Genomic DNA, 122,536 nt, shown 5'->3' on the forward strand with positions numbered 1-122,536 from the left:
GATGAGCGTGGAAACGTGAAAATATTAAAATTGTATCATCGTCACTCATACGTCTCTGTGTGAAGCTGTGCGGGATTGTGTTTTGAGCGCCAGGTACAATGGCCCTGATCATTTGACTAATAATGTATAATAATGGATAATGACCGTGCAATTAAAAAAATCACTGTTGAAGGAAGCAGGTCTTTTAGATTGTAAGTTAATGCACCTCTGGTAACATTGATCTGTTTCTTTTTTACAGAACTCGATGGATACACACTTGTGGGATGAAAATCGACTACTTATGCATCATGAGAGAACAATGGGAGCCTCAAGCACCTGAAAGTTTAATGTTGATGATGATGATGATGATGTGTGTGTGTGTAGGCTAAGCAAAAGTATTGTGTATTAATAATAAAAAAATGTATTGCACTGCATTGTATTTTAATTTAGATCATGTGAATCATAGCTGTCTTATTATTCATTATTTTTTTATCTGCATTTCTTTACTGTTATATACTCATATTTCTAAACTTTTAAAGTAAAAGTAATTTATTCATTTATATAGCCTAATGTATTTTTTTTTGTTGCCCTGAAAAATAGAAATATAATGCACATTTTATATAGGCTACACACATATTTTTATTTGTACAAAATATGTAAAATATGTTTTATATTTTTATTATATCTATAAATAAAATATGTATTCTCTGTAGTGTATTGTACTGATGATTCAATAAAAAAATAAGTGTGATTCAAACGTGAATGATATGAATAAGAATCCACATGTATCAATGTTGAGATTTGAACATCTCAAACAGCAAGTTTCAACGAGCAGCGACACTTGCAAATATCTGTGGTTTATTGACGAAGTTTTGTAAAATATTTTATTAAAACACTTAAAATATAATAAATTATTTTAGCTCGTTTTATTTCAAATCCAAATTTGTTAGCTTTTTTTTTAATGATTAGGTACACCTTTAAGAAATAGGAAAACACCTTGCAAAAATGTAGCTGATTTAATTTGTCATGAAAATGCTGTGTTTAGCATTTAGTACCACACATTTGCGGGTCTGTAAGTGGATATCTGGATTTTTTTTTTTGTGCCTATATTTATTGAAGACAAATTTTACAACAAAGCATGTATAATTTTCTATCCGTGTAGGCTATATCAATTTTCTCTTATTCCTCGTGCATCCATACAAATGACTGTGAGAAAGTATCTATCAGTGACCTCTAAACCAGCTTGCATTAAGTGTTAATTAGCCGATGAATGGAAGAGATGTGACGAGCCGAAGCTAAAACGTGCCAGGAATCCCGCACGCGAATTCACTAATCCTACTATTGCGAAGGATCGTTAATTAATATTCATAAACTAAGCCTTAACATTGAAAGGATACCGAGCTACGTCAGCACGACCTACTTAGTATTCAAGACACAAACGTTCACCATTGGACGGTTACGAATTTCGAATCACGAATCAACGTCTGCGAGAATAAAGATCAAATGAATATTCAAAGAAATATTTAACCATTGGACGATTTACCAAGAGACGTCAGATGTACTTTTTAATATTCAGAATTTAGCTTTCGCCATAGTAGGATTAGTAAATTCTCGTCAAAAAAATGAATTTCCGAGTAAAACACACTGATAAAATAATCTGGGTATTTGTGTGTATAGTTGTAGAAATGAGGGGAAACCGGTATAGCCTACATAAGGAACACTAACGCCTCTAAAAATATTTTACTAATCATTTTATTTAAAAGAAAATGATTGTCTGAGTTGTGACTCAGTATCCTACACATTCATTCACAATAGTTCAGTAAAATCTTGAAATTTTAAAATCTGTAATGGGCAGTGGTGGAGGAAGTACTGAATCTCAGTACTTGAGTAAAAGTACAAATAACCAGAGACCTATTTACTTTAGTAAAAGTAGAAGTACCACAATGACAACCCTACTTAAGTAAAAAGTAAAAAGTACCTGATTTTAAATGTACTTTAAGTATTAAAAGTAAAAGTACTTGCATAACAATTTATTCTCTTAATGTCTATATTCTAATGATTAATAAAACAGTTAATTCTAACTCATTCAACCTAATACTCATATAATGATGTTCAATATGATGGAAAAGCAGTTATATTTTAAGTTTTTGTCACCATTTCTCAACAAGCTTGCAATTAGGCAACACATCAAGCTTACTATATACCCTTACTATATACGGTATATATATATATATATATATATATATATATATATATATATATATATATATATATATATATATATATATATATATATATATATATATATACACACACATGTTAAAACGCCGTATATGACGGCGTTTGGCTGTAAACGCGATTCATTTATGGCGTAATTCTGAACCTCTTGGCTTGCCATACTAATCCTAACCAAACGTATAATACACACGCACCCCACATCACTACTAAACCTACCAATACGTTTCCTATGCATGTAAAAACTAATTTTCGCGTATAAATTGCACGATAAACACACTGCGTGCTCTAGAGACGCATTTAGTGTGACCGGGTTGATATATCTATGGCAACCAAACTTCACTGGTGAGACAAACGTGCGACGAACGGACGGTCAGGATGACGTTTTGGCAGGGGAAAACTGATCAGAAAATTTAACGAAAATGTAACAGAAATGTAGTAGAAATGTAGTGGAGTAGAAAGTATAATAATTGCTGCAAAATGTAACGAAGTAAAAGTAAAAAGTATGCACTATTGATTCTACTTAAGTAAAGTACAGATACGTAAAAAATTTACTTAAGTAAAGTAACGAAGTATTTGTACTTCGTTACATTCCACCACTGGTAATGGGTTATATAGCTACTGAGACCAGTTTGTTGAAATAAGAACAATCCCACCCTTTAACATTTAGGACAAGATTTACAACCATAGACAAATGTAATCTGGTAGAATTAGAATATAATAGGCTATATATAAAATTCCAAATCACATCCTTAAATAAATAGTCAAATAAATATCGGTTGATTATGACAATGGGAATTCAAACTAATCTACTAATGTTTCCTGTAATTTTATACACACAAAGACAAACACACACACACACACACGCTCAAACTATTACATTTTGGGGTTTTAATTAGGTAAATTTACAGGAAATATTTTCAGTAATTAATCTTCATTTATGGACTAAATTGAATTACAGTAAATGGTTTCAGAAAATGTGTATTGTGCTAAAAACAAAACCACAAAATAAATGAATAAAAACAAATATGTAAGAAGCAGTTTGGTTCTTTTCTGGTAATGACCTTGACCCCTTAGACCAGAGCACTAAATGGACACTTGATGGAGTCCGGATGAATGAATATCAGATGGACACGGACCGGCTGGACGCTCCCTAGAGGACAATAAACTGGACCAAAGCCACAGGTCAGAGTTCACAATGACAGGTCAAGAACTGCTAATTGAGTGGAGTTTTCCTCTTTCTCCCCAGTGACCAGTGACCAGTGAGGGCGGGTGACACTGAGCTTCCTAAAACATCTGCATGTCAATGAGCCCATGACCATTATAGATACAGTAGATAGATAGACAGACAGACAGACAGACAGACAGATATATAGATAGGCAGACAGACAGACAGACAGACAGACAGACAGACAGATAGATAGATAGTTAGACAGACAGACAGATAGATAGATAGTTAGATAGATAGACAGACAGACAGACAGATAGATAGTTAGACAGACAGATAGATAGATAGATAGATAGATAGACAGACAGACAGACAGACAGATAGATAGATAGACAGACAGACAGACAGATAGATAGATAGATAGATAGATAGATAGACAGATATATAGATATAGATAGATAGATAGACAGAGACAGACAGACAGATAGATAGATAGATAGATAGATAGATAGATAGATAGATAGATAGATAGACAGATATATAGATATAGATAGATAGATAGATAGAAAGACAGACAGACAGACAGACAGACAGACAGACAGATAGATAGATAGATAGACAAACAGACAGACAGACAGATAGATAGATATAAAAATAGATAGATAGTTAGACAGACAGACAGACAGATAGATAGATAGATAGATAGATAGATAGATAGATAGATAGATAGATAGATAGATAGATAGATAGATAGAAAGATAGATAGATAGATAGACAGACAGACAGACAGGCAGACAGATAGATAGATAGATAGATAGATAGATAGATAGATAGATAGATAGATAGATAGATAGATAGATAGATAAACAGATATATAGTTATAGATAGATAGATAGATAGACAAACAGATAGATAGAAAGACAGACAGACAGACAGATAGATAGATAGACAGACAGACAGACAGACGGATATATAGATAGATAGATAGACAGACAAACAGACAGATAGATAGATAGTTAGACAGAAAGACAGATAGATAGATAGATAGATAGATAGACAGACAGACAGACAGACAGATAGATATATAGATAGATAGATAGATAGATAGATAGACAGACAGATAGATAGATAGATAGTTAGACAGACAGACACACAGACAGATAGATAGATAGATAGATAGATAGATAGATAGATAGATAGATAGATAGATAGATAGATAGATAGACAAACAGATAGAAAGACAGACAGACAGACAGACAGATATATAGATAGACATTTAGATAGATAGATAGATAGATAGAAGATCATGAAAGAAAAAGAACATTTATTTTCATTCCACAACTGTTGATTTTCTTTTATTCCACAGGATTTCTGTCTCTCTCTGAGGATATATGTACACTGCACGTTAGCATACCAATAGAGCCGGAGCCTGTGAACCCCCCTGACCCCTCGACCCCTCTCCCCCAAACATGAATAGCATCACTCAAGCCCTGGACAGGCTTTTCAGCCGGCCTGAGTCGTGCCTAAGCTCCTAAACATGATGATTTAATGTATCCTCAGCCCCCCGGGTAGCTTTTGCAGGGACTAACAGAAGTTTGTTTAAGACACAAACCCCCTCTAAAGACATGCCTCCCCATCTAACGCTCTCTCTCAGATACACACAGGCAAACGTCCCGCCCCTCCTCTTCTACAGGCTCCACACTTGGCAAAATTAAGGGTCTGATCTAACAAGGGCTCTTTCATCCGCTGAGAGAGTATCTGTTCAACTGGCTTCTATAGGACTACACTGGCAAAGAAAAGAAAGAACATTTACTCATTCTGAATCTGAACTCAACCCATAATAATCTACATATTAAATCACTGGAGAAGACATGAGAGAATGACCTGAATAAAGACAAATAGAGAGAGAGAGAGAGAGAGAGAGAGAGAGAGAGAGAGAGAGAGAGAGAGAGAGAGAGAGAGAGAGAGAGAGAGAGAGAGAGAGAGAGAGAGAGAGAGAGAGAGAGAGAGAGAGAGATAAAGTCATGGTAGAATTTACTATATTGTTTGTACTCTTTGTTCCTTTATTCTAGTGAATATACCTATTTTATATAGGGCCTATTACATATATATAGGCTATATATATGTACAGTATACATCCCAGATAGCACACGTACATCACGGAGACGTCTATTTGATGTGCGTGTTTACATCTGGAAGACGTATTTTTAGAGTGTTTGCTCATCTGCAGTAAATCTATAGGACGTTTCCTGTCAGATGTCAAATAGACGTTTAGAAGATATCTTTAAGATGTTATGATTTAGAATGCATGTTACATCTTAAAGATGTCTATCAGATGTTAGTAAACAGATGCTTTCCAGGTGAAGTGATCTTTAACAGACATCTTGCAGAAGTATGTGTGCTATCTGATATATATATATATATATATATGCTAATATGTTGTTATTTTTGGGGAAAAGTTTTTTTAAATGATTAAATCAACAAAAAGAACATTGAGATTTTTTTTAAATTCCAGTTTAGGTTAAGTATTAGGCAATAGGCTCAGTATATTTTGATGTTAATTTTTTTTTCAGTTGTTATTATATTATATTATAAAAAAAATGTTAAGTTATAAAAAAAAATACAATTTAGTCTCTTTCTCTAAGATGTGCTCATTTCCTATGACGATAGCGCCCTCATGCGACAATAGTAAGAATACGTATTGGACACTGATTTCGACTGTGGTACATAGACAAATATTCCCAGAGCGACTTGATAAATGAATGCAGTTAAAATAATGTTTTGTGTCTTTTAAACGATTTCATTGAAACGAATCATTGCATCTGAAACGAATCATATGCTGTATCAAAGCCAAGAAGTGACCCATAAAACCGTAACATTACTGGTTGACACGAGACGGTTATTGTTCTATTAAATGTTATTTGTTTCTTGAGAATGTGGCTAACGTCTGTACGCATTTTTAACGATAAGAAATAGTAAACGATAAATAAAGAAAAGCTACGACCCCGGCAGGACTCGAACCTGCAATCTTCTGATCCGAAGTCAGACGCCTTATCCATTAGGCCACGAGGCCGCTTTTCTCAATGATCGAAAATATCCTCTGGTATGTTTATTAAGACATCAAATGTCAGAGACTATTATCTGGCAGAAAAAAATCAACAGAGGATGTGAAAAAAGCGAAATTATAAATCATAATATGTCTATGGGTATCTCATGAATATTAAATCAGCAATTCTGACGTTGCACGGTAAACTTCCATTCACGTTACAGCCAAGTAGGATCCGAACATAGATGATAATGAGCGGAAGTAGTCTCGGATTTGTGTGCTGTCCAAACCACTGGGTGTCGCTGTGAGGCAAGTCGAGCTTTGCAGAAACACAGCATTTCTTCGGATAGCGATGTTGTAGTATGCGTGTGTGTGTGTGCATCCGAATGTGTCTGTTTATGGTCAGTTGCTGCATTTTGGAGCAAAATGTTTACATTACTATAAAGAAAGCGGGTTGCAAGTACAGTAGCATGGACGACCAGCCAGCGTCATATTTATCCAACGGTGGTTAATCAGGTATTCTGAAGTAAGGCGGTCAATGTGAAAATTGAGTTTGTGAATTATCTGATTAAATAAAATAAGAAACATGCTTAATCAAACGATTTAAAATACTTGTCCTCGAATTTATGTCTGCATTAAATAAAACCGAACTTCTCATTGTAGCCCCAACTATATACTTGAAATTTTAGCTCAGGAAAATAATAATAAACCATTATTCATAATAAAAGCAACAATAATAATAACAACATTGTATAATACAAACAAATTAAATGTATATATAGTATGAATATTTATATTGCACTTATAAAACTTTAAAAAATGTTTTCCAAATTAAAAAAGACACATTGCTTTGAAATGATTAAGCTTTGCACAAATAACAACATCTTCAAGTCGAAGGAAACTCATAGCCAAACTTGACGGTTATTTGTGTTCTGTTAGATGCATTTCTGTGTTTGTTTTTCATTTACCAGGTTCGTCTGAGTATCTTTCCTCCAAGGCCCTAATTATGATGCTCCGTCTGATATGTCACCGGTGGCAGACCGTCGTACAACCTGCAGTTTGGTTAAGGTGGTGCTCCACCTCAGTGAAGCCCAAATCCCAGCAGGGCTCAGACCAGACCCGTCTGAACCCCCTCAACATCCAGATGCTCTCCAGGAACCTGCAGGAGCAGATATTCCAGGGCCGGACGCAGGTGTACATGGACGAGGATGTTGAACGCAGTATAAGACACTTGGAGCAACATGAACTCTGGGGGAAAGAAACAGACCTGTTACCTGACGTAGAACTCAAATTACCTCAAATATACGGCAATGACATTGACGAACATTTCCGATTACTTGCCCAAAAGCAGAGCCTTCCTTACCTTGAAGCGGCCAGCCAGCTTCAGGGAGCACGGCTTCCCGGGATGCCCAATGAATGGGCTTGGGAAGTGGGCTGGACTCGGTATGGGGCGGGTGGAGAGCAACACAGGGTGAATTTCCCAGATGAGAATGCTATTGTGTTTGATGTGGAAGTCTGCATGGCGGAGGGACACTGTCCTACGTTGGCCGTGGCGGTTTCCCCAACTGCCTGGTGAGGGTTATTTACCATAACAGGTCAGTATTTACCATTCATTTCACCACTGATTCCCGAAAACCTTTTTTATTTGGTGTTTCAGGTACTCGTGGTGCAGTAAGAGGCTCGTAGAGGACAGATACACCTGGTCTAGTGATCTGACGCTGGCTGATCTCATCCCGCTGGAGACCCCCACAAACTCCAGCCAGCCGCGGGGCGGTGAGTGGCAGGAGAGGCTCGTGGTTGGACACAATGTGAGCTTTGATCGGACACACATTAAAGAACAGTACTTACTGAAGGTGAGGTCATTTCGGACTCATTTTAGTCTGATTTTAGATGTTTCTTCCTTTTTCTGTTGATTCTAAGGGTGCAAGGATATTAAAATTCTACATTATTTGGTCTTAAATCATTCATAAATGAAAACTGAAACTGTAAAATCAAAAATGCTAAGAACATTATATTGTACAGCAGGCTTTCCCAAATTGGTCTACTGGAGTTGATAGAAAGCTAATAATTAATTGAATCAAATGAATAAATTAATCATTTCAAAATAAAATGATCATAATAAATCACTTGAAATATTTTATCTGTTTATTTGCATGGCATGTGACCAGCATCAGAGGACCTTGAACCTTGATGTGTTGTTAAATTATTGAAATATTAACTTAAAATCTCAGGTGGTTCTTCAAGAAAAAAGTTTAGGAAAGTTTCAAGAAAAAAGTTTAGGAATCCCTGCAGTGCTGTTAAATGCTAAATACAATTAAATCTATTAAAAATCAGTGCTGAAGCTAAAATAAAATACAATAAAATATGAATGACAAAAAAAATAAAAAAAATAAAATGAAACAAATTGAAATTATATCTGGAAATATAAATAAAAGCTAATTCTGAATATGAATAAATAATGTTACATGTAATTAATTAGATTTGCTAAAAGTGTTTGTTAAGATTAACTTCAAGTGAACATGCACAATTTACACGCACAATTAAATATCCAATATTAACTGGTACTGATAAATTAAACAAAACTCTCCAATATCGGCTGATAACAAATATGATTCTGATTTATCATGCATGTGCTTTTGGGTTGGTCTGTGCAGGGCTCCAAGATGCGTTTCCTGGACACAATGAGTCTCCACATGGCAATCTCAGGGCTGACGGGATTCCAGCGCTCTCTCTGGATGGCCAGCAAGTACGGCAAGAGAAAAGGCCTACAGGAAGTGAAGGAGCACATGAAGCGCCTCGGCCGTCGCCCTGAGGGCCCGATGGTTTGTGCAAACCTCGCAGCTGTTGTCAGTTTACAGTGCTGTAGACACTATTAAATTGTATGAATTTCCTCATGCAGATTGGCTCATGGGATTGGGTTGATATCAGTAGTATTAATAACCTTGCTGATGTTCACGCTCTCTACGTGGGAGGAGAACGGTTGAAGAAAGAACCGAGGGATGTGTTCGTGAAGGGCAGCATGTCTGATGTTAGGACCAATTTTCAGGTAAGCAGGATGTTTAAAGAGGCCATGTTATGCCAAGTTTTTTTTGGGTCTACTAGAATAGGTTTTCATGCTTGAATGTTTCATGCTGTCAGTAACGCTCTGTTTAGTTCCTGTCTCTATGAAGCCCCATCTTCCGAAAAGCACAATGTACTCTGATTGGTCAGCTGGACCAGTGTGTTGTGTTAACCGCTTCACTTCGAGCATGTTCAGAAATGTGAGAATGGGTTTCTCAGATGTAAACACCAAGGCTGCGTCCGAAATCTGTTTATTTGATGCTTTAGGAGCTGATGCAGTACTGTGCTCTCGATGTTTTAGCCACACACGAGGTCTTCACAGAGCAGCTGCCTCTGTTTATGGAGAGGTATGACACTTCATTTACATAAACCCGCCCCCAGCTTTTCATTGTGACATATTATTGTTTAAGTGACCTGTCACTTTTGTCAAATCTGGATTTTTCTAGGTGTCCTCACCCAGTGACACTTGCGGGTATGCTAGAAATGGGCGTGTGCTACCTTCCTGTCAATCAGAACTGGGGGCGGTACTTGGAAGATGCTCAGGCCACTTATGATGAGCTGCAGAGAGAGATGAAGAAATCATTGATGATTTTGGCTGATGATGCCTGCAAGTTATTGGAGGATGATCGGTAAACATGCATTAGTTCGCCTCTTTCTTTCGTAATATCCATTAGAGTCCCTTAAAGGTTCATGAAACCCCCTGTTTCAGCACCAGTCAGTTCTCACCACAGTTTTGAAAAATGCTACAGAAGTGGATGAGGTAAGCCGTGGAGTGGAGAGGGAAGATGGGAGACCCACAACACAGCAACAGCAGCTTCGATTCATAGTTGTATTTCGTTCTTACTGAGTTAAAAGCATCAAAGCTTCCCACAAATGCACGCTGCAATTGAGCATGACACGTAATGCAATATACACATTTAGGAAATTTGGTTTAGGGTTTCCTGACCCTTTAAGGAAAAATGTCATTCAGTTCTTTATTTGCTTACTTAGAATTGGACTAGTGTAAAATAGATTATGCTTACAGTTTTAGTAGTCAATAATCCATTATTTAGTGATTATTGGTGTGGTCTGCTGTTCAGGTACAAAGATGATCCCTGGCTGTGGGACTTGGATTGGGACGTTCAGGACTTCAAGCTGAAGAAAATACCTGTAAGCAAGAAGAAAGCCAAACAGGAGGCTGAGGCAACAGCAGCTGCCAACCAAAATGTACCCAAAGACTGGGACGAGGGTAAGGGTTTTTCATTTGCACATTTGATCTTGCATTATGAAGATATATCATTGCTTGAACATTTTGAACACATTTGGTACTGATTTTGCAGTAGCTGGCTTGAAACAATATTTTTCTTTCTGGAAATGTTTGAAATAGTTCACTGTTAGTTAAAGCAACACTATGGAACTTTTCAACCTTCATAATATATTTCCAAGACCCTTGTGATGGTACATCGACTTACAATAGGTTAAATGACACGTCTGCCATAGCCTGACGTGGTCTGTATCGCTTTTACTCGCACTATGTAACTTCGGGTTTCGGGTAGTAACCCGAGGACAAAAAGAACTACAAAACTCGACTGCTTTACGGCATACGTGACTTCCCCCACCACTTCCTCAAATTGTCTATGGCCATTGCAGACATCCCAAGATATACCTCCCTGAAATGACTTCTTGCGGGTTGGGATGTCTGCCATTGTTGATTCCAAAGCCGGTGCTGGATAAACAGCGAGCATGCGCGTGCGACAGTAGGCTGCGCTAGGCTAAATTATTTACGACAGCGGTAATGGACAATTCCGCTTCCAACCTGTAGGGCGACAGCTGAGGAAAAGTTCCTTGGTGTTGCTTTAAAGTTCATTAAATACACTAAAGTTCAAAAGTTTGGGGTCGGTAAGATTTTTAAAAATGTTTTTGAAAGATGTCTCTTCTGACCACCAAAGCTGCATTTATTTGATCAAAAAATACAGTAAAACAGTAATATTATTAAATATTATTAGAGTTTAAAATAACAGTTCTCTATTTGAATATATTTTAATATGTAATTTTTTCCTGTGATCAAAGCTGAATATTCAGCATCATTACTCCAGCCTTCAGTGTCACATGATCCTTCAGAAATCATTCTAATATGATGATTTGGTGCCTCTCATTATTATTAATCAGTTGTGCTGCTTAATATTTTTGTGGAAACCCTGATACATCTTTTTTTGCAGAATTATTTGATGAATAGGAAGTTCAAAAAATCTTTTAAAACATAAATGTCTTTACTGTCACTTTTTTAACCTTTCTTCTTTCAATTATATTCGTCTGACCGTTTCCTCTTTGGTAATAAAATATACAACAAAATATGCTTTATTTTATTCTTCTGTTGTTGGTACTCTAATATCAGGAGAGTTTTATATCATCGCAACAGGTAGAGATCCATTCATGTTAGATATACACTCACCGGCCACTTTATTAGGTACACCTGTCCAACTGCTCGTTAACACTTAATTTCTAAGCAGCCAATCACATGGCGGCAACTCAGTGCATTTAGGCATGTAGACATGGTCAAGACAATCTCCTGCAGTTCAAACCGAGCATCAGTATGGGGAAGAAAGTTGATTTGAGTGACTTTGAACGTGGCATGATTGTTGGTGCCAGAAGGGCTGGTCTGAGTATTTCAGAAACTGCTAATCTACTGGGATTTTCACGCACAACCATCTCTAGGGTTTACAGAGAATGGTCCGAAAAAGAAAAAACATCCAGTGAGCGGCAGTTCTGTGGGCGGAAATGCCTTGTTGATGCCAGAGGTCAGAGGAGAATGGCCAGACTGGTTCGAGCTGATAGAAGGGCAACAGTGACTGAAATAACCACTCGTTACAACCGAGGTATGCAGCAAAGCATTTGTGAAGCCACAACACGCACAACCTTGAGGCGGATGGGCTACAACAGCAGAAGACTCCACCGGGTACCACTCATCTCCACTACAAATAGGAAAAAGAGGCTACAATTTGCAAGAGCTCACCAAAATTGAACAGTTGAAGACTGGAAAAATGTTGCCTGGTCTGATGAGTCTCGATTTCTGTTGAGACATTCAGATGTTAGAGTCAGAATTTGGCGTAAACAGAATGAGAACATGGAACCATCATGCCTTGTTACCACTGTGCAGGCTGGTGGTGGTGGTGTAATGGTGTGGGGGATGTTTTCCTGGCACACTTTAGGCCCCTTAGTGCCAATTGGGCATCGTTTAAATGCCACGGCCTACCTGAGCATTGTTTCTGACCATGTCCATCCCTTTATGGCCACCATGTACCCATCCTCTGATGGCTACTTCCACCATGTCACAAAGCTCTAATCATTTCAAATTGGTTTCTTGAACATGACAATGAGTTCACTGTACTAAAATGGCCTCCACAGTCACCAGATCTCAACCCAATAGAGCATCTTTGGGATGTGGTGGAACGGGAGATTCGCATCATGGATGTGCAGCCGACAAATCTGCGGCAACTGTGTGATGCCATCATGTCAATATGGACCAAACTCCCTGAGGAATGCTTCCAGCACCTTGTTGAATCTATGCCACGAAGAATTGAGGCAGTTCTGAAGGCAAAAGGGGGTCCAACCCGTTACTAGCATGGGGTACCTAATAAAGTGGCCGGTGAGTGTAGATCCGGGTCACTAAAGACACAAATATGTAATAATGATTGGCAAACATTCATGCATTTAAGAGTTACATTTTCAGCAGCATTTCTCAGAAATTGCTTACTGCACCTTTAATTGATCAAATCGTGCGGAACCGAACAATACCATTATTAACCCTGTGTTCCAGACCCAGGTCCTCCTTCAGAAGAAGTTGAGGCTGATCCACACCCCAGCAGAGAGCTTTTACAGAGACTGAAGGAGACCGTCAGCTGCCTGCCAAAGAGGAGACAGCACTTACCGGCCCACCCCAGGTGAGTGCCGCCCCACGTTATCCCATTTGGGTAAAATAACACAGGGTTCCACATTACATGTGTGCACATTTTGTATATTGTTTATGGTCAGCTGGTACCGTAAGCTGTGTGTGAAGATGTCTGAGGCCGAGGACTGGTCTCCTGGAGCCAGTCTCATCAGTCTGCAGATGAGGATCACGCCAAAGCTGATGGGCCTCACGTGGGACGGCTTTCCCCTGCACTACACCGACCAGCACGGCTGGGGTTACCTGGTACCAGGCCGCAGAGATAACCTGGACATCTCAGAGGATAGTGAAGGACCTGTATGTCCATACAGGTAAAATAAAGTGAGGATAATAATTGTGTTTATTAGGGAAATATACAGTATATTTCCTAAGACTTGGTTTCCAGGGCAATTGAGAGCATCTATAAGGAGTATTGTGAGCGGAAGGGGAAGGAGCAGCCCCAGTATCTGGACAGCACACTTTCTGATGACCTCATGTTGACGGACAGTGCCGTGTGGCAGAAGGTTAGAGCTTTGGTGTGTTACTAAACAGGGTTTTTAGGGCTGGTATTTTCTGTGATACTTTCAAAAACTGCACGTTTTTGTCACATGTGTAGGTTGAAGAAGTGAGTCGACTGGAGGTGTTTGATGATGAAGTGCTGAGTACAGCAGGCCCATCCAAGAAGATCAAGGTTCGCTTCATTTAACCCTTATGATAACCAAAAAGAAAACACAAAATTGAAAAAAAAAGAAGATATTTATAAAATTAAATTTGATTCGAGTTAAATTTGAGTTACATTTTTAAATATCATTATTGGATGATATATTAAATAGTATTAAATTATAATTCATATTTTGAAATATTATCAAAAAATATAAACATTAATGTTATGATATATTATAATTTAAAACTATCTAGTATATCATTTAATATGAATGATATTTCTAACTAATATTTTTTTTATATTTGTAATATTCTTTTCATAATATAATACTATGATGAAAATATTATTAACATTATATTTTTTTATATTAAATTATATATTAGATAACTTACTATCTGATATATTTTGTAATATATTTTATATTTCTACATACTTATATAGACTAAGATTAAAATATTAAAATATGAACGTTTAAAAAAATAGTATTCACATTATATGATATATTAAATAGTATAACATTTTTATTATTTAAAATATTAATTAAACAAAAATGTTTTGCAAATGTTTTTATAGGATGAACTTTTTTTGTAATATTACCTTTATTTGCTCATTAGAAAAAACAAAATTCATTAAGCGAAAACGGGAACAGCGAGTGTCCCTATCACCACGGAAATGGACCATACAATGATGTCAACATCCCTGGCTGCTGGTTCTTCAAACTGCCTCATAAGGTACAGGATTGTGTTTCTGTCCACTTCGTGCAATGCAGTCATTGAGCCTTTAGACTCAAATTGTTTAAAATCACAGGACGGAAATGAGAACAATGTGGGCAGTCCATTCTCAAAAGACTTCCTGTCCAAAATGGAGAGCGGTACGCTTCAGGCAGGACGTGAAGGCACCAACGCCACACGGGCGCTAGAGATCAACAAGATGATGTCCTTCTGGAGAAATGCCCAAAAACGCATCAGGTTTGAGATTTTCAAGTGTGCTCTTTTAAACGCTTTGAAAGTCTAGATTGTGTTGTGATATTTCATCTGTTATTTTGTCTCTCTTTGCAGCTCCCAAATGGTAGTGTGGCTCCGCCGGGCAGAACTGCCACGCACCGTCAGACTGTAAGTTAACAGCGTCTTCTAGTGTCTTCTTCATATGAATACAAACATTGCTACGTCTGACATTCTCTTTGCTCCTTCATCAGACATCATGACTTTGATGAGGAAGGGAAATATGGTGCCATTTTACCGCAGGTCATCCCAGCTGGAACGGTCACTCGCAGGGCTGTAGAGCCCACGTGGCTGACTGCAAGCAATGCTCGGGTACCACAGCTCGCTTGCTCCGATAAAAATGACAATTCACAATTAATGAGATAATTCATTATTTCCATTAATTAACTATTTTTTAATATGTACACTACTAGTCAAAAAGATTGGTACAAATACCGTAAAAACAGTCAAATTGTGGAATATTGTTACACTTTAAAATAACAAAGCTGCATTTTCAGCATCATTACCTAAGTCTTCAGTGTCACATGATCTTTCAGAAATGATTCGAATATGCTGATTTTCTGCTCAGGGAACATTTCTTATTATCAACGCTGAAAACTATTTTTGCTGAAACCGTGAATTAACTTTTATTCAAAAAGGTTGCATTAAAATAATCAAAAGTGACAGTAAAGACATTTATAGTGTCACAAAAGATTTCTATTTCAAATAAATGTTGGATCAATAAATTCAGATTTGCCATCACAGGACTAAATTACATTTTAAAATGTATTCAATAATGTTAAAGTTTAATGTTTCTCAGTATTACTTTTTTTAACCAAATAAATGCAGCCTTAGTGAGGATAGGAGACTTTTATCAAGTCTTTTAAAAAAATATCTTAATTATTCCAAACTTTTGATCAGTAGTGTATATAATATATATTTTTTATTATTTAGTATATTTTATTATATATTCTACTTTTTTATATATATTTTGTGTTTTATACAGTTGTAAAGTTTTTTTACCATGGCTGATTTAGCTCTATCATTTATGGAAGCGCATATCTGCCACATAAGAAAAAGATCTTGCTTTGGTAAATCATAATTATAACATAAAAGTTATTGAAATGTACAAAAACTTTGCCATAATTCCAACTTAAGGGGTAATTTTGATGTTTTATCTCATTATGACTTAGCATGTCATAATTTTGACACTGTCAATTTTGACATTATGATGTAGTATCTCATAATTTGTACTTTTTCCAAAAATGATATCTTTATTTGATCTAAATTAGACTTATCGGTGTTATTTTATGTTTGTTTGGTTTTTAGTTATAAGCTATTTATCTACAGAACTTTGGTACATTTGTATGGTTTTGAAACTGAAAAAATAAAATTTGAGTTCATTTGAGAATTTTTACGTTATAATTATGATTTGCCAAAGTATTCTTTTTTTCTTATGTGTGGAAATGGGCTTCCATAATTATGAGACTGAAATGGCATTAAAGCTGAGCAGTTTGTGTTTGTCTGCAGAAAGACCGTGTCGGCAGTGAGCTGAAGGCCATGGTGCAGGTGCCTCCTGGTTATCACCTGGTGGGAGCAGATGTGGATTCTCAAGAGCTGTGGATCGCTGCCGTGGTGGGCGAAGCACACTTTGCAGGAATGCATGGTATTCCAGATGCTGTTTCCTAGCCATTAGATTGCAAGAGGCAAATTCCATAATGCTTCTATGGGACAAACTGCACCCCGTAGGTCATTCTTAATCTCTGATTTCCAGGATGCACAGCGTTTGGATGGATGACGCTCCAGGGCAAGAAAAGTGAGGGCACGGACCTGCACAGCCGTACCGCAGATGCTGTGGGCATCAGTCGTGAACACGCCAAGGTCTTCAACTACGGACGGATTTATGGGGCGGGCCAGCCGTTTGCCGAGCGACTGCTCTTGCAGTTCAATCACCAACTGAGCCAACAGGAAGCAGCCAGTAAAGCTCGGCAGATGTACGCATTTACCAAAGGACTGCGCAGGTAGGCTAATAAAACCAAATTTATGGTTTAATTGACTGTGTATGCTATGTTTTGTGTGTTTAGAAAAAAAAAAATCATATATTCTGCCTTAGGGTGACTTGTAACATTCTGTCCAGGGACTACTGATGAAAAATAGCCTTGGGCTAACTCTGTCACATTTACTGAAAAGTTTATTAATGTGCACTGTCCCTGTTAAAAATAAATTAAACAATTTTTTTTTTTTTTAAATGTACATTCTTTACTTTTACAGTAAAATATACAATTGATTTATATATTATTACTTTAAAAAAATGTTTTTAAATAATATTATTTAAAAAGTATAATCAATATTATATTTTAAATACTATTAAATTATCACTCCGTTATTTACAATATTATCAAAAAATAATATTATAAAGTATATAAAATAGTATTACATTCTGATTGTATTGTTTAAAATATTATTAAAAATATAAATATATAAAAAGTTTTCATTTGGTGCTTTGCACTAAATAACTGAATGTGTGCAGATATCACATTTTTTGATAATGGGCAGATATCACATTTTTTGATTATGTGCAGATATCACCTGTCTGAGGAAGGGGAATGGTTGGTAAAGAAGTTGGATGTAAAGGTGGAAAGAGCTGAGGATGGCACCGTCTCACTCCAGGATTTGCGTAAAATCTCAAAACTGGCATCTCAAAGGTCTGCTGACTACCCTGGCTGCCACGCAAGCCATTTCATGAAGGTCTTATATTGGACAAATCTGCATGTTATACTTTTGTTTTGATCCTTGAAGTACCACCAGGGGGAGCAAGAGGAAGTGGAATCTCACAGGGCAGCGCGTGTGGACGGGCGGGACAGAATCAGAGATGTTCAATAAGCTGGAAAGTATCGCCCACTCTGAGGAACCAGCCACTCCAGTGCTGGGCTGCAGGATATCCAGAGCTCTGGAACCTTCTGCTGTTCAGGATGAGGTGAGGGAACACTTAAGTTCCTTCAAGGGGTTTTTTGCTTGAAGAAATTGTTTGATTCATTATTTTAACAATCTTGTAGCATTCATTTATACCTCTGAATAAATGTTTCTAACTGCATGCAGTGACATAAAGATAATTCATTAACTAGGCAACACTTTAAAACAACTAACAAACTTTATAAAATGTACGAGTTCTCTTCAGAATAATGGGTAATGTAGTTTTTCACCAGGAATTATGCTGTTCAAAAAAAAGTTGAAATAATGCAGGCTGATGGCTTCAACAGAAGAATATACCATCGATTAACAACCTCACAGTAAAGGTTTATTTAAAAGATTATTCAATTTCCTTATGGAATTAAAAAAAAAAGAAGTATTTTTACTTCTGGAACCCGACTGTTGCACTCTATTATTAAGAGCCGTAACTGACTCTTTCACTGTAACGCAAGTCTTTTAACGCTAATGTGTAATTCAGAATGAACTGGGAACCATTACTGTGATGCATACCATTTTTCCCAAAAAGAGTGATATGGCACAAATGATGCAGTATGTAAATGAATGTTGTAAACCAACTGTTTTTAAAGGGGACCTTTTATCATGCTTGTTCAAAAAACATGCCTATTATTTTATATTGTTGCAGTACCTCTCTTCCCAGTCTGTCAGTAACGATCCGTTTAGTTCCTGTCTATATGAAGCCCCTCCTTACGAAAAGCACAATGTGCTCTGATTGGTCGGCTAGACCAGTGTGTTGTGATTGGTCAACCACTTCAAACATGTTTGGGAAATGTCACGCCCCTTATCATAACTGCGAGTTTCAACACACTACCAACTCAGCCAGGCCTCGCCCCCTTTTTGGCGTATGTCTTGGGTGGAAATTATTTAAATGAGACTGCAATCGAGGCGTTTCAGGGAGTTCAGAAACAGTGTTTGATATAGAGAATAACTTTGCAGTCCTTTTTCATGCTCAAGCAGCAACATCACTAAAGAAAGTTGAAAATGTAAAAAAGCAGAATAGTTTCTTTTTAAGACAATAATAAGTATTGTTTATCTTTTAATTGTTCACATAAACCATAGTTTCTCCATTTAATTCATGACAGTTCTATTGTGCTTTAGTTCATTACCAGCAGAGTCAACTGGGTGGTTCAGAGCTCAGCGGTGGACTATCTCCATCTGATGCTGGTGGCCATGCGCTGGCTGTTCGAGGAGCATGACATTGACGGGCGCTTCTGCATCAGTATTCATGACGAAGTGCGTTATCTAGTGACGAGTGAAGATCGCTACAGAGCTGCACTCGCCCTACAGATCACCAACCTGCTCACCAGGTGAAAACCAACCTTTGATTCCTGTTACTTGTGGCATTACCCTGTGAAGTGCAGGCTTGAATATTTCTGTCCATTCTCAGGAGCATGTTTGCCTATAAACTGGGAATGATGGATCTGCCGCAGTCAGTGGCTTTCTTCAGTGCAGTGGACATTGATAAGTGCTTACGGAAGGAGGTGACCATGGACTGCGTGACTCCATCCAATCCCACAGGAGTGGAGCGGAGATACGGTTTACCCCAAGGTAAGACTCAGCCTTAAAGTCCCCCTATTACGCTATTTTAAAGGTTCCTAATTTTGTTTTGAAGGTCTCCTACATTAGCTATACATGCATCCAAGTAAAAAAAAAAAACACTTACATTTTCTCATAATATACATTGCAGTATCAGCTCTTTTCTCGTTGTCTGTAACGGTTCGATAAATTATCCTCTCTAAACCCCTCCTTTCTGAGAGCCTACTCTGCTCTGATTGGTCAGATGGCCTGGTCTACTCTGCTCTGATTGGTCTACCGCTTACAGCGCATGTTGGAAACAAAATGCCCATCTATTTTTGGCTGGATGGTTCCTTAAGAAATTCACCAGATCACATGCAGACATTTGTTTATTAATATTATAGCAGCATTTTGTGAACAATAATAACTCATTGAGTCTAAAAAAAACATGTATTAACAGCACAATGTATTAACTAAGCAAGAGTAAGGCAGGTATTCTTTAAATATTGTCGATGTGCTACCATGAATAAAGTTGATCATGCTTTTATATCAACAGGTGAGGCCTTGGACATTTATCAGATTATAGAAATCACCAAAGGGTCTTTGGCCAAAGGAAAACGACAAGCTACAAGGTTAAAGTAATATCTGTGTCATGAAAGAATAAATGCAGGCCATGTGAACTGTCTCAACACAAATGGCCGTCCCTAGTACGAACTCAAAAAAGGGTGGTGTTCTCTTGTGAAAAAAAGTGCAAAAGAAGGACTAGAAGTTTTTTTTCACTGCTTCCTCCTCTTTTTCTTTGGCGCTTGGTTTTCCTCCAACGGCTGAGAGTCATTAGTCTGAGGAAAGAAAGACACCATTGAAGATGAAGAAAGCAATCCCAGAGCTCGGTCTGAGAATGACCATGTTTAAACAAAGACACACCTGTTGGCTTTGGTCCTGCTGCTGTTCCTGCAGTGCAGCTTCCAGCGTGGCAGTGTTGATTCTGAAGTCTCTGGAAGTGCTCAGCTTCATATACTGCATCAGATTGACCTGTGTAAAGACATTCACAGATGTGCTGTAATGTTTCAGAGGATTTTGTTGTGCAGGTGGGCAAAGACTTAAGACGAGACTTTACCTTGGATTTCTTGGAGAGAAGAATGAGAAACTTCTCATACTGTTCAATGTTGAAAATGAGGTTCGGGATGGCTTTAGTCTCACGAAGAACCTTAGCCTAGAAATCACATTAGATGCACAAAACGGTTTCAAGTGGACTTTGCACTCAGAGGCCTAAATGTGTTACCAAATATATTTTCATAAAAAAAAATTCATTTATTTTTCAGTCTCAGGTAATGAATTGGAATAGTTCTCACTGAAGCAGCTGCTACTGCATCATCTTCTTTTTTCTTCTTCTTTAACTTTTCCAGGCCTCCAGCCGTCAGTTCTCCACTCTGTACGAGACAACATTTAATAATTTATTAAGACACTTGTAAAGGTTAAAAAACACCAAACTGAAAGAAAATGGGCACATACCTGTACATATGTGATGAAACAGTAACACTGGGGAGTGAGATGAGAACCTGACAGCTTCACCTGGACACAAGAAATGTTTTTGAGTTGTTAAATTACATAATTTTGGATGTCATTTAGGTTGAATCTGGATCTACAAGAAACGCCTTGAATATTATTTTTTAATTTACTGTTTTAGTTTTGTGCAAAAGATTCTGAATCTACTTGGCAATAATGGCTGTTTGGACAAATTGATGGTTCCTTTGGTATGAAATGGTTAAAAGGTTTGTTTTTATCACAAATAAAAGGTATATGTTGAGAGAGATTAAATTTTACATCCTTGCATCATTTAAAGATAAATGTTGTAACTAACTGGCATTAAATGTCAATGTTTGGTAAGATTTTAAAATGTATCTGAAAAGTGTCTTAAATACCGTAAAAACAGTAATATTGTGAAATATATTATTACAATAAAAAAAAAAAAAAACATTTTTTCCTGTGATGGCAAAGCTGAATTACTCTTTCTTACTCTTACTCTATCTTCAGTGTCACATGATCCTTTAGAAATAATTTTAATATGCTGATTTGCTTTTTTTTGTTATATAATATCAGTAACTAGTATTAGTTTAATCTACTGGAAATCAGTTTCAGCATTTAAACAGACTCTATCATTATCATATGACATAAGTGAAAACGATCATTTAAATACCACACTTAAATTGTTAATTTCTTGCCACCCTCTATACTCCAAAGAATTAGAAAAACCTTACCAGTTTCTCCAAACGTGCGGGGAACTGACCAGGTTGGGTCGCACACAGCTGAATATACTGAAAAACAAACAAATCAATGATTGACAACTTTGCAGCACTTTTAAATGTTTGTGTGAAGCTCTGAGCTGTAAAGATTTCCCAAATCAAAAAGACTGAATTTGAGATTATGAATCATTACAGTTGTAAATCAGGATGAGACTCACATATTTGCTAAGTGTAGTGAGGAAGTTGTAGGTTCGACTGAGCTCTCTCATTAGGGTGTCCGTACAGGGTCCCGTGGGCAGAGCGGTCTGAACCAGCTCATGCAGAGCCGTTAACAGAGTGCCTAACTGAACCGTGACGGCCTTCTCGATCGGGTCCTGCTGGCCCAGTGGCTGCTGGGTATTTCCTAATGCACACAGGAAATTATATCTTTTATAATTTCTTTATCCTAAATCAGGGGCGTCCGATCCGGCTTCTGGAGAGAGTTGAGCTCCAGCCCCAATTAAACACACCTGAACCAGCTGGTCAAGTGCTGAATTCGAAACATGTCCTAGCATACTACTGTTACTAAAACGTTATATGGCAGAAATAATAAGGGTGGTATGCTATCCCATATTCAGCAACTGTCTTACGAGGCATACTAGAAACTTCCAAGAAGGTTTGTTGAGATAAGATGAAGCTAAACTCTGGACAGTGGCCCTACACCCCTGTCCTAAATTAGGGAAATCCAATCCTGGTCCTGGATGCCTATAATCCTAATTAAACACACCTGAGCAAGCTATTCACTGTCTTCAGGATTGCTAGCAACTTCTAGGCAGGTGTGTTGGAAGCCTTCCAGGAAAAAGATGGTGCTTTTTACCTGAAATTGTTCGGTCGGAGCTTATCTGGCCTTTCTTCTTGGCGATCAACCAGTCTACTTCATCCAACACCTTTCCAACCTGAGACAGGACTAAAAGCTGGAAAGGAAGAGAGGCAGACGCTGCGCTCTTTTAACGGGTATGAAGATTTAAACATTGGTTTCTGAAGTGTGTCTGTTCTTACCGTGGTGGATGCAGCTGTTTTCATGCTAATGATGGCAAGATGAGATTGTTTCTCCACCTCTACATCCTGATCAGAAACAGAAATGACTATTCTAGTGACGTACGATCAAAGGAAAACTTTATTTTTGGTTTATGAACACAATTTTACTGCCTTGAGGAGACCCGAGCACACTTGAGAGATTTCATTCGTTTTAAGAAGAGGCCACAGTACCTGGTCGATGTCTCCCAGCTGGCTGTGTATGTCCTGGCACATCTCCCAGAGCAGAGACACTGGGCTTTTATGCAGGACATGCAGGTTGAACAGCAGGGACAGCAAGCCCTTAGTGAGAGAGATGTCCTCTGAAAGAGAGAACAGGGTGAAAGAAGGGTTGGTTACAAAATTAAGCAGCATTGCGAATACTGTGATGATTTTAACAAGCTTTTTTTATTTGAGCATCACAATTCCTGAAGACTATATTATAATACAAGTTTAATAATCTCCCATCTCATCATCTGTTACTTAAAAGTAAAACAGTAAAAATCTAGATTATGTTAAATATTTTGAATCTACTTAGCAATAATTGGCTTTTAGGACAAAAGTATGGTTCTTTTGCTAGGAAATAGTTAAAAGTATTATTTTTATCCTAAAGGAAATGCATCATTTTTTTAGAGATATTATATCAAATTTTTCTTTCCTGCAACATTTCAAATGCCGAGATAAATGTTGGTTTGAAAACATCCCAGCTCCCCTTAATAAATGTTTCATGTTTGTACATGAATCACTCACCGAAGTTGGTTTCCTTGCAAATTTTCACAGTCCATGTGAGCATTTGTGTGAACTGCACATAAAAACAACAAGACGAATTAAGATTCCAGACAGCCAACACTGCAACAACACGAGTGTTTTGAAGAGTTACCTGCTGAGAGGAAGGATCGAGCTGTCGTGACAAAACGCTGAGGATGCTGACCAATAACTGAGCTTCTTTACTGTTGAACTCCTCCTCTCCCCCGCTGAGCTGGTTCATCAGCGCTCGCTGGACACAAAAGATCAACTTACAACACCTGCTGGTGTGTGTTTTGTCTCCAACTCTGATTGAGTAGAGCAAATGGAACATTATGGTCATTCTGGGTTTGAAAATGAAGCTGGTACCTGAAACTGGCGGATATAGAAAGCCGTTTGCGCTGTCAGATCAGACCCCTCGCCCTCTCCCTCTGCTTCCCCTGAAACATCTTTAATTCAGATTGTGTATCATTAAAACACCATTAACATACAAAACTATTAATTCAAAGTCACAGGAATGCTAAAACGCCCACCGAGAGAAGACAGGAAGTTGCTCATGCGTGTTGGGTATCGCTGTATCACTGTGGTGAAGACTCGCAGCAGACCCTCCAGACATAGTAATGATACACTCTGGCCCTTCTCCTTCTTCCCAGCATCCTCCACGGTGGATGGCACATTAGTGTAGCGCCACATTAGCACACTGCATGCAGGGAAACCGGGAATTAAGAAATCATCTCTTCTCTGATGATGTGTTTAGTGGTGTGAGGGTGGGACAACCTGTCACTCACATAAGATCCACCAATAGCAAACCACAAACACACAAACATCCAATCAATTCCAGATGGACAAAATCAAGTCCCGCCCTACATTCATTCTTGAGAAGCCGTTTCACTCGGATATACTTCACCATGGGGAAGAAAAGACTATCACAACATCCGTTTCATGCCGACTTTAACAAATGTTTCTTTTTTGGGGTTTGTTCAATTGAAGTCCAGATGTTTACATAATGAAATGTGATGGCCAATAACAAAAAGCCGAGACCTGGTGATGTCACAGAGGTGGCGGAAGGTCTTGTCAGGGCTCTGTCCCTCCGGTCCGTCTGTGTGTCCGGTGTCCTCCAGCTGCTGGATCTTCTGCAGGGCCACGCTCACACAGTACCGCAGGAAGTCTCCACTGGAACGCAACACAGACAGGCTCTCCTCGCGGCTCTGAGTGCTGTCTCTAAAAGAAATAATACTTTTATTCAGCATAGGCGCATTAAATTGATCAAAAGTGACAAAGACATTTATAACGATACAAAAGATTTCTATTTTAAAGCTATTAGCTTTTTATTCATTAAAGAATACTGAAAAAATGCATCGTTTCCACAACAATATTAAGCAGCACAACTGTTTTCAACATTAATAATAATTTTTTAAGAACCAAATCAGCATATTAGAATGATTTCTGAAGGATCATGTGCAGGGCTTGACATTAACCAAATGCGGGTGGATTTCAGCAGTGGTGTGTAACGCAGTCACACGGGTTGAATTTTATATACATTTTTCAATTGTAGTCAATTAAAAAGGCATCGGAAATAATAAACTAAGTGCAATGTAGCGTTGTCAAAAAAATAGATTTTTTCAATACATATCGATAATGAAATATCTGAAACGCTTTCATTACTCATTTTCCACAGAATAGATACACGACAACAGCTGTGCTTTCTTGCTCACTCATCTCTCCACCTCTCCTAAATCACTCGCTTAATTTGCTCCGGATGAATATTGTTGCTGTTACAGGGCTTACATTTCGCCGTGGGATAGCACATATTGCGCTTATTCACACAGATTTTGTGCTCACATCCAAAGTGTACGCACATAAAGCCACCTCTCAGTACTAAATTGAGTTCTTTTTGCTGCTTATTGTGCTATAACAGTCAAATACACTCAAAATAATGTCAAAATGCCGGTCTTGGCGAGTATTCACGTAAACAGTCAGTTATGTTTTAAGTGAACGTAAACAGTTGAGAGTATTCGGTCTTATGCACCTGCTGACAAATTATGAGATAATATTAAAAATATCTATCTATTTTTCCGCAGGGCATCAATGTCAAAATCGAGGCCAGTGAAAATGCTGAGCCCTGATCATGTGACACTGAAGACTGGAGTACTGATGCTGTAAATTCAGCTGTGCCATCACACACATAAATGATATTTTAAAATATCTTAAAACAGAAACTAGCTATTTCACAATTATATTTCACTTTTTTTTTCTCAAATAAATGCAGTCTTGGTGAGACTTCTTCATAAGAGACTATTTCAAAAACATTTAGAAATCTTATACCGCTTTTGAACAGTAATGTGCATGCTCTTTTTTTTAGAGTGCCATTGTAAGGCAAATAAATCCTCATGTAGGTGCACAGTGAAACTGTACCTGAAGAGAGCAGTGAGCAGTGTGGAGATGAAGCCTAGAGACAGCAGGCTGCGGGGGGGTTTGCTGGACGACGTGGGCCGTCCCTTCCCTGCACGCTCCCTCAGGATCTCAGACACTTTATGATAGCGCTTGAAAAGCTCCAGAATGTCCTCAAAATGGTTCTTACTGCTCCGCATGTGCACCACAGAATATGTTAAACACATCTAGCATGTAATGCCTGATTTAAAAGTATTCAAAAACAACCCTTTCACAAACACACACCTGTAATTAGCAGTGATGAAGTTGTACTCCATGAGAACCTCGTTCAGTCCCATCACCAACACAGCGTAGATGCTGTTCTTTATTCCAACACTGGAACTCGTTGAAAATTCAGCACACTTATCCTGAGAAGCAGAAAATGAAGTTTTGTCAGTTGTAATGCCGCTACCTTGACCAAATTTTCAGCATCATTACTCCAGTCTTAAGTGTCACATGAAATAATTTTAATATGCTAATTTGCTCCTCTAAAAACATTTTTATTATCATTACTTTGGTTTAATGTTGTGTAAACCGCGATAAAAACAATTTCCAGGATTTTTTAATGAAGAGTTCAAAATAACCATTATATTTTTGTAACATTATAAATGTCTTTACTGTCACTTTTGATAAATTTAATGCTTCCTTTTTTGCCGAATAAAAGTAAAAAAATTCTTTGTAACTGTATTATCCAAGTAAATAACATTTTCATTTAGATGTTACCAACCAGCAAAGGTAAGAATTATGCCGTACCAACTCAAAATCCTCCAGTTCGCTTTTAATCATGCGCTTCGTTATGCTTTCTAGTATAGCATGCAGTTCACTTTGGACTCCTCCCTCCTCCTCTTCGTCATCTTCATCATCGGTCACAGTGCCACCTGACCGTACGTTCTGGTTCCACAGCAGGCAGTGGACCGTGCAGCTCAGCAGGTGCGCCTGGAGAAACATATATGACCGTTAGTTTCATCTTGTACATGTTCAAGTGCAGTGCATCGACGTGATTAAGGCATGGCATCGGTACCAGAGGCTCCTGGAGGAAGACCTGATCTCCATGTGCACTGATACATGACTCCAGCTTCAGAGGCGGAAGCAGATCTTGCTCGGGTTCAAAGTATCGTTTCAACTGGTAAACACAAATAATAATTTGATCAGTACCATTGTCAGAACAGGAAGGCATAGGCGCTCGTTTTGTTAAAGGATGATACACACTTGTGACAGGAGGGTCTGCATGATGGAACTCGACAGTTGAGAGTTACGACGAAGGACATCGTGGAAACCCTAAAATCAAACCAATCACTTTCTCAGTACAGCAAAGAAGTCAATGGGAAGGATCGATCAATTACAGCTGTATTCGTTCACGTCTTCATTTCTAAAAGGGGAAATGAGAGGGTCAGACACAGACCTCATAAAGCATGAGCCGGACGTCCGCCTGCTGGTTAAGGCACCGCCGTAGACTGCTCAGGATCTCCAGGCAGAAGGCTTCATTAGCAGCAGTGTTATAGCGCGAGTGCACGTCTGCATGGACCTACAATGGGAATCCGATACGGTCACACAGTTAGAGGATTCATAAACCGGATTGGCTGGTGTTAAAGCGACGTCACAACAACGTAGTAGCATTATGTAGACCAGTGTTTCTCAACCTCTCCAGCAGGGACCCCCTGACAGGCCATGTTTTTGTTTTAACTCTGAAATGGCACACCTGATTCAAGTAATTAAAGGCTTAATGAGTAATTAGAGTAGGAATAGTTCAATTAATCAATTAGTCAACTACTCATTAAGCCTTTAATGACTTGAATCAGGTGTGCCATTTCAGGGTTAAAACAGAAACATGGCCTGTCAGGGGGTCCCTGCAGGAGAGGTTGAGAAACACTGATGTAGACCAATAGAAAGTTTACTGCTGAGGGGAATTCAAGCTTTTTTGTTGTTGAAAAAAGACAATTTCAGTTTTATTTCGATTTAATCATGCAGCCCAACTAACTTCTATATTCAATTGTTTTAAATGCAAATTTAAAGTGAATTTAGGCACCACAACATCTTGTACAATATGAAAAATAGATATTCATTTTGAGATTTGCAAAAGATTACATTTAACAGTATTATTACATTATTAGTGTTTTTAAAGATTAACTTAAGTGAGCGTTAGATGACGGCAAAGGTAATCAAAATGTAAAAATAGGGAAAATGAGCCACACAGTTAAATATCCAATATCAATGAAAATGATAAATAATAATAAATAAAAAACCTTCTAATATTGGGTAATAACTAATTTGGTACAGATACATTGTGCATCTCCATTAAACATAAAATCTGTTTCAACTGGCTTTGATTTTGTTGTTTTTATGCTGAATTAGTGAGGGCAGAAAAATTAATTCTGGATGTAATGTAAACTGCATTGCGCACAGCTAAGACGCGCAGAGTAAAGCAGACGTCTATAGTTTACCTGGCTGGTTGTAATGGCCTGACTGGCCTGGCTGGAAGCTAAACTCCCCAGAATACGAAAGTTCTTCAGTAGCAACAGGAAGCCTGCCACTGCTGACTTCCGGCCATCTAAATGACTTCAGAGAGAAGAAGATTCATTAGTACTTCGTCATCATTCAACACAGAGGAAAATACATTTGGATGTGGACCGTTCCTTACTCTACCTGGAGAACATGGCCTTCCGGAGGACCAGGATCAGGGCATCTTTCATAGACATGCTCACTTTGAGGAGGGGCTGAGCAGAGGAAACATTAAACGTATCACACACTATGTTACTCATTCCTCCCCCCCTTTTCTTATTGCTTATGCCTTCTGTGGGAATTATGTGAATGCGGAATATTGTGATGTCTATGTTCCTGGAAGAAAACTCAAGACAACAATTTCAGGGAGTTCAGAAACAATGATGCTGATATAGAGAACTTTAGAGTGACTTTGTAATTTTGCAGACCTTTTTCATGCTCAAACAGCAACATCACACATAAAAAAATAAAAATAAAAATAAAAAGCATAATAGATCCGCTTTAATTTTATGTGGATTGAGATGTTACCTGCACAGCTTTGAGGAGACCCTGTACAGTGCTGAGGGGCAAGTAGGAGAGCTGGTCAAACGTTTCTGTGACCTTAGAGGAAGATTCCAAGAGGATCATGGGAGCAGACATCACAATGCTGGAAAGAAGGTCTGCGGCAAAGATAAAGCCAAGAAGAACACAACAAAATTTAGATATAAATGAAACCTTCATTAGTGAGCTTGAATTAAAAATCTGCAAAAAGACGACTCCTAACCAATGAAATGGGTGACAGGTGAGGCTGTTTTAGTCACCAATCGATTCAAAACTTGTTCTAGGATCTCTCCTCTGATTGGTTCATGCATCTGTACAAAAAACCCCCACAAAGTTTGTCACATATTTTCAATGTTTGGAGCATGATTTATGTATTACAAGGGGAAAAACATCGGTTAACAACTACACTGTACCTTGAAGCTCTCAAGAAGAACTTGTCCACCAAGTCGACACGCTTGCTGGTTTGGCGTTTTAGTGGTGGATGTTCCTTCTGTGACCTTCCCAAATGGTCCAGCTTTAGGCCCAAATGAGTCCATAAGTATAAATCCCAGTTGCACCAGACCTTGAGTGACATGATCCCAGCCAAACACACTGCAGATAAAGACATAACACACTGAACAAAACCACACAATAAATAAAGGAACAAAAAAGCACTGCAGTTTAACCAGACCTGTTTTTGACGGTGTCCAGAATCATGTCGGAGACACTGTTACACTGAGGCAGCAGTTCCTGCAGAAACTTCGAGCTGTGCTGAATCTGATCATCCTTGAAGTTTTTTGTGATGGCACCCTTCAGGAACTCAAACACCTAAGCATTATGGGCAATATTAAGAGTGGGACAAAGGTCTGAGTCAGTAAAACCAGCATATTTTGGGCATCACTGGCACGTTTTGAAGCATTTTGGCGCTCTTGATGTTCAAATGCACACATGATTCATAAAAATGCTGCGTTACTAGTAGTGCTGGGTGATACATTAAATATTGGCGCAAATATTATAACAGTATCATTTCTTATTATATAATTAAGATGATGGAATATCGTGCGTATCGCGATAATGTCAAGTTAAGCATATGAAGAGTTTCATCATCAGACAACATCATCAAAATTTCCAAATGTTTAGCTACAACGCCTATCCCTACTTAGTATACAGCTCACTAGGTTTAAAGAAGAAGGATGAAACCCAGACGTACCTGTTCCTCGTACCGTTGGATACGAGCCACAGAGAGCAGCAGAGCGATACTGAAGGGACACAACGGATCACTCTGGGCCACCTACAGAACAAGACAACCAGCTAGCACTCACAAATGCTCAAAGAAAGGGGTGTGATTATTACACGTGAGGCTGGCAGACGTTCACCTTGAGGTTTTTAAAAAACTCCCTGCCGAGCTCATGATCAAGACGAATGGCAAAGACTATGTGGAGGATGACAGTTCCCTCTACGTGACGCAGCTGATCCTGTGGGATGGTCTGCACCTCCACATCTTCACTCCTAACACAGATACATAAGATAAAATGATCTGTCCAATTAAATGAAACCATCTGACCTGAGCAAGTGGGATACTCACTCTGCATTTCTCTGCTCCTCTTTCTGAAGTTGGTCTTGCTTCTTGAAGTAACTGATGATTCCCTCTAGAACCAACTTCTTACAGCCCTGTCGATGAAAAAATAAGAATCTGACCATATAGACACACTGTTTTAAAGAACTTTTAAAACGTATATCAACAGACCTTGGCAGAGAGCAGCAGCAGCTGATAGACCAGAGGTGGAATCTCCTGTAGATCCAACTTGAGGAACATCCGTAGAATCTTCTCAATCAAAAACTGGAGCTCCTCAGCAGATAACGGAACATCCCTGACACAAAAAAACATGGTGTTTTTTGTGTGTGTTCAAGACACAAAGTTGATAACTAGCCAGTTAATGTTTCAACATACCTGAACATGGTAGTAAGGTGTATCACACAATGTGGATCCCATCTGCGTGAATTGGAGATATGTTACTAAAATGTTGGTCCAGTATAGTTTATAGATAGAACATTGTCTGCCTTTTGTGTTCTGGTTTTACTTGGAGAGCACTGACACTTTATTTCTTGATTATCTTTATGTATTACTTATTGAGAACAAATACTAAAGCACTTAAACTCAGATTTCACCTGCTAGAGCAAAGACTGTTGATCAGCTGTTTCTTGTATTCATCTCCACTCAGTTCGCCTGAAGTATAAGTAAAAAAAGACAACAAAACATGTTTTTATATCTTTACTCCAGAAGTATTTCATCCAAATTCACTTATTTAACATCACTTAACATTTTTGAACAGATATAACTGTTGTTGTTTGACCCTACAGAGTTATTTCCTTTTTTTAACAGAACAGTTTGGGCTTAGCAAATAGCATCTTACCTTTCCCATAAGCTAATGTTTCTGTAGCGGCAAGAGCTGTTAGGATTGTAGGGAAAAGTTCCAGCGATCTCCCACTGTTCATCTCACCCACTTTGATGGCATCCACATATAGAGACGCTAATGTGGCTAATGCGTGACCAGGTAGACTGTGTGTCTATGGCAAAGAAGAAACCCATATCATACAGGTATAGTATTAAAGTCACCATGAAATCAAAATGGTCAATTCTTACTTTTTATGGAATATTGCAGTGTTTCTTATAAATGATTTATCTGTGCAATTTTTTTTTAAATACATGTGCCCTCTTTAATCTTTAATCAAAATAACACCCTCCCTCTTGCAGCGTCATCTCTTCTCTTCTCTGATGATGTTTACTGGCTTGAGGGCGGGGCAACCAGTCACTCACATAAGATCCACCAATAGCAAACCACAACCATCCAATCAATTCCCAAAAAATAAAATCAAGTCTCGCCCTACATTCTTTCTTGTTCGAAAAGCAGTTTCTCTTAGAATTACGTCACAATAGGGTTGTGCAGTTAGGTCTCATTACGTTGCAATTATGTCACAATTGCAAGTACGCAATTTCGTCCGAAAAGCTAGCCTGGGAAAACCCAGACAACTTCCGGCAAATTTAGATTTGCTCTGAAAGTTAGTCTGGCAAAGAGCTCATTCAAGCCCATTTCCAATCCGTCGAAATCGAGGCACCAATCAGAAACGTTGGGGCGGGCTTTACACGATGATGACAGCTCTGGGATTTTGAAGCAGATTTTGTAGCTTACATTACAAAAATGGATGCCGCCGTCGAACATCACTCGTTCGAATCAGCTATCGCGTCTGTTTTAAGCGATTTGAACGTTTCCTTTTTGTTAAAAACCGAGCTAAGAACAACACTCGGAGATGTTTCTCCGCCGCTCTGCATACGTCATCTCCTTCATCGCTCTGATTGGGTTTAGGTCTATCCGCGACGTCCGTTGGTGACGCCCCTCTGGAAATGATTTGTCTATGATGCTTTGCCAGACCATAACTCAGTTACAACTGAGAATGGTCTGGTTTTAACCAGGCTAGCGAAAAGCATCACTCAGTCTAAAATATAAACATGTATAATGGGCTTACCATAGTGAATCAGGGTAAGACAAAAACACATTTTGAAAGAAGGATTGATGTTGTATTGACTAAATAATATACGGTGTAAAAAATAATAATAATAAATAAAGTTACGTAGTGAATCTTTATTACAAGTTCAGTCCCAGGGATCTCCCCATACGGGGTTCGAAAATTCAACCTACTGGTTACCAGCCTAGACCTTTAGCCACTACTACGTCACTATTCATTTGTGTACAACGTTATGGTAAGAAAGAAACTCACCTCCAACATCAGAAGCCCAATGATATCTGAGGCCACTTCTGTCTGCAGATCTCCAGATTCACACAGTGGAATACAGTGCTTGTACACAAGCAGTCTTCGGTTAGCGCCATGTGAGTCACTTACCGGTGAACCTAACATCACACACAAACACAATTTGATATTCAGTGCTACTTGATGAAGCATCACAGAGTAATTTTTAGTTTTTACACTTACACCTATTAGACATGGATGCAACATCATGCGAAAGCAAAAGTTTTTGATCATACCAGAGTTATTTTTAGTATTATTGAGAGAGATATTATTATAGCTTTTATTAATATTTTGAATTTGTTTTTTTTTACTCATTTTTATTTCAGTTTTAAATTATTTTAGTACATCACGTACATAGTACATTGCATTGGGATCTAGTTAAAATGAAATAAGTGATGGTGTATTTTATTTCAGTTACTACTATAATAACCCTGAATGATACCATTGTATTAATACTCTATTCACAGATGTATTTGGTACTTTAAAATTAAATCAAATGAACACTTACCTTTAAATATGGCTTTGATCAGGACCCCTGTATCCTTCCCTTTCAGAGCACTATTAGTAAGGATGGTTGTTAGCTGTAGAGGGACAAAAAAAAAGCACATTTGAAAGTCATCAGCACATAATTTTAAGGTGATGCCTTGTACATGACATGATTAGAGACTTTTGCATCGATTACAATCTTACTTCACCTATACACACAGAAACACAAACCTGATCCTCGGACAACAAAGTGAGATGCTTCTGTAGCTCATCTACACCATCACTCTCCGATAACGATATGATCTTTTCCACAGAAACCTTCATCTTGGACATCTATGTGCCCAGACCTGTGAGTATAAGGTCACATAAAAACATGCAATTAAAACAAGAGGAACGTCCTAAAAAGAGAATTTGATCTGCATCATTTCTGCTTTTTGCCCTTTTTGGAGCACTATGAACTGCCATTAGGCCTATGTCTTTGCAAAGATGCTTTTCATTTTGTGTTCCACTGAAAACTATCAGCCTACGAGGGAGAACAATACGAGAGTGATTAAATGATGACAATATATATATATATTTAGTGTGTATTATTCCTTATATTAAGTTATATTATATAAATTCGCTGCTTACTGTAGTTATTCGGCAGTTTAGGAATGTTAAAACCAATAAACAAATACGAATAATATTTGGATTAGGACAACATAACAGAAATAAAGTCAATAAGAAAATAAGCAAAGAAAACAGAACACCTGTCAGATTCGCATTTAATAAAACGGACATATTGAAATCGCAACGTTTAAACGCGTGAAGTGTATAGTCTACCTTTACATTGTCAAACACTTGCCTGTTTAAGCAAATTTGATGTATGATTTGATAATAAATGTTCCTTTTCAGAAAGACTTGTTTCTTGATATATCTTGCCTTTTGCCGTCGGTAACCCGTCACCTTGTTTAATAACAACCGAAACTCCCGCCAGTATGTGCACGGAACACTTCCTACTACGTCATGTCACCTCTGTACATTTGATTGGCCCGTACTGTATGTGCAGGGGTTAACAGTCTAGTCGCTTATTCCACACATTTTTTTTTTTTTTTTTACTATTCACTGTCTTTTTTCAGTTTACTTAGCTATTTATGGGCATTAATAACGATACTTATTAGGTTAAAATTACTGTCCATATCTGTTGTTCCTATATTGCATTATATGTGGTAGCAGTAACTTTTCTCAGCGCTTGATACAATGGACCAATCACAATCGTTTTTGGTGATTACAAGATCGATTTTGTAAAATCATTTATTACTGCGGAGGTTTTATGAAATGAGCAAGTTGTTGGGAAAAGATTTGAAATATTGCACAATTACCCAACTAACCTTTTTTCTTAGTCCAATGGAACGGGTTACTCTAGAACAGGGGTCTCAAACTCAAATTAACTGGGGGCCGCTGGAGTTAGAGTCGGGGTCAGGCTGGGCCGCATCAAGTATTCCACAAAAAATAGTATTCAAGTATTCCAAAAAAGGAGCACAACTGATCCAATCTTCTCAATATTTATTAACGTTTCTTCTGAACTGTTCCTCTGAATTTGAACATACCTTTCTGTACATGATTGGTTCTTCATGAGCTGTCCTTCTGACAGTTGAAGTTCATTTTACAAACTTTCTTTGTCTATAACACATATTTGTGATATTTATATTTGCTTATGTCCTTTTTATTTTCTTTATACAACACATTAATGATATTGAATGTTTTTTTTTGGAAGGCACATTTCCTTTTATTATACTTAGAAAAACAATTATTGCTTTTGAAATACAAATATTTGCAGTCATGTCTGCCCGTCTTATTGAATTCTTTGTATAGTGTCTCAAATTACTGACTGCACAAATCAAAGCAAACCTTCTTATCAACCTGTTGGACACATATTACAAGCTCAAAGTGATCATTCTCACATTGTTTTAGAGCAGTGTCTCTCTCCAACACGTCGCTCGCGAGCTACCAGTAGCTCGTGGCCTGATTGGTGGTAGCTCGCCAAGGGGCCGTTCACATATCGCGCTCACATATTTTGCGCGCTCAAGTTCGTAATTTCAAATGTAGGCGCGCGGCAAGCGCGCTCATAATTGAAGCGACGCGCTCGTTTTTTCCAGGCGCAGTATGTTTGTACTTCGCGGTTGTCTATGACAACTATTGACAACAAACCCTCCGTAAGCTGTCACGAGACTATCTATGGTAGCTCATAAGGGATACATTTTTTTTTTTTTTTTTTTTTACGCGGCACACGCAACGACGGGCCGCACTAACATTAAACTTTAATGTCAAGTAGGGGGCCACAAAATATCACCCCGCGGGCCGCAAATGGCCCGCGGGCCGCGAGTTTGAGACCCCTGCTCTAGAATTTTTGTAATTCTATTTAATTTGATGCCGCTAGAGGCAACCTTTTAGAACTCATTTGGTGGCAACAGGTGAAGCCAAAATATTGATGTACTACAAACATAGGACATATGGATATTTACTGGATGATGAATTTCCTTGACTTCGAGGTGAGTGGGTGTTACATGGAATGGGGCTCTCCATTTATTTACAATTATTTTCTCTTTCATAGTCTGTCAGACTCTGGCTGTCTTGGTTTCCTATATATAGGCTATTAACACGTGATTATTTTGGGAATATGATTACTAGTGGTTGATTATCAATTATGAGAGCAGTTATAAACAATACATGATACTGATAATCATAAAGATTTTATTTGATTAATTTACCCCTTACTGACAAATGTGTTTGTTTCCCTACACGAAATAGTTTTTACAAAGCCAGTGTTTACATAATAATGTGTGTGATGTGGTAGCCTATTGTATGGTTTATTGTATAATACTGTATACAAGTACATAGGTTTACTTTTTTTACTTGGACTTTTGAGAAGCCTTTCTAGTACACTTGGAGGGTGAAATTTGGATACATCAGTGTCAGAACAAGTTGTTTGATCTTGAGATAGGCCTATTAATACATTGCGCTGACTGCAGTAAAGTACCCGGAAATTCACATTTACAGTAGAGGACTACAGTTGTTTGTTGTTTTACAGTTGCTTGATTTTGACTTAAACTTTTTCTCTCAAATTCGTTTGGAGGAGACAACATTTTTACGCACATCTGAGAATGAGACTACAACTTCACTGACAAAAATCAAATAAAAATGGAATGCAAATGAACTTTTTTGCAGGTTAACTTTTTATTGTGTTGAACATTCACTTAATTTAATTACAATTATATAGAAATTTTATTATACCATAGAAGAAAGCAAAAAGCTTGAAAAACAAACAAACAATTGAAATAGTCTAGATATTTATATTTAAAGTGAAAACCATAGCCCTAGAATAAAAGCATTAAATAGTTTTTGTTAGATTATTCTAAACACAACATCAACAGTTGTTGTTCTGTTTATTACTTCAAATATTTCAAGTAATTTAGTAATAATCAGCAATAATCAAAGGAAAAGGTTTGATTAGGATCAGCATCTTTTATCCAGTCTTCAGGTCTTCTAGTCCACACATTTGGTAGGAGTGCATGTGCAGCTCTCAATGTAAACGTAGTCATGAAGGATCTCGCTGCTATTGGCACACTTCAGCGCCACCGGTCGACGGCTGAATTTCTCTTCTCGGCAACAAGAACAGCTGTGCATCATGATGTTCTCTTCCATTGAATACCTGTGCAGGTTTCCAAGATGAATATGCTTTTATTAGCTTGTTTTTTTCATACAAAACAAAATATTTAATCAAATACTGCTGTACTGATTTCTTTTGTGTGAAATCAGTAATTATGATTGGTAATTATGAGTTATCTGATGTGCTAAAGATAGAAAAAATCCCAGATTTATCTGCTGTCATCTAAGATATTCAATGTGTGCTGTCAGTTTCTCAAATCTTTGATGCTTATGTATAAAATATAATTCTAACTGATGTTAAAGTCATTGTGAAACAATGATAATGTTGGACAATGATTTAATGTTATCCATTGGGAATTTGATGATGCAAAGATGCATTGTGATGAATATTGCATAATAATAAAAGGAAAGGTAATGGGTTTAATTTCAAGCGGACTTTTCACATGAAAGTGACATGTTTTGCTGTAGCGAGCGCTAATAAATGTGATGGTTATTACTCGGGGGAAATTATTGCGTAATCAAGGCTGCACAATTCATCTCAGGATTCAAAATGCAATATTTTTATGATTAATTAGATGTATGCGTGTGCTCTTACATTGATTGGGTACCACAGTGACCACTGCAGGACGTCACTTCTATGGGGTTGATGGACTTGCAGTCATCTACCTCCACATGGGTGGTGTTCTTCAGAACAATGCAGGTCTTGGGCTCACCTAAGATAAGAGAGAGAGAGAGAGAGAGAGAGAAGGAGAAAGAGGTAAACTTGTGACAAGGAACATCTGATCCATTGTTTTATGTATTATATGCTCATAATGGATTTCTTCTTTGATCTTTAGTACAGGTGAGGGAGAATAGCAATGAAAAAAGTCATTTTTAGAATTCATCTACATTATGATGGGCTGTAAAAATGGTAGGACTGGTAGTACTGGTAGTACTGGTAGTGTGGTCATTGATTCTGAGGTAATATAAATGGACAATAATTATGAGTAGCTTACAGATCTTGCAACACCCATCTGCATCATATCTCTCAGTTCCCTGTATATATTAAAACAGACACATTTCAGCATTAGTGGAAAGTATACAAGTCATACATCATACAAAATGTTGAAGCTTATTATAAATAAGTTATCGGCGATGTAGTGTGTGTGTGTAAATATATATATATATTGCTTCTGTTCTTTGATTGATTTCCAAGTGAAACAGGATATTAATTAAAGAAAAATGTAGGGTCGGGTTTGGTTTTATCAATTGGGAATTTGAAATAATGCATTGCTTATGAATAGTTCTTTTATAATAATAAAAGGAAATGCAGTCAATTTCATGTTTACTTAATTTAACTCTATTGACTCCCAACTAACTATACAAATACATACAGTTGACAGAGGCGTGTTTTACTATAAAGCGTACAGTATATATTTGACTTACAGCCTCACAGTCATCTGGATTAAAGTAAGGGCATTTTGGTGTGTTCTTCTCCGTTACAAACATGCCATTAATTTCACTGCAGGTAACATTCTCGCATTTGTAACTTTGCACTTCTCCAACCTAAAAGAAAAAAGGAAGACAGGCAACATGAGGATTGAAAAACTACCAAGGTTCATTGACTGGTGAAATAGGCGGTTGAAGAAAAGTTTGAGAATATTTCAAATGTACTTGTAGAGTATGTGTGGTGTTGTCCGGTGCAGTATATATGCAGGCTTTTTGCTTGCATACTCCGCAGCACTCTCCTTCTTGTTCCACACGCTCAAAGCCCTTGGAGTGCAAAAAGAGTACTTTTAAATTGAATTTGTATCATGAGGAACCCATTTCTACTTGATCTTTTGAGATAACATGATGCAGGCTGCTATGAAAACAACTGTAATTTTCAGAAATCAAAACTTCCTCCCAATCCAAATACTAGGCTTTAGGCTACTAGAAGTTCAGATACTTTATTGTTGGAGTTTAAAATATTAATAAATCCTAATGTATTCTGATCACAAGCATAAATTGTCAATATTACCTCAGCACAAGGTGTACAGACTTTCTTAACACATTTCACAGCAAGTAGTTGAGTCTGTGGGTCTTTATCCATTTGACAGTAACATTCCAAACAAGGCTCCGTAGGGATTTTAACTCCAGGCTAAAAAAGAAAACGAACCCATCATTTTAATGGTGAAAAGCATATAATGTAATATGTGAAATGTCCATTTTGTTGATGTTACCAATTGTACAGTATAAACGCATGAACCCAGCAGCTCACCTGGTACTCAGAGTTATTGTGTACACAGACGTCTTTGGGCACTGAATAGGGAAAAAAGTTTTTTTTTAAAAGTTAAATAACTATCTCTACCTAAATTTAAAAACCTTTGTAGTATTGAATTACACGAAATCATAAATTCCAAGTGTTGTAAAAGTAGTCTAGATATGAAATTTGAGATTTACCACAGGTTGGACAGCAACTGTTCTCAGGTATATCTGCTGATAACTCATATCCCACATCACATTTCATAGAACACAGGCTGGTATCACACACTGAATGGGCAGAGGAGACAGGGAGTATTATTTAAATTATTATGAAAATATTTGTTGCATTTTAACAAGTTTGCAGCTGTGGCTCTAATTATATGTGTTCACATGTTCAGATAGTATCTGCTCTTACACAGTCTCAATATCTACCTTTGGAAAGTTTCTTATAAATCTTCAACTAGATTTTTTTTTTCCACCAGGAATTGGAATTGTTCCAATTGTTGTCAATTGTTCCATTATGAGTTTCTATAAAGGAATTGAGGCAGACATGCATGCTGGTTTCCAGTGGATTGTGGAGGATTGCACTGCTTTTGACTCGGACATGGGACTGAAAGTTTTTCAAATCTAATTATGTTAACATTACCCTGCGTTCAATTACTGTTCATTATTAGCAAGATTTTAGAAATGCTGAAGCACCATCATAAAATAAGGATTAATTTGCTAGTTGGCTTTCGGTTAGCATTTCCTCCCCTGTCTGAGTGGCTTCAGTGATGTTTCAGGAAAGTTGTTTGGAGCTAGTTATTGCATTTCGATTAATGATTATGAACCTTGTTTTCCTTTAGTTGATGTATCATGCACCCGTAGACCAGAAATGTATATTAGGACAGTAAATGAGGGTGGTTTTGTTGTCATGTTTATTTAATTTAGTCTGTTTAGCTCTCTGATTGTCATTCTGCTTGTTTACTCACCGCAGGTTGGACAGCAGTTTTCAATCACGCTTTTGTAATTGTGGCCACAGGGCGTTATGGTCGGACAGTTCATAGGCTCTTGGACAACACCAAAGCTCTCACTGGAGCACTTGTATGTTGTACAGTTAACCATCCATGTATCTCCAGGCTACAGGAGAGGAAGTAAGGTGATAATAGTTAGATGCGAGTTGGGATTATAAATGATGGTAAGGTTGGGTTGATTGTGTTCAAATGCCATTTTAAATTTGAGTAAATGAGAGAAGTTTTTTTATACAGCTATTTGTATGAGTGTAATGGTTATGCTCTGCAATTTTCACACAGTTTCAATCATATGTTGGTAGGACTAGAGGCGGGGTTCTTAACACTGGCCCTCGAGGTCCACTTTCCTGCAAAGTTCTGCTTCAACCCTGATCAAATACACCTAGACAAGCTAACCCAGGTCTTTAGGATTACCAAACGTTGGCAGAAATTGCCTTCTATACCCTTAAATAGAGCACTATTTGAGGGGACAGCCATTTGTAGTGGTGTCAGAAACCATAGTGGACGTTACGGAGTGCTCTCATTCAATCCCACAATGCACCGCAATATTGAGTGTACAACTGATGTACGCTCAACGGATAGAGTATACCCATAATGCACTGTAAGAGACACGCGCCTTATTAATTCCCATGTTTGACCAGAATACGGCACCCACAGCTGAATCGTCCATCCATTTTCCAAACTGCTTGTCCAATGTGGCTACAGCGTCATATCATACCGGTATAAATCCCTTTTTTATTGATTATTAAATTGTTTGAATGAGATATGAGTCAATGAGGGTATAAGGGGCAATTTCGGACACAGCCGTTGAAAGTTAGTTTGATCTGGGTTGTAGCTGAAAGTGGACCTCGAGGGCCAGAGTTAACAACCCTTGGACTAGTCTCTAGAGTTAAGTTCACAAGCCAAGTAAATGTCATGTAAATAGTTTTACCTCTATTACTACTACTAAAAGATACATACCTGTCTTGGTAATCCATCAGGGCCGATGCAATCTACATGTAGGGAATGCAAAATGTATCAACAAAAGTTTGACTTCAAGGCACATTAATATAACAAATATCATAAATTAAGTAATAATGCTTACCGCAAGTAGGTGTACATTTATCTGTTGTTGAACTAACTAGATATGTGTTGTCGGGACAGAAACAACCTTCCATGAATGTTTGATGATCATTTTCGCCAGGGATTCCCACAAACATCTCATTGTATCTGGTTGTAAACCAAGCGCATATTGCATGAAGATTGTTAATGCAGTGAATTTGGACAATTCCGTATTATAATATTTCCAATTATGGATATGAATTGTTATAGAGAGTGGTTACCTTGTACTGCAGGTTTTTTCCACTTTTGGCCCACATGCCTTGTAGACTTTTTGATCGGCACATTTGTATGCTATTAACCAATGACAATCAAGAGATTCAGGATACTGTCAGATAAGAGATGCAACATTGTGTCATGGTGGGTTCATTCTGCTCTCTTACCGCATAGCCCGTTGAGGTCGGCTGAGTTTCTCCAGTCCACACAGATAGACTTCTGGCCACATTGCTGTGCATAGGCCTCCACACTGGCACAGGCCATGGAGTCATTTTTCTTGTAGCACACATCATATTTACATGCCTCGTAGTATTTTTGATAGGGAATGATGTCATGACAGCTCTTGAACAAACTGAACAAAATACAGAAGTTTAGGGAGAAAATGTAAACTGAGGCATAACATGCTTCAGTGGTATGTTTGATAGCACTACCAAAAACAACAACAACAACAAAAAAGGTAATAGCCCCCCAAAAAATGACCTCTGAAATCTTTTAAAAACATTATTTAAGTAAAGTGTGTGATTTCTGTACCATTTGTGGTATCAAATGGTATTGCAATTTGTTTAAGTGGTCTGAGTGGACTGGACACAAAATCACATTGACTAACTACCATTTTGCTAACCAATGGTGGTGGAGGGTTCTTTAAAAAGTCATACAGTTTTTGCCATTGTTTTTGGTGCGGCTAGTGCCAGAGAAATTCCCCAATTTCTGAAAATTGACAGAGTGATTGTTGTTTGCTTTTTCTTACTCGCTCTTGATGACCTCACAGCTTTGTGCTGTGCAAGCAGGAGTGGGTTCGCTTGGATGTGGTGGAGGGGTTTCACATCCTGGTGAGTCCGCCCACAGGGCTGCCATTTGCTCACAAGATTGGTCAGTTGTTCCATCGGGACGTCTGCAGTCATTTGTGGCATCGTTGTCACAAACCCCTAAAAATCAGGACAGCATTTCAAAATTTTAATTGACAGAAACACTAGACATTCTTATTTAGGTACTTTTAATTTAAATTATTCTACAATAGAACATTCTAGATGATTTTGATATACTAGGCTAACACAAAGTAGGCTAATCCCTATTCCAAATCGGTCTTTCTATCTGTGAAAGTTGTTGTCTCACAGAAGAAATACTGTTTATCATAGTTATATTTATTGCAACAAGTGCACCAAACTGTACTCACCGCACTGTCCCTCTGTATTACCATGGAAGTAGGAGAACGGGAGATTGATCTCAAAACCTTGATGACTGACTATAATTTCAGCTTTGATCTCATTGATGTTTAGAATAACTGCCATGCCCGAGGTGGTAATTCTGAAGTCTTCATTAAAGAATGTTGGGACCTTTATGACATCATTGACATAGACCTGTAGGTGACACGGGTTTTTGAGTTGTAATGAATATTGACCGTTAGACTACATTTTTGCAGTTCTAGTGCAGGTGTTCTAGCAGTGTTAAGTAGGGCTGGGCATTGACACAATTTTCACGATTCGATTTCGGTTCACAGGCTTGCAATTAAATTTGATTAAATTCGACTCAATATTGATTAATTTGCATATATATCAGGTACAGTACATGCCAGGAAAAAAATATCTTAACTAATGCTGTAAACTGATTTTTATTTGAATTTTGTGATCAAATTTAGTCGTGACACTCACCTGCATTACTTTACTGTTACTTGCTAGCTTGATTTCATAGGATTTGTACTTCACAATCACATACTCTGGGCAAGCAAAATTATTTGTAACGTCGCAATAATAGTTTTTAACATGGACACTGATATTGTATTTTGGAATGATTTCTCGGACCAACACATAGTCGCAGTTTCCTTGGAAAACATAATATGTTCCATCAAAAGTATTGTAATGAGGGTCACCCCAGCCACTGCATCGACCTGTTATTTTCAGAAAACAAGTTAAACAACGTTAGTTGGTAAGGACAATGTTAGTTAATTGCTTAGTAGAACCATCATGATTAATATTAATAAAACATAAATTTTCTAGAGCATGGTTTAAACTCACATGGACACTCATACTTAGTGCAGCAGCCATTGTTATAATAAACCTTCTCAGGTTTAAGTCCATTGACACATGTAGGTATAACAGAATCAGCTGGATCACACTGTACAGGGCTTGTGGTGACATCCCCATTCATGCAGTTTTTAGTGGTACATCCTTCATTCCATGACTCTCCATTCTGTTAAAGATTCCAAAAATATTGATGAACTGAGATGAATACAATGGACTTATCTTCAATTAAATTTGTAATTTAGCTGAAATTCATTTTTTGAGAAATGTAAACTGTACATGAACAATTTTTTTTAACCTTTCTGTTGACATCTGTACAGTCATGTGGAACAGTTGAAACTGGAACCGTAGTAGTCTGAGGACATGGTTTCTGTGTTATTTCACTAACACAACTGGAGTTGCAGTAAGCAAAGTAGCACCAGCCCGCTTTATCAGTTTTGTTGTAGATCACAGACTCTATAATTAGAATAACAGAATATGCATCATTGATATGCTTACAATTGTTCATGGATTCACAATCACAAAACAGAATGAAAAAAATTGAAATTGTCATTCATGTATTACTTACCAGGTGGGAATGTTTGATTTGCATATGTGCAATGACAGCTCGTTGTGATGATAATTTGAGGTGCTGTGGTATGTGTCATTTCAATTGTTGATTCTGTATGCACCATGAACATTGTTGATGGTGCTTGTGTCACTGGAGGTACTGTTGTAAAAAGAGTTGATGTAACAAATGTTGTAGTTGGTGGCGTTTCTGTTCCTGTGGGAGGTGGAGATTCTGTAGATGGTGTTTGAGCAGTAACAGCAGTAGTAGAAATTTCAGGTGCTGTTGGTGTCGGTGGAGCAGCAGTTGTTGTAGCAGTTGATGGTGTTTCTGTTCCTGTGGGAGGTGGAGATTCTGTAGATGGTGTTTCAGCAGTAACAGCAGTAGTAATTCCAGGTGATGTAGGTGTTGGTGAAACAGCAGTTGTAGTAGCTGTTGATGGCGTTTCTGTTCCTGTGGGTGGTGGAGATTCTGTAGATGGTGTTTCAGCAGTAACAGCAGTAGTAATTCCAGGTGATGTAGGTGTTGGTGGAACAGCAGTTGTAGTAGCTGTTGATGGCGTTTCTGTTCCTGTTGGAGGTGGAGATTCTGTAGATGGTGTTTGAGCAGTAACAGCAGTAGTAGAAAGTTCAGGTGCTGTTGGTGTCGGTGGAGCAGCAGTTGTTGTAGCTGTTGATGGTGTTTCTGTTCCTGTGGGAGGTGGAGATTCTGTAGATGGTGTTTCAGCAGTAACAGCAGTAGTAATTCCAGGTGATGTAGGTGTTGGTGGAACAGCAGTTGAAGTAGCTGTTGATGGCGTTTCTGTTCCTGTGGGAGGTGGAGATTCTGTAGATGGTGTTTGAGCAGTAACAGCAGTAGTAGAAATTTCAGGTGCTGTTGGTGTCGGTGGAGCAGCAGTTGTTGTAGCTGTTGATGGTGTTTCTGTTCCCGTGGGAGGTGGAGATTCTGTAGATGGTGTTTCAGCAGTAACAGCAGTAGTAATTCCAGGTGATGTAGGTGTTGGTGGAACAGCAGTTGTAGTAGCTGTTGATGGCGTTTCTGTTCCTGTGGGAGGTGGAGATTCTGTAGATGGTGTTTGAGCAGTAACAGCAGTAGTAGAAATTTCAGGTTCTGTTGGTGTCGGTGGAGCAGCAGTTGTAGTAGCTGTTGATGGTGTTTCTGCTCCTGTGGGAGGTGGAGATTCTGTAGATGGTGTTTCAGCAGTAACAGCAGTAGTAATTCCAGGTGCTGTAGGTGTTGGTGGAACAGCAGTTGTAGTAGCTGTTGATGGCGTTTCTGTTCCTGTGGGAGGTGGTGTTTCGATCAATCGTGTTTGAGCAGTAACAGCAGTAGTAGAAATTTCAGGTGCTGTTGGTGTCGGTGGAGCAGCAGTTGTTGTAGCTGTTGATGGTGTTTCTGTTCCTGTGGGAGGTGGAGATTCTGTAGATGGTGTTTCAGCAGTAACAGCAGTAGTAATTCCAGGTGATGTAGGTGTTGGTGGAACAGCAGTTGTAGTAGCTGTTGATGGCGTTTCTGTTCTTGTGGGAGGTGGAGATTCTGTAGATGGTGTTTGAGCAGTAACAGCAGTAGTAGAAATTTCAGGTGCTGTTGGTGTCGGTGGAGCAGCAGTTGTTGTAGCTGTTGATGGTGTTTCTGTTCCTGTGGGAGGTGGAAATTCTGTAGATGGTGTTTCAGCAGTAACAGCAGTAGTAATTCCAGGTGATGTAGGGGTTGGTGGAACAGCAGTTGTAGTAGCTGTTGATGGCGTTTCTGTTCCTGTGGGAGGTGGAGATTCTGTAGATGGTGTTTGAGCAGTAACAGCAGTAGTAGAAATTTCAGGTGCTGTTGGTGTCGGTGGAGCAGCAGTTGTTGTAGCTGTTGATGGTGTTTCTGTTCCTGTGGGAGGTGGAGATTCTGTAGATGGTGTTTCAGCAGTAACAGCAGTAGTAATTCCAGGTGATGTAGGTGTTGGTGGAACAGCAGTTGAAGTAGCTGTTGATGGCGTTTCTGTTCCTGTGGGAGGTGGAGATTCTGTAGATGGTGTTTGAGCAGTAACAGCAGTAGTAGAAAGTTCAGGTGCTGTTGGTGTCGGTGGAGCAGCAGTTGTTGTAGCTGTTGATGGCGTTTCTGTTCCTGTGGGAGGTGGAGATTCTGTAGATGGTGTTTCAGCAGTAACAGCAGTAGTAATTCCAGGTGATGTAGGTGTTGATGGAACAGCAGTTGTAGTAGCTGTTGATGGCGTTTCTGTTCCTGTGGGAGGTGGAGATTCTGTAGATGGTGTTTCAGCAGTAACAGCAGTAGTAGAAAGTTCAGGTGCTGTTGGTGTCGGTGGAGCAGCAGTTGTTGTAGCTGTTGATGGTGTTTCTGTTCCCGTGGGAGGTGGAGATTCTGTAGATGGTGTTTCAGCAGTAACAGCAGTAGTAATTCCAGGTGATGTAGGTGTTGGTGGAACAGCAGTTGAAGTAGCTGTTGATGGCGTTTCTGTTCCTGTGGGAGGTGGAGATTCTGTAGATGGTGTTTGAGCAGTAACAGCAGTAGTAGAAATTTCAGGTTCTGTTGGTGTCGGTGGAGCAGCAGTTGTAGTAGCTGTTGATGGTGTTTCTGCTCCTGTGGGAGGTGGAGATTCTGTAGATGGTGTTTCAGCAGTAACAGCAGTAGTAATTCCAGGTGATGTAGGTGTTGGTGGAACAGCAGTTGTAGTAGCTGTTGATGGCGTTTCTGTTCCTGTGGGAGGTGATGTTTCGATCAATCGTGTTTGAGCAGTAACAGCAGTAGTAGAAATTTCAGGTGCTGTTGGTGTCGGTGGAGCAGCAGTTGTTGTAGCTGTTGATGGTGTTTCTGTTCCTGTGGGAGGTGGAGATTCTGTAGATGGTGTTTCAGCAGTAATAGCAGTAGTAATTCCAGGTGATGTAGGTGTTGGTGGAACAGCAGTTGTAGTAGCTGTTGATGGCGTTTCTGTTCTTGTGGGAGGTGGAGATTCTGTAGATGGTGTTTGAGCAGTAACAGCAGTAGTAGAAATTTCAGGTGCTGTTGGTGTCGGTGGAGCAGCAGTTGTTGTAGCTGTTGATGGTGTTTCTGTTCCTGTGGGAGGTGGAGATTCTGTAGATGGTGTTTCAGCAGTAACAGCAGTAGTAATTCCAGGTGATGTAGGGGTTGGTGGAACAGCAGTTGTAGTAGCTGTTGATGGCGTTTCTGTTCCTGTGGGAGGTGGAGATTCTGTAGATGGTGTTTGAGCAGTAACAGCAGTAGTAGAAATTTCAGGTGCTGTTGGTGTCGGTGGAGCAGCAGTTGTTGTAGCTGTTGATGGTGTTTCTGTTCCTGTGGGAGGTGGAGATTCTGTAGATGGTGTTTCAGCAGTAACAGCAGTAGTAATTCCAGGTGATGTAGGTGTTGGTGGAACAGCAGTTGAAGTAGCTGTTGATGGCGTTTCTGTTCCTGTGGGAGGTGGAGATTCTGTAGATGGTGTTTGAGCAGTAACAGCAGTAGTAGAAAGTTCAGGTGCTGTTGGTGTTGGTGGAGCAGCAGTTGTTGTAGCTGTTGATGGCGTTTCTGTTCCTGTGGGAGGTGGAGATTCTGTAGATGGTGTTTCAGCAGTAACAGCAGTAGTAATTCCAGGTGATGTAGGTGTTGATGGAACAGCAGTTGTAGTAGCTGTTGATGGCGTTTCTGTTCCTGTGGGAGGTGGAGATTCTGTAGATGGTGTTTGAGCAGTAACAGCAGTAGTAGAAATTTCAGGTGCTGTTGGTGTCGGTGGAGCAGCAGTTGTTGTAGCTGTTGATGGTGTTTCTGTTCCTGTGGGAGGTGGAGATTCTGTAGATGGTGTTTCAGCAGTAACAGCAGTAGTAATTCCAGGTGATGTAGGTGTTGGTGGAACAGCAGTTGTAGTAGCTGTTGATGGCGTTTCTGTTCCTGTGGGAGGTGGAGATTCTGTAGATGGTGTTTGAGCAGTAACAGCAGTAGTAGAAATTTCAGGTGCTATTGGTGTCGGTGGAGCAGCAGTTGTTGTAGCTGTTGATGGGGTTTCTGTTCCTGTGGGAGGTGGAGATTCTGTAGATGGTGTTTCAGCAGTAACAGCAGTAGTAATTCCAGGTGATGTAGGTGTTGGTGGAACAGCAGTTGTAGTAGCTGTTGATGGCGTTTCTGTTCCTGTGGGAGGTGGAGATTCTGTAGATGGTGTTTGAGCAGTAACAGCAGTAGTAGAAATTTCAGGTTCTCTTGGTGTCGGTGGAGCAGCAGTTGTTGTAGCTGTTGATGGTGTTTCTGTTCCCGTGGGAGGTGGAGATTCTGTAGATGGTGTTTCAGCAGTAACAGCAGTAGTAATTCCAGGTGATGTAGGTGTTGGTGGAACAGCAGTTGTAGTAGCTGTTGATGGCGTTTCTGTTCCTGTGGGAGGTGGAGATTCTGTAGATGGTGTTTGAGCAGTAACAGCAGTAGTAGAAATTTCAGGTTCTCTTGGTGTCGGTGGAGCAGCAGTTGTAGTAGCTGTTGATGGTGTTTCTGCTCCTGTGGGAGGTGGAGATTCTGTAGATGGTGTTTCAGCAGTAACAGCAGTAGTAGAAATTTCAGGTGCTGTTGGTGTCGGTGGAGCAGCAGTTGTAGTAGCTGTTGATGGTGTTTCTGTTCCTGTGGGAGGTGGAGATTCTGTAGATGGTGTTTGAGCAGTAACAGCAGTAGTAGAAATTTCAGGTGCTGTTGGTGTCGGTGGAGCAGCAGTTGTTGTAGCTGTTGATGGTGTTTCTGTTCCTGTGGGAGGTGGAGATTCTGTAGATGGTGTTTCAGCAGTAACAGCAGTAGTAATTCCAGGTGATGTAGGTGTTGGTGGAACAGCAGTTGTAGTAGCTGTTGATGGCGTTTCTGTTCCTGTGGGAGGTGGAGATTCTGTAGATGGTGTTTGAGCAGTAACAGCAGTAGTAGAAATTTCAGGTGCTGTTGGTGTCGGTGGAGCAGCAGTTGTTGTAGCTGTTGATGGTGTTTCTGTTCCTGTGGGAGGTGGAGTTTCTGTAGATGGTGTTTCAGCAGTAACAGCAGTAGTAATTCCAGGTGATGTAGGTGTTGGTGGAACAGCAGTTGTAGTAGCTGTTGATGGCGTTTCTGTTCCTGTGGGAGGTGGAGATTCTGTAGATGGGGTTTCAGCAGTAACAGCAGTAGTAGAAATTTCAGGTGCTGTTGGTGTCGGTGGAGCAGCAGTTGTTGTAGCTGTTGATGGTGTTTCTGTTCCTGTGGGAGGTGGAGATTCTGTAGATGGTGTTTCAGCAGTAACAGCAGTAGTAATTCCAGGTGATGTAGGTGTTGGTGGAACAGCAGTTGTAGTAGCTGTTGATGGCGTTTCTGTTCCTGTGGGAGGTGGAGATTCTGTAGATGGTGTTTGAGCAGTAACAGCAGTAGTAGAAATTTCAGGTGCTGTTGGTGTCGGTGGAGCAGCAGTTGTTGTAGCTGTTGATGGTGTTTCTGTTCCTGTGGGAGTTGGAGATTCTGTAGATGGTGTTTCAGCAGTAACAGCAGTAGTAATTCCAGGTGATGTAGGTGTTGGTGGAACAGCAGTTGTAGTAGCTGTTGATGGCGTTTCTGTTCCTGTGGGAGGTGGAGATTCTGTAGATGGTGTTTGAGCAGTAACAGCAGTAGTAGAAATTTCAGGTGCTATTGGTGTCGGTGGAGCAGCAGTTGTTGTAGCTGTTGATGGTGTTTCTGTTCCCGTGGGAGGTGGAGATTCTGTAGATGGTGTTTCAGCAGTAACAGCAGTAGTAATTCCAGGTGATGTAGGTGTTGGTGGAACAGCAGTTGTAGTAGCTGTTGATGGCGTTTCTGTTCCTGTGGGAGGTGGAGATTCTGTAGATGGTGTTTGAGCAGTAACAGCAGTAGTAGAAATTTCAGGTTCTCTTGGTGTCGGTGGAGCAGCAGTTGTTGTAGCTGTTGATGGTGTTTCTGTTCCCGTGGGAGGTGGAGATTCTGTAGATGGTGTTTCAGCAGTAACAGCAGTAGTAATTCCAGGTGATGTAGGTGTTGGTGGAACAGCAGTTGTAGTAGCTGTTGATGGCGTTTCTGTTCCTGTGGGAGGTGGAGATTCTGTAGATGGTGTTTGAGCAGTAACAGCAGTAGTAGAAATTTCAGGTTCTCTTGGTGTCGGTGGAGCAGCAGTTGTAGTAGCTGTTGATGGTGTTTCTGCTCCTGTGGGAGGTGGAGATTCTGTAGATGGTGTTTCAGCAGTAACAGCAGTAGTAGAAATTTCAGGTGCTGTTGGTGTCGGTGGAGCAGCAGTTGTAGTAGCTGTTGATGGTGTTTCTGTTCCTGTGGGAGGTGGAGATTCTGTAGATGGTGTTTGAGCAGTAACAGCAGTAGTAGAAATTTCAGGTGCTGTTGGTGTCGGTGGAGCAGCAGTTGTTGTAGCTGTTGATGGTGTTTCTGTTCCTGTGGGAGGTGGAGATTCTGTAGATGGTGTTTCAGCAGTAACAGCAGTAGTAATTCCAGGTGATGTAGGTGTTGGTGGAACAGCAGTTGTAGTAGCTGTTGATGGCGTTTCTGTTCCTGTGGGAGGTGGAGATTCTGTAGATGGTGTTTGAGCAGTAACAGCAGTAGTAGAAATTTCAGGTGCTGTTGGTGTCGGTGGAGCAGCAGTTGTTGTAGCTGTTGATGGTGTTTCTGTTCCTGTGGGAGGTGGAGATTCTGTAGATGGTGTTTCAGCAGTAACAGCAGTAGTAATTCCAGGTGATGTAGGTGTTGGTGGAACAGCAGTTGTAGTAGCTGTTGTTGGCGTTTCTGTTCCTGTGGGAGGTGGAGATTCTGTAGATGGTGTTTGAGCAGTAACAGCAGTAGTAGAAATTTCAGGTGCTGTTGGTGTCGGTGGAGCAGCAGTTGTAGTAGCTGTTGATGGTGTTTCTGTTCCTGTGGGAGGTGGAGATTCTGTAGATGGTGTTTCAGCAGTTACAGCAGTAGTAATTCCAGGTGATGTAGGTGTTGGTGGAACAGCAGTTGTAGTAGCTGTCGTTGGCGTTTCTGTTCCTGTGGGAGGTGGAGATTCTGTAGATGGTGTTTGAGCAGTAACAGCAGTAGTAGAAATTTCAGCTGCTGTTGGTGTCGGTGGAGCAGCAGTTGTTGTAGCTGTTGATGGTGTTTCTGTTCCTGTGGGAGGTGGAGATTCTGTAGATGGTGTTTCAGCAGTAACAGCAGTAGTAATTCCAGGTGATGTAGGTGTTGGTGGAACAGCAGTTGTAGTAGCTGTTGATGGCGTTTCTGTTCCTGTGGGAGGCGATGTTTCGATCAATCGTGTTTGAGCAGTAACAGCAGTAGTAGAAATTTCAGCTGCTGTTGGTGTCGGTGGAGCAGCAGTTGTTGTAGCTGTTGATGGTGTTTCTGTTCCTGTGGGAGGTGGAGATTCTGTAGATGGTGTTTCAGCAGTAACAGCAGTAGTAATTCCAGGTGATGTAGGTGTTGGTGGAACAGCAGTTGTAGTAGCTGTTGATGGCGTTTCTGTTCCTGTGGGAGGTGGAGATTCTGTAGATGGTGTTTGAGCAGTAACAGCAGTAGTAGAAATTTCAGGTTCTCTTGGTGTCGGTGGAGCAGCAGTTGTAGTAGCTGTTGATGGTGTTTCTGCTCCTGTGGGAGGTGGAGATTCTGTAGATGGTGTTTCAGCAGTAACAGCAGTAGTAGAAATTTCAGGTGCTGTTGGTGTCGGTGGAGCAGCAGTTGTAGTAGCTGTTGATGGTGTTTCTGTTCCTGTGGGAGGTGGAGATTCTGTAGATGGTGTTTGAGCAGTAACAGCAGTAGTAGAAATTTCAGGTGCTGTTGGTGTCGGTGGAGCAGCAGTTGTTGTAGCTGTTGATGGTGTTTCTGTTCCTGTGGGAGGTGGAGATTCTGTAGATGGTGTTTCAGCAGTAACAGCAGTAGTAATTCCAGGTGATGTAGGTGTTGGTGGAACAGCAGTTGTAGTAGCTGTTGATGGCGTTTCTGTTCCTGTGGGAGGTGGAGATTCTGTAGATGGTGTTTGAGCAGTAACAGCAGTAGTAGAAATTTCAGGTGCTGTTGGTGTCGGTGGAGCAGCAGTTGTTGTAGCTGTTGATGGTGTTTCTGTTCCTGTGGGAGGTGGAGATTCTGTAGATGGTGTTTCAGCAGTAACAGCAGTAGTAATTCCAGGTGATGTAGGTGTTGGTGGAACAGCAGTTGTAGTAGCTGTTGTTGGCGTTTCTGTTCCTGTGGGAGGTGGAGATTCTGTAGATGGTGTTTGAGCAGTAACAGCAGTAGTAGAAATTTCAGGTGCTGTTGGTGTCGGTGGAGCAGCAGTTGTAGTAGCTGTTGATGGTGTTTCTGTTCCTGTGGGAGGTGGAGATTCTGTAGATGGTGTTTCAGCAGTTACAGCAGTAGTAATTCCAGGTGATGTAGGTGTTGGTGGAACAGCAGTTGTAGTAGCTGTCGTTGGCGTTTCTGTTCCTGTGGGAGGTGGAGATTCTGTAGATGGTGTTTGAGCAGTAACAGCAGTAGTAGAAATTTCAGCTGCTGTTGGTGTCGGTGGAGCAGCAGTTGTTGTAGCTGTTGATGGTGTTTCTGTTCCTGTGGGAGGTGGAGATTCTGTAGATGGTGTTTCAGCAGTAACAGCAGTAGTAATTCCAGGTGATGTAGGTGTTGGTGGAACAGCAGTTGTAGTAGCTGTTGATGGCGTTTCTGTTCCTGTGGGAGGCGATGTTTCGATCAATCGTGTTTGAGCAGTAACAGCAGTAGTAGAAATTTCAGCTGCTGTTGGTGTGGGTGGAGCAGCAGTTGTTGTAGCTGTTGATGGTGTTTCTGTTCCTGTGGGAGGTGGAGATTCTGTAGATGGTGTTTCAGCAGTAACAGCAGTAGTAATTCCAGGTGATGTAGGTGTTGGTGGAACAGCAGTTGTAGTAGCTGTTGATGGCGTTTCTGTTCCTGTGGGAGGTGGAGATTCTGTAGATGGTGTTTGAGCAGTAACAGCAGTAGTAGAAATTTCAGGTGCTGTTGGTGTCGGTGGAGCAGCAGTTGTTGTAGCTGTTGATGGTGTTTCTGTTCCCGTGGGAGGTGGAGATTCTGTAGATGGTGTTTCAGCAGTAACAGCAGTAGTAATTCCAGGTGATGTAGGTGTTGGTGGAACAGCAGTTGTAGTAGCTGTTGATGGCGTTTCTGTTCCTGTGGGAGGTGGAGATTCTGTAGATGGGGTTTCAGCAGTAACAGCAGTAGTAGAAATTTCAGGTGCTGTTGGTGTCGGTGGAGCAGCAGTTGTTGTAGCTGTTGATGGTGTTTCTGTTCCTGTGGGAGGTGGAGATTCTGTAGATGGTGTTTCAGCAGTAACAGCAGTAGTAATTCCAGGTGATGTAGGTGTTGGTGGAACAGCAGTTGTAGTAGCTGTTGATGGCGTTTCTGTTCCTGTGGGAGGTGGAGATTCTGTAGATGTTGTTTGAGCAGTAACAGCAGTAGTAGAAATTTCAGGTGCTGTTGGTGTCGGTGGAGCAGCAGTTGTTGTAGCTGTTGATGGTGTTTCTGTTCCTGTGGGAGGTGGAGATTCTGTAGATGGTGTTTCAGCAGTAACAGCAGTAGTAATTCCAGGTGATGTAGGTGTTGGTGGAACAGCAGTTGTAGTAGCTGTTGATGGCGTTTCTGTTCCTGTGGGAGGTGGAGATTCTGTAGATGGTGTTTGAGCAGTAACAGCAGTAGTAGAAATTTCAGGTGCTGTTGGTGTCGGTGGAGCAGCAGTTGTTGTAGCTGTTGATGGTGTTTCTGTTCCTGTGGGAGGTGGAGATTCTGTAGATGGTGTTTCAGCAGTAACAGCAGTAGTAATTCCAGGTGATGTAGGTGTTGGTGGAACAGCAGTTGTAGTAGCTGTTGATGGCGTTTCTGTTCCTGTGGGAGGTGGAGATTCTGTAGATGGTGTTTGAGCAGTAACAGCAGTAGTAGAAATTTCAGGTGCTGTTGGTGTCGGTGGAGCAGCAGTTGTAGTAGCTGTTGATGGTGTTTCTGTTCCTGTGGGAGGTGGAGATTCTGTAGATGGTGTTTCAGCAGTTACAGCAGTAGTAATTCCAGGTGATGTAGGTGTTGGTGGAACAGCAGTTGTAGTAGCTGTCGTTGGCGTTTCTGTTCCTGTGGGAGGTGGAGATTCTGTAGATGGTGTTTGAGCAGTAACAGCAGTAGTAGAAATTTCAGCTGCTGTTGGTGTCGGTGGAGCAGCAGTTGTTGTAGCTGTTGATGGTGTTTCTGTTCCTGTGGGAGGTGGAGATTCTGTAGATGGTGTTTCAGCAGTAACAGCAGTAGTAATTCCAGGTGATGTAGGTGTTGGTGGAACAGCAGTTGTAGTAGCTGTTGATGGCGTTTCTGTTCCTGTGGGAGGCGATGTTTCGATCAATCGTGTTTGAGCAGTAACAGCAGTAGTAGAAATTTCAGGTGGTGTCGGTGTCGGTGGAGCAGCAGATGTTGTAGCTGTTGATGGTGTTTCTGTTCCTGTGGGAGGTGGAGATTCTGTAGATGGTGTTTCAGCAGTAACAGCAGTAGTAATTCCAGGTGATGTAGGTGTTGGTGGAACAGCAGTTGTAGTAGCTGTTGATGGCGTTTCTGTTCCTGTGGGAGGTGGAGATTCTGTAGATGGTGTTTGAGCAGTAACAGCAGTAGTAGAAATTTCAGGTGCTGTTGGTGTCGGTGGAGCAGCAGTTGTTGTAGCTGTTGATGGTGTTTCTGTTCCTGTGGGAGGTGGAGATTCTGTAGATGGTGTTTCAGCAGTTACAGCAGTAGTAATTCCAGGTGATGTAGGTGTTGGTGGAACAGCAGTTGTAGTAGCTGTTGATGGTGTTTCTGTTTCTGTGGGAGGTGGAGATTCTGTAGATGGTGTTTGAGCAGTAACAGCAGTAGTAGAAATTTCAGGTGCTGTTGGTGTCGGTGGAGCAGCAGTTGTTGTAGCTGTTGATGGTGTTTCTGTTCCTGTGGGAGGTGGAGATTCTGTAGATGGTGTTTCAGCAGTAACAGCAGTAGTAATGCCAGGTGATGTAGGTGTTGGTGGAACAGCAGTTGTAGTAGCTGTTGATGGCGTTTCTGTTCCTATGGGAGGTGGAGATTCTGTAGATGGTGTTTGAGCAGTAACCGCAGTAGTAGAAATTTCAGGTGCTGTTGGTGTCGGTGGAGCAGCAGTTGTTGTAGCTGTTGATGGTGTTTCTGTTCCTGTGGAAGGTGGAGATTCTGTAGATGGTGTTTCAGCAGTAACAGCAGTAGTAATGCCAGGTGCTGTAGGTGTTGGTGGAACAGCAGTTGTAGTAGCTGTTGATGGCGTTTCTGTTCCTGTGGGAGGTGATGTTTCGATCAATCGTGTTTGAGCAGTAACAGCAGTAGTAGAAATTTCAGGTGCTGTTGGTGTCGGTGGAGCAGCAGTTGTTGTAGCTGTTGATGGTGTTTCTGTTCCTGTGGGAGGTGGAGATTCTGTAGATGGTGTTTCAGCAGTAACAGCAGTAGTAATGCCAGGTGATGTAGGTGTTGGTGGAACAGCAGTTGTAGTAGCTGTTGATGGCGTTTCTGTTCCTGTGGGAGGTGGAGATTCTGTAGATGGTGTTTGAGCAGTAACAGCAGTAGTAGAAATTTCAGGTGCTGTTGGTGTCGGTGGAGCAGCAGTTGTTGTAGCTGTTGATGGTGTTTCTGTTCCTGTGGGAGGTGGAGATTCTGTAGATGGTGTTTCAGCAGTAACAGCAGTAGTAATTCCAGGTGATGTAGGTGTTAGTGGAACAGCAGTTGTAGTAGCTGTTGATGGCGTTTCTGTTCCTGTGGGAGGTGGAGATTCTGTAGATGGTGTTTGAGCAGTAACAGCAGTAGTAGAAATTTCAGGTGCTGTTGGTGTCGGTGGAGCAGCAGTTGTTGTAGCTGTTGATGGTGTTTCTGTTCCTGTGGGAGGTGGAGATTCTGTAGATGGTGTTTCAGCAGTTACAGCAGTAGTAATTCCAGGTGATGTAGGTGTTGGTGGAACAGCAGTTGTAGTAGCTGTTGATGGCGTTTCTGTTCCTGTGGGAGGTGGAGATTCTGTAGATGGTGTTTGAGCAGTAACAGCAGTAGTAGAAATTTCAGGTGCTGTTGGTGTCGGTGGAGCAGCAGTTGTTGTTGCTGTTGATGGTGTTTCTGTTCCTGTGGGAGGTGGAGATTCTGTAGATGGTGTTTCAGCAGTAACAGCAGTAGTAATTCCATGTGATGTAGGTGTTGGTGGAACAGCAGTTGTAGTAGCTGTTGATGGCGTTTCTGTTTCTGTGGGAGGTGATGTTTCGATCAATCGTGTTTGAGCAGTAACAGCAGTAGTAGAAATTTCAGGTGCTGTTGGTGTCGGTGGAGCAGCAGTTGTTGTAGCTATTGATGGTGTTTCTGTTCCTGTGGGAGGTGGAGATTCTGTAGATGGTGTTTCAGCAGTAACAGCAGTAGTAATTCCAGGTGATGTAGGTGTTGGTGGAACAGCAGTTGTAGTAGCTGTTGATGGTGTTTCTGTTCCTGTGGGAGGTGGAGATTCTGTAGATGGTGTTTGAGCAGTAACAGCAGTAGTAGAAATTTCAGGTGCTGTTGGTGTCGGTGGAGCAGCAGTTGTTGTAGCTGTTGATGGTGTTTCTGTTCCTGTGGGAGGTGGAGATTCTGTAGATGGTGTTTCAGCAGTAACAGCAGTAGTACCTCCAGGTGATGTAGGTGTCGGTGGAGCAGCAGTTGTTGTAGCTGTTGATGGTGTTTCTGTTCCTGTGGGAGGTGGAGATTCTGTAGATGGTGTTTCAGCAGTAACAGCAGTAGTAATTCCAGGTGATGTAGGTGTTGGTGGAACAGCAGTTGTAGTAGCTGTTGATGGTGTTTCTGTTCCTGTGGGAGGTGGAGATTCTGTAGATGGTGTTTCAGCAGTAACAGCAGTAGTAGAAATTTCAGGTGCTGTTGGTGTCGGTGGAGCAGCAGTTGTTGTAGCTGTTGATGGTGTTTCTGTTCCTGTGGGAGGTGGAGATTCTGTAGATGGTGTTTCAGCAGTAACAGCAGTAGTAGAAAGTTCAGGTGCTGTTGGTGTTGGTGGAACAGCAGTTGTTGTAGCTGTTGATGGAGTTTCTGTTCCTGTGGGAGGTGGAGATTCTGTAGATGGTGTTTCAGCAGTAACAGCAGTAGTAATTCCAGGTGATGTAGGTGTTGGTGGAACAGCAGTTGTAGTAGCTGTTGGCATTTTTGGTGTTGTTAGTGTTACTGTAGTAGCTGTTGAAGTGAAAACCTTGGTGGTCGGTATTGTAATTGTTGTTTTAGTAGTTTGTGGTGGAGTTGTGAAAGTGAATGGCATAGTTGTTGTCATGCATTTTCTAATAGTTCTTATTATCATGCCATTAGATCCACATAGAGCAGTAAAACATGTTCCATTCCCATCTGTGGTATCGTACACCACTTCTCCAGTAGTATATATCTTCCCATCATAGGTACACAGAGAAAGACATTCTGCCTCTGTAACACATTTCCTGGTGTCCTCCCTCAAAAATGGCCTGTCTGAAGGGCACTGAGGAAAACACCCTAGGAGTATAATAAAAGGTCAGATGGTATAAACAAGATACACACATTTCTTTTGACTCAATGTTTCTTGACTATAGAATAAAAAGATTAAATGAAAATGTACTAATTCACTCATAATTTTGCAGTTTGGGCTACATTTGCCCTAAGTATTATTTTATTCAATTCTGTACAAAAGCATGTTTTCAAAGTTTTAAAGAATTATCCATACCCTCCAGGAGAGGAATTTGATTAGAGCAGGTTCCTGCTGGGTTTCTGCAAGTTTTCATGCAGGTCGATCCACAGGTTTTGTAGTGCCACTCACATTCCTTTTGAGGGTTGTTGTAGTACTCACAGAATAAAGCTGCAAGAACAACCAATTCAGTCAGCACTATGACAATGTTTATAGGAGATCAAACAATAGAAGGTAATGAGTTTGGAGAGGCCTAGACAGAATCTGAGGTTGCACATTTTGTGTGGAATTCTGATTGCAATAAATACATTTTCTAACAGTATTGGGACTTACGGCAAATGTCTGGACTGCGCCATGCTACACAAGCTCCTTTTTTACGGCATTCAGCAGCATAAGCTGCCACTGCAGTACAGAAACAATCACAGTCACCTCCGCTGTCACATGCACAGGTGTCCCTTACACAGGCATCATAGTATGGGCCAGAGTCCACCTAGAGATAGGAAAGTCAGTAGAACCTTTAGGGTAACCGGTTGTATGTGCAATGCTAAATTGTAAAATGGTAAGATTTTTTTGTTTGTTTCATGCATGGAACCAACAAAGGCTGACCATTTAAACAAAATCCAGAAGACCAACAACTTTCTGAATTCACAAAGTTTCTAATTTTACATACACTTGAATGGCAGTCTGTAAAGACAGGGCTTGTGATGATGCTGCATTGCTTGATAGCCCAGGCACTCCGATGTGGATTTTTTTCACATGGGTTCATCAAGTTACTCATTTCTGGGCAGCTGGGATTCACCTTCCAACTATTCCCAAATGCCACTGCATCAGTGACCTCTTCTCCATCATGCTTTACAAAGTCATTGTTCGCATTACCATCAAAGTTTCCACACAGTCCACACACCTTGCCCTGTAATAGAGATCACGTGTATGTTAAGGTAAGAGAATGAACAGGAAAGTGTAAAGGATGATTGTGTGTTTGTGTATGTAGGGGTAATGCTTACCTTAAATTTAGGATGGAGTTGGAGCATCAGACTCGTTTTATTGTCCCAGATTAAGTTCAAAAGACCTTTGACCTCTATGACATTGTATATCCCAGCAGTATGGATTTGATATTGGTATTCAGTGCCATTGCTTTCAACAACTTTAATCCCATTCTCCTGGGATAAAGTCATCTTGTATCTCTGCAGGATTTAAGTAGTCATTGGAATAAAGTTATCCATAAACAGCATACATAACTGGATATAACTCTCTCATGATGTTATGATGACATCAAGAACAAAAATGAAACTTAGATTTTGAATGTAATTGTGTTTCTACATGTCCATCCTCTATAATATATACATCAATGGCATAAATTGTATCACTATATTCTACATTTTACAATACCATTATACTCAAGCTGATTTCGAGCTATGAAATAACCTCACCCCAAAAAAGAGATTGATGGACTTGGAGCAAATGGTGCTGCTGCCACCACAGGGAATGTTCTCTGTGACCAGGCGTAAAGAATATGGACTCTGGTCTTTATTGCAGTAATCCTAAAGGGGTTGCACAAATGAATTGTGTGTCAGGTTAGAATTGTACTTTTTTTCTTCATCTCAAATTAGGCAAGAACCCAAATTGATTAAAACATACGTGGGCTAAGATGTGTTCACAGTCTCCGTGGAAAGAATATTTCCTGCCATCAAAAGTCATGAAATGACCGTCGCCAAAGATGGTACAGGTGCCATAACACTCTTTATCTGTACAATTCCACATCCCGTTTATGCATGTGCTGAAATATATACAGAAATTCACAAATGAACCCTTGGATGTACAGTCGTTACCAGCTTTTTCTTTCTTACCTCAAATTTAAAGTAGTCAGACCATTTAAAGTAGTAGTAAAGTACATTACAAGTTTTGACAATTGCTTATTGTTTTGTGCAGAGAAAAATTAGCGCACACTTGGTGATGGTATAGCTGTAATATTCTCTCCTATTTCTATCAATGCCGACTCACCAGGTGTTACAGTCCTGCTGAACTTGGTCCCCAGGAGAATAGGAGACTCCATTGTGGGTACAATTACATTTTTCCCTCTCCACACACCCACCATTGCCATCAGCTAGAAGGTAATCTGGACACATACACCCTGATACACACCCTGTGCTCACCTATAGGCAGAACAAATCAAGAAGGTCCAGCAGTGTTAACCCTCCTTATTTTCATAGCTCTGTTTTTACAAATCCATTTGTGGCAATCAAAACAATATGTCAACTTTTTTAGAAATGTCAGTTATGCTTTCCCAATCCAAACTCACGCAATTGTTTAGGTCTTGGTTTTGACATGTCCTTTGACATTCTGTTCCTTTTTTTCCAGGTTCATAATTTGAGCATTTGAAGAAGACCATCGGAGCCACACAGTCTACAAACACAACAGGCACATAGATGGGGAACTTCATCATACCAGTGATAATTTGACTAGTGTAATTGCAGAATTAATTTGCAACTTACCTTCTGGACTGGAGCAATGCAATTTGCCAAGGTTACAGGTGCTGTAATATGACCAAATTGTACAAATCAGTAATTACTAATGGTCATCAAGAGTTATCATTCATATTCTGTCAACAATGCATTGGGTATGAAATAAGGAACTCATATACCATGCTACACCATCTATGTGGGATACTCCTGATGGCTCTATGACCTTGTCGCCTTTGTAACAAGGACACTGGTCAGCATGTACACAGCTGCCGTCTTCATTAAGGTGTGTTCCCTCAGTACAGACACAGCCGTCTACAGGTGTGAAGGACCCTTGGCAGGTGTTATCTTCACCACTGAGAGAACGGCAGGTGCTTCCACAGCTTTTCACATCGTAGGAGTACTTCATGTTTTCTGGACACTCGGATACTGAGCACAGATAAACGCACTTTTATTATTATTCATTGTTTCATTTCCAAATCAACAGAATATGATTCAAATACAGTACATGAATAATTATATAGAACTCACCACAGGGGTCTGAATCCATCCAGCCCTGGAGAATGACTCCTTTGGCAGCACACGCGTGGGCATAAGTGGACACGGCCGCACACATACACTTCCTAATATCTGAACATTTGCAGGTGTCATAGACGCACCACTGCAAAGGATGAAACCCAGATTCAATTATATTTCATTCATACATATAGCAACATGACATCATGACTTTGCGTAAACATACACGCCACTTTCAATTCAAGTGGCGTGTTATCTATACGCATTTTGAGCTATCCGCGTGTATGTCCACGCCGAAATCTTTTGCGTGTATGTCTACGCCATTAAACGTCCGAGTGATTCCGCGTGTATGTGTACGCCGTTAAATGTCCGAGCGAAACGAAGCAAAATCTATATTCTACATCTGTGGAGCGATATTTCTTTTCCTAGGATGGTAGGAGAAGACTCATAAATGGTATTAACCCCAGTGACGGGTAGGTTTAGGGACGGGGTTGGGGTAGGTCATATATTTATATGTACATAATACAGTAATATAACGTTAAGTCAAAGGCGTTGATAAACACGCTGAAAAGCGATTATGCGTGTTGATAGCACGCCAAAAATGGAAATACGAATTGGCGTGTCATACATACGCCATTTCATGAGATCAGTCTGCATATACAGTTAATTTTAAAAGAGAAAAGTGTTCTGTGCAAAAACACTCACTTGGTAGTAAATCTCAGGACATATTTCTGAATGACATTGGGAGAAGGTGCCATTTGGGTTTGTGAGACGGGAACACCAGTCTTTAGCAAGTTTCTCTGAATGGAAAGAATAAAGACTTGACATAGTTCTGTAATATTTGCAACATAAATTATTGCATATATGACTCTTTTTTATTGTTATTTCTTAATGTTTGTAATAATGTGTATACCTGTGTCCACACTCAGACTACAGGGGTTGTCAAAAGTGTTTTCAAGATCTGGACAGCTGTATGGGTTTTTCTTCCAAAAGTTGACAAAAGTTATTGGAGTGCCCTCTATGATGCCTGATTCTGTTTTAAAGTCGTCTGTTTGGACATCATTATAGTTTCCACAGAGACCTGAAATAAGCAATGTGTAGAATTAAAAATAGTGAATGAATTACAGACATTGTATAAATCGTTAACTATGTACTGATACATTTTTAAAAGGTTCTTTCTGAAAGGAGTCATAAACATTATTTTGTATTACACTACAGGGCTGTTGAATGCTTGAATCTGATTGGTTGATGAACATTCTAAGGTGTGCAATTATTTTCAGGGATAGCACGGCTAAAGTAGTTCCAGGCAGGTCTTGACCGCATTACAGTTCCATATCACTTCGCCAAATGATTTTAGTTATTTCAAAGGTCTTTACAGGTTGCAACAGCAGAAAAACCAAAACCCGCAACAACACTGACAAAGCAAATAGATATAGTAAACAATAGGATAAAACCAACAAATTATTTCCATGTTTTTTGCCACAGAATTACGTTTTATTATGTACGGACAACAACACATACTCTCTTTCTCGCACTCTCTCTCCACTCAAATGCACACACATACAGTACTGACACACGCGCATAGAATCTCTCCCTCTCTCTCTCTCCCTCTCTCTCTCTCTCTCTCTCTCTCTCTCTCTCTCTCTCTCTCTCTCTCTCTCTCTCTCTCTTTCTTTTTAATAACTGCTTTAATAAACTGCATTAGTCTGTTATCAGTGGCTCAATTCTCCGTTACTAGCTCTAAAATGACGTTTTGGACTTGGCAATGGAGGCTTCGGATTGGATGCGTAAGAAATTAGTCCTACACACAAGAGCGTTTTAAAAGAGAAAAACCTGAAAACTGTCTTGAAATACATCATCTGAACAATGTTTTGAGGTGTGGTAACGTAATATAGTTTTACAACTAAAATTTGTAGTTTTATAACTAAAAGTTGTACATTTTTAATAGGCGGAAAAATTTACTGCGGGTCATTGAATTATTCGCTTCGCGTTGTTGCTGCAATACCACCTCGGGTGTGCTTTATTTTTCTAATAATTCAACGGCACCGTCAATTACTTAATATATGTTTTAACTATTGGTCAGTTTATAATATTTTAGTTTTATAAATTACAATTTTAACTTCTCCTCTACCTTCTGTAACAAAAATGGATTCTAATCACATATTTTTGACAACTTACCACTCATTTTTCCTTTCTCTTCAGTGCTGGCTACAATATACAACTGCATGACTGGAGCCAACTGGATCTCTAGACGAAGACTCTTCATATCAGCAATAATGAAGGAGGAGGAGGGCTGGAAGATGCTCACAGGACCTGGGACAACAACATAGGTGGTTAGGATACAAAACAACTAGTCAACAATGACTTTTGTTAATGCTAATATATTTACAGTATATTTACATTTGAAAAATAGAGCTTTGGGTTTTTCAGAGAAATGCATTTAATTAATTATATATCAATTTTATTGTTAACATCCTTTAAATAGAACAGTTCCCCATTTTGGACAACCCACCTTCGGTAGCAGGAAGCTTTAATGGGCTGTTTCCATTTAGTGTGACATCTCCACTGGAGGAAAAACGAATCTGTTTTACACATAAAATAACAAAAAGAAAACAAAATTATGTTTTGTAATTCCATCTTGGAGGATTTTGCAGAGGTATGCGGTATGTTCTGTTCACTGTGCTGAAAGTAAGTGTGCTATTCTAGTGCTGTTTTCCCAGAAAAAGTATATTGGTTATTTTAGAATATGAAATGATGAAAACATGATGCAACCTTGTACTTACAGTTGTCCCCGAGATGACAAGGGTCACTGAATTTAGACATGTGTCTGTCATGTGTCTGTCATCGGCCGGATCACACTTTACCAGATTTCCCACGACAGCAATATCACTGTCATTAGAGTGCTGGAATAAAAAAAAGGACTGTAAGAACCTCCAAATTATATATAATGAATATAAATTATAATGTCCCCACTTTTCTGATTGTTATATAATAAACCATGTGAATAAGAGTACAAGTGAAGACTTTCATTGATCTCGCCCTGACAGAAAATATCTGTGGGTCATCTGATATCCTGACAGACCTTAGTGAGGATGTAGTCACAGTTCCCGCTGAAGGTGAAGCTCTTTCCATCATAAGTGGTGACGTGAGACCCTCCCACAACAGAGCAGATTCCGGGACATTCCCGGTGTGTACAGGTCCAGTGTCCCGCGTCACACACACTGACACAGAACACAGCAGTGTTAGTATGGGGAAATGTATACCGGTAAATGTATATGAATTTGAATGTGACTTAAATATTTTAATAAAAATATTACCATTTTTTACAAGCTTGTTTGTAAGACTCTCCTGATTGATATACTGTGCCATCGTGATCACATGGGCACTGGTTCACAGGAACACATCCACTCTGACCAATGTCGTCTTCCACGGTGCCTTTACAAAAAGAAAGCATGATACCATTTATTTTGGGAAAGAAAAAAAACAGTCTTGAAAGCACATCTCTTGATATTGTGTGAAATCACCTTCAGGGCAGAAACAGCCGTCCACACAGTGTTCGTTACACATTAGACTTGCGTTTGGATCTTTGCAGGTGTTCTTGCACGGACTTCCACACTCCAGGTATTGCATGTTCAGAGGACATGTCTTTGCTGCTCCACAGAAGAACACATATTAAGTCACAAATCTATCTATTGATTTCATTTGTTTATAGCAAGCTTCCAGAACTGATACTCACGGCAGAGCTGCTCTGTCCTCCATGTTCCTGGATTTCCTCCAGCATGTGTGCACTGTCGTGAAATCTCCGTGAGTGTGTTGCAGAGACAGTCGTGATTGCGGTAACATTGACACAGGTCGTTCACACAGGCTTCTTCAAATGAACCCATGTCCATCACATTGTAACAGTCGCTAAACCCTGGACTGCTGAGATACTGCTGGCAAACACTTGCTTGCTAAAAAGAAAAATGATTGAATGCAATGTTTCAACTGGCCAATGAGGTAAAACAAATGTACTTGTATCAGCCCAAAATCTGGTAAAATGATTCTAAAACTCCTCATTTGTCTCATACCTGGTCGCACTTATCCCTGGGTGGAAGTATAACGTCCTCGCAGGATTCAGTTGGTGTGGACACCTTCCATGCGGCCGGACCTGAGAGGGACTTAGCTGGTTAATGTCATACTATGTCTATTACTATGTATATACAGTGATCAGGTGTTTAGATTTCGTCTGGCATTCAAAATAATCTGTAAAGAAAATGTTTTTCTAGGTCATTTGATCAAAACATCATGTTTACCGTTTTCAGGAATATCATCATTCTTGTTGCCGTTGTAGTTTCCACAGAGTCCACAGGTCTGACCTCGGTACTTCTCTGCAAGTTCAATCTAGGGAACATCATATTATAAGATAATGTCAGTGATGCAACAAATACAGTTTATTTTATTTATTTTAAAATTAGTCTGTCATAATGTTAGTTTATGGCAGTACAAACACACTTATTAAAATCAACATTGAGCTGTCAGATACCTGTTGGTTCACTGTGGCTTACTTAGACGATTAATATTTGCTTTATGATTTGTAGAACTGATATCCTGTTTGATGTTTAATTTTCCTAGTCTTACTTTAATGTGTGCAAACAAATATAATGGCATTAAAGGGTGTGTGTGATTTCATTATAGGGTTATGGATTCAACTTGACTCATTCTGAAGAAGAACCTGCACGAAAACTCTTTGCTTTGTTTTTCTTTACCGCTATCAACGGATTCCATCAAATCAGTTTTCCAGTTTTCATTTGAACACATATTTGGCTCATTATCTCACATATTCATCACACATACTGTATTATAGTAAAGGTATTTACTCAGCAAGATAATGATGTTAAATCATACCAATATAGAGTTGTCCTCTTCCCAAAAGACAGTCAATCCATATTTGGAGATCTTAATACTTGTTTGACTTCCCTCGATTTTAAGTCCATTCTGATTGATTGGAACAGACACGCTGCAAGAAAAAGTGTAAGAAGCTTCAATTAAACATATTTGTATATAAGTACCTAATTGTAGAAGATTTTAGGTGCTGTCTGGACACTGTTCTTCACCATTTTTAATCAGCATATTCAGAGTTGTCTCTTAATTAATATGAGGTTATGAAAGCTGCACATTGCAGTAGTTACTCATGTAAAAAAAAACAAGTAAATATCAACTCACGCTTGATCGTCCATAGTGATGTTGCCATTAGTGATTTTGATGACTGTCCCCTCCAGCTTTATTGTGACTGTGCTAAAAGTGATCGAGTCATTCACAGTCTCTCTTTGCATTTGGATGTTAAAGTCAGAAGTTGTGCTGTCACACATCACCGCCAGAACGTAGTTGCACGTGTCTGGCACTTGAAAGAAATTGCCATCAAATGTCTTGAAGTGGAAATTTCCCCATGTGCTGCAGATCGTGGACTGATGATCAGGATTCGGTTCAACTGAATCAAGAGAGAAAGTTTATAACTGTAAAACTCGTTGGTAAATACTTTTTAGTTTCCTAAAGTGTAAAAACTGTACAAACTGATGCTGCAAATGCTTTAAAATATGTTTTTAAATACCTTTTGTTACCATCACAGTCGCCATAGTGGTGAACTCTAAATATAAAAGACAAAAATAAAAACTGTCATATTTTTTAAAAATTTATTAAAACATTTTCCTTCCCATTTAAAGTTTTGCAAATGCCTTTATTTTACTTTATTTTACAGTGTCATTGTTTCATGTTACATGTAGTTACTATAGTAATAACTATAAATTATGCATAATTACATTCAACTAACCCTAAACCAAACCCCAATAGTAAGTTGTAACAAAGACACCTTAAAATAAAGTGTAACTTTATTTTAAGGTGTCTACAGTGTAAATAACACATTTATGTACTGACTGATAATAATTAACTACATGCACTTACTATAGGGTAAGGATAAGGGTTATATGCATATAAGTATGCATAATGTATAGTTATTAAGGTTTAACAAGGACACTGTAAAATAATATGTAACTTACCCACTAAATAAAAGTAATAATGTCTTTGGTGTATGCATATTTCTGAACATGTTGTTACTGAACAATGTATGTCCTGAATAATGTGTGTTTATAGTAAAAGTTTAAGTGGTGTATACATCATAATTATTACTTTATTCACAGTTAGATACAAATTTAGAAATGACTGTGAACTACATGTTTAAAAGTTTATTCAATTTTCTATTCCATAATTAGTGTTACAATTGTCTTTGAACCATGGTAAAAATCTTGCAAGGTTATGATTTATTATCATTCGTATTAAATTAAATTGTTTTATGTAAAATGTTACATTTTTGTAATTCTGAGAAAAATACAGTAACACTTTAGTTTAGGGTCCAATTTCTCGCTGTTAAATAGTTCCTTATTAGCATGCATATTAGCAGGATATTGGCTGTTTATTAGTACTTATAAAGCACATATTAATACCTTATTATGCACTGACCATATTCTACATCCCACAATCATACCCAATACCTACAGTTAACTTAACAACTACCTTACTAACTATTAATAAGCAGTAATCAGGAGTTTATTGAGGCAAAGTCATAGTTAGTTACTAGTGAGAATTGGACTCTAATCTAAAGTGTGACCAAAAATACATTTTATGTTGTATTTTATTACTGCACACTTTTATACCTCAAATTATTATTTTTTCCAGACAAAGAGAACAGTTTTTATAGCTTTTTTTTTCATCAATGATAAATTTAAATCTAAATATTTGATACATAATTCTTGAATATATTTGTATTGACTTCAAAGTTTTAAGGTATACTTGTTGTGGAATGTGACATCTATTAATTTATTTGGTACATTACAAATCTATATCAATGCAATCAATATGTCTTGATAATACATACATGTAAAGACAATTAAATATTTACCTGGTGTTGTTGTTGGCGGCCAGGTAAAGTCCATAGGATTGTTCATACCGTCTCCATAATCTCCCATAAAGTCTTTAAACAGAGATTTATTTTGGATGTTCATTTTAAGAATTTTGAGCTTTTCTATGCATTTTGTTTTTGTTCTTTTTTCAGTTGTAGTCTACTTACCTGTGCGTACGGACTGCAGCCCGACCAACAGGACGACCCATCGCAGCATCCACATCTGGGACATCCTCACAGTCCCCATGGAGACAAGATCCATCCTCAAGAGCTAATGTGAGCTGTTTGTCAGCACTTGTCCTTTTATATTGACTATCAGTTTGCTTTGGAGGAATGGAGTTTGTGATCAGAGGGTGGACCCATAGATTGAATTTGGCCTTGGGCTTGGTAGATACTTGAAACAAATAAATATTTAATGTCTTCTTTGGTGTTTGAGACTAAACAAACTGTATCTGAATGATGAGAAGCAAATTCAGTCACACAATGATTCATTTATCGCTTGTTTGAATTGGGCTGTACAAGGATGTGACTCTTGACTCATCCACACTATATTAAATATAAATTATTTAACTATTTTATTTATTTAATTGTCTAAGTAAAATTAGCTAGTGCACTGAACATGTTTTCACTATTTTTGGTCAAATTCTGTGTTTCTGCTGTTCTAATAATGGAATAGGGGTAACACTTTTCAATAATGATTCATTTGTTAACATTGGTTAACTACATTAGTTAACCTGAATTAAACCGAAATAGCATTTATTAATCTTAATGTTAATTTCAACATTATTAATACATTAAAATCAAAAGTTGTCTCTTAATATTATTTAATGTAACTGAACTAACATGAGCTAACGATAAGCAGTGTTTTTTTTATTAACTAATGTCAACAAAGATTAATAAACACTGTAACATATCTATTGCTCATTGTTAGTTAATTATTGTAAAGTGTTACCAGAATAGTTATCAGAATTAAATGTCAATGAGTCATATTCAATAAGATATATCTATATTCTGCATTTATTAAAAGAAATAATGAGAACAAAGGTATAGCTGCAATAAATAAGTATAGGGCCAAGCACACCAAAGCCATGACAAACATTTTATTGAGTATAGCATCCCTAATAATGATTTTAGGCAAGTGGGATTAATAAAATATTAAAACTCAAATCAATATTTTGTGTAGGCCTACAGTTATTTAATTATGTCATCCAGTATCGCGGACAAACGCAGCTGCCGCCATTTTTGCGACGATTGTCTTGTACACGGTAATGGATTATAAGATCACAAACAGCAGGTATGATTAAAAAACAGCTTAATCTCAAATCAATATCTCTTATCGCCATAATTATTTATGTACATGATCCCTTGCATAAGATTTGACCAATTAGTTGCGTTGGCATCAAATTAATATAGTCATCAAGGCATTGCTACAGTAACGCATCAAAACACCAACGCTGTTGCCTAGAGACATCTTCAAATTCACTCACTCGGCATGACTCTGAAGAAACTAAGGAGCCCAGGTTCACAACGATTTAACAAATGAAGGAAAATTTATATTTTTATACATTTTGGTCAGTATTTTTTAACCTCTTGGTGACACTGCCATTTTTTCTCAGGTAACGTTACGTTTGGGGCATGATTCAGATGATATGTAGGCCGCCTACCAAGTTGCTTCTCAATGCACCAAAGCGTTGATGAAATACAATGTTTTTTCATGGCAAACACAAAATGGCCATCAAGCACTATGGCTGACCCAGGAACACTGGGAATGACAAACTTGTCGTCCTGTGCTTCCGTGCTTCCGTGCTAACAAACTTTCCTGCCGTCAGAGCAGTTCAGGCTTGAAGTGCCACCTCCATTTTTTGTTTAATTGTGATTATTTTGATTAATTAATCAGCTAAAATGTAATTAAATCAATAGCGTCTTAAATCAATACTATGACATAATCCAAAGACATATAGGAACAGTACTTGATTCAATAGCCTTTCAGCAGAGTTGTGTACTTAGATCTTCATCCCGGCCCGTTTGACATGTTTGAGGGTTAGTTACTTACGACTGAAGATCTTTCTGGACGCAACAGCAAACATTTGGGAAGCATTTGAATGTGTATAAATATTTATCACTGTTTGCTTCATGTCAGAGTACTGCTCGTAAGTGAAAGATTAATTTAATCCAAGTAACGTTACCATATTAAAGTAAGTTAATACTTAATACAACAGACTATGTTAGTCAGGTACACTTTAATATAATGGGTATGTCTTAGTATCACATATCTGAAAAATTTATTTGATGTGTATTTTGCATAAAATGATTAATCGTGGATGGGTGTGCAAATATATGTGTAGGTCTCATTTCATGTTGTCTTTTAAAATGTAAATGTTAAAATAAAAGGATGAATGCAATGCATGTTCAGAGATGTCTTGTATTGGCTTAGATTTACAAAGTAGGCTTTTTACAGTCTAAATTCACTTCAGTTTCACTTTCAGGTTCCCAGTTTTGAGCTTCTGGGTTTCCTTCACAGTATTCATTGAGTGCATTGCATAGAGGTTTGATGGTAATTTGGTAACATTCATCCTGTTCCTGGAGATCTACCTTCCGCTTCAACACACCTGTCTTAAAGTATCAAATGTTATTCTGAATATCTTAGCTGGTTATCTGGTTCACGTGTGTTTGATTAGGGTTGGAACTGAACTTTTGCAGGAAGAAAGATCTCCAGGAACAGGATTAGTTATTACATTAGGTACCATGTACTAAATTGTAGGGTTATTTGCAACCTTTATCTATCAAGTTTACTGTTAATTTATCAATATACTATAATTCATTGTTAATTCGAGTTTGTTCAGGAAGTTTAAAATGAGAAGGTAACATTTATTTGTTAGTTCATGTTAGCTCAGGTCTATTAAATAATATGAACAGATGCAACTTTTGAATGTAATAATGTAGTAAATGTTGAAATTAACATAAGCTAATGCTAATAAGCATCTAGTTAGTAGTGAGAATTGGACCCTAAACTAAAGTGTTTCTGAAATTTATATTAACAAAGATTTATTGAATATTAATAAATGATGTGAAAGTATTTGCTGATGCTAACTAATGTTAAAGTGGCATGAATTGAGAAATCAAATGTTGACATATAAGAAGTCATTATACTGTAAAACATCCTGTGTTTCAGAACTCAAAACTTCCTTGTTAGTCCAAAAAACAGCTTCTATTGAATCCAAGCGGATAAAACAACTTGTTTCGGATTTTTTTTTTTCAAAGAATGTGTCAAAAAAAATACCCAATTTCTTGTAAATTATGTTTTCTGATATAAAAATCTTGCTAACATTATTAGTGGACCTCAGAGAACATTATAATTTTTTTTTTTTTAAATGCAGTTTATGATCCATCTAAAACAGAATCTTATTGTGAAGTGATACCAGTTTTCTTTTTCCGAATTACTTTTTTTGGGAGAAAAAATCCAGTATACTGTTTTGTTGCCATTTATTTTGCTTTATTATATAGTCATCATTCATTTCATAAGAAGGAAATATAAAGAATCACATTTTGCATTGCTAAAAAAGAAACAAAATGTTCAAAATGCCCAGAAAATGTCCCGAGAGATAATAGTTATAGAACAAAAAGCTGAATGGTGCAATCTTTCACCAAATTATAATTTTTTTTGCAATTTCATGGAATCACAATTGTAGCAGTAGAGCAGAAACTGAACAAGATCTTTTATCCAATGCTATTCTGGTTTTCACACATAATTGGAGTACATTTGCAGCTGTCTATGAAGATGTAGTCATGAAGGATCTCGCTGTCATCGGAACACTTCAGCTTCACTTTTTTAATGTGGGTTTTCGTCTCACGACAGCAAGAACAGCTGTGCTTCATGATGTTCGTTTCCATTGAATACCTATGCAGGTTTACAAGAAAACCCTCAGTCAGATTATTATTAAAAAAGATTATCCTAATCTATTTGCAAGTCTTGGATAATCAAAGCATATTTCATGTTTGGAGCTAAATGTTTGGCCTAATACTGCTCTAAGTTTACACTTGGAATTAACATGCATTCAGTATGAGTGTGTAAGTGTGAATTATATTTCACAGGTCAATGATCAGTTAGATGTGCATGTGCTCTCACATTGAAACGGTGTCACAGTTGCCACTGCAGGACGTCACTTCTATGGGTTGGACGGACTTGCAGCCATTTACAGTAACGTCTGTGGTGTTCTTCTTCACAACACAGTTCTTGAGGTCACCTGATATATTAGAGGTAATAGGAGATCATTAGAATATTACATATGTTTATCAGTTAAGCTGGACCTTATTCATGAAAAGAACAAATGTCTGTGTGAATCATTCATGAATTTATCTTAAAATGCTGTGTTATTGTCACGATCACCAGTGAGAGTGCCTCTAGATTACCATCAGAGGGTACTCCACCTCAGACACTCTAGCAAAGACTACATTACCCATAACCCACTGCCCCGACTATCAGCCATGATTGTAATCAGCTGTTGCTTGTTAGTTTCTGCCTATATAAACCTGGTTAATTCAGTCACTCTTTAGGTCTTGTTACTGCATTTCTGAGCCTTGTTCCATGGATCTTTGTTATTTCTGTTCCCTGGATATACTTGGTTTTGCCTTAGCCCTGGACATTGTCTTTGTTTGGACTGCTCATCTGTGTTTCGACCTTTGCCTGGGCTTTGTGTATGTCTGTGGATTAACCCATTAAACTACGTTTGGATCCTCGAGTCTCGGAGCAGTTATGTTACAGTTATACTGAATGTGACCGTTTACAATAAACACTAGTTCTGTTTGTGTTTCATGGATATTGACCATCAGGATATTTTGAACAAGGAAACAATTTCTTACATGTGTCGCAACATCCATCTGCATCGAGTCCCATTGTTCCCTGTTCAGACAAATAGAGCCTTGTTTAGATGTCAACGTGTCATGCTCATAGTCAAAGTAATAGTTCACTCAGAAATGTGCACATTGTCAAACCTGTTTGACTTTTTTCATTCTGCAAATATTTTGCAAATGTGTTTGTCTATACAAAGTAAATGGGGCCCAAAACATCCAAATATATTTTTGTGTTCCACAGATGAAAAAGTCATACAGGTTTGGAATGACATTAAGGGTGAGTGGATGATGACAGAAGTTTAATTTAAACTAATTCACTCTTTTTGAGGTAAATTATTTATAAAATTTAAAAAAGACATACTTTAGCTTTAAAGGGTTAGTTCACCCAAAAACGAAAATTCTGTCATTTACTCACCCTCATGAATCATGTCGTTCCAAAACCAGTTTTTAATGATATCTGAGAAATTCCTGTCCCTCTATTGACAACTACAAAACTACCACTTTGGCGCATCAAAAGGTTTTTAAAGAGATCGTAAAACTAATCCATATGAATTGAGTGGTCAGGTTAAAAATTTCTGATGGGACTCGATCGCTTTATATGATGAACAGATTGAATTTAGACTTTTTATTCACATATAAACATTCATCAACGCACACATCAGTTGTGGTAAACAGAAACTCAAGCATGTTCGCTTGACGTGCGAGAACCAATGAGGTTCATTCGTGTGTTACGCAGCACGTTTGAGCTTCATCAAGAACCAATGAGGTTCATTCTAATGTGTTACGCAGCACGTTTGAGCTTCCTCAAGAACCAATGAAGTTCATTCTCATGTGTTACGCAGCACGTTTGAGCTTTCTCAAGAACCAATGAGGTTCATTCTCGTGTTACGCAGCACGTTTGAGCTTCCTCAAGAACCAATGAGGTTCATTCTCGTGTTACGCAGCACGTTTGAGCTTTCTCAAGAACCAATGAGGTTCATTCTCGTGTTACGCAGCACGTTTGAGCTTTCTCAAGAACCAATGAGGTTCATTCTCGTGTTACGCAGCACGTTTGAGCTTCCTCAAGAACCAATGAAGTTCATTCTAATGTGTTACGCAGCACGTTTGAGCTTTCTCAAGAACCAATGAGGTTCATTCTCGTGTTACGCAGCACGTTTGAGCTTCCTCAAGAACCAATGAGGTTCATTCTCGTGTTACGCAGCACGTTTGAGCTTTCTCAAGAACCAATGAGGTTCATTCTCATGTGTTACGCAGCACGTTTGAGCTTCCTCAAGAACCAAGGAGGTTCATTCTCGTGTTACGCAGCACGTTTGAGCTTCCTCAAGAACCAATTAGGTTCATTCTCGTGTTACGCAGCACGTTTGAGCTTCCTCAAGAATCAATGAGGTTCATTCTCGTGTTACGCAGCACGTTTGAGCTTCCTCAAGAACCAATTAGGTTCATTCTCGTGTTACGCAGCACATTTGAGCTTCATCAAGAACCAATGAGGTTCATTCTAATGTGTTACGCAGTACGTTTGAGCTTCATCAAGAACCAATGAGGTTCATTCTCATGTTACGCAGCACGTTTGAGCTTCATCAAGAACCAATGAGGTTCATTCTCATGTTACGCAGCACGTTTGAGCTTCATCAAGAACCAATGAGGTTCATTCTCATGTGTTACGCAGCACGTTTGAGCTTCATCAAGAACCAATGAGGTTCATTCTCATGTTACGCAGCACGTTTGAGCTTCATCAAGAACCAATGAGGTTCATTCTCATGTGTTACGCAGCACGTTTGAGCTTCCTCAAGAACCAATGAGGTTCATTCTAATGTGTTACGCAGCACGTTTGAGCTTCCTCAAGAACCAATGAGGTTCATTCTAATGTGTTACGCAGCACGTTTGAGCTTCATCAAGAACCAATGAGGTTCATTCTCATGTTACGCAGCACGTTTGAGCTTCATCAAGAACCAATGAGGTTCATTCTCATGTGTTAAGCAGCACGTTTGAGCTTCATCAAGAACCAATGAGGTTCATTCTCATGTTACGCAGCACGTTTGAGCTTCATCAAGAACCAATGAGGTTCATTCTCATGTGTTACGCAGCACGTTTGAGCTTCATCAAGAACCAAGGAGGTTCATTCTAATGTGTTACGCAGCACGTTTGAGCTTCCTCAAGAACCAATGAGGTTCATTCTCATGTGTTACGCAGCACGTTTGAGCTTCCTCAAGAACCAATGAGGTTCATTCTCATGTGTTACGCAGCACGTTTGAGCTTCATCAAGAACCAATGAGGTTCATTCTAATGTGTTACGCAGCACGTTTGAGCTTCCTCAAGAACCAATGAGGTTCATTCTCATGTGTTACGCAGCACGTTTGAGCTTCCTCAAGAACCAATGAGGTTCATTCTCATGTGTTACGCAGCACGTTTGAGCTTCATCAAGAACCAATGAGGTTCATTCTCATGTGTTACGCAGCACGTTTGAGCTTCCTCAAGAACCAATGAGGTTCATTCTAATGTGTTACGCAGCACGTTTGAGCTTCATCAAGAACCAATGAGGTTCATTCTCATGTGTTACGCAGCACGTTTGAGCTTCCTCAAGAACCAATGAGGTTCATTCTAATGTGTTACGCAGCACGTTTGAGCTTCATCAAGAACCAATGAGGTTCATTCTCATGTGTTACGCAGCACGTTTGAGCTTCCTCAAGAACCAATGAGGTTCATTCTAATGTGTTACGCAGCACGTTTGAGCTTCCTCAAGAACCAATGAGGTTCATTCTCATGTGTTACGCAGCACGTTTGAGCTTCCTCAAGAACCAATGAGGTTCATTCTCATGTGTTACGCAGCACGTTTGAGCTTCATCAAGAACCAATGAGGTTCATTCTCATGTGTTACGCAGCACGTTTGAGCTTCCTCAAGAACCAATGAGGTTCATTCTAATGTGTTACGCAGCACGTTTGAGCTTCATCAAGAACCAATGAGGTTCATTCTAATGTGTTACGCAGCACGTTTGAGCTTCCTCAAGAACCAATGAGGTTCATTCTCATGTGTTACGCAGCACGTTTGAGCTTCCTCAAGAACCAATGAGGTTCATTCTCATGTGTTACGCAGCACGTTTGAGCTTCCTCAAGAACCAATGAGGTTCATTCTCATGTGTTACGCAGCACGTTTGAGCTTCCTCAAGAACCAATGAGGTTCATTCTCATGTGTTACGCAGCACGTTTGAGCTTCATCAAGAACCAATGAGGTTCATTCTCATGTGTTACGCAGCACGTTTGAGCTTCCTCAAGAACCAATGAGGTTCATTCTAATGTGTTACGCAGCACGTTTGAGCTTCATCAAGAACCAATGAGGTTCATTCTCGTGTTACGCAGCACGTTTGAGCTTCCTCAAGAACCAATGAGGTTCATTCTCGTGTTACGCAGCACGTTTGAGCTTCCTCAAGAACCAATTAGGTTCATTCTCGTGTTACGCAGCACGTTTGAGCTTCATCAAGAACCAATGAGGTTCATTCTCATGTTACGCAGCACGTTTGAGCTTCATCAAGAACCAATTAGGTTCATTCTCGTGTTACGCAGCACGTTTGAGCTTCCTCAAGAACCAAGGAGGTTCATTCTCGTGTTACGCAGCACGTTTGAGCTTCATGAAGAACCAATGAGGTTCCTTCTCGTGTTACGCAGCACGTTTGAGCTTCATGAAGAACCAATGAGGTTCATTCTCGTGTTACGCAGCACGTTTGAGCTTCATCAAGAACCAATTAGGTTCATTCTCGCGCGTCTGGTTGAGCTTCTGTGTATGTTCACTGATCAATATTTATATGTGGATAAAGGTCTAAATTAAATCTGTTCATCATATAAAGTGTCAAGTCAAAATTTGGACTAAACCACTCAATTCATATGGATTAGTTTTATAATATCTCTTTATGAACTTTTTGAAGCATCAAAGTGGTAGTTGTGTAGCTGTGAATAGAGGGACAGAAATCTCTCAGATTTCATTTAAAAAAAAATATTTTGTGTTTTGAAGATGAACGAAAGTCTTACGGGTTTGGAACGACATGAGGGTGAGTAAACAATGACAATTTTTTTTTTCATTTTTGTGTGAACTATCCCTTAAGTGTTAAAAGGTAGCAACAGCCACACAAAATACAAACAACAAATGCATCAAATGTTGCTTAAGATATTGAACCCACGGGCACACAGTCATCTTCATCGATGACAGGGCAGCTTGGCATGGTCTTCTCTATCATGAACGTGCCATTGACTTGATGACATGTCACACTTTCACATTGGTAGTCGATGCTCTCTCCATCCTACAAAAAAAATAAAAAAGATAGGCTACATTAGGATAAAAAAATAGAGCAGATCTTTTGTCTAGTGAACTGAAAGTGTAAAGGAAAGTTTGATATGTACCTTGAGAGTATGAGTGGTGTTGTCTGGCGCAGTATAAATACAGGCATTTTGATTGCATGTTCCACAGCACTCTCCATCTTGTTCCACCTGCTCATAGCCCTTGGAGTACAAAAACACTTTAATAGTTCATATATTCTTCTTAAGAAGTTTCAAATCAATTGTTTGATAAAATGATGGTTCACAAGCAAAACTTTAAATTATTACCTCAGGGCAAGGTGAACAGATTTTAGAAACACACATGACGCTGTGTAGTTGAGTCCTTGGGTCTTTATCCATTTGACAGTCACATTCAACACAAGGCTCAGGGGTGATTTTAGCTCCAGGCTAGAAAGAAGAGATTTCAGAGAGTCAGAAAAGTGGAAAATATTATCACTATTTCCTTTTGCTTTATTTTAAATACCAAGATTTTCCCAAATTTACTTTATTAATGTGAACTTGTGAACTCACCTGGTACTCAGTGTTATTGTACACACAGACGTCTTTAGGCACTGGAAATCAGAGCAATCCATTTTAAAAGTCATTAAATTACTGTGATAATAATGTACGCCAATTTCATTGTTTTATGAAAAATAAAAAAGGGTGGTCATTCCTGTTATGCAGTACATTTCCATGTCTTCATATGAATTGATAAAATATTAATCTCACCATTTGTAAGGTTAGAAATTATATTATTTAGCATTATCAGTTAAGTGAACAATTACATAAAAATTACACTACTACTTTGAGCTGATGTCATCATTATTGCCATGTCCTTTTAGCGTGAAGAACTGGCCATTTATCTCATATTCCAGGATTTTCTTTAGATTGTATTATTGTGGATATTTAAAACATGGACTCGAAAGTTGCTGCTTAACTGGAATGACTCACAAGTCCGTTTTTGTATGACAGCAAAATTAGTAATTATGTTTAAGATTTTAAACCACAGAAATGTATCTGAGACTTACCACAGGGTGGACAGCAACTGCCTTCAGTTTTATTTGCTGCTAACTCAAATCCCACATCACATTTCTTCTGAAGACACACCTCGAGATCACACACTAAATGGGTTGAGGTGAAATGGGGAGTCCTTTTAAATGATTTTTGCATGCATTTATGTACGGATAGTTCAAATGTAGACTGTGTGTGCTATAAGTAGGATGTATTTTTAGTGAATTATTTTTAGTAAGTCGTGCAAATTCATTATCTAGGTTGTAATGATGCACCATCAAATTCGTTTAATCTTGACTCACCACAGGTTAGGCAGCAGTTTTCAATGATTAATTTTTGTTCTGATCCACAGGGCTTTTGAATCGGACAGCTGACGGGCACAGTTGTAATACCAAAGGTCTCACTGGAGCATGTGTATTCAGAACAGCCCATGGTCCATGTCTCCCCAGGCTACAGAAGAAAAAGCAAGTAGATGATGGTTAGGAATCGTGGTGATTTTGCCAGGCAAATGCATAGTGAAATTGACTTTCTTGAATATGTTTCAAAATATCTTGTTTTGTCTAGACATACCATTCTAGGTAATCCATCAGGGCCAATACAATCTACATGGAGGGAATAAAAACCAAATTAATGAAAATAAGACACAAAGGTGGATTCATCTAAAAAACAGAGAAAGTAAATAAGCAACATGTCTTACCGCAGTAAGCCGTACAGTTATCTACCGTTGAACTAACTTGATATGTGTTATCAGGGCAGAAACAACCTTCCATAAATGTTTGAAGACACTCCTTGCTTTGACATTCTTTCTCCACATATAAATCATTGTACCTAGTGGTGAGTTAATAGAAGCACATCAGACATGAAGTATTGTGATTCCAGCACTTGTTAAGGACTGTTGTTTTGTGGATATGGAGTATTGTAGAGTGAGATTACCTTGTGCTGCAGGTTTTTTCTATTTTAGGCCCACAACCCTGGTAGACTTTGTGACTGGGACACTTGTATTCTGTCATAGAAAACAATGGCGATCAAGTTTCAGGGTTTTAATCTCAAGGACAAAATGTAGAAGATAACCAGGAAGATAACCAGCTTAAAGTACAATGAAAATGCAGTAAAATGGTTAGGTTCATTCTACTTACCACACAGTTTTTTGAGTTCATCTGATGTTCTCCAGTCCACACAGATACCCTCCTTGCCACATTGCTGAGCATACGCTTCCAGACTGATACAAGCAGATTTTTTCCCCACGTGGCACACATCAAATTTGCATGACTCATAATAACTTTCATAAGGAATGACCCCGTGGCATTTCACAAACATACTGCGAAGAGACAAATTTCGATTTCAGGTATCTTAAAGGGACAGTTCACCCAAAAAAGGAAGATTCTACCATTTCTATTCCAAACCTGTATGACTTTCTTTCTAAGTCAAACAGGTTTAGAACAACCTTAGGGTTGTTGACAGTTTTAATTTTTATGTGGAAAATACTTTGTTCTAATCAGTGTTACTAAATGATTGAACTAAGTGGCTTTTCCTTACTCGCCCTTGATGAGTTCACAAGTCTCCGGGTAGCAGGGGGGTTGAGGTGGAGGTGTAGGTGGAGATTTAGGGATTTTGCATCCAGGTGGGACCATCCAAAGCTGTGCCATGCTCTCACACGATTGATCGATTTTTCCATCAGGACGTCTACAGTCATTTGAACGGTTGTTGTCGCAAACCCCTGAAAATTTAAATTTAAATTATACTAAATCTGGATTTAGAGAGGAAGTAATTATGGAACAATTTAAAATAAATGTATTTTTATTTATTAATTAAAGTTTGGTTACAGTTATGGAAAATCTCATTTATTTGTTGCACTTGTAAACATGAAATGAAACTGACACATATTATTATTAAATTTAAGTTTTATTTGTTGCAACAAGAGATCTCTTATCTGTACTCACCACACTGTCCCTCTGTATTGCCATTAAAATAGGAGAATGGGAGATTGATCTGAAAGCCTTGATGATTGACCAAAATTTCAACTTTGATTTCAGTGATGTTCACAACTACTGCCATGCCAGAGGAGGTGATGAAGAATTGGTCATTCTTGTAAGTTAGTTGTTTCTCTTCATCATTAACATAGACCTATGTGAAACAAGATCTTACTAAGTTATGACGAAACATTTTCTCTAGAGTACGGTGTTATTTTGCAATGTGTCATGATTTGATGTGTAATTTTGTGTACTTTTGTTTTCAATTAATTTGTATTTTGGAGCCTGTGAATGTTTTGCTGTAGACCTAAGACTTACCTGGACCTCTGTAGTGTTGCTTGTCAGCTTGATTTTATAGGATTTGTAGTTCACAATCAAATACTCTGGGCAGGCGAGATTATCTTTAACATCACAATAATAGTTTTTAACATGGACACTGATATTGTATCTTGGGATAATTTCTTGGAACAAAACATATGTGCAGTTTCCTTGGAAATCATAGTATGTTCCATCAAAAGTTTTGTAATGTGGGTCACCCCAGCCACTGCATCGACCTGTCAAACCAAGGTACACCAAATGTAAACATAAGGCAATGGCTTGGACAATTATTATTATTTTTATATTAAGGAAATGTACTTAATATAAATATTTAATATTAATGAAATGTCCATGAGCAAGACTTAAACTTACATTCACACTCATACTTGGAGCAGCATCCATTGTTATAAGGCACCTTCTTAGCTTTAATTCCATTAGAACATTTAGGTATGACATTATCAGATTTGTCACACTTCAAAGGTACCGATGATGAGACACTGCCATTTTTGCATGTTTTGTTTTTGCAGTCTTCAATCCAGGATTCCATATGCTAAAGGACACAATCAGATTGATAAAGAGATTCATTAAAAAAAAAATGTTTCAGGTATTCTTTCCTTTTATTACCAGTTAATACAGTCATCTAACAGTAATACAGAATGTAATTAATTTAGTGTTGTATTACAACAGATATTATCATATCAAATAACCATTACAGGTTATTATGTTATTGTTCGTCTTGAAAAAATACATGCAGAAATTTTGTAGAAATTGTATGTGTTACTGCTTAAGTGTTTGTCTACTGTACTCTTATTAAATTACCTTTCTGTTGATATTTGTACAGTCTTGTGGAGGTGGAGGTGGATGAGTTGGGCATGGCTGAGACGTTTTCACAATATGACAAGAGGAGTTGCAGTAGGCAAAGTAGCACCAACCCGCTTTATCCGTTTGATTATAGATTGTTGATCCTATAATTATAATAAAAGGATTTGTGAGGAAGGTAAACAGAAAGAGATTTTTAACAGAAGTGGAACCTGAATGTAATGTAGGGTCAAGGTAATGTACACATGTACAAGGATTAAACTAAATGAAATATTTGAACGTTTGTTGTTAAAGTAGCACTTACCGTTTGAATATGTTCTATTTAAATATGTGCAACAGTCCACAGTTTGGGGCGATGTGATGTTTTTGGTGGTAGGATTTGGCTCTGTATGCACAGTGAACTTCGTTGTGGTAGTGAAGGTACTTGTAGATTTCGTTGTTGATGTGGGTGTTCTTGTGCCAGTTGTTGTACTAGTTGTAGATGATGTTTTTGTTGACGTAGGTGTCATAGTTACAGTTATTGGTGTTGTAGTAAATGTGATTGTGGATGGTTTTTCTGTTGATGTAGGAGGTGCTGTAACAGTTGTAGTTGGTGTTTCTGTTGAAGTAGGTGTTGATGTTCCAGTAGTGGATGTGGATGTCTCTGTTGATGTAGATGTTGACCAGATGATGGGTGTTGTTGTACCAGTAGTTGTACTAGTTGTAGATGGTGTTGATGTAGGTGGTGTTTCTGTTGGCAATGTTCCAGTAGATGGTGTAGTAGTGGATGTGATTGTGGATGGTGTTTCTGTTGATGTAGGTGTTATTGTAACAGTTGTAGGTGGTGTTTCTGTTGAAGTAGGTGTTGATGTTCCAGTAGTGGATGTAGTTGTGGATGTCTCTGTTGATGTAGATGTTGACCAGATGATGGGTGTTGTTGTACCCGTAGTTGTACTAGTTGTAGATGGTGTTTCTGTTGATGTAGGTGGTGGTTCTGTTGACGTAGGAGTCGATGTTCCAGTAATTGGTGTAGTAGTAAATGTGATTGTGGATGGTGATTCTGTTGATGTAGGTGTTATTGTAACAGTTGTAGGTGGTGTTTCTGTTGAAGTAGGTGTTGATGTTCCAGTAGTGGATGTGGATGTCTCTGTTGATGTAGATGTTGACCAGATGATGGGTGTTGTTGTACCAGTAGTTGTACTAGTTGTAGATGGTGTTGATGTAGGTGGTGTTTCTGTTGGCAATGTTCCAGTAGATGGTGTTGTAGTGGATGTGATTGTGGATGGTGTTTCTGTTGATGTAGGTGTTATTGTAACAGTTGTAGGTGGTGTTTCTGTTGAAGTAGGTGTTGATGTTCCAGTAGTGGATGTAGTTGTGGATGTCTCTGTTGATGTAGATGTTGACCAGATGATGGGTGTTGTTGTACCAGTAGTTGTACTAGTTGTAGATGGTGTTTCTGTTGATGTAGGTGGTGGTTCTGTTGACGTAGGAGTCGATGTTCCAGTAATTGGTGTAGTAGTAAATGTGATTGTGGATGGTGATTCTGTTGATGTAGGTGTTATTGTAACAGTTGTAGATGGTGTTTCTGTTGAACTAGGTATCGATGTTCCAGTAGTTGGTGTAGTAGTAGATGTGATTGTGGATGTCTCTGTTGATGTAGATGTTGTTGTTGTAACCATAGTTGTAGGTGTTGATGTTACAGTAGTTGTTGAGGTAGTGGATGTCGGTGTACTTGGGGATGGTGTTGAAGAAACGCATATCTCTATACAACAATCTACACGTATTTCATAATTATAACAAAGTGGTGGCAAGCCATCTGTATTTTCTTCATTTGAACATGACAGTCCAAATGATGTATTGCAATACACAGTTTGTCCCAAACTTTCCAGGGACTTTAGGGGATAATTTACTGCCCTACATTCAATCTCTCTGGGGTTCTGACAGGTAATCTTTCTTGATTTCCACAATGCATCGATGGATTCAGTTTCGAATCCTTCTGGCTCTGTACTGGGTGTGTTGCCATCAACCCAATCTGACCATTTGCAACTACTAACACTTTCACTACAGATGGGAGGTGTTGTTGTACCAGTAGTTGTACTAGTTGTAGATGGTGTTTCTGTTGATGTAGGCAGTGTTTCTGTTGAAGTAGGTGTTGATGTTTCAGTAGTGGATGTGGTTGTGGATGTCTCTGTTGATGTAGATGTTGACCAGATGATGGTTGTTGTTGTACCAGTAGTTGTACTAGTTGTAGGTGGTGTTTCTGTTGATGTAGGTGGTGGTTCTGTTGACGTAGGAGTCGATGTTCCAGTAATTGGTGTAGTAGTAAATGTGATTGTGGATGGTGATTCTGTTGATGTAGGTGTTATTGTAACAGTTGTAGGTGGTGTTTCTGTTGAAGTAGGTGTTGATGTTCCAGTAGTGGATGTAGTTGTGGATGTCTCTGTTGATGTAGATGTTGACCAGATGATGGGTGTTGTTGTACCCGTAGTTGTACTAGTTGTAGATGGTGTTTCTGTTGATGTAGGTGGTGGTTCTGTTGACGTAGGAGTCGATGTTCCAGTAATTGGTGTAGTAGTAAATGTGATTGTGGATGGTGATTCTGTTGATGTAGGTGTTATTGTAACAGTTGTAGTTGGTGTTTCTGTTGAAGTAGGTGTTGATGTTCCAGTAGTGGATGTGGTTGTGAATGTCTCTGTTGATGTAGATGGTGTTTCTGTTGAAGTAGGTATCAATGTTCCAGTAGTTGGTGTAGTAGTAGATGTGATTGTGGATGTCTCTGTTGATGTAGATGTTGTTGTTGTAACCATAGTTGTAGGTGTTGATGTTACAGTAGTTGTTGAGGTAGTGGATGTCGGTGTACTTGGGGATGGTGTTGAAGAAACGCATGTCTCTATACAACAATCTACACGTATTTCATAATTATAACAAAGTGGTGGCAAGCCATCTGCATTTTCTTCATTTGAACATGACAGTCCAAATGATGTATTGCAATACACAGTTTGTCCCAAACTTTCCAGGGACTTTAGGGGATAATTTACTGCCCTACATTCAATCTCTCTGGGGTTCTGACAGGTAATCTTTCCTGATTTCCACAATGCATCGATGGATTCAGTTTCGAATCCTTCTGGCTCTGTACTGGGTGTGTTGCCATCAACCCAATCTGACCATTTGCAACTACTAACACTTTCACTACAGATGGGAGGTGTTGTTGTACCAGTAGTTGTACTAGTTGTAGATGGTGTTTCTGTTGATGTAGGCGGTGTTTCTGTTGAAGTAGGTGTTGATGTTCCAGTAGTGGATGTGGTTGTGGATGTCTCTGTTGATGTAGATGTTGACCAGATGATGGTTGTTGTTGTACCAGTAGTTGTACTAGTTGTAGATGGTGTTTCTGTTGATGTAGGTGGTGGTTCTGTTGACGTAGGAGTCGATGTTCCAGTAATTGGTGTAGTAGTAAATGTGATTGTGGATGGTGATTCTGTTGATGTAGGTGTTATTGTAACAGTTGTAGTTGGTGTTTCTGTTGAAGTAGGTGTTGATGTTCCAGTAGTGGATGTGGTTGTGAATGTCTCTGTTGATGTAGATGGTGTTTCTGTTGAAGTAGGTATCAATGTTCCAGTAGTTGGTGTAGTAGTAGATGTGATTGTGGATGTCTCTGTTGATGTAGATGTTGTTGTTGTAACCATAGTTGTAGGTGTTGATGTTACAGTAGTTGTTGAGGTAGTGGATGTCGGTGTACTTGGGGATGGTGTTGAAGAAACGCATATCTCTATACAACAATCTACACGTATTTCATAATTATAACAAAGTGGTGGCAAGCCATCTGCATTTTCTTCATTTGAACATGACAGTCCAAATGATGTATTGCAATACACAGTTTGTCCCAAACTTTCCAGGGACTTTAGGGGATAATTTACTGCCCTACATTCAATCTCTCTGGGGTTCTGACAGGTAATCTTTCCTGATTTCCACAATGCATCGATGGATTCAATTTCCAATCCTTCTGGCTCTGTACTGGGTGTGTTGCCATCAACCCAATCTGACCATTTGCAACTACTAACACTTTCACTACAGATGGGAGGTGTTGTTGTACCAGTAGTTGTACTAGTTGTAGATGGTGTTTCTGTTGATGTAGGCGGTGTTTCTGTTGAAGTAGGTGTTGATGTTCCAGTAGTGGATGTGGTTGTGGATGTCTCTGTTGATGTTGACCAGATGATGGTTGTTGTTGTACCAGTAGTTGTACTAGTTGTAGGTGGTGTTTCTGTTGATGTAGGTGGTGGTTCTGTTGACGTAGGAGTCGATGTTCCAGTAATTGGTGTAGTAGTAAATGTGATTGTGGATGGTGATTCTGTTGATGTAAGTGTTATTGTAACAGTTGTAGGTGGTGTTTCTGTTGAAGTAGGTGTTGATGTTCCAGTAGTGGATGTAGTTGTGGATGTCTCTGTTGATGTAGATGTTGACCAGATGATGGGTGTTGTTGTACCCGTAGTTGTACTAGTTGTAGATGGTGTTTCTGTTGATGTAGGTGGTGGTTCTGTTGACGTAGGAGTCGATGTTCCAGTAATTGGTGTAGTAGTAAATGTGATTGTGGATGGTGATTCTGTTGATGTAGGTGTTATTGTAACAGTTGTAGTTGGTGTTTCTGTTGAAGTAGGTGTTGATGTTCCAGTAGTGGATGTGGTTGTGAATGTCTCTGTTGATGTAGATGGTGTTTCTGTTGAAGTAGGTATCGATGTTCCAGTAGTTGGTGTAGTAGTAGATGTGATTGTGGATGTCTCTGTTGATGTAGATGTTGTTGTTGTAACCATAGTTGTAGGTGTTGATGTTACAGTAGTTGTTGAGGTAGTGGATGTCGGTGTACTTGGGGATGGTGTTGAAGAAACGCATATCTCTATACAACAATCTACACGTATTTCATAATTATAACAAAGTGGTGGCAAGCCATCTGCATTTTCTTCATTTGAACATGACAGTCCAAATGATGTATTGCAATAAACAGTTTGTCCCAAACTTTCCAGGGACTTTAGGGGATAATTTACTGCCCTACATTCAATCTCTCTGGGGTTCTGACAGGTAATCTTTCCTGAATTCCACAATGCATCGATGGATTCAATTTCGAATCCTTCTGGCTCTGTACTGGGTGTGTTTCCATCAACCCAATCTGACCATTTGCAACTACTAACACTTTCACTACAGATGGGAGGTGTTGTTGTACCAGTAGTTGTACTAGTTGTAGATGGTGTTTCTGTTGATGTAGGCGGTGTTTCTGTTGAAGTAGGTGTTGATGTTCCAGTAGTGGATGTGGTTGTGAATGTCTCTGTTGATGTAGATGGTGTTTCTGTTGAAGTAGGTATCGATGTTCCAGTAGTTGGTGTAGTAGTAGATGTGATTGTGGATGTCTCTGTTGATGTAAATGTTGTTGTTGTAACCATAGTTGTAGGTGTTGATGTTACAGTAGTTGTTGAGGTAGTGGATGTCGGTGTACTTGGGGATGGTGTTGAAGAAACGCATATATCTATACAACAATCTACACGTATTTCATAATTATAACAAAGTGGTGGCAAGCCATCTGCATTTTCTTCATTTGAACATGACAGTCCAAATGATGTATTGCAATACACAGTTTGTCCCAAACTTTCCAGGGACTTTAGGGGATAATTTACTGCCCTACATTCAATCTCTCTGGGGTTCTGACAGGTAATCTTTCCTGATTTCCACAATGGATCGATGGATTCAATTTCGAATCCTTCTGGCTCTGTACTGGGTGTGTTGCCATCAACCCAATCTGACCATTTGCAACTACTAACACTTTCACTACAGATGGGAGGTGTTGTTGTACCAGTAGTTGTACTAGTTGTAGATGGTGTTTCTGTTGATGTATGTGTCGATGTTCCAGTGCTTGTGATAGTAGTGGTTGTGATTGTGGAAGTCTCTGTTGATGTAGGTGATGAAATGACTGTAGTTGAAGGTGTTGATGTGGTAGTTGTAGTTTTAGTAGTTTCAGGGCTAGTTGTGAAAGTGAAAGGTGTTGTTGTGTCTATGCATTCTTCAAAAATTCGTATTATTTTCCCGTTTGAATGACACCGAGCAGTGAAACATGCACCATTCCCATCTGTGGTTTTGTAAACAACCGATCCAGGTGGAAACACCTTCCCATCATAGAAGCAGTCTTCACATTCGTCCTCTGGTACACACTTCATGGTCTCCTCCCTGAGATATGGCCTCTCTGAAGGGCACTTCAGAAAACAACCTAATAGAATAAATAAAATTGTCAGGGCAGAAAGTCGACCATGGGTATTATAAAATGTTTCTTCTTTTTTTGGGTACCTAAAATACATAGTAGGTAACATACTTTTTTTCTCTGGGACACACTATACTGCAGATTTTCAAAATGTTAAAATTTTAAATTCTTACCCTCAAGGGGAGGAATTTGATCAGAGCAAGTTCCTGAGCGGTTTTTGCAGGTTTTCATGCAGGTCGATCCACAGGTTCCGTAGTGCCACTCACATTCAATGGGAGGGTTGTTGTAGTACTCACAGAATACAGCTGCAAGAACAATCACTTGAGTCAGGAAAATGTCTTTATTTGAGAGTTATTTAAATTGGTCTTGTAAATGTTTGTTTTTTTAATCTTTTTTTATTAACTTTAAATTTTATCGTTTCCTTGTTCCAGACAAAAATAAATAAATCTTTAAATCCATCAAAAAATATTACATTTTAAAAACTATGATCGAATGTTATATTTATCAATATGTATTATGTGAAATCAGTTGTAGCATCATTTATGACCAACAATTTTGCTCTTTTGTTCTTGGTTACCAAGGAGAAAAATGTGTCACTGAAGAACATGTCTGATATGGAATACTGTATTGGACATGTGTGAAGAAAAGGAAAAATCAGGGAAAAATAAATTACATTTCTATTGTGTCTAATTTCCAATAAAGTTATATATTTGAAAAATTATGTCAAAAAAAGTTAATTATTACTTAATTGTGTGTATTTAAATACAATGCTAGCTATGAAATTTGCCTTAGCAAGACTATGGGATCATTTTCTAGAAGTGCCAGTAATTGAAGAAAAAATTTAAATTTATAGTAGATGGCATGACATGTGTTTGTAATCACTCAGTGGAGTACAGTAAATGCATTCCTCTTCAAGTACATTGGTTGCAGTCTATGTTTATAGGCAAAATAAATAATTTACACTATACTTGAACTTACGGCAAAAGTGTGGCTTCCTCCATGCCACACAAACTCCTTTTTTACGGCATTCAGCAGCATAAGCTGCCACTGCGGTACAGAGACAATCACAGTCACCTCCGCTGTCACATGCACAGGCGTCCCTTACACACGCTTCATAGTATGGGCCAGAGTCCACCTGCAGACAGGAAAATCAGACACACAGCTACACTAGACTGAACCTAACTTGAACAAGGCTTGATTTTGTCCGCAAGTTGTTAATTGTTACTTACAGGTGCATGGCAGTCTTGAAAGTCAGGGCCCAAAATTATTCCGCATTTTTTTTCAGCCCAGGAACGCCGGTTTGGATGTGCGTCACAAGGATGCTTCACGTTTGTCACATCTGGGCAGCTGGCATCCACCTTCCAGCTATTCCCAAATTCCTCTGGATCCGTCACCACTTCTCCATTGAGCTTCATAAAGTCATTATTCGCATTGCCATCAAAGTTTCCACACAGTCCACACACCTTGCCCTGCCATAGAGAACATGTGGATGTTTAGGTGAGTAAGTGAACAAAGGGTAGAAGGTTCTTGTGTACGAGTGTACCTTTAAGGAATGCATACCTTTAATTTGGGATGGAGTTGGATCATCACACTCGTTTTAGTGTCCCAGATCAAATTCAAAAGATCTTCGACTTCTATGACCATATATAGGACCACAGAATGGATTTTATATCTGTAATCTGTGCCATTGCTTTCAACAACTTTCACTCCATCCTCCTCAGATAAAATCATCTCGTATCTCTGTGGGATTTGAATAGTTAGTGACACAATATCTATTGCATTTTAGGATGCTTTACTAATAAACCTGTGCTCACTCTGAGCTATGAAATAACCTCACCCCAAAGAACAGATGGATGGTCTTGGAGCAAATAGTGTTGGCGGTGGAGCAGGGGATGTTCTCTGTGACCAGCCGGAAGGAGGGATAGACGTTTGTACCGCAATAATCCTAGAGGGGTTACACACATAATAAAATATGTTCCAGATTATAATGCCCCATATAATTAACCCTCATATGCATTTCATCTGTCTAATTTATATAAAAAGTTATGTTTTCCAATTTCCATCAGGGCTTGGTTGAAAATATTGATTTCGCGATTTTAATCAATTCTCATTTTGATGTACAATTTCCATTCTTATTTCACAAGGATCGATCCAAATTACTTTTGATATGAGACAAAGTCTTAGTTTTCAAAATCTGTTGCTTTTAATACGAAATTAAAACAATACATTTAAAACTTTAAAAACTTTTTTTTTAAAACTTGAATGTGCTTTGATAGAATTAACATCAGCGATTACATAAAAACATTAAAAATTTCGGAAAATTGTGCTGTATGTTTCAACATACCTTATATGTTGAAACATACAGTACAATTTTCCAAAATGTTTAATGTTTTTATGTAATCGCTCAGTCAGTGTTTTAACCTCGGAAAGACGTCAATACAACAGAGGGTGTAAAGTAAACAATGTCACGTAACGTAATGTAACATTTACCTCGGAAAAGCCATTTACTGACCATAACTCAATAGTTAGCTAGAAAAATGAACAGTAAGAGCATTTTGCTAAATATATGCAGGATATTTACATATCAATTTTCTTAACCTATTCTTTAATATTTGAATAAATCCATAATGAAAACATAAAAACAATAAACGTAGAATTGGAGTATAACGAATTATATAAAAAATATTAATACTTTGTTATTGTTAAAAATGCCTTATGTACAATTTAAATGTTTGTATACAAACCACTTTAATATTACAGTAATATACTGCATGGGTTCCTTTGAGCCTTTTTTTCATATGATTCTTTCATATTATTCTTAGTGCTTTTGCAGATATAATAGTAACTGGTATTTGTTAGATATCTGTAAATAGATTTTTTTTTCATTGGCAGAGTCAAACATACATGGGCTAAGGTGTGTTTACAGTCTCCGTGGAAGGCATATTTCTTGCCATCAAAAGTCTTGAAATGACCTTCACCGTAGATGGTACAGGTGCTGTAGCATGCCTTTTCTGTACAACTCCACATCCCGTTTGTGCATGTGCTGAAATATAGAGAACAATTCACAAATAAATACTGATCCAATGATAGCTTTATTGCAGTTATAGAAAATTATTTTAGTTTTAGGTAACAGTAAACAGTAGATTTGTGTCCAAACATTTGACAGGTACTGTAGATGTAAAATGATAAAACAGGGATGGCATGATAACATGGGTTATAAGAGTTGTGATTGGCTCACCAGGTGTTACAGTCCTGCTGAACTTGGCTCCCAGGAGAATAGGAGACTCCATTGTGGGTACAATTACATTTTTCCCTCTCCACACACCCACCATTGCCATCAGCTAGAAGGCCGTCTGGACACATACACCCTGATACACACCCTGTGCTCACCTATTGACAAGACAAAATTGTTAAACCAACTTTTCCCTGCAAACTTCTAACGTATTACAAGATTTTCCATTTCATATTATCTATAGATGCCATTTAGAACTGTTGTGAGAATGCCTGCATTTGAATTTTTCCAGTCAAAACTGCTGTGACTTTTCATTTCATTCATCCTCTTTTTCATGTATTCCATTCATCCACCCATCCGTCCCAACTCACGCAGTTATTTGGGTCTTGTTTCTCACATGTCCTCTGACACTCTATCCCTTTTTCTCCAGGATATGAGCATTTGAAGAATGTCATCGGAGCCACACAGTCTAAAAACACAACAAGCACATATATAGATGCAGAAAATTAGCCCACATCATACGAGTGATGCCTCAAGTTTGAATTTAGAAGTGATTGATTTTATTTGATTGATTTTTTTTTACCCTTTTTTTTTTAAATACGATACATCTTTGCACCGTATATAAAAAACAAAACAAAAACAAAGTCAGGATAACACAATAAAGCCCTAAGGGAGGCGGCAGAACAAGTGGCAACAAATCAAGCATCAATCATCACATCCATATATATATTAACTATAACCATCAAGACAAAACCATAAAATATTATCATACTAAGTTTGACATCTGAGCCATTTTTTTGTGCCAGCTTAAAACCTACTAAACTTCTAGTCATCTTTAGATTTCCTGGCAACCTGTTCCACAAACTTATTGCTACATACAAAAATGACTCTTTACCTAAATGACTCTTAACTCTAGGAGGTACAAAATCCGTAGAGCTGCCCCTGGTGGAGTAACAGTGAACATCTCTAACTCTATTAAAATAATGATTCAAATATTTGGGGACATTCCCATGCACAGTCCTATGTACCATGCACAGGTGAATCTGCGAGACTGTCTTTTACATTTAACCACCTTATAGACTCAAAATGAGAAATATCAAGATGAGATCTCACAGGGAGGTTCAAAATAAGCCTTATAACCCTATTTTGAGCAGTCTGAAGCCTATGTTTCAGGTGCTTTAAAACTCCATTGTACCAAGAGCAACACGCGTAATCAAAATAAGGCTGAATTAGAGCACTTGCCAGAGTTAACATTGCTTTTTTGTCCAAAAACTTTGAGATTCTGGACAAGAAACGTACTCTTTGATTTACCTTGGTAAGCACCTTTTGCGCTTGGCCCACTCCAGACAAGTGGCAGTCCAGCACACAACCCAGGTAACTAACTGAGTCCTTTACATTAATCTCACTATCTCCAACTAAAACCTTAAAACCAGGGGATCTTCTCAATTTTATTTTTGACCCAAACAATATGGCTTCCGTTTTTCCTAAGTGAAGTGATAGCTTATTGTCTGACATCCACCCGCTGACTTTTGATAGTTCTGCACTGAGAGTTCTTTCAACTATGCTCTTATCTTTATGTGAAACCAATAATGCAGAATCATCTGCATATAAAAAAAAGATCACATGAACATACAGACTTAAGGTCATTTATATATAGAAGAAATAAAAGTGGGCCCAAGACACTCCCTTGAGGAACCCCACATTCTATATATTGTGGTTGAGACATTGTTCCTCCAATATCCACCACCTGCTTCCTATCCTTCAGATAAGAACTCACCCATCTGACTGCTAAGTCATTAAAACCAATGGCTTTTAATTTGCGTACCAAAATATCATGGTCAACGGTATCAAAGGCCCTCTGTAGGTCTAACATGACCATACCACAAAAATTCCCTTTATCTACCTCCCTCCTAATGTGGTCCGTTAAATACAATAAACAGGTGTCAGTGGAATGTGATTTGCGAAAGCCAGACTGTAACTCATAGAGTAGATTGTGTGATGCTAAGTATTTGTCAATCTGTTCATAAATAATTTTTTCAATTATCTTTGACAGACTACACAGAATAGAAACAGGTCTATAGTTTCCATGGTCTAATTTACTCCCTTTCTTGTAAAGTGGAATGACTCTGGCAAGCTTGAAATCATTAGGAAAATATCCTTGCTCAATAGACATGTTTATGATATGGGTGATACATGGGGTTATAACCTTAGCAGCATCTCTTAAGAATCTAGATGGAATATTGTCAAGGCCAGTAGCTTTTAAACTATTTAGGTTTTTAAGCTTCTCAAGTACAACTGCCTCTGACACCTTTTCAAAAGAGAAGCCGTCTGCTTTGACCTCTTGCTGAGAGTAAAAGTCAAAGATGTGACATTCACCGTACTGCCCAGACTGGACAGGTAGTTTTTCTACCAGTTTACTAGCAACTGATGAGAAATAGTTGTTAAAACTATCTGCCACTGTCACCTTTTCTGCTGTGACATTGTTCCCCAAATCAAGAGTTATGTTCCTAGTTTTTGTTTTCAACCTGTTACTATAGCCAAGCTGCTTGAGGGACTTCCATAACTTACTTGAATCATTTCTATATTGTACAATTTTCTCATTAAAATAGGCCTTTTTGCCATTGACCACTAATCTACTCACTTCATTTCTCACCTTTTTGTACTCTGCCCAATTCTGATCATCCTTGTTTTTCTTGAATATATCATACTTCTTGTTTCTCATCCTAATTGACTCGAGAATTTCATCATTTATCCAGGGTTCTGTCCTCTGTTTAACTCTTATTACTTTAAAAGGGGCTACTTTGTCTACAACTTCTAAAAACATACATTTAAAAGAGCACCATGCTTTATCAACTTCCTTAAATTGCAACACAGCAGACCAGTTTATAAAATTCAGGCAATCATCAAGTGCTTCTTTACTATACCTTTTCATCGACCTGATTCTTATAGAGCTATGACAATTGAGCACTGCTTTCTTGATCTTTCGAGTACAGAAAACAATAGAATGATCACTCAGTCCATAATTAATTACCCCACTTTCTGTTATCCTAGCCTTTTCTGACACTAAAACAAGGTCAATAATAGTTTGAGTGGAAGAACAGACAAGTGTTGGTTCTTTGATCAGCTGATGTAAACTAAATGAGCGACAAAAGTTCATTAAAGCCTTATAGCCAGAACGGTCAGTTTTTCGAATATCAATATTAAAATCTCCTATCATGATAACTTCTGATTTGACAAAGTCCATACAATTTGAGCAAAGTTCAAACAAATTTGAGCAAAGAAGGTGGTATATTGTGGAAGAACTAGTTTTAGCTCACCTGCTTGACTGGAGCACTGCAATATGCCAAGGTCACAGGTGCTGTATTTGACAAAACAGTGCATAAATTACTAAAAATCCACTATCAAGAGTTTATAATGCAGGTTATTGTTATATGGGTGTATGCTTTTGGGACATGCTACATCTAAAATCATTTTAAACGGCATTTTGCAGCAATTATTATGCTTCTAATTTAAAAAAAATATTTTTAATTTGGCAGTACAGGGCTATTGAGTGAGGGTAAAAAAAAACTGTTTAAAAATGGTAAAGAAAAAAAGTTAATGGATACATTATGCATATGTTAAACTGCTATTTATACCATTTAGAACCATCTTTGTAGTACACTGCTGATGGCTCTATGGCTTGGTTCTCATAGTAACAAGGACACTGGTCAGCATGTACACAGCTGCCGGCTTCGTTGAGGTATGTTCCCACAGGACAGACACAGCCGTCTACAGGTGTGAAGGACCCTTGGCAGGTGTTATCATGTACACTGAGAGAACGGCAGGTGCTTCCACAGCTTTTCACGCTGTAGGAGTACTTCATGTTTTCTGGACACTTTGAAATCATGTCTATATAGCAAGAGACAAACAGAGGCTAATTTGAAACAGAGTACACATATAAATATTTGTTTGAATGTGTACTTTATAATGTTCTCACCACAGGGTTCTGAATCCATCCAGCCCTGGAGAATGACTCCTTTGGCAGCACATGCGTGGGCATAAGTGGACACGGCCGCACACATACACTTTTTAATATCTGCACACTTGCACGTGTCATAGACGCACCACTGCAAAGAAAAAACAGATTGAATGCATGCATTAAGGAGCACAATTGCACAGTACATTTCAAAAGAGAAGAGTGTTTTATGTACAAAGACTTACTTGGTAGTACATCTCAGGATCTATTTCTGAGTGACATGTGGAAAAGGTCCCATTTGGGTTTGTGAGACGGGAACACCAGTCTTTCGCAAGTTTCTCTACGAGAACAAAAACAGGAGATTTGCTTGTTTATTTTGTTTAGCGCGGCAGAATTGAAAATGTAGTGATTTTTTTCTACTATGTCAAGAAAACAATGAAATTATCACTGTAACATGAATATTGTGAGCGTGTTGTTCTTATTTAATGCAGTAAGCACCTGTGTCCATATTCAGGCTGCAGGGGTTGTCAAATGTGATTTCAAGATCTGGACAAGTGTGTTTCCAAAAGTTGACAAAGTTGGTTGGTGTGCCCTCTACCATGCCTGATCCAGTTTTAAAGTCGTCTGTTTGGACGTCGTTATAGTTTCCACAGAGACCTGAGAGCAACATGGTTAAAAGTAGTTCATTAGAAATCTATTTCCTACAAATAAAAAATGACTTTTTCAGAAAACAATACACATATTTAAAATCTGCAGTATATTTTTTCCAACTTACCACTCATTTTTCCTTTCTCTTCAGTGCTGGCTACAATATACAACTGCATGACTGGAGCCAACTGGATCTCTAGACGAAGACTCTTCATATCAGCAATAATGAAGGAGGAAGAGGGCTGGAAGATGCTCACAGGACCTGGGACAACAAAATTATTGAAAAAGGAAGTTATTTTTTATATGTAATGATGACAAAATAAAAAGTTCCCATATATTTGTAAAAACCCACCTATGGTAGCAGGAAGCACATTTGGACTGATTCCATTCACTGCAACAGTTCCAATGGAGGAGAAACTAATCTGTTTTATTGATAGAACATCAAGAAAGATATATTATTATTAAGACTGTATTATTATTGCTCATTGTAGTCAGTATTAGTATTATTATTAGCAAGAATTATTCAATTATTTATAATTATTTAAACCCAGTACTTACAGTGGTCCCTGAGATGACAAGGGTCACTGAATTTAGACATGTGTCTGTTCGGGCCGGATCACACACTGCCAGATTTCCCACGACAGCAATATCACTGTCATTAGAGTGCTGGAATAAAAAAAGGTCAGAACATCCACATTTTACATAATGATTCAATCTAAATTTTAATGCACCCGCTTTCCTGATTTTTAAATAAACCATGTGATTAAGAGTACAAGTGAAGACTTTCATTGATCTCGCCCTGACAGAAAATATCTGTGGGTCATCTGATATCCTGACAGACCTTAGTGAGGATGTAGTCACAGTTCCCGCTGAAGGTGAAGCTCTTTCCATCATAAGTGGTGACGTGAGACCCTCCCACAACAGAGCAGATTCCGGGACATTCCCGGTGTGTACAGGTCCAGTGTCCCGCGTCACACACACTGACACAGAACACAGCAGTGTTAGCATGGGGAAATGTATACCGGTAAATGTATATGAATTTGAATGTGACTTAAATATTTTAATAAAAATATTACCATTTTTTACAAGCTTGTTTGTAAGACTCTCCTGATTGATATACTGTGCCATCGTGATCACATGGGCACTGGTTCACAGGAACACATCCACTCTGACCAATGTCGTCTTCCACGGTGCCTTTACATAAAGAAAGCCAAACAATTGCGTAAATGTGTTTTCTAGGGCATCAGATATATATTTTTGAGAGCTGATGAGTTCATTTAGAGTCTGTACATGCTGACATTCATTGATTATACACTACAGTTCAACAGTCCGGGGTCAGTAAGAAAAATAAATGAATACTTTCATTCAGCAAGGATGTATTTAATAATTAAAAAATGACAGTAAAGATATTTATAATGTTACAAAATATTTCTATTTCAAAATAATGCTGCGCTTTTGAACATTATTCATCAAAGAATCCTGAAAAAAGTAGTTGTAACACTATTTCACAATATTACTGTATTTTTAATATAAAAATGCAGCCTTGGTGAGCATAAGAGACTTCTTTCAAAAAAATCTTCAGCTATAAACTGTTACCTATTTTAAATTGTTACCTTCAGGGCAGAAACAGCCGTCCACACAGTGTTCGTTACACATTAGACTTGCGTTTGGATCTTTGCAGGTGTTCTTGCATGGACTTCCACACTCCAGGTATTGCATGTTTAGAGGACATGTCTTTGCTGCTCCACAGAAGAACATATGAAACATTTTATAACATTTGTTATAAGAAACAGAGCATTTTTTTCTGTATTTACTTGCCCTACAATTGCCCTCCTGCTAAAAAGGTAACACATCAATGCAGAAAATATAATTATGTGGAAGTGTCTACTTCAAAAGCTTACTTTTTTATTAGTTTTTTGTGTTATTTTAGGCAGTTTTATATTATTAGATAATATTCCGGGTGTCTTCTTAAAAACCTTTATTTATTTGTGAGAAAATAAACGTGTTTCATTCTTGGGTGAACTGTTCTCTTAAGTTAGAGAACTTACATTTTTCTCTCCATCATAACTAATGTCATGTTCCAGAACTGATACTCACGGCAGAGCTGCTCTGTCCTCCATGTTCCTGGATTTCCTCCAGCATGTGTGCACTGTCGTGAAATCTCCGTGAGTGTGTTGCAGAGACAGTCGTGATTGCCGTAACATTGACACAGGTCGTTCACACAGGCTTCTTCAAATGAACCCATGTCCATCACATTGTAACAGTCGCTAAACCCTGGACTGCGGAGATACTGCTGGCAAACACTTGTCTAGGGGGGGAAAATATATCATTTAAGAGGATTGTCTCATTGCAACCAATGTTTCAATCAGTAAATGGTTGAATTTAATATGAAATTTCCCATTGTTTTATTTTAAAAGGGCACCCAAAATCTGAACAACAGAACAACATTGATTTTGTCTCATACCTGGTTGCACTGATCAGTGGGTTGAAGTGTAACTTCCTCACAGGTTTCCGCCGATATGGACACCTTCCATGTGGCCGAACCTGAGAAGGATTCAGATGAACATGTTACACTAAACCTATCTTTAAGTCAGTGGTTCTCAACCAGGAAGCCTCAACACACTTCCAATTAGGCTTCAAGATGACCCTTCTAAGCCTTTAGGAAGGTAAAGTTGGACCCAATCTTTTTACATTTGTTAAAAAAAAATGTAAAAAAAATTATTACCTCACTGTTTGCATGGGAGTTTTTAGAGATTCAGTATGTGTCTATTGGTCACTTAACTTGCTGTATTTAAATCTTTATATGAAAATCTAGGCATTGATGAATTCAAGACATCAGGTTTACCGTGAACAGTGATATCATCAGTCTTGATGCCATTGTAGTTTCCACAAAGTCCACAGGTCTGTTCTTGATACTTCTCAGGAAGTTCAATCTGGGGAACATCATATAACAACAACTCTAATATCAGAAGTCTGAGATCAAGCTTCAAGATAAAATGATGTGTACACAGAGATGTTGAATCATACCGTTAGAGAGTTGTCTTCCTCCCAGAAGACTGTCACTCCATGTTTGTTTGAGATCTTGACACTTGTTGAACTTCCCTCGATTTTAATTCCGTTATTATAGGTTGGAACAGACACCCTGTCAAAGCAATACAAAATTAAACAAAAGTCAACATTACTGAAAAAGTTTTTTCAAGCTAAAATTTCATAAACTTAAAATAAATTTAGTTGAAATACTGGTTAAGATAAATATTTTGTAAGAGAATATATATATTGAATTAGTTTTTTTTTTCTAACCCCACCTTTGATTATTTTATTCTTTAAAGCATAAATCTCACAAAATGTAGTTACATTTATGCTTAAAATAAGAAATGTATTTTTAGATATTCTTAATTATGTATTATTTATTTAAATAAATAAAAATACTGAAATACCAGATGAAAAATGCTCATATTAAGAAAATGTATGTGTGTGCTTTTGCTGTATAGTACTCAAATGAACTCACATTTCTTCTCCCATAGTGATGTCTCCATTAGTGATTTTGATGACTGTCCCCTCCAGCTTTATTGTGACTGTGCTAAAAGTGATTGAGTCATTCACAGTCTCTCTTTGCATTTGGATGTTAAAGTCAGAATTTGTGCTGTCACACATCACCGCCAGAACGTAGTTGCACGTGTCTGGCACTTGAAAGAAATGACCATCAAATGTCTTGAAGTGGAAATTTCCCCATGTGCTGCAGATCGTGGACTGATGATCAGGATTCATTTCAACTGAATCAAGAGAGAAAACGTATAAATATACATATTGTGATTTGTACTAAATACTTCTCTTGAATACACAATTGAAGGTGAAGTGCATAATTTCTATGCCATTAGTGGCACCAAACAAAATTTGGTTGTGCTAATATTGCTTATACGTACTAAGCAATGATTTGATTGCACCACCTACTTTTTGAGGGAATAAGCCAATGAATAACATATAGTTGTCTCTCAAAAAATCTTTTAGTCTCCTAAAGTGTAAAATGTTGTATAGGCCTACACTAATACTAACATTTTAAAGGGGTCATAACATGAGAAATCAAATTTGCCTTGATCTTTTGACATATAAGAGGTCTTTGTATCATTAAAACATCCTGCAAGTTTCATAGCTTAAAACATTCACCTCATTATAAACAGATAATTTATTTTAATCAAGCTCCAAAAACGACTCGTTTGGATATTGTGAGATCTGTGATGTCACACGGGCAAATACATTTGCATATGCCTGCCTCCAGAGCAAGACATTGACGAATAGTTATATAACATCGCACCTGCCCGCTGGCCTACCCTGTATGTGAGCATCGCGTTTTTAATGGCGTTCCGAATCACGCCGGAGGATTATATGTTTGTAAACGAGGCACCGTGTAATGAAGAGTTCGCAAAGAAACTTTTGTTGAAAGATGAAGCAGCTAAACTGTATTGGATCTGACTGCAGCATCACAAACCGGACCGTAAGTAAATGATTTCATAATGCTTTGTCTGTAAATGACGATTTAAAAGGATAATGTTTTTTGAACACTTACTCACGTGCAATAGCAAGTGGGTGTTTATACTGTTTCCTATGCAATGACATTAGCCAATCATAACAGTGGCCGTTTACTGACACGCCTTAAAAGAGCTGCCCCTTAAAAACTGAACATTTCTGACAGAGGGTCAAAATGAGGGTGGAGAATAATTGCTTTTCCACATGATGTAAAAAAAAAAAATGTGTTTTTTTTTTTTTTTTTTTTACATTATAAGGGAACCTCAAGGAATATATATATATTTTTTAAAAATCCATGTCATGACCACTTTAAATATTTTTGCATTTATATTAAAAAGAAAGAAAGAAAGAGTAACATCATACCGGTAGTGACCAGCACACTTGTCGTGGGGAATGCTAAAAACAGAAAAAGACAGACCTGTTGTCATTTTTTGTCACATACTTCAAAATGAAAAATTACATTCACAATATTCTACAATCACTCTAAATAAAAAAAAGCTTAGCTAAATTGTAATGATTTGGCTGTTTGAATTGCATGAATAATACTTCAATAAATCAATCGAAACTTGAACATGCTTTTTGTGTCATAAGTGTAATGTGTATATCCATTTAGACATACATAAAGCACTAGTTCTATTTGGCATCTGTTAATAAGTGTGTTACTTTATAGTTTCTTTATGAATCAATAATTAGTACATCTCATACAGTATAATGCCATATTCACCTGCTGTTGTTGTTGGCCACATAAAGTCCGGATCTGCCATTCCTCCATAATCGCTCATAAAGTCTTTAAACAAAGAAAGACAGATACAGTCATATTGTGTAGCTAATATTGTGAGCGTTTCTTATCAGTAACTGATCATTTTTTATTTTTCTAACCTGCTTGTACGGACTGCAGCCCCACCAGTAGAACGACCCATTTCAGCATCCACATCTGGGACATCCTCACGGTCCCTGTGGAGACATCCATCCTCAAGAGCTAAAGTGTGCTGTCTGTCCGCATTAGCTCTTATATACTAGCTCTTAGTTTACTTTGGGACCACCTATTCTGTGATCAGAAGGTGGATCCCAGGCTTATGCATTATTATGGCATGTTATCTTTCCATTGAATGAGAATAGCTGTGTTTGAGAATAAACATTGTTTATGCAAACCCTGGTGGCAAAAAAAAACACTTTCTGTCACTCACAATAGTGTTTATCTCTGTTATTATCTCAAATTAAACAAGGATGTGATGGTTGGTTTGATTGTATCTTGGGTGCTCAACACGCTGTAAAATTCACACCCTAAATGTCTACCTTGCATTTACATTTAAGGCATCTGCGAAACCCTTGTGCTTTGCATATGTTATAAAGTTATCTGCTGGAAAAAGTTTTTTTTTTAAGTTTTAAAAAGATAATCAAGCAATCAATTCTATAATTTTGCATGTTTATATATATATATATATATATTTGTTTTATTAAAATTAAGTGGCTTCAATCTCTTCATTTTCATTTTGACATTGCTTTAAAAATAACTATCATAATACAATAAATCGAATTTTGTTTGTCTTGTATGTGTTGCTTAATCTATAAAACTAACTTGTAAGATTTATATTATTAATAGCCTAGACGTCTTTCTGGATGATTAGTCATCAAATCCTCTGTAAACAGCAGGTGTTGTGATGATCGCAGGCATAATAGTGCAGCTTTAAGTGAAGGGCTTTAAGTCCCATTCACACCAATGATGATAACTAGGCCTATAACTATAAAGCTTCTAATTGGGATGTCCACACCACAACTATAACGATAATGATATTTCGTTGGAATCACTTTCGGAACTTTTTTTCAGCTAATGGACGATAAAAACCGACAATGACATTCAGTCCGAATCCACCTTTTTTAATGAGCTCATAGCATTTAAAGTGGCAGACAACAAAACTGCAGTGTGCGGATTTATTAAACAAATGTTAATATGCGTCGGGTGTTGACGCTAATGTTTCGCCACTGAATAAAAAATAAAAAATGCAATTGCGACTGACTTTTTTCTTTAGAATTGCGTGATATAAACTCACAATTCTGACATTTTTCTTAGAAATGTGAGATATAAACTCACAATTGTGAGAACATTTTTCGAATTGTAAGAAAAAAAGTCAGAATTAAAAGATATAAATTCGCAATTGCAAGTTTATTTCCCGCAACTCTGAAATTATAACTAGCAATTGTGAGTTTATACCTCACAATTGAGAGAAAAGAAGTCACAATTATCTTTTAGTTTTTTATTTATTCCGTGGTAGTATGGAAGCTTGTTTCCGCCACGGAATAAAAGATAATTGAGACTTTATCTCACAATTCTGACTTTTTTAACTCACAACTGGGAGTTTAATTCTCGCAATTTTGAGAAAAAAGTCAGAATTGCGAGAATTAAACTCGCAATTGTGAGGGAAAAAAGTCAGAATTGTGAGATATAAACTCACAATAGTTTGAGTTTATATCTCGCAATTCTGACTTTATAACTCACAATTCTGACTTTTCTCAGATTGTGAGATGTAAAGTCCAATTCTGAAGAAAAAAAATCAAGGAATTCTGACTTTATACCTCGCAATCATGAGTTTATATCTTGCAATTAAAAAAAGTCAGAATTGCGAGCTGTCCACTTGCAATTGCGAGAAAAAAAGTCAGAATTGTGAGATAAAAAGTCGCAATTTCTTTTTTCTTTTTTAAATTCTGTGGCGGAAACAAGCTTCCATAGTTGTGGTGTGTGTGCGCATATTTTTTTATTGCGTATTTAGGATGGGCACCGGATTATTTTTATTTTTTTCAATTTTCAATTTTTTTTAGGAGGCACTGAAACAACAAAAGTCGAAAAAATTTGATGACAACTGAGATGGACCCCTCATAGACTGTGATGATGCATTTCCACATTTATTAATCTACATTTATAACACTTTATAATACTTTGTGTTTTATTAGCATGAAATTACAGAAAAATGGTTAACGCTGCCAGAGACTATTTATATAGAGACATGCCACTTCCCCAATCCTTAATACAACTATATAGGGAAAACCCGTAACGCCAAAGATGGCGGTTGTATGCACATGCCCCGCCCCTCCCGCTGGAAAGCCAATCGTCTGCTTTTAACAGTCAAGCCGTAAAACATTTAAGCCTATCGTCTGGTTCCACCGACGCATGCGCACAGTTGAGGTTTGCGACAGCGGAAAATATGTTACTGTTTGAAAAGGCGGCAGATTTGATGTGTTAGTTGTGTAAATATCAGACATCCCAAGTCTCCCGGAAGTTCCGGGAGTCTCCCGCAGATTGATAGCGGCTTCCTGATGACCGCAAATTAGTTCAAATCTCCCGGAATCTAGAGCGAGCGAGCAGTAGCGCGCGCACGACAGAGAGCGAGAGAACCCTTGCGCATGCGTAGTAAAAGTATAACCTGTGGGGAAAAAGGCGTTTTAACCCTTATTTTGGGGCAAAGTCATCACACTTTTTCAGCGATTTTTATCATATTTTATTAGTGTTTGTATACATGCAGTTTTTATGTCCCGGTGACCAGTGAAAGTGCAGTTCTGGGTCTCTGCCCATTCATTTAGATAGGAGCCTGGTCTTGTTAGTCCGAAATAGCTGCCCGGAGGCGTTGCCAAGATGGCGGCCGAGTGGCATGACTTGCCTAAAAGGACTTTGACGCTGCTTAATGTTTCAGAAATGATGGCAAATTAATCACATGGCAAATCTTTCTCTCTGCAACGTAATCAATCTCGCGATATTTTTTTTTACCTCTTTTACAAATTCATATAAACGCTATGGTATAGGCTATTGTTGTAGTTTCCATTCACCACTATAGGTTATGAGTTTACCCAACTATGACTTCTGCTTCTAAAAACCCTGGAAATGTAAAAAAAAAATATTGTCTTTCTTTTTTAGCTTTTCTTGTTGTTATTGTACTTGATGTCAAAATTTGATGTGTTCACAAATCGCTGTCTTTGATTAATTCAAAATATAAGCGCTACAATACAAGCCATAAATACAAAAACTTTTATAAGCTAACCCAAACATTTATAGGACCATTATTTGATCTACATTCCAGCAGAGCTGTGTATACTAGCCTTGTCACGGTCTGTTTGACATGTTTGAAACCTAATTCTCTGAAACCCGTTACGACTAATTGAAGATGCGACCTATGTTTGTCGTTGCCTCTAGAGACATTTGGATGTTTAAACATTTCCTTTCCATTACCTTGTTGATTCTCTGTCATCATCCTACTTATATTTAAAGTCATGTATGGGGATTGAATATTGATGCTTGCTGAATGCACATCAATTTGCGTTTGTTTTAAAAAAATTAAATTTAAAAGACAGTGTAGGTCTACCTAATATCGGGAAATTGAATAAAGCGAAATTGACAGTTTTTTAAATATTATTATTATTCAAAAAGTACAAAGTAGGCCATAGTGCTCTAGGCACAAACCCCACAAACATTGTGAAAGTGTCAATAGTGATTCATAAAAACGATTTCTGCCTTCCGAGAAGGTAGGTCTACAGGAATTCCTTCAGGAAATGCAAATCTGGTTTTCAAATGTGTTATCGAAATTTAATCAATTATAAAGATGTTCAAACACTCTTTGTTTGCTGTCGTATCCAGAAGGTCCTGAATCATAATGAGTTTCGCAATGTCAAACAGGCTGAGATTAACTTGCCACATAGCCAACATTTACCAATTGTATTTTACATATAGCCTATATAAAAACAATATTTATATATATATATATATTGTTATGTTTATATATTATATTAAATAATATTGTTTCCTAATAAAAACTATATATAGGCCTATATATATATATATATATATATATATATGTACACCCCCCCCCCCCCCACACACACACACACACACAAACACAAAAGCCCTCTTTACGTTAAAAATAAAGAAATTCGTCAAAATAAAAATACTTGAAAAGTTACATCTAAAGAAAATCTGGATACTCAGGACATTCATTGCTTTTATTTTTAAATAATTTATTTAGTTTTATTTTAAATACATGCTCTATGCTTGTAAAATAGGCTACATTTAATTTAACCTGTCCTGGTCACAATGTAAAAATCCCAAATAATGTTTAAAAATGCAGCAAATTCAAAAATATGCATTTAAATTTAAAGGTGCTCTATGTAACTTTTAGCGGCCTCTAGTGGTGATGTTTCAGATTGCAAGCAAATTTTACAAGAGCGCTCGTGCTTGAACTCATAGACAATACCGTCTATTACGCAAATATCTCGGCGAATACTAGACGGATTCGGCGAGCACCGAGCTCGTTGGGACCATCTAGTCGAGCTGAAAAGAACCATATAAGTTCCATAGTTTTTGGTGGTGTTTTCGCGGAGATATTAGCAGAAAACCATCGGGCGCGCTGCAAAATTGCGGACGCCGGTGACGTCACGATCTCAGAAGAAAATCGCTCGTATCTCTGGAACGCAAAGACCCAGAGAGCTCAAATTCGGGGGAGGAGGTCCCTGGGGAACCCTTGCCCGAACGCTAGAGTGGCGGGCCTCGGGGATGCCCCCTACCGGATCGCTGTTCGCTGGGACCCCCGATTTCGAACGGCTATAACTCGGGGAGCAGGGCGAGTTGGACCTCGGGGGTGGGCTCGTTCGAAAGGCCCCGTCCAGCACTACGAACGATTAGAGTCTTGGGAATATTGATCAAAGATTGACTGAGATATAAGCCGAAAAACGTGCGCCTTTAACCGGACGTAACTCCCTGACCGTCTACAATAGACTGTATATAAGGAGAGAGGCTCGGGAGCGCGCATGCACGTCACATCCGTTGGATTTCGCGGTAAATCCGACCCGGAGACTTCACAGTGGGTGCTTCTCAATATCCCTCCTCGTCTCCTCGCTCCTCCGTCCTCCATCCTATGACCCGGAAACCAATCGAGCTCAGCTATCTTGAAGGACATCTCAATTCTCTAATCGCACCGCTAGGAGGCGAGGATCGAGGAGTGAGGAGGCTTCCAGAGGAGCTATGAGCGAGGATACACAGGTGTACCCTTTGCGGAAGAGTTTTATCGACTAAACATGACGCACGTATCAATTCTCCTCCCCCTTCACATCTGTCACAATCATTTGAATTTATACTTTACTTTTGTAGTTTACATAAACCACACAACTCACATATTTCAATATTTATTATGAATTTCTTAAATAAACAAACTTTAACAACATAAGGGCAGATCCTTTGAGCACTGCTGATGACGCAGTGAAGTGACGCTCGAGTGATCAAGTATTCCAATGTGTAAAAAAACTTTCATTCAATTCCTCCATCCTCATTTTTTTTCCTTGCAGCCTTCCCTCGCGTCCTACAGGGGGTGGAGCTGAGACGCGAGGAAAGGAAGCGAGGAAAGGAAACGAGGATGCACAAATAAGAAATGAGAAGCACCCATAGAAATAGGAATGCTGGCCTTCAGAGGTAATAGCAAAACTCGACAAGTGGATCATTTTATTGAGTGATTACAACCCCTTCACACACAGGCAATAAAAAAAGGATTAATTTTAGTAGAAAAGTTACATAGAGCATTTAGCATCAAGATGTAGAGGGTGGTTGATTATGTTTTCACTTTTCTAACTTTAGTGTGTAATGTTGCTGTTTGAGCATAAATAACATCAGCAAAGTTACAGCGCTCAAAGTTCAAAGCAAATAAAAGGAAGATATTTGCTTTTAAAGAAATCGTTTTTTAAGGACTACAACAAACGGCTGGTATGGGACTACAGGACACTCCTCCCGGTTTAATGACATCACAAAATGTACATAAAATCCGCCCCTGGCAACACGCAGTCCATGTGAGGAAGAGGCCTTTATATCTATGGGAAGAGGCAAGAGCTGTTGTTGTCAAGTCATTTGTGAGTCTGCATCCGTCTTTTCACATGCAATACAGTAAATAACATAAATGCAATAACATGTCACTCTGTAGGCATCTTACAACAGTTCCCACACGAGCGTTTTTATAGATTGTCAAGACAGAATATGCTAATCAAAGACTTGAAGATAGTTAACTCCACATCAGCAACATAAATTCATCAACTAACCATTCAGAAACGTCCTGTTGCATTCTACATGTTGTCACTTCTTCTTGGGTCTCTCCATCTTTGTCCGACTCCAGTTTAAACATAAAAGGCAGAACAGTTTCTGACATTTTAGTACTTGTCTGAGGTAATCGAGCTTCTAACACGCAGGAGCTCTTGAAGCTCCGCCCTCTGTGCTGTGAGCACAGCAGCTCATTTGCATTTAAAGGGACACACGAAACGACTCTTTTTACCGATCCTCAAAAAGGGACAACTTTAACATGATGTAAAAAAATTATCTGTGGGGTATTTTGAGCTAAAACTTCACATACACACTCAGGGGAAAACAGAGACTTATTTTACATATTGTAAAAATGGGCATTATACCACCAAGGCAGAGATCTGTAATACATCAAACAATAGAAATCTCCAGTAGGGGTTCAGAAATCTTGAATTATATTTTCCATTAAAAAAATGCCTATCGAAGTTGTGTCCTCACTTTGCGTCAACTCTGTCAGGATTTTTTTTAATAACTCTGAATAAATCAGGCAATTTCATGTTCATCTTTAACTCTGTGGACCCCTTTCACATTTCCTGCTCATTGTGGATCTCACAGTAGGACACACAGTCCTGAAAGTTTTATCTTTTGTATATTTTATAGTATTTAATAATATATTTGAAGTCTCTTCGGTCACAGCTTTAACATGTCAACTCCGTCACATAATAGTTTCTGTAGATAGTTATGGGATAAATCATTATAATTACAAGTAACTAACCCTAAACCAAACCTTAACCCTAACTGTAACTTTATGTTAGTACATATAGTTAATTAATATTACTCAATGTAACTATGACACCTTAAAATAAATTGTAACCTTTGTTTTGCATATGGGGAATTAATTATTATAATGTTGTTTCATAAATGTATTTACATATTTGGCCTTATATACATAGCATCTTTACATCTACTGTCACCATGAATTCAAAAATTAGGATTCTCGTTTTTTATGAAATATTGCAGTTCTTATATTATAATTAATTTGTAAACAAATTTTTTTTTTTTTTTTTTACAACCTGATCACCGCAATAGCAAACCTTGATATAATGGACTTCATTGAAAGCCAACATGCCAGTTTCCCACTGCTTAAGTCATGCAGGTCGGCACAAATAAAATGTACGAAATTGATGCAGTTTAATTGGATTCACATTGGGAAGATTTCTGTTCCTGCTACAGGACGGCACATAATGCACTCAACCTAACATACGCTTCTTATGTGTACCCATGAGAAGTACTGTTCCACTAAAAGGAGAAAAAAACAGTAAAAGGATTGTTGTATTAAATTAAATATTAGTTTAAAAATTAATTAGTTGTCAATTTATTGTCTTGTCAATCAGTTGTTGTAACCTCAGTTGGACTTTAGTCAACTCCGTCAGTTTTTGTCAACTCCCTCAGTATTTAACACTGTCAGGAGAAGGTTTCTGTTCATTTTGAAATAAATATTTTATTATTTTTTTCCATTTATTGTTAAAATATTAAAACATCAACTGAACGAAATGATACTATGTGTGATTTACTGAGAATATTGGTTATATATTAAAAAGGAGGGTAGAGAATTAAGGAATTTAGGAACTTGATGGTTCATAATAACCCTAACCCAGAATTTTTTTTAGAGAATGTATTTTTTCACTTAGCTACTTTACTAAACACCATTATTACATAATTGAAGACTTTACACTGTTGTTTGATGGATCAAATTAAAATAACATGCTTTTAATGTGTCTGACGAAGTTGACAAATTAAGTTATGAAGTGAAGAAATGTACATTTTTCAGAAAAACCTGTTCCCTTACATGGTTCATTAGATGAGACCTTTGTCTACAAATATATCCGTTTATAATAATGTGGTATTAAATAATAAAAAAAAAACATGTTTTGTCCCTTACCTCAAGAATAGTGTGTGTGTGTGTGTGTGTGTGTGTGTGTGTGTGTGTGTGTGTGTGTGTGTGTGTGTGTGTGTGTGTGTGTGTGTGTGTGTGTGTGTGTTTTGGATAATTTATTATCAATCTTTCCCTTCTAAGATCATCTTACCCACAATCAACTTCACATGCATAAGAACCGAATCCCATTTTAAATACCTCTATCATAGAATTAAATAATAGAAATTTTGGGACAGCTGGAGGGTGAATTAATTAATCTATTTTTATTGTTTGGGTAAAATCTAATCTTGACTATAATCTTGCCAGCCCAAAACTCATACCAGCAAAGTACACATTTAGAGTGTAAATTCAGGCTTAGTGCGTCACACTGTACTGTGTATCTTGTCTTCATGGTTCTTTCGGGACTCACACCCTTGTTAGTTTGAGATGATAGCAGCGATAAATGTGCGTGATTGAAAGCTGTTTCCCCATCAAGCTTTCTATTAATCCGGTTTATTCTCAAACACCACCAGAACATTAAATGTTGATATGACTGAAAGATAATATTAAAATTGTACATAAGCCAAATCACTTCCTTAAAGACACTATAAAAGAGCAAGTGCTGACAGACAGCTCACATCAGCTCTTGAGGAAAGATGTTGTCTCAACGGGGACAGTGATGATGTCCCAGATGTGGATACAAGCAGATTAGCTAAACTTTGTTCAAAACATGAACACTAGGCTATATTTAAGAAATAAACATGGCATGTTGTCACATGGCATCATGGTGAAATCTTATTTTACAATTCTCCGTTTCTGAACTCTCCACCTCCTGAAGATGGAAAGTAGGCCTAAATTACCTCTGGGACAAAGTGAGTCTTCTTCAAGCAATATAAGAAGCCTGCAGAGATACTGATGGTATGGATTCAGCATTCACACTTAGGCTATATTGTGTGTGATGTGGATGAAAATCTCTGGCCACCAGGGATTTTGAAATGAAAGTCTTGTTAAATTACGTAAATCTGTGATAGCCTATGTCTTTATGTAATCAATAGCGAACCAAAACATCAAAGTTTCCCAGATAGCAAAAAATATCGGCACGGCTTCTTTTTGCCGCCGGCCCCAAACTGTCGGCTATAGGTGCGCCCCGCTGGCGGAGATGAAACGTTTGCCGCCGAATACGTCACTCCCATTTCTTGCGAGATGCCGCCGGCGAACAGCCGCCGGGCCGCCGACTTCATTCTCTCTGGCGGTTGCCGCCGTCTAAATGAACCGCGGCCGGCTGGCGGCAAGCCGCATTGAAATCGACCAGCCATGTCATTGGCATGAGTGGAACTGACAGCATTTTAACTTTCACATTTAAAGCGATTATAATTATTATGTGAATTATATCAAATTTTGTTATTGTTGTTGCTCCAAAGTCATTAGGGTTTATAACAGATTTGACTCAGTCTGATTCCATGATAAGGTTTAGGAAAATACATTTAAATTACGTTGAAACTCTGAAGCGATTCAGTGATAGGCCTATGTAAAATATATAGAATTATTTTATTCACTTAAGGTTACAATTCTTTACATTTCTTTGATTTATGCACAATTGAGATGCACAAATAGTCCAAAAAGAATTCCTTTTGTAAAACTTACTTGGCAATAAATATCTTTCTGATTCTGATTAGGTTTTAAAATAAATATTTCATTCATGGTATGAACAATTTAGCAGAATAAATGGATGAAGTTAGACTTTTCACCAATGCCTGAAATCAGTGAACAGTGAAAGACATCTGCAACTTGGCCAAAAGCTTGGGTATGCTTTAGATTTTTTTTATTAATTTGCAACCATGGTAGCCTAATATTTATAATAAACATGAAAATCCCTGTTTTGACCTGAAAGATAAAGTGAAATATTTAGAAATATTTAGTCTCTCTGTCACCCCAGGAAATTTCGTTTATGTCTTTCATTTTTTTACAAGCTCGATTTTTTTATTTTTATTTTACCTTTTACAGGTAAGGGATTAATTTGCAATTGCGAGTTTTGCAATCTGTACAAATGTTTAAGAAAGTATTAAAGCACAAACAGAGAAGTACCTCCACCGGCCGAGAGGGGCAGTACCTAAAAAACGGAAGCAGATTTACCAACACAACAGTGGCCACTCGTCACACGATTTCAGTATTTGGAGAGGATATCCTATCTAGTCATTGACTACGATCTTTAAAGTAAGTACATTTTTCCTTTTTGTGTAACGCAATATTATGTTCATTTTTTACATTTTTAGTTCAGCTTTTTCAAATATGTTCTTGCCTTACTAGTCAAGCTAGTAAGTTAGCCTTGTTTACAAAGTTTTCGTCATGTTTCTGACATAGCTAACGTTACTTAGTTTCTTCCTGGCGTTAGTTTTTTCTTTTCTTCTTTTAACTATATTTACGTATGTTTATGCAAGTGTGAGTACTACAGTATGTGGTTTAAGATAGTATTGGTCAGTCGAATAATTAACTAACTTACGTAACCAAATCCTGAAGGACAATTCTCCCGCCCACGTGGGAATGGTAACGTTAGCAAAATCTTTACAACAAGAAAGACTGATCAGTATAACTTGTGTTGTTTTCTAACTAAACATAATGATGTTTTGTTTGATTCGACAACCATGCTGCTAGTCTAGATTAACTTACAGTGTTAGCTAACACATGCTGCTTCGCCTTTTTTACTCACTGAATTCACGCATGTTCGACATGTTGAAATGTATCTAGCTACAGTAGATCGCCAAAGCTTTACATCTAGAAAGAAAGCTTTACATCTAGAAAGTTTAACTTTTGGTGTTTTCTTACAAAAATAACGATGTATGTGTGTGTGTGTATATATATATATATATATATATATGTATATATGTGTGTATATGTATATATGTGTGTATATGTATATGATTGTGTTTGTCTGAACATGGTTTTCTGTTGATCCACTTGTGAAAATGACTCGTTTTTTGAAGGGGTGAGCATTTTAATGTTATTGATTTTGCCTGGAAATTAATCAAAAAGTATACTTTATGCAAAATGTTCTTCTATTTTAGATGGTTCACATTGTTCAGTTTATCAACGAGGAGGATCTGCCATTTGCAGTGGTTCCGCAAGAGTGGCTCAGCGAGAGCATGTGCCATTGGCCCCCATTAAACCTCAGCAAAAAGACGAAGGCAACAATTTAGCCATCCTCTGCACACCTCCACACAGCACCTGGGAGAAACATCATTTTAAGTTCATGAAGGGAGCAGGTAAATGGGTCTGACTTGTGTATTTGATTTTCCTGTATTTCATCTGTGTAATTTATTTTCTGTTTATTGTGGATAACTGACTCTTTCATTCATTATTCCCTACTCTAGAATCTTGGAAGTCTCAAGAAAAAAAACTCTAGAAAGATGCATCGATTCCAGAAAACCAGGAAAATGCTGAACTGGTATGTAAAATCTATTGCTGTTATGCTGGATTTGTGATCCTGCCACTAAACTATACCATTTGTTAGATTTTCAAATTTCTGTTTCCTCTTTCTCGCAACCAGGTTTCTCCCCAGTAATCCAGACTCCACTTCACAGAGCCAAGAGTTTGAGTACAAGTAAGTGATGTTATTTGTGAAGTTTTTTTGTCTTGGAAACTATTGCTTCTATTTGAAGTCGGCATGAACCGGAAGTTACAAACGACTTTTCTCCAGTGTTGTGACGTATTTAAAAATGAAACGGTATATTGAACGGAGGGCAGGGTTTTACTCTAGCGCTCCTCTTCTCCATCTCTGCTCATAGCACGGTTTGAGGGGAGTTGCCACGCCCTCGCGCCATAGCACATGACCGGAAGAGAAGAGAAGTCGTTTCGAGGGGGAGGGAAGGGTAACGTATTTGATTAAAGATTATAAGGCTACATGAATTTTAAAAGAATAATGAGGTGCACAGATAAATCATTTATAATAAACACTACAATATTACATATAAACATACGAATTGTAAAATCTTACTTCAAGAGCAGGTGAAGCAAGTTCAACAAACAATGTTGAAGACGTTTGCTTGCACTGAGCAATTAGGTACAACTTGCAAACAGCACCTGTGGCTGTCGGTTTAATTCCCACTGGGGCTACCTGTACATGTAGTAGACCTAGATATAAAGTAAAATTTAAGATTGTATACTGCATATATTACAGTCTGAATCCTTAGCCTTTCACATTTTTATTTATTTATGAGAAGCTTCAGAGAAATGTAATTTGTAACACTTTTTTGGATTTTCAGCTTGGTGTAGGGGATAAAGCATGTTTTAGAGACATGTTCCTGAAGACCATTGTTCAAAGTAAGTTGGATATTTTTTTTTTATTTAAGTAGATGTGTATGTCCTATTGTCCTCATGCAATTCAAATTAAATGACAGATCTGTATTTTCTATATTAGCCATCCGGAAGGACCCGGCAACCCAGGATGCACTGATGAGGCGGTCCAGGTTAACGTTACACGTTACCTGAAAGGAGCATCTGACCGTGAAGGGAGAAAAAGGCGCCGCACAGCTGAGAGGGACCCACAGCCGACCACTTAAAACTAGACTGACTACTGACACCCCAGAATCACTGACAACTGGAATCCTTTCTTTATCTTGCAGTCAGTAGAATCAAGACCCCTAAAGAAGTCAGAAGTGTCAGACTACACTCACTCACTGTGGAAATTACTTTCTTTTTTTCTTTTTCAAATAAAGCTTGTAAATCCTTGTGCCACAGGTCAGCATTGCCGTTATAATGGCCTATTCTACTCCAGAGCTTTACTATAAATTACTACCACTTATCATATTGTTAGAAATGGCTTGTAAATGTAGTTATACTTTTATTTATTTGGTATCTTGCACATTATTTGGTATCAAATATCCTCTTTACTTGTCATAATGTTTACTGGTAATTTGTTACCCTAGAGCTGTCCTTTTTATATGAAAACTTATTGTAAGTGTTGTAATTGCAGCCTTTTGAATCCAAAATTGAATTGGAAACCTGCATGTTAGTATATTGATTTATTTAGTTTTCTGTTATGTTTCAGTGATCTGAAACATCTTGTTTAAATGACAGTTACTGTACTTTGAAACGTGGAATAAAAATGCCAATTGTAAATTTGTCTGGTTTGAGCAATCATTATTCTTGATAAACTGCATGCTATAAATAAAATATATATATATATATCTAGCCAGAATAAGCGGCGGCAGAGCGCTCGAAAATAGCGTTTGCCTCCGGCGGGCCGCGGAAGGACGGCCTTCAATATAAAGCGCGGCGGAACGGCGGTTGGCCCGCGGGCCGGCCGCTTAACGAAGGCGGTAGGAAGGCGGCTGCCGCTTTTAAAAAGCGGCTGCCGCCGGCGGTGCGCCGTCCAACGTGTTTGCGATGTCGCCATTCTGACGCTTCTACTGAGATGGTGCTCGATGCAGAGCCAAATGGGAGGAGCTAGAGCTCCAGCCCCACCTTTCCTGGAGCTCCAGCTCCGCCTATGTAGATTTAGTGGGTGGGGCTTCGCTGCAGCGTCCAATGGGAGGAGCTAGAGCTCTAGCTCACCCTCGCTGGATCTATTGGACAGAACATGACGCGCTATCAAGCCTTGTGCGAGTTCAACAAGGACAAGTTTGTTTTGATGCGCAATATGCTGGCATACATAATATTGTATTTTTCTCTAATATTTGTCATGATTATGATGAATTATATATCGTTTGTGTGACAAACGCGTAAACACTTAATAAAAACATTGCTCACACTATGTGTGTGTGTTTCTAAAAACTGTTGAAACTTTGTACCTATATTATTTTCTCTTTATTACGATGAACAGTTTCGTTGTTTTCCTCACATTTAAAGCCGCTTTGGACAAAAGCGTCTGCTATATGATTATGTAAATTACTAGACTTAAAAGTCAATGTGAAAGCTTACTATCTGTGCACCCGTTTATTTTTTGTCCACCGCATTAACGTTTGTGTTATTTGTGATTTAATCTAAATCATCTAATTAATTTATGAAATAAAAAATAAGACTAGGTTACCTAATCTGCTTTTTGTACGTAAATGTAAAAGCATAGGCTACTCCAACAGGCCAGTTGTAATTTTATTTAGTTATATTGTACATTTAAATGGAATATTGACTAATTTGTGATAGGCTTTTAAGGCTATGCATTAAGCTATTTTAATTAAATGGAAACAAGCAGTCCAGTACTCTAAAACCAGCCATGTGACTTCCCACACTAGAGGAAAAACAAGATAACAAATGTGCTGAGATTAGTGAGGCATCCATTCCAACAACATTTGGGAGAAGATAAATGTAATTTAATAGCACATACTCCACTCTCCCACAAGTTGTTGAGTTGGATTTATTTGTTTCTATTAGCCTAAATTAGCTAAATGTTCATCTAACATAAAATTAATCCTAAATCTAGATACAATGTTATAAGATAAAAACTCAATCAATATTTATTTACATAGTACCCCCCACTGGTAGATTCAAGTTCAAGTTGATTTTATTTATACAGCACATTTTACAACAGCCACTGTAAGTGCTTTACAGAACTACAACATTGAAAGAGAATAATACATGCATAACAGCACAGCACAGATAAGTGCAGCAAAGCTAAGAGCAGCCTTAAACTGGAGTAGCAAAAACATTCACAAGTGAGGGTTGTGTAAACAAGACACACAGATTTTTCTTCTGTCTCGTATTTCCTGCAAGAAAACTTCCATGTCTTCTGCACTTTGAAAAATAAATAGGAAGGGAGCCCAAATCTCTTCTTCATATGCTTCACCTTCATAACGCATGGAGTTTTTTAAAAATAAGTCCCGCATTGTGATGGCCAACAAGGCATCATCCATCTTCATCCTTACGATCTTTGGCAGATCAATCTTCCCACTAAAGTGGTGTTGGCTCTCTTCCACCCACTCACAGGCCAGCTGAATATTTCTCATCACTGCGGAGGCCTGTGTGCAATATAATAATTCCAATAATAATGTTATTAATGAAGTGCTGCTTATAAACACTTTTATGAAACAGGAAAGCCAAATATAATTAAACAAATCACGCAATAGATAAACATTCCCTCTACATACATAGATATCTGGTGTTGGGGTGATCTCCATGACATCTGACTCAGACTGTTCCTGGGTGACTGTTTGTGGGACTTGACTGTGGGAAGTGACAAACATTAGAATGTTTTTAGGCATGCAGTACATTTTATTTCTGGAAATGCACAGTATGGAGGTTTTAATCAAAAGTATTGTTATCAATATCAACATCATACCTTGCCTCTAACTCATCAAAGGCAAAAGAACAAAAGTCGCTTCTTTTTAATGTTTGAGTTGGGCTGAGCTGAAGTACTTCCTCATTTGGATCTTTGGCTCCATCCAAGACATAAGCCAGCTGATAAAATTAAATAAACATTGTTATATAACTCATTAAAACATACAAACATGTAATAGAACAGTTTTCTGGAAAAGTAATCAAGATAAAAAAATATTTATGACAATCACTGCAATAAGAACACATTACCACATTCTCTTGTGCTGGTAAATAGTCAACATCCAATATCCTCCTGCCTGCTTGTTCATCTGTCTGGCTTGTTGCTACACCTTGAACTAGGTCAGATGGGCTAGGACAGTCTGAAGAGAAGATCCATATTTGTAAATGAATTTTTATGGTCTTAATAAAGCTTGTTTATTGCTGTAGAAAAGTGGTGTACAATCACAAGAAAATCTAAATTTCTTTAAAACAATTTCTTGATCTAACTACTGTTGTGAAAACAAGAGCAGTAGAAAACATGACGCATCAAGAAATATTCTCCAAGATAAAGCAGATCTATACTGTTAAATTCGAAATGGTCACAGATAATAGTTTCGATGTATTTTGCCTCACTGAAACCTGGCTTAAACCAAATGATTATTTCGGTCTAAATGAGTCTAGTCCACCAGGATACTGTTATAAGCATGAGCCCCGTCTGATCGGTTGTGGCGGCGGTGTTGCAACAATCTATAGAGATATCTTTAATGTTACTCAGGTGATAGAGCTGCTGATGCTGATGCTGGTGATAGAGCTGCTGATGCTGATGCTGGTGATAGAGCTGCTGATGCTGATGCTGGTGATAGAGCTGCTGATGCTGATGCTGGTGATAGAGCTGCTGATGCTGATGCTGGTGATAGAGCTGCTGATGCTGATGCTGGTGATAGAGCTGCTGATGCTGATGCTGGTGATAGAGCTGCTGATGCTGATGCTGGTGATAGAGCTGCTGATGCTGATGCTGGTGATAGAGCTGCTGATGCTGGTGATAGAGCTGCTGATGCTGATGCTGGTGATAGAGCTGCTGATGCTGATGCTGGTGATAGAGCTGCTGATGCTGATGCTGGTGATAGAGCTGCTGATGCTGATGCTGGTGATAGAGCTGCTGATGCTGATGCTGGTGATAGAGCTGCTGATGCTGATGCTGGTGATAGAGCTGCTGATGCTGATGCTGGTGATAGAGCTGCTGATGCTGATGCTGGTGATAGAGCTGCTGATGCTGATGCTGGTGATAGAGCTGCTGATGCTGGTGATAGAGCTGCTGATGCTGATGCTGGTGATAGAGCTGCTGATGCTGATGCTGGTGATAGAGCTGCTGATGCTGATGCTGGTGATAGAGCTGCTGATGCTGATGCTGGTGATAGAGCTGCTGATGCTGATGCTGGTGATAGAGCTGCTGATGCTGGTGATAGAGCTGCTGATGCTGATGCTGGTGATAGAGCTGCTGATGCTGATGCTGGTGATAGAGCTGCTGATGCTGGTGATACAGCTGCTGATGCTGATGATAGAGCTGCTGATAGAGCTGCTGATGCTGATGCTGGAGGCTGTCCAGATGCCACATTTTTACACATTTTTAAATGTGTAATAAGACTATCGCGTCTGATGAAGGTTGATGAACAGTAACAGCAGTGAAAATGTGGTGATTGCCTGCACTTCAAACCACACTTGATGATGATAAAATCTAAAACGTAGAAATAATAAATTAGCACAATTGTCTTTTTTACATGTTTAATACAGTGAATCGCCTGTGAATAGGTTGTGTGATGCCTTGCTTAAGAGCACAACAACATTAAGATCCTTATATTTTATTTTATATGTTTTACCGCACTCCCATCAAACACTATGGCCAGTGTGGGTGGAACAAATACCTGACAGACTCTACATCAGCCCTTGAAGAGTTATTGACATGTAGTATTTATATACTTGTTTTTAACTTTTAAAATTATTCAAACTAAATAATGTAATACAGAAAAACTAAAGCAACAATAACTGAAGTAAAGTATTTGAAATTAAGACTTCCCAAAGGTTTCACAACAAAATAAAATATTAAATTATTATTTTAAATGCTAGGAAGAAATTACTATGACATGCAAAAACAGAAATGTTCAACAAACATGTTTTTTCACACACAGGATAATTAAAATAATTCACATACCTTCTTGTTGCACTGCATTTCCCATGTGGTTAGCTACATGGTTTCGGAGCTCGTGTAAATGGTTATACACCGTTTTACAGAATGCACAATGAAATTTCATGCAGCACACTGTGCATCTCTCGACAGACCGCAGGGGGTCTTGTCCTCGGAAAAGTATTGTCGGATGCATTTGTAAGACTAAACAAATATTTAATTAAAATAAGTAACTACGCACCACTGTCTTCTTCTTCTTCTTTTGGATTTTTAATGGCGGTTGGCAAACAACTTTTTAACTGCGTACCTCTTGTGGGGGATGGGATATTTCTAATAGAGAATGAGGTGCATGCCGGGAAGGCGCCGCAATTTTAGGTGGAAACGCTATCGCCATGGTTACTTAGGTTTATTTATGATAATATTTATTATATATAATATAATTATATAATATAATCATGGAAGCGCGGGCGCGGTCATGTTTATCGCGAAAGTTAACCTGCGCCTGGGCGGCCCCGCCCACTAAATCCAGTGAGGTGAAGCCAGAGCCGTTGAAAAACGGGTCTGGGTGGAGCTAGAGCTCCAGCGAGGGGAAGAGCTGGAGCTCTAGCTCCTCCTATTTGGCTCTGCATCGAGTACCACTTGCTTCTACTGCCGCCGGAGAACCGACGGTGGTCCGCCGACTCATTGCTATCTGGGTTGTTTTGATGTTAGTTTAAGCTTTTTACTTTGAATTAATTTAACCTGAAAATAATGCAATATTTCATTAATTAATGAATAATAGGGTACAGTTAAATATAAATATAAATAAATATAAAGGGGTTCGTTTTTGAATGTATGTAGCCTTATTGTTAGACTGCTACTTGGACAAAAGCCCGAAATCGGAAATCGGTGCTCGTTCACAGTGGTTAACTATGATTTTTTTTTTTTTATTAACTAATTAATCAAAATCGGATTTTCTACAATATGCTAAAATAAGAACATGTGTGGATAATTGTTTCGGGACCACTGATGTCAACAGAAATGTGCAAAAAAAAAAAGAAGGAAATCTGTCCCGTTTATTAGCTTGACGACAGTGAGACCTCTTATGGTAAAATGTAGGTAATGCATTTTTCCCGGCCAGGTACTGGTATAAAAACGTTTTAGGATTTAAAAAAAAAAAAATGTTTTACTGTAAATATGAAACCATGTACTCGAGATTACATTTAAGTATGGGGTACAATGCTAAATAGCATAAAATGATAAATTAAGATACGATAAACATACAGGCAAACACGTGCAGGCAAAATTATTTTCAGATGAAAATTTGTACTCCAGTGCTTTGTACTATCTATTTGTACTAATGTATGCAGACTGGAACTTTTCTAAAAAACAAAACAAAACAAGAGACTGTAATTGACGCTCTTTATTATGCTTTATTAAGATGTTAATTTACTTCATTGAAAGGAAAAATACATAATTAAATCAGGCATTACCAAAAAGAACAGTCTAAAGATTGCACTACCTAGTGTGCACTAAACCTAGTATGCACTACCTAGTGTACACTAAACCTAGTATGCACTACCTAGTGTTCACTACCTACTGTACACTAAACCTAGTATGCACTACCTAGTGTTCACTACCTACCTAGTGTACACTAAACCTAGTGTGCACTACCTGGTGTACACTAAACCTAGTGTGCACTACCTAGTGTACACTAAACCTAGTGTACACTAAACCTAGTATGCACTACCTAGTGTGCACTAAACCTAGTGTGCACTACCTAGTGTACACTAAACCTAGTATGCACTACCTAGTGTGCACTAAACCTAGTATGCACTATCTAGTGTGCACTACCTAGTGTACACTAAACCTAGTGTGCACCAGAAGACTACTTTTATGATATTTTTATAGTGCTTTTTTTTGTTGTCATATAATGAGCCCCCATCCTCTTTCAATGCATGGAATAATATGATCGTGAGTAAATGATGACTATTTAAATTTGTTTCTATGGCTGTGATGTTTTGAGATCATTGACAAAAACTGAAATATGTAAAATACGCATGTCCATACTCAAGCAGTAGAAGAAAGCAACAGGCATACAAAATACAAGCAGAACAAGGGTGTAATATGTGCTCTAGAATTACAGATATTCTACTTACAGGTACACAGTCATCTGGATTAAAGTAGGCATTGTTTAAAGCTCTCTATTGTCATAAACGTGCCAGACTGAAGAACAGAGCAGATTCATTGTCTGATGAACTGAACAAACAAAGAAAACTTTGGTAATGTTTTCATTGAATGTTTCTTGAGAACATGTCTGGTGTTGTCTGGTGCATCATATATACAGGCATCTTGTGTACATGATCCACAGCTAGGGTTGCCACCTGTCCCGGTTTTACCGGGATTGTCCTTCTTTTTAATAACCTGTCCCGGGAAATTTACGCACTCTCCCGGGACACTGAATGTCCCGGTTTTCGAAAGGCTACGTGAATATGTATGTTCAAACTGTGTAGCGCGCGCAACGGCAGAGAGCGAGAGACCTTGCGTGTGTGTGCTAGTGTGAGTCGAGTCTGCCTCAAGAAGCGCATAAGAAGCGCATGTAATCTGAGTGTGGAGCGCGCTTGCTGCACGAGGCGCGGGCGCGAGCACTTCCGTTTTTCTATCAACAGTGGAAACAACTTAAAATAGGCCTACTACTCTATCATTTCTGGTCATAGAAAATAAACATCATTCGCAACAATACATCATTCGCAACTACTTTTATTTGTGTAAACTCACAATAACAAGAAAACGTTGTGCTTTTGTAAAATAAAATAAAACAATCAGTCGCGCTCTTTTATGGTCTCCGTGAACTGGATCGCGTCTCAAAATAAACAAGCCCATAGGCTAAAGCTTGAAATGTCCACTTTTAAACGAACAAATTCGAATCAAAAGAAAATACAGTCTGATTATGTAATCCATATGAATTTCTTCTCTAAAGGCGCATCTGCTTTACAGCGGAGATGGAGATATGTTGCAGCCGATTTAGAAAATACTAGTTTATTAATAAACAATTAAAATGCCTCGTTACTTTTTCAGAAACATTTATAATAGCCTATAAATCATCTATAGCCTTAGAAATATAGTGTTTGGCCTTAGAAAACCATTTTATCCATATAATTTGTGAATATTTTAAATGCTTATTAAAGGGGCAAAAAAAAAATCATGAACAAAAATCTGAAAATACGCGAATATAGGATATATTTTTGCGCAGCATTTGGTGTATAGGCGGGCCTACAGTTAAAATTTAAATTTTGGTGTTCAACCGTTCATTTTTGGTCTTCAAACACCCCCCCCCCCCCCCCCAGTTGGGCGGGTAATATGTCCCGGTTTTTTATCAGACATAGGTGGCAACCCTATCCACCAGTGTTGCCAACTTAGCGCCTTTGTCGCTATTTTTAGCGACTTTTCAGACCCCTTTAGCGACATTTTTTCAAAAAAGCGACTAGCGACAATTTTAGCGACTTTTTGGACAAACCTCAGTAACCTCCAAATGTTGTCAGTACTGTCCTGCGAGCGCGAGGTCTTGCTTTCTCCCTGTCGTCACTCTCTCTAGCTGCGTCTCCCCTGTTCAGTGAATGGCTGAGAGGAGCGCACGGCCGCTGACAGACGCGAATGATCAGTGTTTTTCCACGGACTTATCACTTATCTGCTTCTCTTTTAGTTTGACCATTTAAATTTAATTTCTTTTATTGTGCTTATTACTTGTAACACTATCACAGAGCTTAGTTCATCCGGTTCCCTAACTCTCTCAATTCAGATAATGTTCCACATAGGCCTATACAAAATGTAATCATTCACTATATTATAGCTACTCGTTCAATTGTCTGACAACAACAAAAATAGGAAATGAGAACAGCTTTATTTGACATTCGGCTATATTATATTGAATAGAGCATTCATTTAGAGAGAAAACGCACTAGGCTGACAGAACGCAAGTACGGCGCGATGACGTCATTAATATGCTAATTGACGTATGACGTCATCTAGCGACATTTAGCGACTTTTAGGGAAGGCCTTAGCTACTTTCCTTTGAAAATAGTTGGCAACACTGCTATCCACAGCACTCCTTCTTTTTTCACATATTCAAACCCCTTGGAGTGAAAAACAAATTTATAGTGATAATAATCCACTGGCACCTTTTACTGCATTTATTTTTAAAAATGTAAACAATATTTGGTAGAAACAAAAATATGTAAAAAGTATGTTTTTTTTCATAACAGACATTTACATCGATAGTCTGGCGTTATGATTTATTTGCTTTTGGTGTACTGTGGAGTGGGTAAAACTGTTTTTAATGGCATGCTAGCAGTTACCGACCGTTGACTCGCGCTAGCCTAGCACCGGCGAACTATGCAACTGGAACGACTGGATGAAAATTTTTGAAAACTGTCTCCACTGACAAATTAACACTAAGGCTAACTTGGAAATGAGGCCCGATGTCCAAAATTCCGATGTCCAAACCCCCGTCCCCCCTCCCTCCCTTCCTTTAAATTGAAAACGCACACATTTTGTGAATGCGATTCCCCATTTCTGAACTCTTCACCTCCTGAAGATGGAAAGTTTATGACCTCTGGGACAAAACGAGTCTTCTTCAAGAAGAGACCTGCAAGATGGTATGAATTCAGTTCTCACACCGTTCTTTCCTTACAAGCTTGCAAA

General features: G+C 38.5%; 4 protein-coding genes and 1 non-coding gene across 6 annotated transcripts; 1 reads left to right on the forward strand and 4 right to left on the reverse strand.

Moving 5' to 3' along the window:
* Positions 1-6,382: 6,382 nt before the first annotated feature.
* On the reverse strand, positions 6,383-6,455 carry trnar-ucg (transfer RNA arginine (anticodon UCG)). Its single transcript has one exon. It is a non-coding gene; the product is annotated as a tRNA-Arg (tRNA).
* A 359-nt stretch (positions 6,456-6,814) lies between these two features.
* polg (polymerase (DNA directed), gamma) lies at positions 6,815-20,276 on the forward strand. The gene is made up of 23 exons (XM_056239180.1): positions 6,815-6,954; positions 7,400-8,000; positions 8,086-8,281; positions 9,083-9,250; positions 9,328-9,474; positions 9,756-9,835; positions 9,935-10,117; positions 10,568-10,716; positions 13,285-13,408; positions 13,500-13,724; positions 13,799-13,916; positions 14,009-14,083; positions 14,671-14,787; positions 14,864-15,024; positions 15,115-15,168; positions 15,252-15,369; positions 16,567-16,702; positions 16,811-17,057; positions 17,619-17,741; positions 17,836-18,013; positions 19,123-19,331; positions 19,412-19,572; positions 20,096-20,276. Exons 2-23 carry the CDS (start codon positions 7,435-7,437, stop codon positions 20,179-20,181), a joined length of 3,621 nt encoding a protein of 1,206 aa, XP_056095155.1. The 5' UTR covers positions 6,815-6,954; positions 7,400-7,434; the 3' UTR covers positions 20,182-20,276.
* fanci (FA complementation group I) lies at positions 20,277-33,665 on the reverse strand. 2 transcript variants are annotated; one of them, XM_056239179.1, is made up of 37 exons: positions 33,552-33,665; positions 33,343-33,415; positions 32,805-32,935; positions 31,442-31,595; positions 31,197-31,254; positions 30,979-31,020; positions 30,775-30,898; positions 30,613-30,698; positions 30,404-30,536; positions 30,238-30,318; positions 29,719-29,855; positions 29,462-29,639; positions 29,272-29,359; positions 29,037-29,167; positions 28,653-28,723; positions 28,451-28,565; positions 27,412-27,534; positions 27,219-27,287; positions 27,031-27,132; positions 26,763-26,945; positions 26,256-26,377; positions 25,995-26,159; positions 24,621-24,800; positions 24,113-24,279; positions 23,949-24,019; positions 23,716-23,832; positions 23,586-23,637; positions 23,031-23,158; positions 22,821-22,886; positions 22,639-22,735; positions 22,001-22,185; positions 21,798-21,854; positions 21,052-21,111; positions 20,892-20,969; positions 20,657-20,752; positions 20,464-20,571; positions 20,277-20,378 (listed from the first exon to the last, which is right to left on the reverse strand). In XM_056239179.1, the coding sequence occupies exons 1-37, from the start codon at positions 33,651-33,653 to the stop codon at positions 20,316-20,318; spliced, it is 3,993 nt and encodes a 1,330-aa protein (XP_056095154.1). In that variant the 5' UTR covers positions 33,654-33,665; the 3' UTR covers positions 20,277-20,315. The 2 variants fall into 2 exon arrangements, with proteins under 2 accessions (XP_056095154.1, XP_056095153.1); XM_056239178.1 differs by having other exon boundaries at positions 23,949-24,028.
* A 3,124-nt stretch (positions 33,666-36,789) lies between these two features.
* Positions 36,790-67,905, reverse strand: muc5.2 (mucin 5.2). Its single transcript, XM_056239248.1, is given in 46 exon segments — positions 36,790-37,011; positions 37,564-37,681; positions 37,964-38,003; positions 38,394-38,513; positions 38,622-38,720; positions 38,968-39,087; positions 39,208-39,248; positions 39,390-39,479; positions 40,163-40,310; positions 41,162-41,193; positions 41,286-41,410; positions 41,524-41,593; positions 41,683-41,867; positions 42,264-42,441; positions 42,690-42,873; positions 43,165-43,400; positions 43,528-43,702; positions 43,832-43,989; positions 44,102-56,869; positions 57,278-57,544; positions 57,753-57,884; positions 58,047-58,203; positions 58,384-58,623; positions 58,718-58,897; positions 59,144-59,254; positions 59,352-59,490; positions 59,715-59,866; positions 60,013-60,116; positions 60,206-60,246; positions 60,355-60,601; positions 60,704-60,833; positions 61,394-61,488; positions 61,602-61,769; positions 62,867-63,001; positions 63,201-63,270; positions 63,472-63,591; positions 63,771-63,909; positions 64,006-64,123; positions 64,213-64,338; positions 64,425-64,638; positions 64,756-64,835; positions 64,981-65,068; positions 65,573-65,684; positions 65,891-66,188; positions 67,620-67,691; positions 67,788-67,905. Coding segments are annotated over 46 exon segments (18,882 nt in total). The 5' UTR covers positions 67,882-67,905; the 3' UTR covers positions 36,790-36,845.
* A 3,180-nt stretch (positions 67,906-71,085) lies between these two features.
* On the reverse strand, positions 71,086-100,440 carry LOC130073691 (mucin-2-like). The gene is made up of 48 exons (XM_056239250.1): positions 100,349-100,440; positions 100,194-100,256; positions 99,833-99,865; positions 98,454-98,718; positions 97,973-98,087; positions 97,791-97,878; positions 97,410-97,489; positions 97,043-97,253; positions 96,559-96,684; positions 96,022-96,139; positions 95,787-95,925; positions 95,504-95,611; positions 95,298-95,367; positions 95,073-95,207; positions 94,796-94,954; positions 94,543-94,637; positions 94,319-94,448; positions 93,978-94,230; positions 93,660-93,700; positions 90,714-90,811; positions 90,349-90,500; positions 90,015-90,153; positions 88,948-89,055; positions 88,671-88,850; positions 88,340-88,579; positions 88,089-88,245; positions 87,284-87,415; positions 84,474-87,119; positions 82,470-84,272; positions 81,198-82,340; positions 80,894-81,105; positions 80,447-80,624; positions 80,075-80,310; positions 79,727-79,910; positions 79,323-79,503; positions 78,923-79,104; positions 78,720-78,789; positions 78,484-78,614; positions 78,357-78,388; positions 78,089-78,236; positions 77,804-77,896; positions 77,307-77,347; positions 77,064-77,183; positions 76,860-76,958; positions 76,640-76,759; positions 72,480-72,519; positions 71,746-71,863; positions 71,086-71,517 (listed from the first exon to the last, which is right to left on the reverse strand). The coding sequence occupies exons 1-48, from the start codon at positions 100,437-100,439 to the stop codon at positions 71,337-71,339; spliced, it is 11,484 nt and encodes a 3,827-aa protein (XP_056095225.1). The 5' UTR covers position 100,440; the 3' UTR covers positions 71,086-71,336.
* Between the last annotated feature and the right edge of the window lie 22,096 nt (positions 100,441-122,536).

This window comes from Rhinichthys klamathensis, unplaced genomic scaffold (assembly GCF_029890125.1).
Source record: "Rhinichthys klamathensis goyatoka isolate OS25496 unplaced genomic scaffold, OSU_Roscu_1.1 h1tg000557l_1, whole genome shotgun sequence".
Taxonomy (NCBI): Eukaryota; Metazoa; Chordata; class Actinopteri; order Cypriniformes; family Leuciscidae; genus Rhinichthys; species Rhinichthys klamathensis.

Coding starts and splice junctions, on each gene's coding strand:
- LOC130073691 (XM_056239250.1), bottom strand. CDS start 100,439: ATGGATGTCTCCACAGGGACCGTGAGGATGTCCCAGATGTGGATGCTG. Junction 94,449..94,542: donor ATCCTGAGATGTACTACCAA/GTAAGTCTTTGT, acceptor TTTTCTTTGCAG/TGGTGCGTCTATGACACGTG. Junction 77,897..78,088: donor AAACTGCTGCCTAACCTGTG/GTGAGTCAAGAT, acceptor CAACCCATTTAG/TGTGTGATCTCGAGGTGTGT.
- fanci (XM_056239178.1), bottom strand. CDS start 33,653: ATGTCCAAGATGAAGGTTTCTGTGGAAAAGATCATATCGTTATCGGAG. Junction 30,899..30,978: donor CACCTTACTACCATGTTCAG/GTATGTTGAAAC, acceptor TTTTTGTGTCAG/GGATGTTCCGTTATCTGCTG. Junction 24,029..24,112: donor CAACTTCCTGTCTTCTCTCG/GTGGGCGTTTTA, acceptor TCTGAATTAAAG/ATGTTTCAGGGGAAGCAGAG.
- polg (XM_056239180.1), top strand. CDS start 7,435: ATGATGCTCCGTCTGATATGTCACCGGTGGCAGACCGTCGTACAACCT. Junction 9,251..9,327: donor GTCGCCCTGAGGGCCCGATG/GTTTGTGCAAAC, acceptor TTCCTCATGCAG/ATTGGCTCATGGGATTGGGT. Junction 13,725..13,798: donor GGACCTGTATGTCCATACAG/GTAAAATAAAGT, acceptor CTTGGTTTCCAG/GGCAATTGAGAGCATCTATA.